The sequence below is a fragment of the Ostrinia nubilalis genome, chromosome 18 (assembly GCF_963855985.1).
Source record: "Ostrinia nubilalis chromosome 18, ilOstNubi1.1, whole genome shotgun sequence".
Classification (NCBI taxonomy): domain Eukaryota; kingdom Metazoa; phylum Arthropoda; class Insecta; order Lepidoptera; family Crambidae; genus Ostrinia; species Ostrinia nubilalis.
In genome coordinates this window covers 12,999,119-13,143,297 of record NC_087105.1, presented here as the reverse complement: position 1 = coordinate 13,143,297, position 144,179 = coordinate 12,999,119, and the positions used below count along the sequence as shown (strand labels likewise).

The 144,179-nt window shown below is 37.7% G+C and overlaps 6 protein-coding genes and 2 long non-coding RNA genes across 18 annotated transcripts; 3 read left to right on the top strand and 5 right to left on the bottom strand.

Annotated features, from left to right (window-relative positions):
* Positions 1–1,265: 1,265 nt before the first annotated feature.
* LOC135080769 (b(0,+)-type amino acid transporter 1-like) lies at positions 1,266–13,381 on the bottom strand. The gene is made up of 6 exons (XM_063975493.1): positions 13,149–13,381; positions 8,532–8,781; positions 8,158–8,427; positions 5,569–5,694; positions 3,317–3,461; positions 1,266–1,497 (listed from the first exon to the last, which is right to left on the bottom strand). Exons 2-6 carry the CDS (start codon positions 8,755–8,757, stop codon positions 1,266–1,268), a joined length of 999 nt encoding a protein of 332 aa, XP_063831563.1. The 5' UTR covers positions 8,758–8,781; positions 13,149–13,381.
* LOC135080770 (uncharacterized) lies at positions 6,463–8,034 on the bottom strand. The gene is made up of 4 exons (XM_063975494.1): positions 7,715–8,034; positions 7,306–7,644; positions 7,038–7,221; positions 6,463–6,668 (listed from the first exon to the last, which is right to left on the bottom strand). The coding sequence occupies exons 2-4, from the start codon at positions 7,632–7,634 to the stop codon at positions 6,522–6,524; spliced, it is 660 nt and encodes a 219-aa protein (XP_063831564.1). The 5' UTR covers positions 7,635–7,644; positions 7,715–8,034; the 3' UTR covers positions 6,463–6,521.
* Positions 13,382–14,342: 961 nt separating the features above from the next.
* LOC135080766 (protein arginine N-methyltransferase 1) lies at positions 14,343–29,488 on the top strand. Of its 3 annotated transcripts, none has more exons than XM_063975485.1 (9): positions 14,343–14,483; positions 14,626–14,681; positions 14,789–14,949; positions 15,152–15,316; positions 15,759–15,907; positions 16,364–16,511; positions 16,688–16,777; positions 17,309–17,458; positions 27,243–29,488. In XM_063975485.1, exons 2-9 carry the CDS (start codon positions 14,627–14,629, stop codon positions 27,384–27,386), a joined length of 1,062 nt encoding a protein of 353 aa, XP_063831555.1. In that variant the 5' UTR covers positions 14,343–14,483; position 14,626; the 3' UTR covers positions 27,387–29,488. The 3 variants fall into 3 exon arrangements, with proteins under 3 accessions (XP_063831555.1, XP_063831554.1, XP_063831553.1); XM_063975484.1 differs by having other exon boundaries at positions 14,558–14,681; XM_063975483.1 differs by having other exon boundaries at positions 14,343–14,681.
* On the top strand, positions 21,263–26,160 carry LOC135080816 (uncharacterized). Its single transcript, XM_063975539.1, has 3 exons — positions 21,263–23,476; positions 24,167–24,296; positions 26,074–26,160. The coding sequence occupies exons 1-3, from the start codon at positions 21,273–21,275 to the stop codon at positions 26,158–26,160; spliced, it is 2,421 nt and encodes an 806-aa protein (XP_063831609.1). The 5' UTR covers positions 21,263–21,272.
* Positions 29,489–30,444: 956 nt separating the features above from the next.
* LOC135080767 (uncharacterized) lies at positions 30,445–39,461 on the bottom strand. 7 transcript variants are annotated; one of them, XM_063975486.1, is made up of 6 exons: positions 39,277–39,461; positions 38,916–38,972; positions 38,095–38,157; positions 37,831–37,887; positions 34,605–34,811; positions 30,445–31,631 (listed from the first exon to the last, which is right to left on the bottom strand). In XM_063975486.1, the coding sequence occupies exons 1-6, from the start codon at positions 39,329–39,331 to the stop codon at positions 31,480–31,482; spliced, it is 591 nt and encodes a 196-aa protein (XP_063831556.1). In that variant the 5' UTR covers positions 39,332–39,461; the 3' UTR covers positions 30,445–31,479. The 7 variants fall into 7 exon arrangements, with proteins under 7 accessions (XP_063831556.1, XP_063831559.1, XP_063831557.1 ...); XM_063975489.1 differs by lacking the exon at positions 37,831–37,887 and having other exon boundaries at positions 39,277–39,460; XM_063975487.1 differs by lacking the exon at positions 37,831–37,887 and having other exon boundaries at positions 34,605–34,847; positions 39,277–39,458.
* Positions 39,462–43,856: 4,395 nt separating this feature from the next.
* Positions 43,857–51,791, bottom strand: LOC135080764 (uncharacterized). Its single transcript, XM_063975481.1, has 3 exons — positions 51,727–51,791; positions 50,328–50,484; positions 43,857–44,685 (listed from the first exon to the last, which is right to left on the bottom strand). Exons 1-3 carry the CDS (start codon positions 51,727–51,729, stop codon positions 44,483–44,485), a joined length of 363 nt encoding a protein of 120 aa, XP_063831551.1. The 5' UTR covers positions 51,730–51,791; the 3' UTR covers positions 43,857–44,482.
* A 45,858-nt stretch (positions 51,792–97,649) lies between these two features.
* On the bottom strand, positions 97,650–100,315 carry LOC135080765 (uncharacterized). 2 transcript variants are annotated; one of them, XR_010259075.1, is made up of 3 exons: positions 99,809–100,315; positions 98,374–99,547; positions 97,650–97,997 (listed from the first exon to the last, which is right to left on the bottom strand). It is a non-coding gene; the product is annotated as an uncharacterized LOC135080765 (long non-coding RNA). The 2 variants fall into 2 exon arrangements; XR_010259074.1 differs by having other exon boundaries at positions 97,650–98,476; positions 99,430–99,547.
* Positions 100,316–124,807: 24,492 nt separating this feature from the next.
* LOC135080763 (uncharacterized) lies at positions 124,808–134,320 on the top strand. Of its 2 annotated transcripts, XR_010259073.1 has the most exons (3): positions 124,808–125,262; positions 125,338–125,441; positions 132,896–134,320. It is a non-coding gene; the product is annotated as an uncharacterized LOC135080763 (long non-coding RNA). The 2 variants fall into 2 exon arrangements; XR_010259072.1 differs by having other exon boundaries at positions 124,808–125,441.
* The last annotated feature ends 9,859 nt before the right edge of the window (positions 134,321–144,179 follow it).

Below are 144,179 nucleotides of genomic sequence, written 5' to 3'. Positions count from 1 at the left end.
AATCAATACTACTAGCGCCACACCGGCGCCGTGGTGTTCGCCTGTACCGCTCACCGCTAGATGGCGCTAGCACTTTGAGCGTCGATTTTCTGCACCGCGGTGTCCAGATTTTTTTTCCTCTCTAGTTATTATTAAATCAATTCTGATTCGTTGTCCATTTTAAAGATGTGTTTAATATCGTAAAAAAATGACGATAATATTAAAGGACGACGACGTTTAATAATTATGCCACATTCTACAAAAAGAAGTGAAATCCCACCAAAAACATTCTGTAAAAAACTAGCCAAGTCTCGATGGAGCTGCTTGTTTATCTCTAAAAAGTAATGAAATCTAGACAAAGTCGTGCCAAGTCTATGGTTCTTTACTGCGATTTTTTTTTATTATAGTTAATGTTGTGTGACTTGGCCGTTGAACAATCTTTATTAAGATAATCAATAATTATGCATAAGTATTATTGAAATACGCAGCTTTATTAAGCCTACAATTCACTGGTTATTAAATCAACGTTTTCCAATTGGCAATTTTCCATCGTCAATGGGTAGTGGTTCTGGCAACAGATTGGTGCAATGGTGTCATGGAGCACCTGGTTTTGTACCCTTCAACGGCCAAGTCACACAACATTAACTATAATAAAAAAAAAATCGCAGTAAAGAACCATAGACTTGGCACGACTTTGTCTAGATTTCATTACTTTTTAGAGATAAACAAGCAGCTCCATCGAGACTTGGCTAGTTTTTTACAGAATGTTTTTGGTGGGATTATTTATACCTATACTAGTCAAAATTGCTTTTATAAATTACACACGGACCTTACACGTGATAGTGACCTATCTATTAGCTTTAGATTTTTAGATAGCGTTTAAAATAGTGATTGCAGATAGCACACGTTTTATTGATAAGTATTTTTACGTTTTACCTAGTAACACCAAATGGCATGCTCTTACTTTGTTGTATGCAAATTGCATGGTATTTAGTATGCATGCCACACTCAAAAAGTTGTAATGACTCCATTGAGAGGTAAAACCGGTCAAGGACTTACTAACTTATAGTACAGCTGACTTTGCAAATGACCTTTTTTTTATTTGAGTGAAATATTTGCACAGTTTGCTATTTCGAACTGTACCTACTTAGTGCCAGTTCATTCATAACAACTCCAAGGCTATATTGGTGACTAAAGAATCTTAAGATGTCTGGTCTGGTTAAAAAAAACTAAAATTGAATTCTAAAACCACAGAGCACAATGTTTGGTAAGTGTCAGTAATTTTCTCACCTGGTAACACCGAACTGCACGCTCATGGCACACCCGAAAGTAGCGATGGCAACACCAAGGGGTATCAGGAAGCTGGCAGGTCCGAGCACCCTGGTTCCGAAGGCCACGGCCACCGCTGGGACTGACGTCATCTCCGCGTAGCTCAGCACAGTCATATAGGCTACGTTCATGAACACGTACAGAGCTGTGATGAGTGGTACTGCGATGGAAATGCTGAGAGGGACGTTGCTGTAATGGAGATAATGAGATTGTTAATAATGTAGGTTCCACCGCGGTAGAGCGATTGGAATGCAATCAGCCTGAACAGAGCAGTGGAGAAAGCAGGTCTTAGGGGGTGGAAAATTTGAGACCAAATGTCTGTGTTACGGATATTTAAAACATTACAGAGCCTATGGTTCAAGGCTAGGCTACCAGGGGCTGTTTCGGCAAGTGGTAAAACGGGCTCTATAAAATACTAGATTACAAAATGTGAATAGGTATTTTTTTGTTTTTTAGCAAATGAAATCCAGTGAGTACAATTTCCACCTAAATTAGTAGACTTTTTAATTAAAATCATGATTCATGAATATTCCGCTAATCACCCAAAGTAATTATGTAAGTAATACACTCAAACAATAAAAACATCGTTTGTTGCGTGCGACCTTTCTCCCAACGACTATAGTAGTAATACGTATCTACATAATCGTGTGTGTTTTCCATTAGCGCGAATCACTTATCCAGCTGTTATCAGTATCAGTAGGTCTGAAGAAGGCCGAAGGTCGGCAAATAGTATTGGTATTGATCTAGTATTTGTGCGATAGTTCACTCAAATAGAAGCGGTAAATTGATTCTAAATTAAATTGAACAATGATAGTGGTTGCCGACAAAGATTGTTTAAGTCGATAAGCCAATTTGAAGACGCGAGACGGTAGCTTATTGATAACGCACTGCAATTGAGTAAACCAAAATGAATTCATCAATATAATGTAGGCACATATTTGTACATACAATTCAAACTTCATTTATGACTTTGTTTTACTGTATTTGACCCTTTTATTCCCATGCATAGTCATTCAGAAATGACTCATGCCTCAAATATTTGCTTCTCCCTCAAAATTACTGGGCTCCCACACTTCTACTTAAGGTTGATTTTGTCTTTGATCAAGATTAACGAACAACTCAGTTCTATTAATCGCAAGCCTAAAGCCTGGAGTAAAGCTAGTAACTGTTAAATAAATCTATACAAACTTCTTCCTCTTCTTATTAGTTACGCTCTTGGCAGAGCGGTCGTGGTCACGTTGAGGCGTTGTTCACATCGGTTGTAGAGGCGGATACAACTCTCCGCACGATCACCCTCCATGTCTCTCTATTGGCAGACTTAATTGGCAATACTTCGGACATGTCTCGAGGCGGGATGATAACTGAATATGACGGATGACATAGAACGGCTGGTCGTCCAAGGAAAAGTCGAAGGAACCCGATCGCGTGGCAGGTCACCAATGCGCTGAACCGACCAAGTGAAAGCAGCAGTGGGAGACGGCGTATCGGACTGCACCAGACAGTCTGTACAAACTAGGTATTTAGTAATTTGTGGTAGAGCTACTTATACTACTCGTATTGTCTATTCTATGTGTGTTTCGTTGCGGGTCCAAAATGATAGTTTAATTTCCCCCGGGACAAATTTAGCCTTCATTGGTTGGGTATTAGCTGTAGATCCTGGCTATACAGGTGTTGCAGCAGTGTAAAGGAATGGTGGGTATAGTCCCGTTATTCTCTCGTAGAGCGCGATCCTTCGAAACTCGTGCTTCCATCGCTATCATTGTCCAAATACGCTGTGTTACCTTAAAGTGGGCGGGGCATATAGGTATGGCCGCTAGGGCAGAAAAGTTCTCGACCAGGCCGGAGGACGTACGTGGGCAAGCCCCCATTAGGTGGACCGGTGAAGGTCGCGGGCAGCGCAGGACCGGTGGTCGTTATGGGAATACTTGGATAGGCCTTTCACCAGCAGTGGACGTCATTTGGCTGAAGCGAACCTTGAAGAGGAGATATAACTATTATTGGCACTTACACTCCAGGGTTGATGATCTCCTCAGTGACGACGGTGACGCTGTTCCATCCATCGTACGCCCACAGTCCTGAGTAGAGCGCGAGCGCGATGCCTCCCGGGCTACTTGTGCTGCCTTCGAACCCTTTGTCTAAATGCGCCGTGTTGCCTAAAAGAGGGGGAGTTATCGGTTAGTGGAACTACCCATGAAATAAAAGCATAATAATATATGCGCGTAGAGACAGTCATTTGTTATTTTTCTAGGATTTTAAATGCGTCGCTTTGAGCCCCGATCTAAAATTGCAGTCGTGCGCGTTAGACAAACATAATGTTTAAGTATTTTGTTGATCAAATAACGATCAAAATTCCAAAAAAGGTCCAGTTGGGATCGATTTTGACAGCCGATAAGATAGAGTAACAGTAACAGGCTACTCATATAAAACCTCGGCACACAAACGTTATTGGCGAGATAAATGCACGTTGAACAGCCAATATCTTATTTACGTAGGTAGGTAGGAGCAACAATAAACACTTGAGCTATATTCGAAAATGTCGATAAGAACTCTGATAAGGGCTTAAACTCATCAATGAAACTCACAAGAGACATCCTTTCATCATTAAAAGGAGTAGCCGTATGAAATTGCTGATATTATTCATTCATCATACACATAATAAGAAACAAAGTTCTGGTAATATGACTGTTGTGGACTTGGGCCCGTGCTATACACCCATAGAGTCATATTCCTAGGGATATAACTGTATTACGGCTTTATCTATCTTACTGCGACATATACATACACTCGTTCTGGTCTGGGTTAGAACAGATGAATAACATGTTCGTACTTTGGTCCATTAGCAAACATTTATCTGAGCTACCCATTTGTGACTCAACATAGCAACACTATTCGTTTTATTGGGGCGACAATAAAAATAAAGTAACTGACACTGCCCAACGGTGGGTAGTGAAGCGCCGATTCAAGGGTCGCTATTTCAAGCCCGGACAACCACTGGACTATTGTGGTGAACTCACTCTCACAAATTACTAATGGTCTACTCTTTAAAAAAATGGTTAATAAACTTTATTTGTATTTTCATTTATACCTGTTTTGTAGCAAATAATGTAAGTACCGAGGACCAAGGTCGAAAACTATCTAGCACAGAAAATCATCATTGTATGGCCCATATTGTCCACAAAGTACGAATGAATGATACAATAAAAAGCTGTTATCTCTATTAGACATCTGGAAATGGATAGCAACATTCACTGCAATAAAATATACGCACAATGGCGGTATCTACGTGTGGTCCAATAGCCGAAGCCATTTAATCATGATTACTTAAGTAGCCCTGTCATAATCAGGAAATGATGTGTCCCGCGGGACTGAATAAATTGGGGCATATAAGATGTATGAATTTTAAAAGTCTTGTAGAGATATTAGATGGCAAAGTTTAATCGCGAAATGTGCGCTCAGTATTAATAGGTGTCTGTATGCATGAAGGTACTCGTATCGGCACATGTGCAAAAATATAATTTGAACTAATTTCTATCACACAATGCCTCCTCCAGTCCCTCCCTAGTGTGGGTGTAGTACCTGGTTGCGGGCAGCGCAGAACAGGGCGATGTGGAAATCCTTGCGGGAATTTGTCCAGCAGTGGACGTCATTTGGCTGAAACGAACGGACGCCTCGCTCTCGGTTCCAGAAATAATGAAGGGTATCGATTTCTCGCCGGTTGACATCACTAGCGAGTGACAGGACCTTACTCCATAGTGGCGGTAACTGGTGAGGGCAAATACGATATACGATAGCCCATTCAGTCAGATCGGCTGATGATGCTGCTTCCGAACTTTATCAACATTTGAATCTATTGCTCTCACTCTTGCCTGGAAGGAGCGACAGCGATAGATAGAGTCGATAACACTGCAATGGCGTATCATCATTTAATCCATAGGACGTCAACTCCTGAACATAGGCCTCTCCCAATGATTTCCATTAACGGCGTAAGGTCCACTGAATTGAAAAAAAGTCTATACTAATATTATAAATGCGAAAGTACTGTGTCTGTGTCGCTTTCACGCCTAAACCACTGAACCGATTTTGATGAAAGGCATAGAGATAGTTTGGGTCCCGGGAAAGGACATAGCCACATAGGATAGTTTTTATCACGGTATTTGAGACAGGGACGCGCGCGATAAAGTTTTTCTGTGTCAGACAAAATTCCACGCGGGCGAGGCGAATCTGCGGGTGGCTGGAAAGCTAGTATCATATAAAACATACCCTTGCATATTTCGTAAATGCCGCCCCCGATCACAATGAGGCAGGCGAAGACCTTGCACACGCCGAAAATGTTCTGCACCTTTACAAACAACTTCACGCTGGTTATGTTGATGTACGTCATCACAACTGAAACAAGCGGATAGCGTTAATTTAATGCACTCTAGTTAATTTATCAATTAACTGTAATTCAAGGTAGGTTAGTCTACTGGATTTGAAGTTTCAAACATTTTTTTCTTCGATTTTTAGAAGTGTTTAGAGTTAGCACATTTGATGCAAAGTTGCATCTCTATTGTTGCTACATTACATCAGATACCAGTGGTTACCTTGATGTGCTGTCGTCGATTACCTGTCTTAGGTATCACATAAACACAAACACATTAGTATGGTGTTGTGCCATTATCCTACTAATATTATAAATGCGAAAGTTTGGATGTCTGGATGTTTGTTACTCTTTCACGCAAAAACTACTAAACGGATTTTAATAAAACTTTACATTATTATCTTTTATAACCCAGAATAACATGACGATCTGTGACAAACTAAATAAGCTAGTAGTACTCATATTTTATGAAAATGAAATATATTTTTTTATTAAGATTTTTTAAGTACCTATTTGCATATTCCATATTATAACTTCACTGCTTCAAGACAATGTAGTGAACAAGAAAATCCTGTGTTGACAATTCTATGATAATAACTAGACTATCAAGTAAATACTAGTACACAATAAATTCCTCCAGATGAAAATATTCATCAGTCCTATGCACATTATGTATTTAACTACAATGAGAACTAAACAATCAACAAATGGTTTTATGTAAATTGATAAGCAATGTCACACATAAGTCACATAACACAGTATAAGGTTAATAGTACAGTGAAAAACAATTAGTCTTTGCTTACAGTATATTTTATACATAACAAAATAGAATTGTAACATATTTATAGCAAGTCTAATAAGCTAGTTTCACTTCGGTATTGTTATAAGGGTTGGCGGTGACAAGGTTTATGTCTTTCAGCAGCTCTACGACTTGGTAGCTCTCCGATGTGATTGGTATGTAATCACTCGATGCTTCGTTTAACTTTTGTTGCATTAGTTGCTGTAACAAAATGTAGTTATGTTGAATATAATGTAAAAAATTGCAAAAAATAATGTTATTTATTCATTGTTTAGATTTACTTTAAGACAGACACTATTGAATGTTTAATTTATCATTTTAGCTAGTTAGTATAAATATGGATTAGTTGTCTGCCAGCTAATAATGTCAACAAATCAAATCAAATCAAATCAAAAATATTTATTCAGTTTAGACCACAAGTGGCACTTATAAACGTCAATAGAAAATAATAAAAAAAGAAAAGGTAGCCCTTATGGGGCACTTTACATGTCTCCTTATCTTTTGGGCCCTACCAGCGCTTCGAGCGCAACTTGAAAATATTTAGTAAAATTACTGAAATAAATGTATTACCCCCAAAACATCAGTGATCAGTTCAGCATGATTGGGAAACAACGAGTTTATGAGGCCATGCAGTTCATTTTTCATCGTCAGAAATCTCTCTTTGGCCTTTTCAACGTGCGGAGGTTGCACTGCTTGCATCTGAACACGCGGTCTGGACTTTGCTTCTTGTGAGGTTTTGATGAGCGAATTAAGTCTACAAACATAAAAATGTAAGTTAGTCAAAGTATACATTACACAGATATTAAGGCACATACAGTAACATTTTCAAGGATCTTACCTGTTGATTTCATTCTCAACATCATGAATAGAACCTCTCGTATATGCTATTAGTTCCTCAACTTCTAAAGTTCTGTGCTTGATTTCATTCAGAAATTGACTAGTTAGTAGATTATCATCAGTCACTATAGGAGTGTTGGAATTATCTATATCTGTCCGTACTCCCTCGATGTAGCAAAGAGTTTTTTCTCCCACGTTATCTGGGGTAATAAGCTCAGTATGTGTTGGAGTATTTTCAATAATATTGCATGCCTCAACGCAACGTTTCTGCAATAAATTTACTTCACGCCTAAGAGACTCTTGCATCTCTGTGTTGCGTTCATTAGGCATTTTAATAGTTCTGTAACGAAAACATAATTTAATTTGTGTTTGTTTTAGAAAGAGGAGAATACTTGGAAATTTTTACTTACCCGTGATCTGAGAAGTATGACTGAACACACAAAGGAATATAGCACAGAAAGTTTTTTATTTAGCAAATACACTGATAACACTCTTGCAAACACAATTTTGGTTTCACTTTAGTTTATTTAAAAAGAAGAATAAAAGAAAAATAAACAAACATTCACGTTCACAATTCAGTCAGTTTATTTTCAAAATTTGACATTGACACTTGAAGTTGACAGCTGCGGACATCCGACCGTAGGGATGTTAACTTTACTGATTAATCGATAATCGATTTATAATTGATTTCAAACTTATTATTTTTATTTTTATTGGGTATCCTTTTCTATTTAATTATGAAGTTTAACCATTTCGTTCTATAAACATTTGCTATCGAATGTTATCATTATTAAGAATAATGTAAGGCCAATAATTGAACTCTGTTTAATGTTTATTACAAGTTGATACTTACAAAGAGCGGTGAGGGATGCTAATTTTATAGCTGTGTCCTTATAATCTGCTTGTAAATCTGCAGAAAATGGTTGAATCGCATACTCTGCGAAAGTCATTACTATAATAGCGACTTCAGCGGGTCTCAATATGACGACGTATATCCAAGCACAGATGAATGACGGTAATGGTCCCCAGTACTTGTGAGTATTTCCAAATGCCTCTTGAAAATATGCATATTCAGCTCCTGATTTCCCAACTACTGTGCCCAATTCAGCAAATGATAAAGCTCCTAAAAATAAAGTCAAAACATTTAACTGATTGTAAAAAAATAATATAAATATTGAAGCAATTACAATGATTAAGTAGGTATTTAGGCATCTTACCTACACCCACCTAGTAATGATATTATTCCTGATACAGTCCATATTATGAGACATAATGCCACCGAGCCTGAGTGTTCCAGGGCAGATGCTGGGGATACGAATATTCCCGAACCAATCATTACTCCCAGAATCAAATTGACGGCGGAAAAGAGTCCTAATTCTCTTTTTAACTTCACTGCGCTTCCCTGTATTTGTCCTATTTCATTGTCAATTCCACATTTTTCCTTTTCAGTCATCTTCACAAAGTCTTCTTTACTCAACTGTAACAAACACAATATAATATAAGTAGGTATGTATAGGCACAGAATAATACCTACCTAAAGTAAATAAAGATACTTATGCCCGTTTTCACCATCAATCCCTAATTTTAAAGCGACCTTTATGAAATATTAGGTAATACCTAACAGGAATTTCGTTTTCACCAACACATAAGGGACACCTTAGGCCTTATGGGATCACTTTAAAACAGGGGCCCGATTTTCGGCCGCCTAAGTGTTAGGTGACAGTTATATTGTCAATCACGCCTATTCGGCAAAATGGAAACTGAATAAAATGATTTTTTTGAAGCTTTTTATGCAATTGAGACAGTGGAAACACTTTTTCACTCAAGTTTATTCAGGCGGCCACATAATAATATTATAGAGTGAGACAGGATTACATGCGGTATAGATAGATAGATAGTAGGTATTGGTCACTCATAACTTATCTCTTAACCAAGCTATATTTCTGGCTTCGTTTGTAGTCCCTAGAGCCCTAACAATACCTTATAATTAGATATAATAAAGATTTGATAGGAAGGAGGGCTGCACTAAGGCTTTCTTGGCCTCAGTGGGGGTAAATGAAACACAACGCGGACGGTTGATATCTGGTTTATTACTGTTATGCTATTGCTATATACAAGATTTACACAATTAAATGTGTCCAGTCCAATGTGCCGTCGGTGTAGAGTGCCTACGGTGCACGTTGAGGGTTCATGGGCCAGTCGGCTAGCACGTAGGTCGCGGTCGATGCTGACGTGCTCGTACAGTATCCTTGTGGGCAAGTAAAATTATAACCAATTTATCTTTTTCCTAGAGGGAAAAATTTTGCTTCATTTCTTTTTTCCATTGTCGTTTTTATCGTTAAATCACACAGAACTCAACAAAATATCTATCAAAATCAATATGTACACTTTTATTTTCATTTATTGTGGTGCAGCAGTCATCTTGACATTTACTTTTTTTAAGGCAAAGGAATTACATTATGCACCCAAACCACAGATTAACATAATAGCCCAAATATCTTTTTTGTCTTTAATAATAACTCAAAAATACAAAAAGACATCAATTTTGGTCAACTATTTCTTAGTTTTACTTTTATTTCATTTGTTTCTGTGAAATACGAAAGATATTCCCAATAAAATATTTTATCGGAAAGTACCGGTTTTTCAAACGTCACTAGGCGCACGAAGAAACGCCACCTGACTAAAGAGTCCCTACTTAGGTTTACTATAGCATGGTGAAAACGAACTTAGGTTAGTGGGCAGTTTAGGCGATCGTTTAACCAAAGTGATATTTAGTTAGCAAACGCTTAAGGGATTGATGGTGAAAACGGGCATTATTCTAGCTTATTTGTATCTTAATGATAATTCTTGATACTATTATGATATCAATTTTATTCTTAGTTACCCTATAAGTGTTGACAGACTGACAGTTATGATGATTTATTTCATAGAATTTATTTAATTATTAACAATTTAAAAATACTTTAAACTACTTATCCGAAATAAATAGGTACCTACTAGTAAAATACGTACGTAAGTACCTACCTAGTGTTATTGTTAGGTACGTAATTTGATAATTAACTACCTATAAATTTATTACTTATTATTAATTAGCAGTTGTAACTGGTTCACATAGGTATTTGTAGGTGATTTGCAGCCGTATTTTTTCTAAATATGTAAGTGGCATTTTAAGTAGGTACTGTAACTGTTACTACCTATAAATAAATAAATAATATTCAAAGGCGACAATCAGTAATGTATTTAAATAGTTTAGCCGTGGATGGTGATTGGGGACTCATTTTTTTGTACGAACCATACATTTACGGTCATTGGTTCAACAATGGGCTGAACTCGAGAAGGTAATATAAATTCCTCCTTAAGAATGGAAGACCGGTGCAGCATAATCGAGTTAGCGGTGAATGAACTTGGGCCTTACTTACGTCCCGTCCGTGTGAATGTAGTACAGTAAAGGACGCGACCGAAAGGTCACGGGAGACTTCTTCATACTCATTGCCGAATAAAAGGATGAACTAGCCACTTACGCCAATCAAGAAAGAAGCGACCCTAATAGTCGACCTCTTAACCACGCTACATTATTATCCAATTTCCGTAAACTGTACGATTAAGATAATAAAGTAGGTACAAAGAATGGAAGCAAATAAAAACAAATGAAACCGATTTATGTAGGTAATATGAATAATATTTAGGTCAACGAAACCTACGACTTTGTTTTAATATTATAGGTTTGTAAATGCTATAAACAGGATAAGTAGGTACCTACCTAATTATTACTCATTTAAGTTTAGGTACCTATACATTATTTATTTTGTGTTATTTCTAGTAATTTTTGCGTTTATTAATAATTATTACTGATTTTATTAAATTAGTATATTTTATTTACAATATCGTTATCTAATTGGCCTCATGAAAAATAATTATGAGTAAAGCGTATACTTATAACTCCTACGCTACTTGATTGTTATGGCACACACAGTTATCTTGCACGCAATAAATGGTGTTAAAAATATTAAATGTGCGTAAGAAAAATTTACACAACGTTAACCAGCACATCACGAATTCACGATCAATACGACGGCTGGGCAATTATTTTCTCGGAAAATTATAACTGTTACCACAGAATAAGTTCTGCTACATAGGTATCTACTTTACCTTCTCAATAGGTACTTTTGTAAGTAGGTATTATTTAAAATGTTTACGTAAACAACTCCAGACTCATAAATCCAATGCAATTTATTCCAAGAATGTTAAGACTGAGTTATTGCTTACCGTGCCCAACCTCTAAGAAACACTAATAGAATTGGAAAGGTGTGGTAATTAAATAAGTAGGTATTACTAGTAGTAGTACACAATCGATAGTCCGTAAACCTCAGCCAATATAAAAAAGGAGAGGAAGTTAAATGACCTATTTGTTATGTCCATCTGCATAATTACTTAAATTATTTTGCTTTTGACAATCTAAAAAAGTTGTCTACAAACTGTGTTTTATTGTGCTTGTGCAAAAAATCTCCAAGCTAAAGCTGTCGTAAATAAACACACATGACGTAAAACGCGCCGAATAAAAAAAAAATAACACATTTGTGCAACACAAGGGATCTGCATCCTGCACTCACGCACGAGATACAAGTAAAATAACGAGTCATGCATTACACTGATGTTTATTTTTACTCCTTTTCTTTGTTTCACAAAATATTAACTGCTGAGTCTTGACAAGCAATAAAATTGCATGTTCAAATATTCGACGGACAAATTCCAAAAATATATCACGCTAAGCAAGTTCGTTTATTTGACTTCTGAATTTATTTGATATGGGTACGCAGCATGTGATCACTGATTTCTTGGAAATGGAATCTTTCATCGAACCCAACACACATTTACCTATTTTGATAAATGTAAAAAAAATTAAAGCTTTTGTGTTTCATCCGTAACATTGAAGTTAGTTGGTGTAGGAGGATGGCTATTGCATATTTGCACGCCTTTATTATTATAGGACCTGTTATAGTTTAGCGTTTTTAAAAATAATTCTTAATAGGTATTAAAAATATGATATAACATTATTCATGTCAATTCCACAGTATTGTCATTAATGTAATCCCTTATCAATATTTCAGATTTTCAAAATATTATGTAGCTCCCAATAGGTATTTTCAGAATCCGCTCAGGAACTGAACTTCGATAGCTTGTTACCGGGTAGGTAATGATAAGAAATTGGAATTAGTATTACTAATATCACTAAAAATAAGGCCGCCTTTTAAATGTTTTATCAAATAAATATGCAGAGTTAACAAACCTAAGCTTTCACTGCGACGATTTCGATAGTGGCTGTAGCTCAAGGCCAATAAAAAGATTGCATTAAGACCGGCATTATGAATTATGTATTTGAAGTTTGTTTCCCTTTAAATCTGTTTAATATTAAAATAATGTACTTCAGTAGGTTAAAGGAAAATTGAGAAAGGCTTGGTTGATTTTATTTGGTTTTGTATTTAAGCCTATTCAATAAACGGAAAAACGGGTCTATAACTAACTACATAATATAACTTACCTACTGAATGTAAATAAAAATCATGTTAGTAATCTCACGGAGCCAAAAAGTTAAAAATTAGGTGAAAATTCTGTTGCATCAGTGCATGCATTATAATAAAACTGCACTCTACATACTCTACCAGTCAACAACTGAGCGAGATAAACTTACTAAACACAGTTAATAATGTTAATTTTAATTGATTACTTTTAGTACCGAAGCTTGACGTATTTAACTAATTTAAGCACCAAAAATATTAATAAGGACAAGTACCTATTACTCCTAATTAACACGGCAATAATTTGAATAAGTAAACACAACTGTACCTTGTTTCAACAAAAGAGACTTCGAAATTATGAGTACAATGCTCTTCCACTATTCACATAAAAATTAAATTTATGTGACGGCGATTATTTGTTCTTGATGTTTGTTTTATTTTGTTCGATGTTCGCGCACTCGGAACATTGGAGCAAATAAAGTGGATACGCGTTCGTGAAGCCCCAATGCTCACACAATACTGTGAGTTCCAGTAAGTTGTTGACTAACGCGTCTGTCTGTCACGTTCATATCAACAAATGCGGCTGACCATGATAAGATTACACGCCTCTACTATTACGAGAAAGGCACGTGGTGCAAACTCAGCTAATTCATAGTTAGCCCCATTCAAATAGATTGATAATGTTCTTTAATATAATGTTAATAGCCGGCATTCATCGCAAGCATTATTGTGTGTACTAGACAAAATAATCTTCTAGTAATTAGTTAATTAATTAATCCACGCTCTGTTTGTCGTTTAATGTATTTAACACACATTAACAATATTCGCGTTTACGTCAAATTGCTCTCTACTTACTTACTTTCTTTCTGTGAGACTTTAATATTATTATAATAGCTTTACCCGCGTCTTTAGATTTTTCTAAACTTAATTGTGATTTAATTAACAATCAGTTTAAATTATGAAAACAAACTTCTTTCATTGTTTAATTAAAGAAAAAACGATACAGGGCAATATTAAACTTTGTAAAAGTCCAAAAGTTTATTAAATGTAACTGTAAAACATGTTTGAAATAATGGTAAAATCTGTCCTCGTGTTGTCTCTCAATAAGATTAATTATATTGATAGAATATGCTGGGATTGCTGGGTGCTAATGTTTATATAATTTTAAGTCCTTTAAATGAACCAAAACAGTACATAATAATTTACTATCATGATTAAATTGAAATTATTGTTTTTGATATCGATTGAAATCTTATTTTTCTCGATTGTTGTATTACTTGATTTATCTTCTTTAATACAACACTAATAGATGAGTTGCCTGCTTAAAAATTTAAATTGTTTAGTTTATTTTAATTTATTTATTTCATCCAATAATAGATAATTGATTTATTTAACTGTTATTACAAAGAACGGAAATAAATTCGTATAGTTTAAAAACTTACGTACTGAATTTAGTGCATTTATACTTTTAGGCAATTCAACGACAGTTTTTTTTACATTATTTTATTTTTTTCCCGTCTGGCAACCTCGTTTTTGTCTTTCAATTTTTGCGGAAAAGCTTGTTTCAAGCATTTTTCGGCGTTTTGTGGAAAACGCGTAAAACCAATTAAATTGTGATATATTTATCCTTTTAAATTCATATTAAGTGTAATAATAGTGCAAAGTAAGTCCAATTGTTTGATTAGAATTAAAATCGTTAGTTTTAATTCGTTTGACAGATCGATTCGCGTTACAAAGTTTCAGGTTATAAAGCATTAATTATATTTTTATACTATTTTTGGTTCATATTGATTTGAAATGGAAAGCATGGATGTCGCACAAGAAGGGACATCAGCTGCAACGACGCCAGTGGTTGAAAATGGTGAGTTTTTGAACAAAGCGCTTACAATGCCGGGCGTTACTTTGTGCTGAAAACGTGTTTCTTTTAGCGTCGTTTTTTGGTGTTAATTTCGTGGCCATTGGTTTTAGGGCCTGACAAAAACGTCACAGCCGAGGAGATGACGTCCAGGGACTATTATTTCGACTCGTACGCCCACTTCGGCATCCACGAGGAAATGCTAAAAGACGAAGTCCGCACCCTCACGTATAGGAATGCTATGTACCACAATAAGCATCTTTTCAAGGGCAAAGTAAGTTTTACCTATAGTTTCTCCCTATTCATGGGAAAAACTGATCAATGATCTAGTGTTGTGTCAATATTATAAGCTTGGGTCTCCATTGTTGTTGTGATGCTATAAAAAATAAGTTGACTAAAGTACAGCTTCATTTTCACAAAGATGCTTTAGTATAAAGTTCATTATTGTTTATACGATGATTATTATTTGCTTCTAGACGGTTCTAGACATAGGCTGTGGCACGGGTATTCTTTCCATGTTTGCGGCCAAGGCTGGGGCTGCCAAAGTGATTGCCATTGAGTGCTCCAACATAGTTGATTACGCAAGAAAGATTGTTGAGGCTAACCGGCTTGACGATGTTATTGAAATTATCAAAGGAAAGGTAAGAATTTACTTACATGTTTGTTTGTACTCATACTTTTATTATTTATACTACAGTAATTGTTTTTGTGCCTGATTTTCTACTTTACTCTAAATGTAATAGTCTGTTAATTTTGTATCAACAAACAGATGATTTTTCAGAGTAAATTAAGTACATTTTGCATAATAGCAAAAAATTTGCCCTTGGCCACATGATATTTTCACATTTTTAAACCCAAAAAAGAAGAAATAGTTGTAGTTTTGTATTGTGCAGATGGTCTCTCAAAAATATTTCATCTCTCTAATATTTCTATGGTCTTTTTCCTTGTAGGTTGAATCACCCTAGATCCCAGATATTCCACATTTTGAACCCAAAGATGAAGAAAAAGAATAAAGTATTGTGCAGTTAGTCCGTCAAAAAGAATTTTATCTCTTTATTTATTTGTGGTAATATTTCCTCATAGGTGGAAGAAGTGGAGTTGCCTGTTGAGGGTGTGGATATCATCATCTCGGAGTGGATGGGCTACTGCCTGTTCTACGAAAGCATGCTGGACACCGTTCTCTACGCGCGGGATAAGTGGCTGAAGCCTGATGGCATGCTTTTCCCTGACAGGTGAGTAATGTTTGTTTGTTTCAGCCAAATGACGTACTGTGCTGGACAAAGGCCTGCCCCAAGAATTTCCATAACAACCGGTCCAGTGCTGCCTGCATTCAGGTACTCCCCGCGACCTTCACCAGATCGTCGGTCCACTTAGTGGAGGCCATTCGAGAACCACAGCTGCATGTTAATAACAAACAAACTATTACATTTGTGTGATTTCATAGTAGGAAACAACAAAGTTTAACAATTCTACAAACATTAGCATGTGAACACGAGAGTAGTGAGTGTAAACGTAAATATCAGAGCTATTTATATTTTATACTGCCCTTGAAGGTATTAATTCATTTGAGTACTTACAGCTTCAACCAAATTATCACCGCAAGAAATCACAAGTTCTTCAATTGACATCATGAAATACTATTTAGCGTAGTTTCCCTGAATTCACAAATTTAATGTTTTTGTTTTCAGATGTACGTTGTTCATATGCGGCATTGAAGACCGCCAGTACAAGGATGAGAAGATCAATTGGTGGGATGATGTGTATGGTTTCGACATGTCGTCTATTAGGAAAGTTGCCATCTCCGAGCCTCTTGTGGACGTTGTGGATGCTAAACAAGTCAGTGCATTATTCTGATTAAACTACTCATTTTAATAGGATATTAATGGAGATATAATTTAGTATACAATCTGTTTCAGAAGATAAGATAGTTGTTGTTGGTTAAAATAATAATAAGTTTACTACTTTTATTAGATGCTTGAGTTATTTACTCATCAGTTTTACTTTATTTTCAGGTAGTAACAAATTCGTGTTTATTAAAAGAGATAGACCTGTATACTGTTAAGAAGGAAGATCTTAACTTCGAATCGAAGTTCCATTTGCAGGTGAGAAATCCGTTTTCAGGCACTTGTTATACGCGTTTCTGCAAAAAAAGCGCGTAAAATCCAAACCATTGTGATAAGAGTTTCGCGCGTTTTCATTGCAAAATACAGATTACCATGAGTTGTTGTGTAAAAAGTATTTAATCTTTTTTTGTGCTGAAGATTGCTAACAACGATCCTTATTTCGCAATGATACCCTATAAATGCCACAAGGTTGCTGAGATGTTTTCGTAAAATCGCGCGTTTTTATAGCGTTTCGACGGCACGATTATTAAAAGCGAGTACTACCTAGCTTAGTAACAGGGTTGATATTCGGCAACCTTTTGAGATTAAAGTTTTCCAGTTCTAATGAGCCACTAACTACCTGTAAAAAGAGAAATCGTCGTGTTTTCTCTCGCGTTATAAGGCGAGAGCCCTTCGTTGATTGAACAGCCTTCGCTAAGTACATATGCGAGCTCCTCAAGAGTGTCTCCCGAACGACAGTGCATGCCACAATCGACTCTGTAACCAGCCTAATAAGGTTGTTTTTGTCAGGTGCGGCGCAACGACTTCATCCAAGCGCTGGTGACGTTCTTCAACGTGGAGTTCACGAAGTCGCACAAGCGGCTCGGCTTCAGCACCGCGCCCGAGGCTCCCTACACGCATTGGAAGCAGACCGTGTTCTACTTCGACGAGTACATGACGGTAAGTTAGTCTTCGTACTGTTACACCTTGAAAATGTTGGCTAAACTGCTGTATTGCCATCATAACCTGCAGAGTCAGCATTTTCACGATGCAGCGAGCCTGAACCTCCAGTTCGGAGGCGCAGTTCAGACCGGGCATCCATCCAGTAAGGACCTCTAACTTTCGGGCATTCAAAATAGAGTCAGTTCGGACAACAAAAGTTAATTCTGTGTTTAAAGTAAACGTATTTCAGTTAATAAAAAATAATTGTTTTTTAAAAAGACATTTTAATATCCCGTCATAACATTGGTGTCAGCGAGAAGGGATGTAAAAGTACATCTCAAGGACGTCTCCAAGTGTGCAAAAATAATCAGCAGTGCCACGCATCCAACATCGTCATCACCCGAATTATCATAGCCCAGTGTCCGTCATCATCATCATCGTCGTCATCATCGTCGTCATCCCGGTTTGGACTCATCATCATCCAGAGGCCGGAAGTATCCCGGTTCATCCAAAGCCGAAATTATCCCGGCTCTCCAGTGGTCGCGCATCGCTCTTCTATATCCCGCTGTATCCTGCTCTACAAGTCGTGTCTACGTGTCCAGTGTCAACGAGTTCAACTACAGTGTTCCAGTTCCAAGGTCAACACTTCGAATCCCGTTTAGTGCATCGTAAAATGAAGTGCATCATCCTGTGAGTTAAAACAACTTTTTATTTACTTCGGTTCAAGATCTAATTCAGTGATAAATTCAACAACATCCAGCGAATAATTTTTAGAAAAATAACTATATCATAGCATTAACATTATTCATTAGAGTAACAACATATTAAATTAAACTTTGTACTTAATTAATATCTGTTCCTGTAAGTAAGTGTTAGTCAAAACAAGCGTCGCCTCGTCCGGCGCCCACGCATTCACATACCTTCGTTATCGCTGTACTCGCCGCTCGCAGTGTCTTCAAACCAGGTGGCTAAATTAAACAATATTTTTATACAGGGTCTCTTCGTAAATTTATTTTGTTTGTGTGTCGGTTTTTATTACAGATTTTCCTCGTGAATTTTACGTAATCATTCAATTATTGTGCTCTTATATTATTTTTTGTCGTGTTCATTGTTTTCAGCAAGTTAAAATATTTCATAAATAATATTCATCAATTCAGTAATACATTAAATTAAAAATGCCGCCAAAACCAGAAACCGAAACGTCAGAGGAGAAATTAGACATATCAGTTTTGTTCAAATTTATTAAACCATTCGATGGAAAACGCGAAAATCTAAATTCATTTCTAAGTAACTGCAATAATGCCAACTCTCTCGCACATTCAACACAAAAGCCGATTTTATTTAAATATATATTGAGCCAGCTCGAAGGCAAGGCTGAGGTAGCTTGCTCTATAAAAGACTTCGACAGTTGGGACCAGCTCAGTGAATTCCTGAAAACCCAATTCGGAGAAAAGAAGCACTACACTCACCTCCTTGCTGAATTACAGGAATGTAGGCAGTCAAATTCTGAGCCCGTTAATCAATTCGGGTTACGGATTGAAACTTGCCTTTCAAAATTATTAACAGAAATCACACTATCCAATAAAAAATCAAAAGAATTAGTCGGAAAAATCGCTGCAATGGAAGATTTAGCTCTCCATACCTTCCTTCTGGGATTAACACCCAAAATCTCAAATATTATCAGAATGAAAGAACCCGCAACATTAAATGAAGCCGTAAACCTAGCCATTTCAGAAGAAAAGATCCAAAAATTGATGACCCGCCATAATCCTGCTCCTGTGGCCGGGCCATCACCACGTCCCCGATTTAACAATACGGGAAATAATTTATTTAGACCCACAATAAATAATATTCAAAATCCCAATCAAAATCCTAACCAAAACCCAAATTTCTGCAGATATTGCAAAAACCAAGGTCACACAATTGAAAACTGTCGAAGGAGAGAATACAATAATAACCGCTTCAAGTTTTCTCAAAATCCGACGCAAAATTCCAGTCGTCCAAGCTTTAATCAGAACCAGAGATCTAGAACGTCTCAACCAGCACGCGTTCATTGCGTTGAAAATTCCGAATATCCTGATCCTGAATTTCAACCCTATATTTATGAGGACACAACAATTCAACAGCCCGAAGACGATGACCAAATCCCAACAAATCATTTAAACGAGTAGTGGGCTCACGCAGGTGTCTCGTGCAGCCCAAATTTACGACCTTAGCGCGACCCTATTCTATCAATGGCACCATCAATCATACAAAAATCCAGGACCACACGGGTAACCAGCCCCAAGCAAGTGTCCAATCCTCCAAAATCCAGGACCACACGGGTAACCAGCCCCAAGCAAGTGTCCAATCCTACAAAATCCAGGACCACACGGGTAACCAGCCCCAAGCAAGTGTCCAATCCTCCAAAATCCAGGACCACACGGGTAACCAGCCCCAAGCAAGTGTCCAATTCTCCAAAATCCAGGACCACACGGGTAACCAGCCCCAAACAAGTGTCCATTCAAATATCAAAACAGAAAAGTATATACCCACAATTCCTAAATCCTGTAAGGATACAAACAAAGAAGTCTACGAAATCCTAACTGATCCTACAAAAAAATCGTTACCACATGTACTAATCCAAACATCAGTATCTGATATACCTCTATGTCTACTAGTTGACTCAGGTTCTTCCATCAGTCTTTTGAAAAGAACTTCAATTCTAAATCGACCCAAAATAATCAGAGAACCTATTCAGATCAAAGGAATTGATCCTGTAGAAAAACCAACTCCAACTCTTGGACATCTAAATTTAACTCTTTATTTGTCTGATAAAATCCCTTGTAATTATATTAATTACAAATTCCACATAGTTAAAGATATTCACCTCCCCTACGATGGAATCATTGGAAACGATTTCCTCAGCAATTTAAAATGTAATATTAATTACAACAAAAATATCCTTATGATCAATCAATTCAATTTGAATCTTTACTTCAATGACCCCGTGTACGTGATTCCACCACGATCAGAAACCGTCATTGAATGTTCCGTATTAAATCCAGATGTAAAAGAAGGACTTGTTCTTGACCAACATATTTCTGACCGATTGTTTGTTGCAAATTGTGTAACAAAAGTAAAACAAAATCACAGAATCAATATTTCAATTTTGAATACATCCGAAAACCCAACAACCGTTAACTCGAACCTGAAACTAAAACTTACTCCCTTGGAAGAACCTATCAAAGACAATGTCAAACCAATTAATTCTCAATTCTCTAATTCCTATGACTGTTTCGAACGGACTCAAAAAGTTCTACAACTCCTCCGTACATCTCATATGAATAAAGAAGAAATTGAAGCTCTTCATGAAATCTGCTCTACGTATTCAGACATTTTTCATCTTCCTAACGAAAAACTTACCTATACTGACGCTATAAAACATGATATCACGACAACTTCTCAAAATCCTATTCACGTCAAATCGTACAGATTCCCAGAATGTCACAAATCAGAAGTTGATACTCAAATCAATAAGATGCTCAATGATGGAATCATCAAACCTTCCAATTCTCCATGGTCATCCCCTATATGGGTGGTCCCCAAAAAGCTCGATGCATCCGGACAACGCAAATGGCGCGTCGTTGTCGATTATAGAAAATTGAACGATATTACCATTGGTGATACATATCCCCTACCTCAAATTAATGAAATATTAGATCAACTTGGAAATAGCAAATATTTCTCAACCTTAGACCTAGCCTCAGGTTTCCATCAAATTAAATTAAATGAAAACGATGCGCCCAAAACAGCATTCAATATTCCTCAAGGGCATTACGAGCTCACCAGAATGCCCTTCGGCCTCAAAAACGCACCTTCAACCTTTCAGCGATTAATGAATACCGCCCTATCCGGACTCAATGGTATACAATGCTTCGTTTACCTTGATGATATTGTCATTTATTCACCAGATTTAAACTCACACGTAAATAATTTAGCGTCAGTATTCCACAAACTTCGGAAATTCAATTTAAAACTACAACCAGATAAGTGTGAGTTCCTCAGAAAGGAAGTCACTTATCTTGGTCATGTAATAACAAATGAAGGTGTCAAACCGAATCCAGACAAGATTAAAGCAGTTACTGAATTCCCCATTCCTGAATCCCCAAAAGATGTCAAATCCTTCCTCGGGCTCGTTTCTTATTATAGAAGATTTATTCCAGAATTTTCAAAGATTGCCAAACCACTTACTTCTTTATTAAAGAAAGACGAACCTTTTATATGGGAAAATCCTCAACAACTTGCTTTCGATGAACTGAAGCAAAAACTTACCACTGCTCCTATCTTATCCTATCCAGATTTTAGTCAGCCATTTAACCTTACCTGTGATGCATCCAACCACGCGATCTCCGCAATCCTGTCCCAAGGTCCCATTGGAAAGGATCAACCAGTAGCATATGCGTCTCGAACCTTGAACAAAGCGGAATGTAATTACAGTGTAACGGAGAAAGAATGTTTAGCAATCGTGTGGGGAACTAAAGTCTTCCGTCCATACTTATATGGGCACCGTTTCAAAATTTTAACGGATCACAAGCCTCTCAAATGGCTCTTCAATTGTAAAGATCCTGGATCAAAATTAGTCCGATGGCGACTTAAACTCGAAGAGTTTGATTATGAGATCGAATATAAAAAGGGTAGAGTTAACAGTAACGCTGATGCGTTATCCCGCTATCCAGTAAATCCTGTACAACATTCAACTGAGCCACAGAATTTTCACAACGATGATCCTCCTGCTTCTTCCAGTAATCGAGATCCTCCACTTAATGATCCAGCACCATCCCAAGATCCTTTGCTCGACATTAATCTTGATGATTTCGGACTCCTTGAAATCAGCCCTCATAGTGATGATCTCAACGTTGATTTCGACGTCTTAGAAATTCCCTCTCCACAACCTGATACCTTACCTGTCGAAACACCAGGTCCTGCCGCTCGTCCACCACCATCAGCCAATACCGGTTCTCCCGTCTCGTCACCTTCTCACGCTACCGCACCTGAAACAGAAAATATAAATATTAATGAACATAATGTACAAAACAGTAACTACAGTCAATTTCTTAAAGCAATTGGAGATAAAAATAAATCTTTTGACACAAACATTTTGGAACATAATGAAAGTTTAACTAAAAGTAACTGTTCAATAATACTTATCCCCACTTCATTGGATTTAGATGACTCAAATCCGTATGTGCAAGAAATCTTATCCAAAGTAGATGATCCAAACTCCTATGTTGCAGCTGAAAAAGAAATTTTTAGATATCAAAAAATCCCTTGTAATAATAAAATATATTATTTCATTTTCACAAAAGTACATTACTTTGACGAAGCAACTTACCCCGATATATTCCGAACATTAGAAAATGTAAAAACTGAACTACTATCCGAGGCTCATGTTTCACAATTCGCTATATCAGATTTCAAAAATGCGTTTGAAAAACATTCTTTTGTCAAAATTTATAATATGCTAACATACCTTTTTAACAACACTTCTGTCTCTGTAAATATATACCATAACAACATTATTTATCCTACACCCAGTGAGATCTCAAAGATCATGAAAGAGAACCATGATATTCCTATTGCCGGACACCTTGGTACTGAAAGAATGCTCAATAGAATTAGAGAAAGATATTATTGGAAAAACATGAAATCAGACATAGAACACTACGTAAAAAACTGCTCAGCCTGTCAATCCAACAAAGCCTTAAGACAGATTAATCGTGCACCCATGCAAATAACAACAACATCCACACGTCCTTTTGAACGGGTTAGTCTCGATATAGTAGGTCCCTTGCCTGAAGCTGGACTTAACAAGTTACGATACATACTCACTCTACAGGACGATTTAACAAAATTCTCTATAGCATACCCCATTTCCAACGCAACAGCTGAAGAAACCTGCGAATGTCTAGTTCATTTCATATCACTTTTTGGAATTCCAAAGTCTATATTAACTGATCAGGGCACAAACTTTACTGAAGAACTTTTCAAGAAAACGTGTGAATTTCTGAAAATAAAACAAATTTGGTCAGCTCCATACCATCCACAAACACAAGGTGCTCTAGAGCGGAGCCACAGTACCCTCAAAGAGTACCTTAAATCATATGTTAATGATAATGAAACCAATTGGCATAGATTTGTTTATACAGCCATGCTCTCTTACAATAGTGCAGTTCACTCTACAACTAAGTTTACACCATATGAATTAGTTTTTGGGCACAAACCCTTCATTCCAGATTCAGTATATGATCTACGAGAAGACCTCACATACCCTGAATATATTAAAACACTTCATCACCGACTTAAGGTTTCCCGCCAAAAAGCAATAGAAAATATAACATCCTCCAAAGAAAGATCTAAAACATATTATGATCAACATGTCCGTGCAGTGAAGTACAAAATTGGTGATTTTGTTTACCTTAAAAATCACCCCCGGCTAGGCAAAGCCTTAGCCCCGATATGGAAAGGGCCGTATAAGGTCGTAAAAATACACGGAGGAAACACCTTATCGATACTTATCAATCGTCGACATGTGAAGCATCACTACGACGAACTGAAGCTTGCAAACCCAAGCTTAGTTAGTTAGGACTGCCCTTAAGGCATTTTATTTTAATATAAGAATTAGTCTTAACTAATTCTCTCCTTCTATTATATAATTATAACATGTAGTTTTATATTATATTACAGAACGGTTTCAATCAGCCTCACCATTGTCGCTTCAGATATAGTGCAACAGATAGACGAGAATCCAGGAATTTACTTCGACCCAATTGGAACAGTTAGAATCACCAGTGATGACCTTCACGTTTTGGTTCCGGTAGACATAACATATATAAAACCTCACATAGACAATATAAATTCCATCCTGGGAACTGCTAGGTATCTTTGCCAACAAAATGATTATATTTCAGATATTGAATGTAATAGTTTATTACAACCCCTGGTTTCAAGACTCAGTGACATAAAACGAGATTATAGTTCTATCTCACATTTGATTTCAAATCGCGATAAAAGATCAGCCTGGTTCGCCGGAATTGGAACCGCTTTTAAACAAATAATCGGTATAATGGACGAAGACGACGCTATTAAATATGGTAACGCCATTCAAACCCTTCAACGTAATGATAAAAATCTTGCATCATTACTTAAGGACAACATCTTAATGACTAGTACGGCACTTTTGCATTACAATGAAACCATAACAGCCATTACCGTAAATGAAGCACGTTTGAATGACGCTATTGAAAATTTGTCAGCTAGTGTTAAGAACCTATCTGTAGTTTCTAATAAGTTAATAATAGAATCCAAAATGGATATAGTCTGTAATGAACTATACTCAAGTTTACTTACTTTATCATTCAAAATTGACGATTTGGTTAATGCAATAATGTTTACTAAAAGTCACTCTCTTCATCCATCTATTCTTACACCAAAACAATTTTATGATGAATTAATAAATAGTGTCAGAAATTTACCGAAATACCAAGAGTTGCCCATAAGTCTAAGTTTGGAAACTGTTCATAATTTAATAGATGTTTCAAAATTAAATTGTTATTACACTATAAATAAAATTGTTTTTGTAATTAAAATACCATTAGTTCATGGAATTGAATATAATCTGTATAAACCTTTACCGATACCAGTACCACATAATAAAGAAAATCCAGATACATTTGCCATGATTGTGCCTTTCTGTAATTATGTAGCTGTAAGTAGAGATAAGTTAACATATGTATGTAGCAGAGATATTGGGGAATGCGCTAAACCAAATAACCAAGTTTATATATGCGGCGATCTAAACGTTTTGTCTGTACAACATACACCTATTTGTGAAACTGAAATGTTATTAAAAGTAGTAAATAAATTGCCGCAACAATGTAAATCAAAGTTAATTTATGGTCAAATAGACATCTGGCAAGAATTGAAGGGCAACCGATGGATATTTGTTGAAAGTGAACCTACTAAACTTACCGTAGAGTGTGGTTCCCAAGTTACAGAGACTAAATTATCAGGTACAGGCATCCTTAATTTACAATCTGGATGTATTGCCTTTTGCAAGAATAGAGAATTAATTGCTAAATCTAATTTAAATTTTACAATAAATATAAAATATTCAGATTTTAATTTAATTAAAGATAACTGTTGCAATGTAGAAAAGCTTAAATTGTTACAAGAAAAAACGAAACCTCTTAAATTAACTGATGTTAAATTGAAAAAACTTTTAACTGTCGATAATAACCAGATAGTAACAGATGTTGATAAAATTTTAAATGAACCTAGCCCATTAATTGAATATGATTCGCATTACCCCATTCTCACTTATTGTGTAACTATTGTAATCTTTATAATTTTAATTTTTATATTTTATAAAAAGCTTATTAGTAAATGCCCGAAATTTAGTTACAAGGTTGGAAATAACTCTAATAGTAATGATAATGATTCGGAAAATGCTCAAGAATTAGCAGAAATACCTGCTCCAAGAATTAGAATATTATCCTGAAACTTCGCAAATAGCGTAAGTTTCATCTTAAACGGGGGGCTGTTACACCTTGAAAATGTTGGCTAAACTGCTGTATTGCCATCATAACCTGCAGAGTCAGCATTTTCACGATGCAGCGAGCCTGAACCTCCAGTTCGGAGGCGCAGTTCAGACCGGGCATCCATCCAGTAAGGACCTCTAACTTTCGGGCATTCAAAATAGAGTCAGTTCGGACAACAAAAGTTAATTCTGTGTTTAAAGTAAACGTATTTCAGTTAATAAAAAATAATTGTTTTTTAAAAAGACATTTTAATATCCCGTCATAACAGTACGTTTCAGCCAAATGACGTCCACCGCTGGACAAAGACCTCCAAGGTTTTCCACAATGAACGGCCCTGCGCTGCCCGCATCCAGGCTCTTCACCAGATCGTCGGTCCACCTAGTAGGAGGCCTGCCCATGCTACGTCTTCCAGCCCTTGGTCGCCACTCGAGAACTTTTCTGCCCCAAATTCTTATGATCTTTTAGTCTTTCTGTCTTATGATCTTTTGATTCTTTTCAATGCGGTCGTGCGGGTCCAAGGAAAATTTACCTTTCCCTCAGGAAAAACTTGACAGTCAAGCTCTAAATCCTGGCTACACAGGAGTTGCAGCGGTGGGGACCAGACCTGGGTATTTCATCATCTAATCAAATGCCACTGGTTGAGTTTGTTTGGCCGCTAACTGTAGAAGTGACGTAATTCAGTCGGGATTATACTTATATCGTTTATTGCAACAATTCTATTTCATCCATGCTGTCTTTCCCGAAGACTATAATCCGGGCCTTTTCAAGGCGAGAGTGAATAGGCACTTGCAGGGCAGATATGTACCATCCTAGACTGCATCCCACTTGACATCAGGTGCGATTGTGGTCAAATACCTGCCTTGTGATGCATAAAAAAAAACAAACCAATTATTTTTTAACTAAAATAGCAAAAAATAATCTGCACCTTTACCATTCTCCGAAATTCCAATCAACTCCAGACTTACCAAAGTTCATCAAACTGCAAACAGCCTATAGTCAGCTAGATATCCTACACAGAGTTACTTGCGCATTTACAATATTACTTTGAAAAAGTCGATGAAGCACCTGATGTCGTGCCCTGAGTGCCCAAGCAACTGCTCAGGAGGATTTAATGAGTGCTGCTGACAACGCCACTCTTGTGGCGGAGTTTTGGGCTGACACTGTGTAGGTTTGTTGTCGATACGAAAAGAAGAAGAATATTACTATCAATTTCCATTTTACAGGTCAAGAAGGGCGAAGAGATCATGGGAACGTTCTCGATGCGCCAGAACGCTCGCAACAACCGCGACCTGGACTTCGAAGTCGAGATCGACTTCAAGGGCGAACTGTGTCAAGTCCAGGAGAAGAACCACTACAGGATGCGCTGAGGCACGCCCTGGCCACCGCAGGATTAATCGTGAACGCTGTATTCTGATTTTACCTGTAAGTTACTGCAATGTGAATTGAGTAAAATTTTTGTTTCCCGTAGCTTTACACTCGGACCAAGGTTATGTAAAGCCCGGTCCGTGAGCACGTAGAATTTTGTCCAATGACCCCTAGCTACCCATCCTTATCGCTCGCGCGAAATTATGTTGCTATCGCGCTCGCACACTCACTGCGGGTGCCAGTCGCACAGTCGCGACAGCAATATAATTACGCGCGATCGATAAGGATGGGTAGCTAGGGGTCATTGGACAAAATTCTACGTGCTCGGAGACCAGACTATAGTAGGTTTTTTTGGGCAACTAAATAATCATATTGATTACCTAAGTAATTTTTACATTTCTTTAAGACTATTTGAACAAGTTGAAATTTTTTGAGGGTAAAAATTATGTCATTTTAAAACGCCTATAAACTTAATATTACAAACTATTTTTGTAGTAGGTAAATGAATTAAACTGCTTATGCACAGCTTCAGAAATTGTGTAAACACATTCAACTCTAAAAACAGAATACAGCATTCGCGACCCATACGATCTGCAAATTAATGTTAACTTGAATGTAATCCAATGCTGTGTCAACTCGAAATTTTTTGTTTCTTCATTATTCATTATTGTGATACTCCCTGGCGGAGATTGTAACGTTTTGGTGGTCTTCGGTGTTGTAATTTTGTCTATGTCGAAGCTTTATGGTGATAAAACATTGTGTGGTGTATAAATTTCAAAAACTTTTGGCCTATCTTTAAGCGGTAATAATAAGGTTTGTTTTTGATTAAACCAAACACAGTGAAACGCCGCCATAAAATTAATAACAAAAACTTCGTTCTTGGGTTGACACGGTGTTGTCTAATTGAATACAATTTTAATTTTACATTAAATACCCAAAGGATGGGCGAGATCGTCTTCGTGATATTGCAACCAATTTATTCGATGTCAATATAAGTAATTTTGAATGTCAAATCATTTCGTAGGTGCCTTCAGGATTCAAAACAAAAATATACCACATCTGATAAGAGTGGTTGATCAGTTTCGTAAAACCTCATATCATTTTGTTTGCATGTGTAGTTGCTGTTACAAATGAGAATGAATGTTACAGTTTTTGCAAATTAATGCAATATGTTACTTATTTCATTTTTTGTTTTAAGTAGTATCAGAATGTAATTCTCATTTTTGAGTCGTTTAAAAACTAACTTCGAATTGAAGGCTGGCTTCTCGTTAACGAATTTGTAACGTCACTGTATCATTACGGTCGCTGTGTTAATTTTAATTAATTATTAAGTGTTCGAACTCACTTTTCAAACGTGCGATTTCTAAAAATAGCTAGATTTACTGTAGCAAAGAACTCCGTTTGTGAGATTAGTTAAGCAGTTAAGACAAGTGGCAGATAGCATAGAAATAATGTTAGTAAATGAATTATACCTTATACTTATACAGTGTTCAAAGGATATTGTAACGAAAAGTGACTTCGAACTGCATCTTATGTATGAGTAAGATTCTCATGTTTGTATTAAACCGCCTAAGGATTCTCCCCGGCGATTACAAGTATGTACGACCCGGGAAACGCTAGTTTTCAGACTAAAACTTATTCTACGGTCACTTGTAATTAAAACTAGTCGAGTCGTCAACTATTGACTTGACTCTAAATATTTTTCTAGTTTCACTGAATGTAGGTACACAGATGTTGGTTTTGTTATTAGTGGCAAAATAATGATTGTGTTGATTTTTTGTAAAGAAAATTGAATTCCAATAGTAGATTTTATATAAAATTTGTAATCGTCACATTATATTTTTCAAATAAAATTTAATTAAACGGGAAACTAAATAACAAAACTAGCATATTAGTGTACCTATGAACCCTTCCCAGTATTGTTTGTGTCAAAGTGCAAAGTAAAATATACTCTGTCTGAGGATTAGGTCAATCTTTGTAGACACCAATGCCAATGACAAGCTAGTTGAGCCATTGTGGCGGATCCAGTTTTCTATAATGTAGCGAATGATGATTGTATGTAAGTATGGTTAAGTATTCGAGGTGCATAAACGAGTTAAGCAGACCCTGTTGTTTTATTTCTATTGTTACCGATAAAACAAATCTAGAATTATCCAGTAGGCATAGTATGCGCGCCGCGATAAGCGTTTATCACGCCATTTTATCGATTTTACGCGATAAGCCCATACATTTGTCTAAAATCATCGATAATATTTTATCACGGCGCGCATCCTAGCCCGGCTGGTGTAGGAAGAGTCAAAAATAAACACAACTCCTTGTAATTCTTATTATATTGATAACTATTACAACGTAAATACACTAAGTAATTCAGACAGGACAGGATACGAGAGCCGACTTAAAGTTAAAATGCAAATTACTCTGCGTCGGCAAGCTTGTGACAACGCACAGTAAATATGTTCGACAAGGTAAAGTTTAATGAGTATCAGGCAGTATAGATTGTAAATATCCAACAGTATTACATTGGTTTATTTTTATTTTAACTTGTGTAAATGTACAGTCGACATCAAAAATATCTTTACAGCGATAGAGCAAATAATTCTAATCTCTTATAGCACACTTAATACTCTTCTAAGGACTTTTACAGCCTGTACAGGAGAGCACATACATTTTTGTTGCTAAAAAGCAATTAATAAGATACCGCAGTATTTAGCTTGATGTACTGTCTTCTGTACAAGGATGAGGGGGATCACATACTCTCTAATATGCGTGAAGAGGATGATAGTAAATCAATCTAAACACTGATTTTTTTTTATTGTAATTGGTGGTATTTTACAACAAAAACGTAGAGTCGATTGTACCTACAATTTAATGATAGAGTTCTTAGGAATACATAAGTAGTAAGTTGTATGTCATATTAAATTGTTTAATATGATGATGTTGCATTTTGTTCAGTAATTGCAGAAATAATAGACTACGGTTATTTATACACACTTGAAATGGATCAAATGGATGTGTGAAATATCGAAAAAAAAAGATATTAATATTTTTTTGTCTGCCAACTTGAAAAAATAAATCATTCGTTTCGTGTCTGTCTGGCCAGTCACAGCCAGTGTTGTCTCATTGATGTAGCAACAAATAGCACAAAATATTTAAGTCTACTAGATTTCTGGGTCTAGTCTAGACTCTACTACAATTAAAACTTAATCAATTTCTCATTACAATCTCAACCCTTATAACTACTTAATATTTATCGTTACTTATTACAAAAATACAGTCTGAAGATTTATTTTAGACAGTCATGCATAGAATAATGAAAGTAATGAGTTGATGATGATGGCAAAAAATTAAATGGATTATGAAAATAATGATAATGATGTTCAAAACGAATTTTGAACATGATGATGACGATGACGATGATAATTAATGAGAGAAAATGAATGAAGAAAATACGAATGAAAATAATCGAAAAACTAATATCAGTCGATGCAGAGATAGATGTTTCTATGCATGATCGTCCTTCCTTAAACGCATGTCTACTACATTTACTTTGAGCTTTATTGAGCATTTTTCTGATTCTACTTAGGACTGAACTTTTAACAGATGCACTGAATCGAAGCAAAATGTTTTGAAACTCGATTCTGCGCTAATAGACAGTCAGAACATCAACCCACCACAAAATGGAGGGTAAGGATTTCTCCGATGAATTTAGAACTTTGTCTTGAGTCTTCATAATCAATGTAACGATATTACACTTATCAGTTGGCACCACTGGCCAGTGGCAAGACCTTACTCTACAGTGCGTGGTGCTATTCTGGTGAGTGCAAAAGCGATAATCTTATCGCTTCAGTGCCCATCAGATGGCGCCACTAGCGATTGACATGATCTTACTCTCACTGAAGCACATAAGCACAATGTTTCAAGCTTTTTTATTTTTTTGCATTACTTAATGAACAGTCCAACCTATCACAAAGATGACAATTTCCCACTGGATTCAGAACAGCATTTATTTTCAGCATGAAGGTTTTCTCAAAGCAATCAATTGACTTGATTTTGTAGTAGTTAGGTAGGTTGATGCCGACTGGATGTTGGAGACGCTTAGGCAACAACAGGAATCGGTGGCTGCACAGGAGGCACCCCGCCGTTCTTGTACAGGTCGACGCAGCAGCAGCTGGAGATCAGGTTGTACTCCTGGCAGGAGTTGGCGTACAGGAACCCGCAGCTCGACTTGCGGCACGTGAACGGCATGTCTGGAAAATAACACGGTATGGATTATTGATTTATTTATTTATTTATTTATTTGAACACCAACAATGTTACATTGAGGCTTCACAAAAGTTACTATAAAATATTGCGTGATTTCTCATATCTTTAAGTGGGTTACAGTTTCAATTTCTAGCTGTAAGACGTTGTGCTTCCCATAGATGACGTAGGTAGCTGTTCACTTATCCTTTCTTATTAATCCTAATTGGACAGGGCCTAATGATTGAACGAATCGTCTAGGAGGTAGGTAGGTACGAGTGTACGGTAAGGTGTGAAGTTATTAATTGTCCTCTAGGTTCAGCCTTTGCTCGGATCAATTTAGGTAAGAGAAGAAATTAATTCGATTTGGAAATATAGTTTTTAATAATAGACATTGATAAAAACCAAATTCTTGCCGAACAGCAAAAAGGTTGTAGGAAGTTTAGCCAGGGCTGCAAAGAACAGTTAATAATTGATTCAGTTATATTACAACAGGTGCAAAAACAAAAAAGGGAACTCCACTCGATGTACATAGACTATAGAAAAGCATATGATTCTGTACCCCATACGTGGCTTATAGAAGTCTTACGTATCTATAAAATCCACCCTACCCTGACGAACTTCTTACAAACCGTAATGCAAAAATGGACCACGCGCCTTAAAATAGCCCACACTGAAACCGATCCTATCCACATCAGACGCGGAATCTTTCAGGGAGATACATTAAGCCCCCTCTGGTTCTGTCTAGCCTTGAACCCATTATCTAACCTATTAATTTCTTCAAACACAGGCTTCGATTTAAAATACACAGACATTAGCACAAGCAGACCAGCAACCATGAAAATCAACCATCTCATGTATATGGATGACATAAAATTATATGCCCAATCACAAGATAGTTTATACCAATTAGCTAATTTCACAGAACAATACTCTAAGGACATTTGTATGGACTTTGGGATCGACAAATGCAAAATTAACTCCATCAAGGCTGGACAAAACCAACGACATACTTACCAGATGGAATCGAGACAGCGAATTAACTCACTGGAAGAGAATGAAGTGTACAAATACCTCGGATATAATCAGGCTAAGCTAATACAATATAAAGAAACAAAGGCTAAACTTCTACAGCAATTTCAACACAGACTCAATTCCATAATGAAAACACAACTTTATTCCCGAAACATCACCAAGGCAATCAACTCATTCGCTGTACCAATTCTAACATACTCATTCGGCATCATTAAGTGGTCAAAAACAGAACTCATCAAAATGCAAAGAACAATAAACAGGACACTCACAAAGCACAGGAAACACCACCCGCGAGCTTGTGTTCAAAGACAAACCTTACCGCGTCAAGAAGGAGGTAGAGGAATTTTATCGATATCCAAAACCTCCATAATAAACAAATCGCAACACTCCGTTCTTACTTTCATCAAAAGGCCGCAACATCTGTTATTCACCAAGCAACTGTTCAAGCTGATAGTAAGTTGACCCCTTTGAATCTGCAAGATGCAACAACCCAAACAAATGAACTCGAAACCACTGCGCAGATAAAAATTAATGAATGGACCCGAAAATCTCTCCACGGAAGACATCGCCATGACTTGTGCCAACCCAATGTCGACAAGGTAGCGTCGAACGCCTGGCTTAGTCGTGGGGAACTCTTCCCTGAGACTGAAGGGTTCATGATTGCAATACAGGATCAAATCATCGAGACCCGCAACTACCAGAAGCATATAATGAAGATCCCAAATCTGCCCACAGACTTATGCAGGAAATGCAACATCAGCTCAGAAACTATCCAACATGTAACAGGCGCATGCAAAGCAATAGTACAGACCGACTACAAACACCGACATGATCAAGTCGCCAATATCATACATCAAAAACTTGCTCACAAATACAAACTGATCCCAGATAAACCTACACCATATTACAAGTATGTGCCCGAACCCGTCCTTGAAAACAGCCAATATAGACTCTACTTCGACCGCGCTATACTCACAGACCGAACAACACATTTTAATAGACCAGACATCACTCTTCAAGATAAAAATAACCACACAGCAACTATAAATAGATATAGCTATACCCAACACCCACAACTTACAAAATACTATATCAGAAAAACTGTCTAAATACACAGACTTAAAAGATGAAATCAGGCGGATGTGGCGTCTTAATCAGGTTAACATTGTCCCCATCGTACTTTCAACAACAGGCGTTATACCAAAACAGCTACACCAGTCATTAAATACCCTCAACCTGCCACCACTTACTTACATATCACTCCAGAAAGCAGCTATTCTTAACACGTGTAGGATAGTAAGAAAATTTTTACAAGTCCAGGAAGATCACAGCCAGCCGACATCAGCACAACCGCAAGAACAAAACGCAACCTTTTTATCGGGATCGCACTTGGCTTAGGCCCGTGCTTTCCTTTCATACCAGCCTAGAGCTGAGACACTAAAGTGTAAACCGAGAATAATAATAATAAATCTTTAGACAATTTCACACAGCGCCAGCTAGCCCCAAAGTAAGCAACTTAATGCTTGTGTTATGGGTGCTAGCTTAACGGATATACTACTTATATACTTTTTTTTTAAAATACATAAATATTATACATAGTCACACCCAGACCCGTCACAGAAATTAAAATTCATCATTTCAATTTCTGCCCGGCCGGGAATCGAACCCGGGACCTCTCGGCATAGTAGTCCGTTCTGAACCACTACACCAAACGACCGAGTTGTATAAGTTGTCCTCCGGAAGGACTAACTAGGTACCTACTTACTAATTCTTAAAAGTAGGTATTATCTGTTTCTGTACCTAGTATGCCTTGTCTAGGCTGCGTTTTCACCAGAGATGTGCGTGGATGCGTATCGAGGAGAGGTAAATAAAGCGATTCTATTGGTTCTTAACAAACACATTCATCGCTACGAAACTACTACGCTACTACAGAAAAATACACTCACATGAAGGGTTGTCACAACAGCACGCATCATGGGCTTGCTTGTATGAACAGTAGCTGTAGACCGACGAATCGCACAGCGGGCATCCAGGGTGCGCGCCCGGCGGGCCCGCCAGACCCGGGTTATACCCCTGGTAGTTCCCGCCTGGGTAGTTCCCGCCCGGGTAATACCCCCCCGGTCCATTTGGGTAGTACTGCCCGTAGCTGCCCGCTAGTAAAAAGTCCAGGAAGTCTCTTATTCCGAAACCTGTTGAAAGCGTTAGTGATGACATGAGATGAGGTTAGGCGGTGAGGTGACGGCGTGAACCCAAACCATGACATGGCCTGATTCAATGAATGAGAATAATTTATTCGAGCTTTTTGCACATAAACACTGTACAGTGGCGGAATTAATGCCGGGTTGCATACCCTACCAGTCAACCACAGGTAAAAAAAATCAAAATCAAAATTATTTTATTCATTTTTAACCAAGATTTTAGCATTTATGAACGTCAAAAATAATAAAGAAGGTAGCCCTATAAATGTCGCCTTATCTTTTGGGCCCTATCAGCGCTTCGAGACCATGCCATATTATGGCAAGTGCTGAGAAGAAACGCAACTAACTCTGAGAGACTGAGAAAGTAAGGCGGTGCAAATATTGCAATAATTTATTATTAATTTTGATAATCAAGGCAGATTCATTTGGACCATTCCGTGCCTCTACCATAGAGCAATAAAGCCTGAGAATCTTCTTAACTCATTTCGAATTTAGAATGTTACATTTCAGAAGACGCAGGCGCAGGGATCAATGGAGATAATTTGAAAATAGAACATGCATAGCTCAGTGTGAACTGTCAAGTTGGTTGATAAGCTTGTTGATGCTATCTTTGTGTTTTTTTTTCGGAAAATATTAATTTTTAGTGGTCATATTATAAAAACTGATTAAACATTGAAAATAATTAAGTACCTATAGGTACTCGTACAGTGAAAGTGTGGAAAGTGCTAAAAGTTTAGTGATACATTTTAGTGTGAATGGTGATTAGGACTCTCGGTGCGTGGGTGCATGGCTGTTCAGGGTAAGTGAAAATTTAATTAATAGGCTAATTTACCTAATCTTTAATGTGTCTTTAATCTGAATACAGACTATTAAGTTCATATTTAGGTAGGCTTATCGATTAAAATCTTCGTTGTTATTATTATCATATAACATTAAAATTCATACAATTTTTGTATGTTAATGAGCAGTAATTAGTATTGTACAGCCAGATGATTTCCTCATCAAATAATTTAGTCACACCTCGTTACGCATTTTTTGTAGTGCAGCCGATGCAACCTTGTTTAATATGCTCAATGAACTTGTATGACGTCTTTACTCGTAAGTTCAAATTATTGTTTAAGACCTATTTATACGAGAATATTCATTTTTATCTCTGAACTTACTGAACATCTTTCCGGGTCTATAATTTCCAACAAATTACGAATAAAAATAACTTGAATGAATAGGCGACCGCATACTAACTTCTAGACTAAGATCTAGTGAACGCCAGACCTAAGTACGTCATTTTATAAAAACAGAAAGTTTGTCAGCGTATGCTCCCAATATAGGATATAATGTTGGTGAATTATGAAGTTTGGGTCATGGTGGCTTTGGGAGCTACCCTAAAAAAACTGTCTGGCAAGGAGTTTTACTAACGTTATACCATAAAATCTGATTTTTATGCATAATATTTGGGCAATAATTAGCAGTATTTTCCCCAACAGCCAGACAGTTTTAATAGTTCCAACACCTTGCCAGACAGTTTTTTTAGGGTAGCTCCCAAAGCCACCATGACCCAAACTACATAATTCACCAATATTATATCCTATATTGGGAGCATACGCTGACGAACTTTCAGCTTTTATAAAATAACGTAGGTCTGGTCTGGCGTTCACTAGCTCTTTGTGTATTCCCTTACTTAGTCCAGTATTTTGGCCATAAACCACGTAGGTAGATACTTAATTATTTTGTTAATTGGGCACTTTGAACGCGTTAATTTTGGGCACTGTTAGACAATCGCATGACCTTGTTAGTTTTCCTTGTTTCTTTTAAATAAGACGAGTAATTAGTGAGAAGACTTTTGTAAGTTCATATTGTATGAAGATAACATTAGGTATGAGGTTACCTGTTTTTGTTTATCTTTGTGTCGCTAATTATTACGGAAATATTAATTTTCATACATAGATAAAACTTTTAATGTTTTTTTTCTAATAAAGAAAAAAAACTACTGTTCTATCCAAAGTAGGTATTTATACCTATGCATTCAGTATTTTAGTTTTTTCATGATATTTCTACCTAATGTGTTGGAATCTTACGGTCCTAGCTATTCTAAAATAGTATCAGAACCAATACAAGAACACTTGCTTAGATTTTCTGTAAGTTGTCGTAAGATTGATCGAAATAGTGCTTAGATGCGCCACTGGTGTTTAATAAATACTTGTTTAATTTTCTATTAAAATTATAGTAACTAGCATTAATTAAATTGATTCTATTAAAATTACAAGCGTATCCGTTTCTCTTAATTGCTTTCAGTACAAGTACAATTTCATACCAACAGGATTAGAAAACTGATTTCAATAATGACCATACCGCAGGCTGTGTCCAACTAACCTATTCTAGAAAAAAATAATTTAATGTGAAAATAACTAACGACTCTAACGAGAATATTGAGTGGAGTAATTTTATTAGTTTCTAAGTTTCTCCTATTAACCGATTGATTTACAAAAGGAAAAATAGGGTTTTCTATTAATCTCGAAGTTACATCGTTTCTTGATCTCTAAATTGACAATCGCATAATATGCAATGCAGGTATTTTGCTTCTCACTTTAAAATGTGAAAATATTGAAAATGATGACATTATTTTTAAATTTTAACCATCGCTAAATAAAATGTAGCAGCACGTTTTACTGATGCGGGTCTTAACATTCAGCCACAGCGTTATCAATAGTGAAAATTATTGTAATGAGTCGGTTGCTTGTTCATACCTACTCGTATCTATTATAAAGTCCCTTAACTACCTTCTGTGCATTTAATTTAGGTAGGTTTAACCGTTAGTATAGTGCTAATTAAAGATGCAGTTAAAGTTTTAGTAAGTTGATGATGTCAAATGGTAATGGTATCGCGTGCGATGTATGGTGTGATTATTATTTAATGACAATATGAATTATTACTATTACTATTATATTAGTAATATCATAGAAACTTGATGGTATACCATACGAGTTGCCGTTGCCGAGTCGTCTGCTCAACTCGTAATTTTTCGACACAACACCTATTAAAATAAAGAGCCATTCGGTATAATTTAATACTGGAAGTTAACAAAATACAACATTAGTATTTTTTGTTAAATAAAATTAAGAATTTATGTAAATATAGAAAGAAAGAAGGCATTCTGTGTTCTAGATGATGATTATGATCCTTCACCTTAACGTGAAATGGTTCTGTTTTATAATTTTAACAATGATATTAAGATTTTTACCATTTGAAGGGCTGTTTCCGAGCAGCCGGTTTCTGCTCACATCGTAATTTGTAGGTTCTATACCTATTAAAATAATACATTAAATTAAATCAATCTCTCTCTCATTAAATTAATCTTTTGACCTACTCATAACAAGGAAGATAGGTACACAATTAATGCTTTGAATAAAGGGGTCTAAGTTCTCTACAACAGTTCTTGATCAATACGTTCTTACCCACAAAAAACCCTTATAATGAAATAAATAAATATTCTAAGTAAACTGAACATCCCTTGAGACAATATCATCAATAATTGAGTATTTTTACGTGGTATCAATCCCCAAGCATTATTTTTACAAGGGACATAGAATCTAAAACAAAGTTAAGTAGGTACCTATTTGACCTTATTTGTTTGCCTTAGATATTGTCTCACACTTTGTAGCTATTTTATTTCTGAGAAAGCTTTTTTTAGCCAAACAAAAGAAAACATTGTCATAATATTGATGAAAGACATTAATTTATAAGCTTTCATAGATTTTTGTCAAAATAGGTAACAAAGAAATATCTAATTCAGTTTTAATATTGTGCCTAAAGCATTTTCATGACAATAATTTACGTTACTAAATTGTTTAGTAAATAATTAATTAATGTGCGTGCATCTTTGAATGAATTGAGTAAAAACCTATAAAATAATATTAACTATTTAATTTTAATCGTGCGTTGGGGAAGGTGTAGTACCTAGGCAGTTTATGACATATTGATTAACCATTGACTGCATGAATATCAGCAGAAATGCATCGTCATTAGTCACCATTTCTACCTAAATAAGCTTTAAGTACTTACTTATTCGAGTTGCTCGAGTAATGTTCAAAATATTGATAACTTGACTTTTATCAATATCTGAAAATATTTTGATTAATTTATAGATTTCATTAGAATACTGTTCAATGTGTACTGAAAATTACCTGTATTTTAGTAATTGTTAACAATTAAGGGAAGTTTTATTTAATATTGGAGTTTATTATTTTCAAAATGAGTAATTTCCTCAACGTTTCTTTAGATGACTGAACCAGTTTTTATGAAATAGGATTAACTTTCTGTGAAAAGAGAAACAAAATCCCAATTTTTATCAACGTTTCAAAAAATATTGTAAGCTGCCAGTATTTTTTTCTGTAAAAAATTAAAAATCTTTTTAAAAACTCACCAAAGCTGCTAGCAAATGTAGCCGCGAAAATTAAAAAGAAAACTTTGATTTCCATGTTGAACCAATGAGTCACTTCACTTTAAATTATTTATTTTTTCGATCCCAGTGGTCTGAGTGGCGTGCACTGGCGTCGGATCCAGTATACAGATGAAAACAACTTATGCCTTAGTTTATAGCCAGTAGATCTACCAGTAACATCGAGTGGAAAAGCCAGTTCGATGTTATGGTTAATAAATGTGGCGTGTAATTGATTCTTTTCTAATGTAAGAAACATATCTCAAGTAAATATAAAATCAATTTATTTTAATGTTATGTATGCCAAGGTAAAGAAAATACATTGCCCTTTATAAATAGAAAGTAATAAGCAATAAATGAGAAATGAGATGAAACGAGCTCATTTAATATTGGATAAGTTTGATTGTTTTGAGCTTTTACCCCATAAATAGATACTTGCTGATCTATTTTTATCTTTTAGTATGGTCATATCGGTTTAATGAATTGAATTATAATTTAACTAATATTCCTAATGAGTAAGTTTTGGTTGACATGTTTCTTAGTGCAGTTATTGGTAAACCTTATTGGCTTTTGTTGCACTCTATCAAACTATTTAAATTATTGAAACAAGTACTTACTACTTACTTTAGAACGTTACACATTGTAACATCATCTTTAAGGATCTGAAATTTTAACTTTTTTAGATCTGGCCGAAAAAAAAAAACAAAACAGTTGAAAACTGATATTTTAAATGCTAAAGCGATTGAAAAGTGTTTGCCATTTTCTGTACTTGTCCACAGCCAATCATGGATGCATTTAAATAGTGGTCCAAGGGCCGGCAGTCGTCCTTAAACTCTTTGCTAGCCCGTTCTCTGGCAATTACCGACTGGTTATGATATAACCGACGGTTTACTGGCAGGAAAATACATTTAACGAACATTAGGTGACTTGGGACATTTGTAAGGATATTTTATGCCTTTGCTCTTTATGAAAAAAAAAATAATATAAGTAGGTATACATATGATGATATGTATTTTAACAGCCTTTACAGTACCTATGTTTAATGTATGGCATGGCTATAGTAGGCATAGTATGGCTTGTCCTTATTAAAATGTTTAACTTTTTTTATAGAAATGTTAAATTGATCCAACTCAACTCTATTAGTAAGAAGTTTAAGCATATTTTTGTACAACGAAAATTATTCTATTTTCGAGACACTCAGTACCGGGTTTTAATCGTTGATCAAAAACTGGATTGATAACAATATTAACAATTGAGTTTTCTCTTAAAACCACTGTGCATAAGTAGGGTAAGTATCCTATTTATCTTTTAAAACATCATTATTCTTCTCTCCACTCACTTTGCAAAGTATAAAATGCTCATAACAATGGGACACATTACGAAGGCACAGAACTTTTCGCCGCGACTGTACTGCGTTGAAGCTACACACAATAAGTTCATTAACAAAATTTGAATATTCTCATATCTATTCATTTTTATGTATATTAGCATTATTTGAATACCAAATATGGAAGTGCGGGATAAACGGTTTAGTCTCCATTTCCACAGCCTATAGGTTTTGGCATCCAGTTTTATAGGGAGCTGGAAATGTACAAACATTAGGCCGTCTGTGTTTGTCCTTGTTAAAGGTTAACACTTCTGTTAGGGTTGCCAGATCTTAAAATGGACTGGAAAGCTGAAATCTGGATTGATCTTTGATACTGCTCTTTGGATATTTTATTAATTTTCAGCTGCACGTTAGTAATATAGCTAGAAAGCATCGAATTTGGTCGGACAGAGCGTTTGCATTCTCAAATGAGAATTGTCGAGGATACATAATTATATTCAGGCTATTTCAGTGAATAATGTATCTTCCAGATAATTTTCAGTACCTACTAAGTAATAATTTCGTAAGGTTTTCAATCTTTTTGTTTAATAAATTCACGTGTAAAAAAACTTTTATCAAAAACAAAATAAGTGAAGAAATATATTACTTTGAAATGGGCAGACCTTACCTCCCGTGTCGTGTACCTACTGGACAGTCTCTCCCAGAAACTATTCAGATATTTGTTAGTTTTGTCTTATGGGGGACATTTTTTTTATGATCTAGCTAATAAGAGGGTATTATGATTATTTTTTTGAACAGAAATACTGTGATAGTGTTGTTAAAGTGTAATTAAAATTATATTGAAACACTTACTATTGTTTGTACCCCAGATAAGTAACCACTTCAATGAAAAATCTGCTTGTACAAAATAAGGCATACGGGTGCATGGTCATCAATATTGTTTGGTATGTTTCCTTGAGACTATATTCAAGGTAGTTTAATCTGTGGGTGCATTTACCTTGCCAGGCAATCGTATTCCATTTATTAAAAAATATTTTACTTTGGTAGAGGTATTCTGCTAGAAGCACGATAAATATACCTCTTTCTTGAATAGCCCACAAGGTGGACAGACGACATCATAAAGGTAGCAGGAAGGCGCTGGATGCAGGCCGCTACCAACCGGGCAACATGGAAAGCATTGGGGAAGGCCTATGTTCAACAGTGGACGTCCTATGGCTAAGATGATGATGATGATGATGATGAATAGCCAGCTTTCTTCATTAAAAGTAAGTTACCTTATTAATTTTCTAAAAATACTTTTAGAAATGTTATTAACACTTTCGTCGCCGCTTGTACCCGGGACACTCAGGTATCCTCGCAACTGGTATGGGCGCTATGCGCATCTAAACAACCCCGTCGGCCATCTTGGCTGTCCTTGCGCTATTTCTGTTAATGTCAGGGTCCAAGGTAGTTGACCTGAGACCGACGACCCCGGGTACCGTTCGCAAACCAGTCTAGTGGACATGTCTTAATGAAGATTTGCATTAGTTATTAGATTTAGTTTTTGTGAATCATCAATGTCGTAGAGACAGGTAACAGTTATGATTGGGATTGGCGGTTTAAGTTTTTTGTCTCATTTTTTAATCCTTACGAGCTTTTGGCCTGCATCTCATCTGATGGGCATTTGACAGATTTGGATGGCAATCTCGCCTAATCCACCTATCATAGGTGATTTTTAAGAGTTCGGCTAAGTAACTAGGTCGGAGACCGCGAAATCAATGTTCACGTAAAACCAACTTATTATGTGTTCTTATGTTTCAACCAAAAGACGTCAACTGCAGTAAAAAGACCGTAGCTTTCCACAACGACCGGTCCAGAGCTGCCCGCATAGTCTTGTATTGGACTTAGACAAAAAAAAACAGGTGTTTAATTTTTTTTATAGACGTTGTCTGGTATTCCTACGGTTATGTTACTACTGCTTGTTAAGCTGGTTCTATAGATCGTGCGCATCGTGTTAAATGTCCAAGGAACGCTTAGGCTGGGTTGCACCATCTTACTTTAACTTTGACTTTAACAAACCTCAAAAAGAAACTCCGTAAAAAGCAACGGTTATCGTTATAGTTACGGTTAAATTTAGGTGGTGCAACTCAGCCGTAATCACATCAGCGCCAAGCTCGATACAAAGGAAATGCACAATTTATTTTCTGCGTCGATAAGATAATTTAGTTTTCATGTAAATGAGTACATGTTCTTGGCACATAAATATTATTTACGATTTTACCTTTGTGTAATGTTAGTCATAATAAAAATGAGGATTTGCATTAATATTTAATCTAGGTGGATTAAATAATCAATGCTTGAACTGTACACTACTACTGTACCTGCAGCTGCCTTCAGTTTTTGTTGCAATGAAGGCACAGTAGTGTGGACTTTGGTTTCACAATGTCACAAATTTTCTTTGGAACTTAGTACGTTTAATATGTACTAAGTACAATCGATCTGCCACAAAACGCAGTAAAGTTTGAACTTTAGTAGACCACAAAACGCAGTAGGTAAAGTTTGAACTTTAGGTTTAGTAGGTTAAAGTTCAAATAGTGCGCGCGCAGTAGGCTGTACGTTGTTTGGGAGGCAATAGATGACTGAATATCGAATATTGAGCTCGTAATCTGAAACGACGTTCAAAACTACATTCAAATCCTGGAATAAACCTGTGTGGGAGTCATTGGACTAAATATTGAAATTGCATGATATCAGGCTCGATTCCATGAAAATAGAGTATTGAGAGTTGGATTCGTTAGATAGAGCGTTCCAAATATTAATAGATGTTACAGAAATAGCATAATATTGTGATTACCTACGTTATTACTATGTTATAGGTAATTTAATAAAACGTAAACTTCTTTCTAAGTAAAATACATTTATTTAAAGCAAAACAATAAAACTAAATAAGTAGCTACTCATCTAAGCCGTTTTAAGAAAAAACATTTGACAAAGCAAAATGTTCTGGACATTACTAATTTAACTTACAGTAACTTCAATCACATCAAGTTGTATGTTCTTTGCAAATTGATTCAATGAAATTTTTTAGTAAGTACCAAGTCATTTTCAATCATGCAATTAATTACTGAAAAAAGATGTTTTCTCAACTTTTGGGATAAAGTTTAAAGTATTGGTCAAAATTTATCAAAATTAATCAAAACAATGAAATTGTGACACATAGTTAATTAATTTTTTTAATTAAGTAGTTTATTAATTAGTTTCTAGGTAGACCGTTGTAAGTGCTTTCTAATTAAATAAGAGTTACGCTAATACGCTATGCTCACACACCTTTCACTGTTCAGAATTTTACACTTATGTTATAGTAATTAGGTAGTTATGTTCGTACAATACAATACAATCTTTAATTATTTATTTAAAAAGAAAGTTTTATTCGTAGTTTCTTGATTTAATTCTGAACTAGACGTTGTGGGAGTAAAATCTTTACAGATTCAATTTGTTAATGGTTTTCATCTAAAAATAGCTTAACGTTTATCTTAAAGGGTAACAATAAATTAACAAAAGTAAAAAACACTTAAAGCAATTATTTGATTCGTCGCTTGCGACCTAACACAATGGTAACTTTAAATCGAGGTATATAATTTAGATTTACACCTTATTTTTATTAATTTTAAGGCCTCTTTAATTATTGCTCCTCATTACCTCTGTACTTGGTGTTTCATACCTCTCATGTCATAACTAAAAAATAAGAGGTCTATTCTGGGAAACGATTTCGGTTCTTTACTTTTGAAGTAGGTTTCTATAAGAAAAACGAATGTAACGATGTAGCTCCTAAATCGAGAGCGTTTCACAGAGTAGACCCCTATCCTAAGTATGCCATAATAACTCTTATTCCAACTTGATATACGGCTCAAGCTTCATCGCCCTCATGATGTCCCCTGTCACGGAGCAGCGTCCTGCCTGCATGATGACCCTGGCGTCTTCTTTCCCCTGTACTAGTTGCTTGAAGTTGTGTTCCGTGAGCGTGAAGGTGGTATCAGGATCGTCCTCTGGCTCGCCTTCGAATACCGTGACTTTGTTCAGGTCCAGAGCTGGAAATGGATGATGTTCAATTAGATTCAGTTACAAAGTTTTAGTATCAATAGACAGGTTGTCGTACTAGCATTGGTTAAAAGGTTGTGATTCGTATTAAGGTCTGAGGTCTAGCTGAGAGAAGCAGATATGCCACGAGCCACGTGAAGGTTGACAAACCAACACTTAAATTGATATTTTATGGTGACCCATAAAAAGTTGTGTAGCGCACTTAGAAGGACATTTGAAGCCGTTTTAGCCAGTGCACGCCTGCGCTGTGTTTTATTATATTTTAATCTGAACACCTTATCTAGTAATACCACACACAGAATAATAATAAGTACTGTAATACCTACTTGTATAAGTACTACTTAGAAGTCTTTAATCAGATTGGCTCGCAAGATAAAACAAATTAGATATTTTTTTCCAAATTGGATACGGTCTGTAAGCATGCAGAGACTTGAGTGTATAAATATGAAACTTGCATTGTATAGTTACTTAGTAATTTAATAGAAAGACAATTCATTATTAGGTATAATAATATCGTCAGTGGAAAGGAAAAAGAACTAAAGCGCCATTTTGGCCAAAATGAGTTATATACATTGTTGGATAGGTTTTTTTTTTCTGCGTCGATCTATCTAGGTTTCAACTCAATCCGATGACTTTTTTGGCGCTTTAGCACTCTGAAAATTTTAAGTATTTCTAAAATCACCGCCCTCGTCGCTGCTAAAACGACGTGTTTTCAGTGTTTTTGCAACAAGTGTCGCGTAAGGGTTTTTTTGCTGGCAAAATATTTTTGCTTTCACAACATTAAGTATTTTTTTGTTATTTAAGAACTCGAATGACTTGTTACTTTAGCAATTCGAGCTTTTTGAGTTTTATAGTTCATTGGTATATTAGTAGTTATTCATGGTTGTAGTTCAAAATGATTTGGCGTGTAAGCAAAAGTAAGTGAACAAGATTCGATTAATTTTGGCGCTTTAGCAAAAAGTAGCCTTTTTTTAATAAGCTTTAAAGTATTTTAGCGAAAATGAGAGCATTAATCAAAGCAAAAACTATAGTAGTTAAGTATTATTAACAAAGACATCTCAAACACACTTGTGACTATAAGCACACACTACGCACTCGGGTCACTCACAAGTGCCTGCAAAGATGCAAGAATGTTGCAACTATCCAAATAAATAATTTGCTCCCTGGGCACACATTTATGCCGGTGGATTCAATGCACTCACACATTGAAAAAAAGTGTTCGTTCGTTTCAGCCCGAACGATATCCACTGCTGGATCCCCCAAGGCCAGGCCTCCCCCAAGGATTTTCACAAAGACCGGGCCCGCGCTCGCATCCAGGCACCTCCTGCAACCACCACCTCCAGATCGTCGGTGCACCTAGTGGGAGGCCTGCCCACACCACGTCTTCCGGCTCGTGGTTGCTACTCTTTTTCCAGAAATTTTCTACCCCTGCAGCCATCAGCTCTGCAAGCTATGTGCCCCGCCCACTGCCACTAGATTTTAGCGATTCTGCGGGCTATGTCAGTCACTTTGGTTCCCCTGCGGATCTCCTCATTTCTGATTCGATCACGCAGGGAAACTCCGAGCATAGCACGCTCCATCGCTCTTTGGGCGACCTTGAGCCTTCTTATGAGGCCTATATAAGCGACCACGTCTCAGATCCACAAGGCAAGAAAAAAGGGTAACAAACACTATTGTATGGGCGCCGCGCCGTCAAATTGACCTGCCTGCAGTATATGCTGCTCTATCAAGAAAATTTCCCAAACTAATGGCAAGATAAGTCTTTCCCTGGCTTCTTGAGGATGAAGTAAGCCGTCTTCCATTTTTTGGTGAAATACGCTATAGATAGGCATTTGTTTGCAATTTCCATTAATATCTCCCTTTCGCTACGAATAGCTCTGGTACATAAATATCGGCGGGAAATCATCCGGTCCCGGGGCTTTCTTTAGATTTTGCACGTTAAGCACGGCCTCCACTCCTGCCTCGGTAAAAAGGGGATCGTTTGCTGTTTGCTCTTCTAAAGTTTCGCTCTCTATCAGTTGTCGGAGACGCGTGTGGTGTGGTTTATCTATTGTCACGGAATAATCTGGATCAGCCGATTATTCTGGGCACTCTGCCCAGTCTTGCCGTTAAAACCATTCAGGAGCATGTCCTCTTTTCTCTGGAGCTTTCCCGATGACTCCATAGATTCCATCCCACATGTTTTCTCTCTCGTGTGTCGAGCAGAACTCATTCCAACTCTTTGTTTGCGCCTCGCTGGTCTTCGGTGCGTATTCTTGTTGCCGCACTTTCACCTAGACAGAGAGAATAGGTTATGGCGTTGTGGTCTGAAGTGACTAGCGTTCTGTCCACTTTCTCTTTAATCCTACCCAGTAGTGGCTTACTGCACGCTGACACATCCACTTTGCTTGTGCGCAATCTGCCCTGTCGATATTTTTTGAAAGAAGAAACTGTAAGCTTCACCTAAGCTTTCGGAAACGCTGCCCCACCATTGGTTCTAGGCGTTCACGTCTCCCCCTATAATGATGTTTTGGGTGTTTAGCTTTTTCATACCGCTTTGTGCGTTATATCTAAAGCTCAATTGGATTGTCTCCCTCATAATACACGGACACAATTCCTAGTTTTAGCCTGCCTGCCCCCAGTGTTACCGCGGCCTCCGTCTCCGTGACCAGTTAGGGGTCGTGAATGACTCAATCGGTCACCGAAGACTGAGTGACTGGTTTCTACCGATTGAGTGCTAAGGTTATATCCTTGTCCTCGGCTGCTTGCAGCAGTTCGGCAGTGGCTTGCTTGGAGCGTCTCAGGTTAGCTCAGATGATGTTGAGCTTTCACAAATCAAATCAAATCTCCCAAAAGACCACGGACACGGTCTTTTAGGAGATTTGAACTCTGCATGTTTAGGGTGTTCTTAGCAGTATGCTGTTCTGGAAAGCGCTATGTAAGTAGTCCTACTTTTGTTTTTCTGGGCATTCATCACTTTATCACTGAATGCCATGTAGTGGTGGATGTTGGATGTGTCAGTTCTCGCCCTCGCATTTTTTCCACGATTGTCGTGTGCCTTATTTTCAGGCTGGACAGTTTAGCCATGAGTAAGTTCCTCTGCAGTTCCTCTTCCTCTTTGCATAGGGCTTTTGTATGTCCAAAACAGAGGCATTTGGCGCATTTCAGTAGTGGGGTCTTCTACCGGTCTTATCTCCAGACCTATGTGGACTGCCCCCGCCTCGAACAAGCGTTTGTAGAGAATGGGCGACACTTCCATCCATAGCATTGTAGAGTTTCTTATTTTGGGCCTTTAGATTGTCATCCTTTTCCACCTTTAGACCTTTGATTTTGAAGTCAAAAGTGGTTCTGACGGTCTTATGACATTGTCGCCGGTTATGCTCAAGTCCGTCGATGAGACTATCAGTGTGTGGTTTGGCTTTTTTGGTGGGATGGACATGGTGGTGGCCGCGTAAGTCACCACCCACCATGTCCATCCCACCAAAGGTTTCCACCAGTGGTTAGTGGTGGTCATTAAAATTGTTAAGTGTCCCTACGTTTGTTCACTATAATTCAAAATATAGTAATTACCTACTACTCCCGTACCCGGTTAGAAGTAATGACAATCAAATTATGCATGATGTTAGGATAAATTAAGCATTTTTTGTCATAAAACATAATACCTATTCAATCTATAAGCATTACTTTTGCTTAAAACGTTTAATGTAGTAAGAGTTTAGTAACATTTGCTTATATTCGTTCTATAGGGTCTGCGTAAGTAAGCAAATATTCATGTAAGCTCCATGGATAATATCGCTTTTACGCATTTTTTCGCTGGCGCATGCGACTATCTTATTTTGTAGTTTAGTAATTTATCTTCGACTTACTTATTAAGCTGTATCTCACTAAGTATTTTTTCTCTTTCATCAAAAAGGTTGTTCAAACTATTTAGCACTTATTGGTTGCTGGATATTTGATTATAAATGGAGGTTAGCAGTTTTACCCTGACTAACATTTAATGAATTTTCATGACTCTTTTTCTAAAGCGACACCTATTTTACGATCTAAAAGAGCTACAAACCTGGTGTTTTCATTAAAATTTAGGCAAAAAATCAAGAACACGATTGCATTTTAAAAGAACAGTTTAACATTAATATCAAAAGAGATACGAATTTTTTTCGTAAAAAAAAAACTTTGATCCTCATTTCCCACAAGTACGGTTTTGGCGCTTTAGTCTTTTTTCCTTTCCACTGACGATATGAGTTAGGTACATTTTTTTAAGGAGAGCGCGTATGGCTGACAGCTGATACTTGTTATTACTTTAACTGAACTTCTAGTTAAATATCTCCTTAGTTTTCTAACGTCTCATGATATACAGTTCAAAATTCCACATTCGCTTAGTAACGCAGGGGTCAGACTGGGTTGCAAGTAAACTTTCGAGCCAATAGACAAAAACTTGGAGCAAACGTAAACAATTCGAAAGCAAACATCACACCACAATCAAAACCGTTTTAGTGAAAGGGCAAAAGTTTGTTTACCTCAACGCTACAACAACAAATATGCTCTATTCGGCGCGCTTGGATGGGTAGAAAGTTTTTATAGTACTCATGACTGACTCAAATTATTTATTATAGCATTCAGAGGTCAACTTATCTATGTAGAGATCAATCTTTCAACGATCAATCACTTTTCTATTAGATACCTGAGGAAAAAGGTACTTGATTCGTTGTAAAACTTCAAGAGAATGGAAATCCACTGCATTTCTTCTTAGAATCAGTCTGCTTAAATCATTGTTTTAATTTTGTCACTTACCTACTCGCATATTTCACTTTTATTGTAAAGACAGTTATTATTTTTCGTCTATTGCCCATGAATTAAATTTTGTCCCTCTCTTTTCCAGCTTACACGAGACACAATAATCTAACTTGTTTAATTGTTAAGTACGTCGTATTTATTTTAAACTTCAAAGCAATCTACTGCCTCAGGTGGTACTTGAACCCACGACCTTTTGCTTGCGGTGACTGCTCATAATCGTGTAATACCTAAATGCTAAAATCCTAATAGTTACGTAATTTGGTATTGTTATAAGTAGTTACATAAGTAAACTTTTTACATCATTTGGGTTGTGGCAACCAAATTCAGCTTGTCAGGACAGCTGGTGTCAGACTTTATAAGCTGTCATATAAGCGTCTCATGTATAGATGACCCAAGCTGAACTGTCCCACCAAACTCAATGACAGGGGGGCGCTACCATCGTTCAACTATAATTATGGTTTCCAACATAGCAAAAATCGGAACCAGCGATCCGGTATTGACGGTGGCGCCCCACTGTCAATGTCATGCATAGGACAGTTCAGTATTTTGGAACTATAGCTCTATCACAATATTGAAATTTATTTAGGGACAAACATTATTTTATATTTGTTAAGCTAGCAACCATAACACAAGCATATAAGTTGCTTACTTTGGGGCTAGCTGGCGCTGTGTGTAACTGGCCAAAAATTTATTTATTGAAACAGGGTTATTTAAGCTCAACTGGAAACAAATATCTCAAACAGATTTTGTTTTTTTTTTTACTGTGTGTGTGTGTTTTGTTACTGTGTGTGTGTTTTAGTGTTAGATGGGAATCTAAAAATACTATTAAAGGTCTTTAAATAGAGTAGAGAGTACTTACTCCAGCTGTACACCGAAGTTCCTTTAATGATGTTGAACAGGAACACTCCTCCCAGCTCCCTTGCCTTCTTTGGGTCGGCCGAAGTCACCCGCGCTTTGATCCTGGACACCAGGTCCACCTTGCCTGCTGGCACCGCGGGCTCGCTTTGGTTTGCACCCTGGAAATAGGACAGAATATTTGTTAGGTGGTTTTTTAATATAATCCGAAGACTATAATAATAATCCGGGCCTTTTCAAGGCGTGAGTGAAGACATGGCAGGTATGTACCTACCATCCTAGACAGCACTCATTTAACATCAGGTGCTATTGCGGTCAAATACCTGCCTTGTTCTGCATAAAAAATCTACTAGATTAAAAATCAGGAGAGAAGTTAGTATATACGTTGTATGTAACCAAGATTTATTCAAGCTTTACTGTAACTGTAAAATAATTAATATAGCCTTACGTTTCCGCAATATACCGAATACGGCTATATGGTACGGAGCTTACGATGTAAAACTTTGATTCTAAAATGTCGATAAGTTTTATAAGCATGATTTTTTATAAAGCTGTTGAGTAAGTAACTAGATGTAGTTTAACTTTTTAACTTTGATAAAATTTTGCAAACGAATTTTCAAAAGTTTAGATGCGAGCTTTTTCACTTTTCGCTGAATGCTAACGTTTGAATATCATTACGTTCACGAAACATAGTAAAAATTTACATTTTAGACTGTCCACAAATAAAAAGTGTAGTGAAATGAATTTGTTTTATGCATATAAAAATAATTTCTGATAAATTCATTTGGAATAAAATAAAACAAAGTGATTTTTACAGTAACTAACATTGTGTTATTTATTACACTTATTATTGTGTACTTAGATAACTAAATACCTACTTATTTGAATGCATGCATGCATGTAGAGTCATATCAAGTTATAATGTGTATATTTATACATTGCACACTCTACATGCAAATCAAATAACTAAACTATCAAACAAAAGTTCTATATTTAGGTACTAATTCTCTGTTATAGGTATTACTCAGTATTAGGTAGTTACATTGCATTCATAGTTTTTTTATATGATCATGACCCTAAGTAACAAGGAGAAGAGAGTACAGTCAGCGTCAAATAAGTAGTTCATAACACCCAAAGTAGCCAAAAAGAACGCAGCACGTCTCTGTTACTATTGGGATAAGGTTGTGTCAACTTTTTGGTCACTTTGGGTGTCACGAACTATTTCACGCTGACTGTACACTGGCAGTTTTTATGAAAACTACTTCCCAGTTCTATTTTTGAATATTCAAAAACAAAAGAGTTTTTAATTAAAAAACAAAAGAGTTCATTAGCAGTAAAAGGACATTTTCCTAGTTCTATTTTTGAAAATTCAAAATTCAAAAAACAAAAGAAAGCCAACTCACCATGTTGCCGTGTGTCGGAGCGCGCACGCACTGACTCGCGGCGGAGGCGGAGGCTGCATCGCACTTTCACTCGCCGATTGCAAAACATTTACGTTTTGTGTTGTGGGGTCACCACACGACGGTGGGAAAATAGACTTGCTTACATTTTGGATTCGAAGTTGAGTGAGCTTTTGAAAAAGTGTTTAAAACTTAGGGCCTCGTTCATCATCTCCGAGTAAAGTGTCAAGTCAAGTCAAGTCAAAATTTCTTTATTTGTTTGGACTAATAAATAGTTCTTACAAATCGTCATTTTGCTCTTAAGGAGCCTCTACATGTCTCATAATTTTTTTACCCTACCAGCGCATCGAGACCAACATTTGGCAAGTGCTGAGAAGAAGCGCCGCAACAAACTCAGTCACCACTGTCTGCCGGATAATATAAATAAATAGAAATAGTAGTAGTAGGTACATTCGATTCAGGAGCAGTTCACTAAATTTACCATGCATTCTTGTGTGGTGTATCTTATAAGAATGGGTATACAAGATTGCGTGGTATATTAAACAAGGTAGTGACGTGCTAATATCTAGACTTACATATTAAGATACTAGTAGAAATGACTCGCATACATAAATTTGAATAACTTGGATTGACCAGTCCCCGAAAGCAGCGCCTGTTCACAGACATGACGAGTGAACCAGCCATCGCTTCACTCGACCATATTAGAGGGAATGTAACGACCCGCCTCACTACGCCACCACCCCAGAGACATTTTAGTGAGAATGACAATTCCAAGTTATCTCTTTAAAAAAAACTAATAATAAAGCTAAGTAACAGTCCAGATTGAGAAGCATGACACTATAACATTTGAGAAATTATTATTAGTTTATACATTACTTTTCATTTTAATTCTGCTCAAGTAGGCTATTCGTTGTCAAGTAGGCTATTCGTTGACTAAAGTCACGGTAGCAATACTAGCAATTTATCGAATTTCACTATCTCTGAATGTCGCTAAATACTTCTTATTTTATTTGCTAAGTAGTGGTAACCAGGAAGTAACTAATTGGAATTGGAATTTATGATGTATTGCCTTCTGAACTAATAAAAATTAAAATAGATAGTGAAAGGAGCTATGAAACAGCTGAAAGCTTTATTTTCTGGATACTCCTAAACTATTACGCTTCTCTAGAAGAGCCACTACTGCCATATGGCATTATTGGCATTAAGTTGGCCTTTGTATCCTCTTTGCGAAAATAGGTTTTAAAAATTAAATACACTTCTAGTCAGTTTCCCATCATCTTAACAAAACATTTAATACAATGATTAATAAAAAATACAATGGCATTAAGTCACATTTTGCTCCATTTTCAATGAAGAATGTTCACTAATTTTGTTTTTTAGCTTTCTGTATTCTCTGTTAAAAATAAAAAATACTCGTGAAAGAATTATTTCGATACGTCAATTAGTTTCCAAGATATTGAATTTTAAAAGTGCGGGCGGCGGCCGGCCCGCCATTTTATGCGCGTGACGTCATATTACAACGACTGGCTCATATTTGTATGGGTGGAATCTTGCAAACTGAATTAAGACCCACTTCCAGGCAACCGATTAAGCTGAAATTTCGCAAACACATGTGATTTGGATGACCATGCAATATTATGATGACATGGGAGCTGATCTGATGATGGAGCTGGAAGGTGGCCATAGGAACTCTATAATAAAACGACTTAAATGCATCGAGTTTGGGCTCGTTCGTTTTGTATTGATGAGTATTTTAATTCTATATAGTAATCGGTGTCTAATGATGGAGCTGGAAGGTAATTCGCAATAAAACGACACAATCGCATCAAGTTTGGGTTTGGTTCAATTTTAATTTCTGTGATGGATCTGGGTGTTAATATGTATAATAAGTTTGTATTTACAAAAAAAAAATATTTAAGTATGTTTATATCCGTTTTCTAGTGAGCGGACGCTGTGAATGTACGTCACACGGGGTCACGTGACCGTGGGCGGGACTCAATATTTAAGCGAACTTTGAATGCCTATAAAATCATAACTACTGGGTATTTTTGAATGAAATAAAAACTAATGTATTTGTAAATGTAAAAGCTTAACTGTAACATAGGTTTCAAGTGATTTTGCATACCTAGTAACATTCTCAATTACATTTTTCCTAAAATAAACTCAACGCGTGGTCACTTCAAATGTGTCGTCTCATGGAGCCTTAGCCATAATTTCACTTTTAGCCACAAATGACGATGACCGCTCGGTATTAAGATAAGTGTGGTATAACTACAGTTATCTACGTTCACGCGTAAAAAAAACGTGGTAATAACTACGTAATAACTAAAATTTGTTTTAAACTAGAATACAAATGCTAGCCAGCTACAGGTTGCGTTTGATTGAACGCATAACAAGTTTGTATCTATTTGGAACAAAAAAGAGCTTTTCTCGTCTGTTTTTGAGACATACTTTTCAAGATTTTGTTTATAGAGTATTCGTTTGTTTAAAAAACTTCTAATTCTAACGAATCACTTTACGGACAGACGGACAGACGGACAGACGGACAGACGGACAGACGGACAGACGGACAGACGGACAGACGGACAGACGGACAGACGGACAGACGGACAGACGGACAGACGGACAGACGGACAGACGGACAGACGGACAGACGGACAGACAGACATGACGAATCTATAAGGGTTCCGTTTTTTGCCATTTGGCTACGGAACCCTAAAAAAGAGGGAAACTCAAATTTATTCAAATCAAGTTAGTCATAATTCGTTGTCTAGATGTTGTTTAGGTAGTCTACCACAGTCATGATTTCATCCAGTGTCCAAAAATCGACGCTCATCTCCTTTCACATTTATTTTGGGACTAATGATTTCACCGTGTGCTTTATGTCATTGTCCTTAGCTCAGCGGATTGGCAGATATTGTCTTCTACACTAATATAATATTATAAAGAGGAAAACTTTGTTTGTTTGTTTGGTTGTAATGAATAGGCTCAAAAACTACTGGACCGTTTTTAAAAATTCATTCACCATTCGAAAGCTACATTATCCGCGAGTAACATAGGCAAAATTTTATTTTGGAAAAAATAAGGTTCCGTAAAATATGTAGATAAATGTAGTCCACGCGCGCGAAGACGCGGGTGGAAAGCTAGTTGTTAATATTTTCAATAGACTAACGTCTTCGTATGTATTTCTTTTTGCGTCTTGTTTTTTCTCACATAAGTACTTCGTAATCTATTAAATCAAGCTTGTACATAACATCAAGTTAGAATTAACGAATTAATTTAACTATCATAATATTTTATATTTTGCAATAAAAACGACTGTATTGTCTGATGTGCTCTTGACTGTAGGTACGTACAGGTCAGCGCCAAATAGTCGTGACACTCAAAGCAGCCAAAAGGATCGCAACACGTCTTTGTTACTATTAGAATAAGTTTGTGTTGTCAACTTTTGGCGACTTTGGATGTCACGAACTACGTTAATTGTAGTACACACTATAGGGCCAGTTATCCCATCCCATATGGTGTTCACAACCTACCATAGCCACAGTTTTAAGTGACCTCATATTCAATTTGAGTTGACACTTCCCGCGTAAATCACACCGGTCCCAAAGTGTCGCGGTCGCGCTATAAATTGTTAACGCCGACGGCGGACCGGCCATATTTCCCGGATCATACCCACTGTGCACTGCTCAGGGAGTGTCTCAAGGCAGGAAAGGCTCAGTTTCCCTTATTTTAGTGAGTTTTTCTGGGCTTTTTCCTAAGCCTGTCTAGGCTGCTGCAGGCTCCAGGCCCGTTGGTATACCCTTCTGCATTCCATCAGCACTTACAGGCCATATTTCCCGGATCACCCACTGTGCACTGCTCAGGAAGTGTCTCAAGGCAGAAAAGGCTCAGTTTCTCTTCTGTTAGTTACTTTCTGAGTTCTGAGCCATTTTCCACACTAGGCTGTCTGTCTAGGCAGGCAGCAATGTTGCTGGAGTTTGGTGAATTTGGGCCCGTTGATCTAATCCTTCTGCCGGGCTAGGATGTGGGCCATGATAAAATATCATCGACGATTTTGGACGAAAAATGTATGGGCTTATCATGCAAAATTGATAAATGGACTCGATAAAAGCTTATCCTGGCCTGCTCCTAGGCTTATGAAATTCCATAAGCACGTGCGAGCGTTTCGTTTTTACGTTTCTTCCGCCTTCATGCAGCCTCTGCAGATAAAAAACTCGTAAAACTTATTTAATTTTTGCAAGTAGGCTTTTAAAAAGCACTTTTACACGTCAGTCGTCTTTTACAGTGGGCTGTCGTTGCACCTAACTAAATAGGTGCTTCCTTAAAAGCACAATGTCCGGTTATCGTACTTATATGTACTATGCTGATGTTGTCCCTGTTTTATCTAATGGTGTTATTAACCACTACAATTTTGTTTGCCAATTTGAGAAAAATCTTTTCAGGAATCGCTACCCTTTCATTCCTTGCGCGTCGCATAATTCACGCGTGCACTGTGAATTTTAATTGTTTACCGATATCTCGTGGCTAATGTGGAATTTTAGTGGCGTATAAAAATGGGCTGGTTATCTGCTCGCCAAAATGCGGGAGTTATCGCAATAATAACTTATGACCGTTATTGGAATCATCCATATGGATTGGGTGGAATGGGATTGGAAGATGCATTTGTGGCACGCCTGGAATATATAGGAGTAAATGCTCTACATACGAGTACTATATGTACGAGTATCAATCTGTGTGTGCTCTACATATTTTAATTTTATGCATGCTCTCACTTATTTGTTTTGGGTGATTGATGCATTTGTAAACAAGTAGAGTCTGTAATGACAAACTTTAAGGTATCGTGGGAAGAGCCACGATTCCTCGAATAAGTAATCGTATTTCAAGTTACAAAGTCGATTATATCATTAAACTAGTTACCTCTAATATAATTTTCGGAATACCCGTAAAATTCATTATTAGCTTACAAAAGTTGTCGTTTTGTAGACGCAGACAACATAGATCTATTCCTCTTTCCAAAAATACAGTATTTTCTCCTTCGCCATCTTTTTTTCGTTGACTCTACAAACAAAGCGAAAAACAAACACTGTAAAAAGCTTCAGAAACTTTTAAAGCTCGACTACAGCGCCTTGCAGTAAGGCTCTACAAGAATTTAGTCGTGTCAGCTTTCAAGAAGTTTGCCTCCGTCTGGGTAGATGGCGCTTCAACCCTACACGTGTAGATACAGTGAGTTTAGCAATGTGCATGTGGATTGAGTGATCCTTGCTTCAATCTTAACAAAAATCGAGTAAGTTTTAGTTAAAATATGTTAAAACATTGTGGTGAAGTTTAAAAATTTGTTAAACTTGAGATAAAAATGTTATGGTCAATAAATAGGATAACTCATACTGCACGCCATAAGAAAACGTCAACATGTTTATTTCAGAATATAAAGCCTTTCCACTCCTTTTTATGGTATTGAAATATTGTTAAGAATATGTTAAAGCATAGTTTACTTTATTTTCGGTTTTTATTTGTTTATTGACAGAAAATTATTATTGTTTAATGAAGAAGATCGTTATTTACTGATTGTGAGATGAAGTGAAGTTCTATTTGTTTTTAACTAAAGAGCATTATTATGTAATGATGCCTGTAGGTATTTACTAAAAAAAAGTTTTGTGAAATTAGGCTCATCTATCACCTATCACCTATCAGCTATCTCAATAAAGCGCTTTAAAAGTCTCTGGGACTTCTTTTACTTTACTTTAACCCTACCACTGCTTCGGGACAATAAATGGGCCAGTGTTGAAAAGAAGTAGCGTAAGGAACTCATGCCCGTTTTCACCATCAATCCCTAATTTTTAAGTGACACCTATGGTAACACATCAACACATGACAAGAATTTTGTTTTCAGGGCTCACTTAAAAATTAGAGAATGATGGTGAAAACGGGCACCGTCACCTATGTGAGCTTCTTTTTCAGAACATTATTATATCTCAGTACGTAGGTACGTGTAACAAAAAAGTTTGGCAAACTCTATCAACTAACAAAACTCCCAGTTATCTCTAACCTTCTTATAAGATTATGATCGTGTTACAAGTAGATAGATAGTCGATTATCAGACGTCACTCTAGACGGATAATAGAGTTCGCAATCGAAGTACGTGCGCGCGGTATCGATGAGCCGCCATTACTGGTCTTGATGAACTAGCATAAATCTGCACACTTCGCCAACTGAAATATCGATAACTTGAGATAAGACGAGTCCTGTGATTATCTATCAAGCTTTTATCGATAAGAAGCCGGCAGACAGGTGGTGACTGAGTTTGTTGCCGCGCTTCTTCTCAGCACTTGCCAAATGTTTGTCTCGAAGCGCTGGTAGGGCAAAAAAAGAATGAGACATGTATGTATAGGCTCCACAAGAGAATTTGACGATTTGCAAGTACTAATTTAATTAGTCTAAACAAATAAAGATAATTTTGATTTTTGATTTTGAAGTGATTCTGCTGCAATACGGATACAGAGGGGGAAAAAAGACAGTAGAGTTTCGTGACACGAGCATGCGAGTATGCTTACTACGAGGGGGTAACGCGATTATTAGTAATTTGTACAAAAACAAATGATTAATAATCTTTTATATATAAAAATAGAGTGCGCGTGGTAGCGATGAGCCGCCATTATTGGTCTTTATGAATTAGCATAAATCTACACACTTCGCCAACTGAAATATCGATATGCCTGATGGAAGTATTTGAGCTGATAGATGAACCTGTTTGTCTATCAAGTTCTATCGATAAGAAGTGATTCTGCTGCAGAACAAAAGAGAGGGGGAAAGTGCACACACCACTAATATTATCACCCTTCATAATTTCGTAAATAATGTTACTGTGTTTGTTCTATGTTATGTGGCAGTAAAATAAATGTTTTATCATACATTTTCTATTCTATAATAAATGCAGATGTAGCTACAGGTAAGGTGTTACGAACCTAATCTGCTGAATGAATTTGGTGTAATTGTGACTAGGAGAAGGAGTAAAATAGGGGTCCAAAATTTGAAAAATTCTAGTTTGAATTAAGCACTTTCTTTGTATACGTGTAAAAAAAAATGTTAGTTGTTTTAATTTAAACAAAAAGGGTTGACTGTAAAAATCGTCAATCAACTTTTTAAAATGTATATTAAACGTCAAGACTTCACTTTATTTGACCAAATTAGGGGACCCTTATCCTTATTGGGATTGCTTAGGATAAGCAGACACTTCGTCATTATTTTGAAAGTACACAAAGGGAGGATTAAACGTCCTCAGGGTTGCTCTACAATGTAAGCAGAAATGTTCACAGACGACAAAAGACGAGTTCTAGATAAAACAACAATCTCCACTGGTTTTGTTAGTTATTTTTCTTTTGTATGTTTTCTTTCAATACTACTCATATTTTCATTGACTGCTTTTCGGTCATTATGTTTATGAGTGATCGTTGATCTAGTCTAGTAAGATGACTATGCCTCTCATGACCAAATAGGTCTACCCTGGACGTTTCTTCAGTTTTTAAAAAACTAGACAGTTCGTAAAAACACGGATTTTTTACATCAACTGCCACACACGCCAGTCAATGGAGTAACAACGTGAGCTAGCGTTCTCGGGACAAACACTATCGTAATGCGAAAGCCAACAGCGAGCGCCCTCTATATTTTAATTCCATCAAGTGTGCTCACAATTTCCTATCGAATACCACGACAAAAATAACTTAGCTAACTTTTAAACAGAGAAATGTCAACCTTATTTCGTTAGAAATAGAGTCTTAGCTAATTATGAACAGCAGCACAAGAATTTGACGGAGTGAGTAGGTTATTTGGCCGGTCCTAAACAAACGCAAGTCACTTCCTAGAGACATATTTAACATGTTGCCAATAAAAAAGTTGTTTGGAATTCTTAATGGAATCCTGTTATCGCTGACAACAACGTGCCGTAGGCAGTTGTTTTGTTAAGAGCGTTAAAAAAAGGTTGGTTATGTCGGTACTGGCTGAATATGAAAAATAAATCTGGTGGGAAAAACAAGTGATGCATTTAATCCGCAACATTGAAGCAACTTTATGAGTCGAGCAGTCGAGCCTTTTGACTGTTTTTGTGCGTTTTAAAATATCTCTCACTAATACATAAAAAATAATTATTCTTAATCATAGTATTGAAAATTGAACAAAAAATGACAAATATTTTAGTTTTCTTGTGTAAATAGAATTTGCCGTTTCTGTTAAACTGCGATAAATGATTAAAGAAGTGCCTAAAGTATGTTCGCCGTTACAAATATGAAATCGATTATCCAATGAATAATTTAAAAAATACTTTCAACAACGCTAAAATAATGGCTTCGCACACACCGATCTATATTGGAAGGAGATGCGATTGACGTTTCATATGAAAAGAAAACATATTTAATATTCCGAGTTGGCTCGACGCGCGGTGAATTTTTCATAGTCTATCTGCTGAATTTATGAATTCCATTAATGACTGTGACAGGAAGCTGCACGCGCGTTATTAAATTTCCTCCCACATTACCTTTGTGCCGCTACATAATGCCTATTAAAGGGTGGTTGCCGCATTGTGAAGTTGCCTGCTCATTGCGTTACAGATATGGATATGTTAATGTAAATTAACTTCATCGTCTTTAGTAATTTACAAACAATTTAGCTGTCTTAGGAACTTGTGAAACCATTACACCATTTTAGTAAATATGTAGCACATAGGTGATAACTTATTTGTATTACTTTTTGATTTTCCATGGAAATATTTTGGAACATTTGCGAAAGATCTCTCATTCATCTTAAGCAGATGTCTGATTCTTATAAGGGAGCAGATACCTACCTATTTTTTTTTAACTGGCAGTAAACTGGCGACCTAATGTATTTGTGCTCACTAGTTGGTTCCACTAGCGAGTGACTGCCGATGGTAGTGGCGTCACCTGATAAGTTAAAATACAATAAAACCAACGATGCCCAATATTTTTGACAACGTCATGTACAGTCAGCCAAATAAGTTCGCAACGCAACACGTCTTTGTTATCAACTTTTTGGCCACTTTGGATGTCACGAACTATTTGACGCTGACTGTACCTACTGAAAACTAGGTAATACAACTGGCTTTACCTCTTACAATCCGTGATCATTGTAGCGTAAAATCACAACTGAACATTATCAAGATTGTCTACAATGTACACACATTGTTCCACGGAAATAGTTACGACAACTTTCTAACAAATGTTAATGTTAAACATAGACTCCGACTAGTTTGGTTCTGTAACAGCATTGCTTGACAGACCCAGTGTATCGTGTAATAAAAGCTAGGTATGTTTGACTGCATGACAGTCGCCCGTTTAGCACCGAGGCGCGGTGGCGACAATACGCGGTCTCGATGCTACGTTTATAAAGGCAAGTTAGATGGACTGATGTTGGTAGTGGATTGACCATCTTACTGCTACACAAATAAAATCAAAGGTAGTGATCATAGAACTGCCATGATCAGCTGTGTAAAAGCATCAGCCTGTTCCAGGAACTCTGGGAAAAGGTGCTCATGTAAAACTTCATATTTATAAGTTTCTTTCGCTGCATCTTCTTTACACTGGATAACTTTGCTACAAAGCAGTTGTCAAAATTAGTCTGGGACGTCTAAAATAGATTTTAAAAAGAATAATAATATGAAGAAGAAGAAAAAACTCTTCAAGATTTTGATAAATCAAGCCAGCATGCTCTTTGGTGAAATAACAGTGTATTCTAATCTGCGATAGGTAAGGTTTCAAGTACAACACTTTCTGCATATGGCCACGATATGGGGGCACCGTGAATCAAAAGGTAGTACGTTGTTTATGTATGTGACAAGTACGAACCTTTTCCAGCAGTCCCAACGCGCGTGGTCCCGGTCACAAGGGAAATTACCCGGCCCGGACGGGCGGACGACTCGGACGATATGTCTTTGTCCGGGCGCGGGAGATACCTCGCTTTTTAATCCGACGCTCCTAGCTCGAAGGGTTACGACCTGTCTACTGGATCGTCTTTGAAATGAAAATAGCCGTTACAATCACATGTTATTCTTAGGTATGTGGTATAAATAAAACTGCGATTTCTGATTGCGTTGATTTTGTTCAATTATTTATTTTATCTCGATTCATTAAAGGAAGGTACGTGAGAAGGAAAACTATTAACAAAACACGCACTGAAAATTGCTTTGGTTTCCGCGTCATGACGAAAGTGAAACAGGTTAAAATTGGTGGAAATTAGAGCAAAAGAAAACGGGAATATTCAGTATTTGAAGCTAGCTTTTGTTGGGCATCTGTGCCTTCAAAGTTCCGATATGATTCGAAAATGTCTTTTTCTTTTTTTCTCTTGTCTTGTATATTTATGTCCGATGTGTAAGGAAAATCCGATAATTAGCAATATCGTCATAATATGCTTAGTGTGCTCAGAGACAGATTCACAGCGTTAAATCAAATGTCTTCAACCATGTCCAATCTTTAGCTTTTATATGGATATCCTTCTGGTGGCTAACATTAACACAGGCGGTTAACATGCCGTATCCACGACCAGTTTTTTATTCTGTATCGGCACTTCCAGCCTGTGGTCATTGACAAGCAGTGTGTCAGTTTTGCTGGCCCTAAGGGTTCTCTGGGAGGGCGTCATCATGGGCGGAGGAGTTGATTCTTGGGGCAGGTCTGTGGTAGAACACGATACGTCTTCGTATTCAATTGGCGGGGGCAGCGGGGGGAGCAATGCTCTCCTGCGTTCGACTGAAAAAATAAGAGTAACATTAATTGTAACATCTTTTAGTAAGGAAATGCTGACCTAGAGAGAAAGAAACAATGTTGTAGGTACCTAGTGTATGTAGCGATTACTTCACTAACATAGCCATTTAAGGTTTTTTAGGGACGCATTGTTAATAGAAGGTTAGTACTCCCAAAGAGAACCCTCAGATTTATATGAGACACTAGCTTTCCGCCCGCGGCTTCGCCCGCGTGGAATTTTGTCTGTCACAGAAAAACTTTATCGCGCGCGTCCCTGTTTCAAAAACCGGGATAAAAACTATCCTATGTTCTTTCCCGGGACTCAAACTATCTCTATGCCAAATTTCATCAAAATCGGTTGCGAGGTTTAAGCGGGAAAGCGTAACAGACAGACAGACAGACAGACAGACAGACAGACAGACAGACAGACAGAGTTACTTTCGCATTTATAATATTAGTTGGGATTGGGATTAGTTGGGATTAGCTGTTGCCCGCTGCTTCACCCGCGAGAAATTTATTTTGTCACAGATCGTCATAAATTATACTATACTATATGTTATTCTGGGTAAATATAATACTGTAAAGTTTTATCAAAATACGTTCAGTAGTTTTTGCGTGAAAGAGTAACAAACATCCAGACATCCAGATATCCAAACATCCAAACTTTCGCATTTATAATATTAGTAGGAGTAGAATTTTGTTAAATCCATTCTCCTATTCTACTCCTAAAAAGTCGTGGTAATTTCTTTCATTCACGACTTTATGTTGCTCATATGAGAATCTAATAAAACTAAATCAGTGGCCACTAAAAATGCCAAAATCTACATTTTTGTTGATCGCGGCGGAATATGAACACGAATTTAAATCGATATAGTACACCCAATATCGATTTTCAGAAGCGCTTGCATGTTAGAGCACCGGCAGCCGGCAGGTGCTTTTAATAAAATTGGATATTAGGATTTTGATCAAAATATATGGTTTTTGCTTGCATTTTACGTGCTGGTATGAAACTTTAAAATTTTCCAGGAAGAATGAGCGACTAGGTTAATGGATAAGTGAAACTTTTATATTTTAGTAACATTTTCACTAGTTGAAGTAGGAACTTCCTTCCCATAGGAGTATTTGTTATACATAGAATAGAAATGGATACAAAATTACTAAGGACAACATCCTCAATTTTGCCTTTGGTGAATTAGAGAGGGTCGTGCTCCTGCATTGGAGACTAAATGACCTGATGGGGGGAAACATAACATCATCCACAATATTCGTGAAAAAATTAACTTTCTGTGACAAAGAAATTCACGCGGGCGATGCCACTTGCAAAAGCTAGTAACTTATAAAAATAACGTAACGCGAAAGCTTAAGCCTAGGCACAGACCACCGACTTTTAGTTGGACGATAGTTGGGCCCGATTCTATTTTGTATGAAGAATCGGCCGATACAAAATTGGTGTCCTACTGTGTGCACTTTCATACATGTCCATTGTCCATACTGAACTATCGGCCAACTTAAAAGTCGGTGGTCTGCGCCTACGCTAAAAGTAATTTAATAGATAGATAGTATTTTGAGACGTACGTACTAATGCGTCGGATGGCCGCCTCGATGCGGCGCTCACAGATGGTGCCAACGAGCAGGAACATAATTATGGCCAGCACCAGGGGCCCGCAGTACCACCATTCCATAGGTTTCTGCCGCAGCTTAGAATTGGGCCGTTAAGTAGATAGAACTAACCGCCTCTGTGGTCTAGTGGTAAGACCACCTGCTTCAGACGCAGAGGTCCCAGGTTCGATTCCCAGTGGGAGCAGATTTTTCTGTTCGGTTTGGTTGGTGATAGTTGTTCTAAGTCCGCCTGGCTAGCTATCACGATCTTACCTAAGTCTGTCGCCATAACAACAATGTTAACAGCATTGTTGTGTTCCGGCAGCTAGAGGTAAGATAGCCAGTTCCTCCGTGGTTGAGGATTCCGAATGAAGCTCGCTTCCACCTTCGGCCTGATCATAACTTACCATCAGGTGAGATACAGGCCAAGAGCTTCCTCGTTGTGAATATTTTTTTTTAAATAGAGAAATGTATTTTGAGACGTACGTACTAAAGCGTCGGATGGCCGCCTCGATGCGTCGCTCACAGATGGTGCCCACGAGCAGGAACATAATGATGGCCAGCACCAGGGGCCCGCAGTACCACCATTCCATAGGTTTCTGCCGCAGCTGGGAATTGGGCCGTTTCAATAACATTCCATGGACGAGGATCAGTTTCTCCTGGAAATCTTCATGTTTTTGTCTACAATTATTGCCGTTTCATTGTTCTGCTGGCTGTTCTGATTGTTGCGTTTCAATTACATTCCATGACTGTGGAAATGTTTTCTTCTGGAAAATTTAATGGTTTCTGTCTTTCAAACATTGTTCATCCGTGTTTTCAAACTGTAGCTGTGCCTATGAATAAAATATTGATGAATATAGTAAACTTTTATTTATTTAGTGTATTATTGAAGTTGTTCACAAAAAGCGATAATGGCATGGGCATTCCCGTACAAAAACAAAATAAACGGAATTGTAAATATATCGGGTTGGAACATATAGAGCATTGAGTTATAATGTACTACGTACTAGAGAAGACATGTCAACGAGATTGTTTCTGGCACGCAAATAGGTCCGTGGACCGAATTTCAATTAGTATGTGCTCAGCGGTTGCTGTGACAACACGCTTGGGTGCAGTTTTGTTTTTTGAAAATATACCATCCTATACACGAAAATACTGTTCAAATAACTCCAGAAACATATTAAATAAAAATCAAGGAATGACTTTTTACCATTATGTTGTACATTTATGCACTTTAAAACACTAATTTAATTTTAATTTGTCAATTACAAGGCGGCACCGCGGCGGCAGCCATTTTACGAAAATTTCAAAGATTAAAAATCGCAGACTTGACACTGACTCATAAATTACTATACGAAAGGAAGGTTAAATAAAGCAATAAAAAGATTTTTTTAACGATTATTAGCAATTTGTATTGCACAAATTACTAATAGTCCCGTCCAGCCCCTCGTGTTAAGCTAAATAAGCTTGGGTTACGAGTGGGCTCACACAATAGTCGTGCGGCATCATGGATCAAACTTGTTCGAATCTCACTGCTGTTGTTCGTATGCGACTGGTTAGTTAGTAAATCACCCTAATTTATTGACACCTAGCTCACGAGATAGGCTAAAATTATAATAATTATACAGTGTCTCTGGTCACCAGTGTCCGACCCGTTAGGGCGCAGTAATATGATCAATTTTATCGACAAATCTACTGATAAAACATTTTATCCCTACTATTTAAAAATTACAGCTATTTTAATTTTTTTATTTTTGAGTCCGGATGGATTCTTTTATTTAGCAAAATCTACCGATGTACACGACCTATAAATATAAAAGTGAATTCGTTCGACAGCTGAAAAAGTAAGCATACGTTGTCATCAAAAAGTTTACCAAAAGCTCCCATTTAAATTTCTTAGGAACACTTGAACGTTAAAAAAAATGATGCTTCTTTTTAGATTTCAATACTCAATACGTTTATTGCTTCCATAATAGTAATATAGGATTTTTCAATGTTACAAAAAAAATTAGAAAGTGAACTTACCTTTTTTCTATTTTTAGATGCACTAAGTCATTACCTAAAAACTGATATAATACCTTGGCTTTAAATCAACTAATCTAGGTGCTAGCTACATAGGAGATGCAGCGGTGGAAAGGAGAGGTGGGAATAGTCCCGTAACTTCTACCTCACTTTGTATAGAATTGAGGTACAGCTATTATACGAGTACTCAACCGCTGAGGAGCTCAATAGTTAACAATAGTGACAATAAAATAACTGAACGTCAGAAAGGTTCCGGAGTGGAGGCGTGGGTCATCCCTAGCTTTGTCCCTACCGTGACGAGTGGGATTTTTTCTAAAATCTCAAGATGGACTGACTAAAGATAGCAGGAAGACGCTGTGTGCAGGCCACTATCACGCGACAAGAATTTAATATGTAAGGATCCTTATAAGACAACTTTTTTTGCTAACAATATTGTAGGCATGGCACCCAAGATTATAAATAAATTACCAGAAGACATTAGATTAATTGAACATCTAAATTCATTTAAAAAAACTTTACTGACTTATTTAATTAATAAATGTTATTATAATATATCTGAATTCTTTGACGATAAATCTAATTAGTTTATGTAACTGCCAAATTTTATTGTTGTCTGACAAATTGTATGCTCTTTGAGCGGAACATAGTGATACTACCTAATGTAACATGTCACCATTTTACCTATGATTCACAATAAATGATTTTGTATTTGTATTTGTATTTGTATCAACTGGGCGACGTGAAAATCATTGGAGGAGGCCTTTGTTCAGAAGTGGACGTCCAGTAGCTAAAATGATGATGACGATGTTTCCTTACAGTATCCAATTCAATAGGCAGAAACTAAACGTAAACGAAGTGTCGCCTCTGTAATGGTATCATTATCTATAACTCATGATATTTCGTGCGCTGTTGAATGACAGTTTAAAACTAGAGATGGGTCATTTTTTTATCGAATTAGAAAATACCAGTTAACGATTCTCAAGGCGATTGTCGATTACATTAGATTTTAATCGGGAAGAAAAATTATTAAAGGCTTAAGCATCAGTATGAAGCCCATACGTACTTGTAGCACAAGTAACACGATTAGCCACAATCCCCTCAGTTGTGAATTCGGAATCGCCAGTTGTAATTTTAAATTCGCATCACAGAGTGAAGTAACTAACACCAAAAAACGGCAGAGCGAAGTGATTTCGTTTCAACTGCCACGTTTTGTCACTTGTCTAGGAGGGCTAATATTAGTCTAAGGGAGGGGCGATTAGATTACATTACAGGAAACGCACAATATAATAAAAGAAAATAATGTAAGTAGCTGAACATTTTTGCTATTGAGCACCATGAAAATTATAAATCACAATTTAGTCGATTTGTTTATTTTCACAATCGATTCAAAATGTCTATGATGAGGCGACCGCAGGAACGTCACTATTCGCGCAATCCTAGCAATGAAGTACGACATTTTCTGGTGCAGATTTTATCGCCATAAATTATGAAACTTGATAGTCATGGATTTGACTGACAGCTGTCCGTCAAATTCCCGCCCCGCACCCCGCACTGCACATATTTTGTTCGCGATGTCTGTTCTATACGTAGTAATATTACTTCAATGATATAGAGTACTATTTTGTAAACATATACCTACCTAGAGCATGGCATTTCTCAGAAATAGCTTCAATGAAAAACATTTGACATTCAGCAGTAGCGCATAGCTTTAAAAATAAATTGATAGTAAAAAAATGTATTGGAACAACAGTATTTTTTCAAGAGATAATCCGGATATTTTTTTTCGAAAATATCATACGAAATTCGATGAATTCACAAATCTGACGCGAGACCTACTAGATTACTCCATCATAGTCAGAACTCTAGGTATGCTCAATACTTACAACCTGGTAACAAGGTAAAGTAAGTTTTCCTGTGATCATTGAAGTAATATTACCAGCTATCACGCTAGTAATAAATAAACGCAACCAGCAGCGTGATTATTAGTGAGAAGAGATCCGCACGCCTGCCAAAATCCGCATCCCAGAAAAAAGGCACTAAAGGTACAATACAAATAAACACTTGTCTCACCTGATGACTAGAATTTACGGTCGTTTGGTACAGAAGTTGCTATCATTACGGAGTGTGTTTTAACTTGACTTTCTCCATTTCTCCCGTGTTCTACACGTAAGGTGATTTCCCCCCCATTTCGTGATTAATCACAGCGAAGCCAGGGAGCCATGCTTTCCGCCCTTTGACATCTCCGCAAGATTTGACAAATGCTTTTTTTATTTTTCGCGCCAATTACAAAAGAGGTTCGGGGAGGTAAGGTTGACCTTTTTCGAGGAAAAAAGTTTGAATATATTAAAATATATTTATAGCCTGACCAGGAACATAAAAACCCTGGCATAGAGGCGCGTCAATTGCATTTGATAGTGCAACACTGAGTACAGTCGTACCTGTGTTAAATTAATAGGCTAACTTTATGTATCAGGATTCAGGATTACGGGCTAATTTGATATTTTCATAAATTAACGAAAAAAGATTATATTATAGGTAACCTGGTTTAAATAAATTAAATGAAACCATCAATCGAGCTAGTAGGATTTATATTATTATTCATCAATAATCAAATTCAGAACTTGAATATTCAACTGCAATGTCTGCTCATGAACGCTTCAAACTCGGTACTTCTTTCCCAATTCCATAAAATTCAACACTTACAAAGTGACAAAAAACTTTAAAATAGGTAGTTGAAACAAACCACAGCTAATTTTCATAGTGGACTGTACTATACGATAAACATGTCAGTCAATTTGACAACCTTTGTCGGAAACATTATTCAATGAAAATATTGCCCGAACTCTTAGTATTTCTCTTCGACAAATACTTTAACACATTGTGAACCACTTTTCTTTCACGACTATAAAAATATTTTAGCAATTTAATTCACAAAATCAATTGCACACATTTAAAATAAAGTTTGTTTACACTTTGACAGCAATAGACTGACATGCAAGGTGACATGTTAATGAAGTTTTCAGTAATTGTTGCCATTAAAAGAAATTAGTACCATTAGTTTTCCGCAACATGGCGAGGGTTTTTATGTTCCTGGTCAGGCTATAAAAGGCAATTTTTTCAGGAGTTTTCAGTCTACGATAAAATTACATTATTAATAATTTACTAAAATATATTTTAAGTATTATTATGTGTATTGAAAAAATTCGAAATTCTACGTAGATGATAAAGAAATAATAGAAGTGGATCATTAAAAACAACTACAAAAGAAAATAATCTACAGTCCGGAGTCTTAAAAACTACCAGGACGAAAATAATCCTAGCAGCAAAGTAATCTCTTAAAAGATCATCTGCCATTTCACGCCTTTCTAGGATCTGTCCGTCCGAGGGACACACAGCATGCAAGAATGCCAAGCCGTCATGAGATATAGTGGTAGGAAAATATTAATATTTTATGAGTAGGTAAGTATCTGTCTAGGCTTGAGACTTGACACTGAAAGTTACTTTTATAATAACAACCATTAGTTTTTTTTATGCAGAACATTATTTTGTATTTGACAGCAATCGCACCTGAAGTTAAGTGTGATGCTGTCTAGGATGGTATATCTTACCTGTAAATGCTTATTCACTCTCGCCTTGAAAAGGCCTGGATTATAGTGTTCGGGAAAGACAGGTGCAGGCAACGAATTCCAGTCCTTAGATGTTTACATTATAAAAGAGTTATGGAATCGCTATTTTTAAATAGTATTTACTGATCGACTTAATATGACTTAATAATTGGTTATTTAATTAGCTCTATACATGTTGCCCGCCCGCACCGACCGTGTGTATCAAATTGTCAGCCCGTCAGCCCGGATAAAAAAGCCGGGCCGGTGGTAACCGTAAAGATTTAACGGACATCTGCTGCTTTCAGGGCGCTTTATGGCGAGGAAGAGCCCGCTATGGGAACCCGATGCGGTAATGACGTGGTGCAGCGCCTTTGTGCGGGCTCAATAGACGCTGGCTAACGGCGGCGCGTGTGTGTAGCGGGCGGGCGTTTTGAGAAAAATAGGGTTATAAGTTTTGGCAAAACGGAGGCGAATCTGTGGCCGTGGGTGTCGATAAGGTCTAAACTGCCTTGAGAATATCTTATTCTGACTATTCTAGTAGAGAAGGGTTTGTAAAATGCCTATGTACAATTATAAACTTTGCCTCTTTGTTTTATTGGCGTTACAGCAGTAGGGACGAGATATTGAAGTAATCTCGTAGGTTTCTATGTCGTCTCGTAGGTTTCTATTTTGGCTTCTAATGCCCGTTTTCACCATCAATCCCTACATAATAAGTGACCCCTTTGGAAACAAAATTCCTGTTATGTGTTGCCATAGGGGGTCACTTAAAGATTAGGGATTGATGGTGAAAACGGGCATAAGTTGTACTGATATATGTGTAGCCATTTATTATTTTTATAATTTGCGTCATTATTAACGCAATTTACTATTTTCTGTGTAGTTTTCAGTTCTCAGCTATTTATTGCCATATCTTTCCCGTATCTTCTTAAGTCATGAAGAAATAAAGAATGATTTTAAAAACATAATAAGTGCAAAATCCCATTCGCTGGCTCATTTTCCTTTTTCAGTCGCTCGGAGGAGCAAATAGAGGATGGGAATTATCTCGGTTCGGCCGGAGTGGTATCCTACTGCACCATTAGGTATTCTGTGGCCGCGGCGAAATTTACTTTATAGTTATATGAAAAACAATTGCGGAAACTGCGAATTTCTTGAGCAGATACTGCACACTTAATACTTTTACTACATTTTTACTGCTGTGGTTGTGGGTTTGGAATTAGCTGGGGCAGATGCAGCATCTGTTAGTGCAATTGTCTGCAAGCTATCATATGCCCCGTTTTAGGCACCTCTTTGTATGTACCTTTGTTGTGTAGCTAAACAGGACCATTCCTACCGCTGCAACTCCTGTGTAGCCAGGATCTATAGCTTGACCGCCATAAAAACCCAACCAATGAAGGTCAAGTTTGTCCCGGGAAAAGTTAAACTGTCACTGGACTTGTTGTGTAGCTAGGCCAAACTAGAAGCTATTGGGTAATCTGTGCTAGAAGGGAAACACACACAGGAGCTGTTGTAGCAGTGGGAAAGAGACATAGAATAGTCCCGGTTGTTTAAGTATTTTATTTCAACAACATAAAAATTAAGGATTTAGTATCATCACTTAATTTAACCACATCTGTATGTTCTAGTAATAGGTATTTCTGCTCTGTAATCGGTTTACAGTCGCTGCATCCCCAATTGATGATTAGACTAATCGTATTAACATTGCTGATTACAGCGTCCAGTCGGCGCATATAAGTAGCTTTTAGCTGGACAAGGCAGTAGTGGACAGGTTAAAGCATTAAGTGCGTCTTCGTTTCAACTGAATGATATCCACTTCTGGATAAAGGCCTCCCCCGAGGATTATCACAACGACCGGTCTTGCACTGCCTCCATCCAGATGCTTTTCGCGACCTTCATTAGAATGTCAGTGCACCGAGTTGGAGGACTACCTTCACTACTTCTTCGCGTGTTCGTGGTCGCCACTATAGAGCTTTTCTGCCCCAACGACCATCAGTTTTACAAGCTATGTGCAACTAACTTTGTCGAAACCGCGGCCTATGTATGTGTAAAGGCCTGCGTAGACTATCCAAGAGAACTTTTTTGTCCATCAATCAATATGATCTCGTCGTTTCAGCCAAATGACGTCCACTGCTGGACTAAGGCCTCAACCAAGGTTTTCCACAATGAACGGTCCTGCGCTGCCCGCATCTAGGTTCTTCCCGCGACCTTTACCAGATAGTCGGTCCACCTAGTAGGAGGCCTGCCCGCGCTACGTCTTCCAGCCCGTGGTCGCCGCTCGAGAACAACTTCTGCCCCAACGATCTCATATAAACTGTATCGAATAAGTACACAGAGTACTAAAAGTACTGAAGTGTGTACAAAGCTCTTCGTCTGCAGGCCTTGAGTGTGCGGCTCACTGTTGACTATTTTAAAAACTACCGAACAAATCGACGAGTGTGTAGCTCCGTTTAAGATTCCGCGCGCGCGCGTCTACAAAAACAATCGACACGCAACAAATCCGGCCCCGGCCGGCTGTAACCGCCTGTAACAGGTATAGGGCTGCCAATTTGCTATTGATTGGGAAGGTAAACACACTCGAAGATTGGTGACGTGCACGTTTCTCGGAAAAAAGTTAAACAGACTGAATAATAGATGTGTTCTGCGCCTGCCTGTAGGATATCTAACTACGTTGGCTTGAAAATATCGATGGTATTTTGTGATTCTCGGTATTGAGATCTTTTGTTTTATTTGCTGTGCTGAATTTTCTTACTTTTAGCTAGACGTACAAAAAATAACCCAAAAAATATAAATGTATGAAGTAGGCACAGTGACATTGTTTTGCGAAGAATCTATACATTTCTTATTGTTTTGTCTATGAATGATGATAAAGTTAAATTAGCATAACCTAACTACAGTTTGGGGAAATACTTTTTATATTTGAATAGTAATATTGTATACTAAGACATACTTCCATAATTATAAGGTCTTCTTTGATTAGAAGACTGCCTCTACCAGTACAAAAGTTTTGAACCATCTCGTTTCTAGGCCATAAAATCTCGACCTTGCCAACCCTAGTCCGGTTGTAACCGGTCCGTACCGGTCCGGATTATACTAACGGCTACTAATTGCTACGTGGCCGGCATCGTGAGAGGAACACTCGCTAATGGCGCCGGTTAATTAACAGTGAAATACGAACAGTACGCGTAATATTCGTCAACTCGCATTTTTCGATCAGGGAGATTTATTGGCGGAGAAATTACTTCGCCCTGTTAATTGTACGGGATGAATAATGGTAGCTGGAGCAAAGGTCATGTTGATGGCAATTTTTATTCATTTATTTTATACTCGTAGTCAGTCACTTTACCCAATAGGTACCTATTGTGACAATGTTTATGTTAAGTAGTGGTGATTCTTCGTCAAATATTTTTAATAGAAAACAGCATTTCAAAGTTCAGAGAGAGAGAGATCCCTAATTTTATTAGTTTGAATAAAAAATACAGTTTTTAAAAACATAAACCTCCTTCTGGCGCAATCGGGTAAAAATATCCACTGTGATCGCGATTCTATAAATAGTTTTATGAAAGAGCTCTACATACAACATCATCCATCCACCAGACGTGGGCAGATAATTTCCCAGAAAAACGGGACTATTCCCACCTCTCGTTCCCACCACTGCAACTCCTGTGTAGCCAGGGTCTACAGCTTGACCGCCATAAAAACCCAACCAATGAAGGTCAAGTTTTTCCCGGGGGAAAGTTAAACTGTCAATAAGTCTAGTTAAACAATAGGGCTCCAGGTATTGGTTACTGACGTATTTATTATTTTAAGAATTACTTCTACGAAAGAACCGACCTTAATTAAGAAGTCGCAGCTAAGGGCCAACCCTGAACTATTAATTATTGCAAAGTCAGCAGAATTACTGGCTGATTAATAGAAATTCCAGACTTAGCTAGTTCATTTATTCTGTCGTTTCGGGCATAATTCAAAGTTAAGTTTCTTACTCATTTAGAATTAATTTCTCGATGAAAACTGTTACAGACCCCGGTAATTTATAAGTTATGGAGAAATTGAGAATAGCGCAATTAGAACCGACAGATAGAGCCATTAGGTTAATAAATAAATAAATAAATAAATAAATATCTTTGGACAATCTCACACAGCGCCATCTAGCCCCAAAGTAAGCAATTAATATGCTCTTAACACACGTAAATCACATTATCTTAACAGGTTAAAAAGTTTGGCTTAGCCTTAGAACAACCATGTCTGTCTCTATGGCGTATAAAATCATTAATAATTAGATAATAACTTACAGTATGAATAAAGCCTCCACTCCAGAGCCTTGCTGCTCCATCGGCCGTCAGTTCTGCGTACTATGTGCCCTGCCCATTGCCACTTTAGTTTGCTAATCCGTCGGGCTATGTCTAATTTAGTTCGCTTACGGATCTCCTCATATCTGGCTTGACCTCGTAAAGATACACTGAGCATAGCCATCTCATAACACTTTGACTGGAATAATAAAAAATCTAAGTACCCTGAGAATCGAAAAATTTTCAAAAATTGCAACCAAATTGAGAACCTCCTCTTTTGTTGAAGTCGGTCAAAAAGGTTGGGCGGTTACTAAACGTTACCATTCTTCGGCCTGCTAATACGGGGTCTGCAATTAATGTGTTTCCGCGAACAAGGGGCAAATTAGCGAATAAATAAATAAATAAATTATGCAGGCTGCAGCCTGTATGCAAATACACCGGACGCCCGCAGCGGGCGGAAGCGCTTTTATTTCAGACGTACACTTCCTTAGACCTTTGTTACATGTACAAATATATTAGAGCTACCTAGAATCCCTCCATGATATTATGTGTTAGGGAGAGTCCTAAGTAGCCTCGTACGATGTACGATGAGAAATGAAAACTATATAGTTGAATACATGCATCAATGAAAAGTGAAAACTAGACGTGTTGAATGCTTTTGATCCAGATACCCCAATTTTACCCTACTGTCCTAGGTTTGATTTCCAGGTGAGATAACCTGACCTATAGAAATAAAAATAAAAAACTTTTTGTGCAGTTTTTTGTGTAAATAAATGTAGACTTAACAGAGCTGTAAAAAAGGAGTTACGCATAATCTTTGACTATCCCCGTGAAAATATACTTTCAGGCTTCAGGTATCTGATATCGATTAGAGTAAGGAAATTATTTTTTTCATTCATAGTTTTGAAAAAAGAAAAAGACAACACGATTTGCTGAGCCTATCGTGTCGTGCCTGACACTTTTGAGAACAGCATCGCGTATTGATATCAACCGTCCGTCGTTGTGTCTCATTTCCCCCCTCTGCGGCCAAGACACCCTTAGCCGTCGCTATGATCAGTCCGGTGAGTCTGCCGGGCTGGCAGCGGGTCCCCGCCGCCTGCCTCCCGTCCTAACGCTGCTGCCCTGGGAGCAGCTTCCTTCCTATCACAACCTTATTATGTTTAAGTATATATTGTTAGGCAGGGCTAGGGCTCTAGGGACTTAGTGTCTTAGGGAATAGAGACTCTAGGCTCACTAGGGATTTAGTTCCCTTCTTGACCGCATATCCCGGACACGGGAGCGGTGCCTTACACAAGTAAAAATTACATCCACACTGCCGCGTCGGCAGCATTCATAACCCAACTTTTAATAAAATTAAATCCGCCGACAATACACCGCGGCGAGCGCATTACGTCACAAAGACAGCGAGCATTCGCGAAATCGAACAAAATTTTAATTACAACTTGTGTCGAGCAAAAGAACCGCAAAAGCGGCGCAACGCGGTCTGAACTGAAAAAAGATAAGATAGAGAAGATAGAGAAGCGAGGGTTCTGTAGTTGAGCAAACTATTGGTGGGCTGCAGTTTTGCATGGAATTGCTTTGAAATAAAATGTTATAATGTTGTACGAAATATCTTTTTGGTTAGGTTAGACTTACAAAATCTTTACATTAAATTACATCAAAGGCTTTTTTGTCACTTTTTTATATTTTTTTACTAGGCACAACCGCCGAGTTCAATATTAAACTGGCATTGAGCCGCAACTAGTTAAATCAAAACAAAACTATACGTTGGGAGAGTTCGGAGTAATGATCTACTTCATTCCAATGCAGGTGACAAAAATATTTAAACTTCAAAAGATTTACAATTTACTACGAGTACGATCACGTAAGCGCACAGAGGAAGTACTGGTTTAATTCTCGCGTAAGCGGTTATCTGCATGTCAGTAATATTTCATACCTGCCAGTACTTACTATACCCCTCCACCACTCTTTGTCTTCTAACTTTCCTTGAAGCTACGCCTTAAAGACCGTCGTTTTTCTCCATCAAGACGCAACCCCGAACGCCGGCAATATTGTGTAACACCGCCTCCAATGACTGACACAATCGGCCGGGGCCACCGTAATTTTCCTGCCATGTTTTATCTAGACGGAGAACAATGGAACTCATTTTGGGGCACAATGAATTTCATTTCGGACGCGATCCGCCGAAATACAACGCCATTAAAACCCGCGGTATTATGCTAGCTTGGTCTAGCCCGACTCTTGTGATCCTGTCTAATGAATCATTTTGGGTATAATCTAAAAGGCTTCAACCGCTAAAATGTCTTAACCTGGTATTTGTTGAAGGTGATGTAGTGCGAAGATTGGAATTGATCCTTTAATGATCCTTTCTTATCTAGGATTACTTTGCTTTAACTAGAAAAAATCCATGTGGAAAGTTCTAAGTATCATCATCACTGAAGTCAATTGATTGTCCACTGCTGTCCTCAAGAAATGTCAAAAATTATGGACTCCATCTGTTTTCATCTAGCAATTGCCAGCTGACTTTTTGAGATCGTCGTTTACTCCTTTTAGAATTTTAGACCATGAGTTTCTTCTTCTTCTTCTCGATAATGGTCAACGTCATTGTTCCAAAGTTGTAGTAGTACCTAGTTGTTTAGTGTTAAAAATATGACGATGTAGCGGAGCTTTTAAAAAGTTACACAAAATAAATTAATTTTAGCTTGTTATTAGCGCGCAAAAAGATTAGTCGGTAAACAGATTCAGTGGCGGTCATTAAGGGAGGTCTGAAAAGCTACGTTAAGGAAATATTAAGCTTTTAAAATATTTGGTAAAGCCTAACTTCATTAAGACTTTTAGGTAGACTACTAGGCCAAGCAGATGGTAGTGATTAACTTTGATGAAAGTTTCAGAAACAGAATTAAAATATTACTTGCAAAAGTTATATCATAATTGAGAGTAGGTACCTAACTGGAAAAGAGAATGATTCAATGTACAGTAATTTATGCACATGTTGTGTGAAAAAGAATGACTAAACTTTTCTCCACTTCACAGTTACTTTCACTGCTGTTAGCTTTTAGATGGCTTTTTATCTTCAAAGTATTAAGTCTTGCAATCAGTAATTCCACAAAGTAAGCCTCTAACAACGACATAGTAAAACCTTTATTATTACAGTTGAGCTAGTTGCTCTCTTGTTGAACTTAGTGAAGTGTCAAATGAGCTCTATACATTGTACGTGCACACTAAGATATATAATACCGGGGCTGCCTACATATTAACGAACAGAATCCGAGTGAAGCCATGCATAATGCTAGTATAATAACCCACAGCCTGCTATTTGTTGAAAGTTTCGGCGAAACACTATAACTAAGCTTGCTGAAATGGCAAAATTGTTCTTATGTCGTACAGTTACAGTCAAAATTCGCTCGAAACGTTGTCTCTACAAAGTGAATCGTTTTTTGAATACCTAGCGAAAAGCATAAAAGCCACCATTCACGTACAAATGCCGCTGGGAACAAAATTTTAAAGGTAAACTTTGACTCGATTCCAATATTCGAATGGTCAAATCGTCCGAAATGGGTCCTCGAGTCGAGATACCGACGATATTATTAAATGTATCTGGAGAAAATCGTGATGGAAAATTGTGATCGTACTTTCTAAATAATATTTCCGACTCGCTATTTGTTTTTTGGATTATTTAGATTTCGGATCGGTAAAAGAAAATGAAACACAAGTCATGTCGAATTGTAGAGAATCTTAAAATGAGGTCGAAGGTAACTGGAGCTATAAAAAAGCTAGGATTAATATTTATTAGTCCCTAGTATTTACTAGGGACGGATTTTGGTACCGTCTATAATTTATTTTATACAGTATGTTCGGGGAAGTAGTGACAAACAACAATTTTATCTATGAAAATACCTACTTCAAATCTAGGGCTTGACCCGTCTCTCGTCAAATTACTTAAGGCTGATTTACACTGTTTAGTAGTTAACTAAATTTTAACTTAATTTTAAGTCTATGACAAAACTTATTAAAGTAGTCAAGCTCTTGTTTGCTAAGAAACTGCTTGTCAATACGTATCAAGTGACAAGCCCCACCTCTTCCTTTAAAAATAAGTACCTATGTTTTTGTATGTTACTTAAATGCTTACATAATATATTTGCTTTTGCTAACTTCACTAAGAGTAATTTCACAGGCCAATTACATTAAACTATCATATCTAATAGAATTAATTAGAGGCTAATTAATTAATAATAGAAATTGTAATACACATAGGAATCGTTTGATTTCACACATAGATCAGAGTAGGTACTCAAATTTACTAGTTATGTAGTTTATTTTATATACCGTGTTTTCTCGTACGTAGATAACCGTCATTAAAGTCATCACCTACCATTTCCAAGTAAATATCTAATTAGTAAATATCCTAGTCATACATATTGACAGGGCTGTACAAATCACAACAAAAAGTGTCAAATATGCAATAAATTAATGGGTGAGAAAGCCCTAGTTAGGGCATTGATGTTGCTTTGTATTTTTTATTCTCTGTACTGTTTTAATAAAAAATATATCTGTAAATATTCACGTTTGAAGCAGCATTTCCTATCCCCCAGCGTCAATAATTACGTAGTGAAAAGAAAATAATTCATGAAATATTGGGTCCCAACGGCCTTAATACATAACAAAGGGCTACAGTTGTAAACGCAATAAACCGAACAGATACTATAATATCTGATCTCTAATCATATCTAAATATCAATTTTCAGAAATCTTTACAAAAACTACGAATTCCCTAACAAACTTTTTATACATTTTCACCGGGGGAAGCTGTGAAACGCCATCTATCAACATGATATCTAACAATAGATTTTACGAATCAGGGGGGTAAAACGAGGTCCACGCGTACGAAGTCGCGGGTGGCCGCTAGTTTACAATAAAACACAGAAGAAACAGACAAAAGTCTCGATTTAATCATACATCGAACTTACGATTCCACTGCCATCATCGTCAGGTCATTTAGAGTAGGCGCACACCGTTGATTTTTAGTTGGCCGATAGTTGTGCCCGATTTCAAATTGTATGAAGAATCGGCCAAATCGAATCGGCGTAGTGTGCGCACTCCCATACATGCCCATACTGATCAACTGCCCGACTAAACTATCGGCCGATGAAAAATCAACGGTGTGTGCCTACTCTTAGTCTCCACCGCAGGAGCACGACCCTCTAAACCAGACGCAATAGAGAGTTATGCCAATATAAATCAAATTAGCCGGATGAAGTACGCAGCCGTACCAACTCTCAAGACTCGCTCAGTTCGCAGACTAATTCTAGACAACTATGGCGACCTGATTCCTACTCAAATTGATATCTAACTAATGAATTCGAAGTTTATTATTGCTGAAGCTTGCTTTAATGATCGTTGTTAGTTAGAGTTTGAGAAGCTGTAATCTATGTATTTTCGGTATATTGCAAATGCACATAGTCTTAGATAGTGACGTCTATATGAGGTTGACTTTTATCTACTTTGCTCAACTAACGATAAAATAACATAAAATCGCATTATGGACAGAATTGTACAATTTTGGCGGTCTTTTAGCGATGGTTTAACTCCGATTTCATAAATGGGCGGAGAGCTAAAAACAAAAAAAAAATCCTAAAGTTCTTTTCGCACACTCCCAAAAGGCATTCACAGATTGTCAAAAAAGTTTCATAATGAGTATCGAAACCGGCTCAGTATGCGATCATTCGTACAATTTAGTTTACTCCAGAGACGTATCGTGTAAAGTTTTGAGCAAATCCCTTGTAAATGCGAGTTCTTTATCCATCGATTACAAGGATATTGATACCCTAGATGGAACAGCACGTACAAAATGTTCTCCATAGGTGTCCTAAAAGTAGAAAGCAGGTGCACAACCATAAAAACGCACCTACTGTAATTAATATAAACTCATGTTTTGTATTTAAAAGCAGTTAGAGCTTAAAATACAGTAGTAGGTACTGGTAGTACGTTATTCTTTGAATATCGTAAATAACGCAGCGCGTGTAAAAAAGCTGTTCAATTCAATGAAAATGTCTTTTATTTATTCTGTCGTGTATTTTAAGGAAAATTTTGCAACTAGTACATTTGATATGGGAATCGGAAATATGAAACCCCGTCTTTTTTGGGGTGGTCAAATATTTTTTTGTATTTTTTCACGGAGCTTTTCGCCATCGGCATTGAATCATCGAAGGTTCGCGCGCGAGTAGCAAAAAGCACTCTTCCTCCGGGCCATGTTTAGAGCACTGCTGTGTATCCAGGGCATTTAACATCGATTATGTAAAGGCGGACTATGTGCGGGAATGACGATTGATGAACAGCGCTTAATGAGTAATAATGACGCCGTCTAATCGCCGCCATCAATTGTAGTTTCTTCGCTAAGCGCCGGATTTGGATGGAGTTTGAAAAGCGTTAAATATAGGCGTTGAGGAAATGCGGATTATCTAATAGAGCCAGGTTTATTGCTTAACCTGTAATTAGTGCCTTTATGGAGCTTGTGTTTTGTAGAGTAGAAGTATAGGGAACTGTGTGGTAACCTTATGTGACTGGTGGTTTACTTCGTAACTTCTTAAACAGATTTCGTTTTGTAATAACATATCTGGACAAGCATTCCTGACCAACAGCCTGAAGAAAGGCGCTAGCAAACGGTCAATGTGGAAATTATTGAGGAATATGTTGAGCAGTGGTTTCATTTCAGTCACAGAACATGGCTGAAATAATGACGATGATGATGATGATTCCTAACAGAGAAGAAGCTGAATTCTTCTTACATTGGATTATCTGCCACTATTTCCGTCGTTTATCGAAGCTGAACTAATGTTGTTTTAGTTCTAATACTCGTATCTATATGTATACAGAAATAAATAACTTAATTTAAGGACGGTCATCAGATGTAAGCTCTCAATCCCCTAAATCTGTATCGGGCATTCGAAAAAGTTTAACAAACAAAAAGTAGCGTCAGCAGCGGCTAGGTGATTCCAGTCACGGCGTGACATGGGTCGCGTATGGTCAGCACAATTTGTCACTCCACCGCAAAACATCCATCAGTTACACAGCAGATATCGGCCGTACGGACAGAAAAATAAGTGCTGGCCTACCGAATGCATGGGAAAAACGGCCAGGTCTTTTCATAATATTTTTGTACCCTTTTAAGGACATATTTTGGTTAATGCAACTCTCAGAACGTTCCTATCTGTCGTTCTGCTATCCAAAGCGAGAAGAGCAAGGATGACATTGAAGTTTGAAAGAGTGGTTGATTGGTCAACGGAAAATAAACCAGGTTCTGGCATATCTTTAGTTGATACGGTCAGAGTTATTTCTGTATCTAGCTACTCAACGACTTCAAAATTAATAAAAAGTTTTATATTCTGCCTGAAACCAGTGGCTAAACTAAAAAGTTCTAAGCAGTAGGAACAATTTACTTAAAAGTATTTTTTGCTTGGGGATGAGCCAGTATTTTTGTAGTACGTAAAATAAAATCAAAATCAAAAATATTTATTCAGTTTCGATCACAAGTGGCACTTATGATCTAATAATTACGCTAGAATACCCCGAGAATAATAGCTAATTTCGAAATGTTGCTGTATTTGCGATTTCAATTACCCAGGGTCTGTCTGATATAATAATTAATATTTGCGTAAGCTAGTCAATCGGTCATTTAATTACCCACACCAATTACGTAATACTGTAACAACGTTACGAATGTGCAATAATTACGTTAATCAAATTGAATATTATTTTATAGAGCTCAAACGCGTAGTTTCCACGAAATGTATTGTAGTAATAACAGATTGGAAAATTGCGTGACGGTGTTAGTGACAAGTGGCTACTCTGTTGTGCTATCTAAAGCACTCTTAATTCAACTTTATTTTAAGCTTTTTCAGCTAAGTTTGTGAAAGTAATAAATTAATCCAACAATCACATAAATTACCTAGCTCCAAAAGAGCAGAGATTGTACAAGGTATAATAAGACTAGCTTTTGGCCTGCGGCTACGCCCGCGTTGAATTTTGTTTGTGACAGAAAAACATTATCGTGCGTCCCTGTTTTAAAAATGGGGATAAAACTATACTTGTCCCGGGGCTCAAACTATTTCTATGCCTTTCATCAAAATCGGTTCAGTGGTTTAGGCGTGAAAGCAAGACAGACAGACATACAGAGTTACTTTCGCATTTATAATATTAGTATAGATAGTATAAATTAGATACTTAACATAAATTAAGATAAATATGAAATTATTTCTTCTCTCTTTTCCTTTTGGTCAATTTACGAGACCACCATCTTGTCAAAGCTTATTTTTTATATTCCAGCCGAAGACAATATCCTATGATGATAAATCGCGGTTTATTAAGAAAGTTGTTCGCTTACTTAACGATAGTTTAAAATCTACGATATTCGCTCAACTTGGCTTCAGGGCTGCCAAAAGTCACAAAGAAGAATAAAACAGCTCTCTATTACCTTCCCTGTGCATGTAAACTTAAACATTTTTTATTTTAGTTTTTGTTAATAACATTTGAACATATTATTTTACTTCGTACATTCGAAAGACTGGCTAACTGACTAAAGCTAGGGACTAGAATTCGCTGCCTGCTGCTGTCTTTCCCGAAGACTATAATCCGGGCCTTTTCAAGGCGAGAGTGAATAGGCACTTACAGGGCAGATATGTACCATCCTAGACTGCATCCCACTTAACATCAGGTGCGATTGTGGTCAAATACCTGCCTTATTATGCATTAAAAAAAGGGTTTGTTATTGAATACGTTTATCTTGCTAACTTGCAAAAAGCCTTGTATATTCAATAACTTAATATGATATTCAAGTCAATGTAGGCTGCATCATATAAGTTACTCGTACACACACACAAGATGTTATCTTGAGCAGATAGCCAGTACAATACGAGTACAGTGACAGCCCTGCTGAACGTGAAGTTAGGTGCTTGCTCTACTTTATTGATAAAACTTTCAATCAGCATGTATTATGGCTCCTTATAAAATTGTCCCTGCAAGATTTACCTTTATTGTTCTGAAGCTTCATTTACGATCCTTCAGATAAGGCTCAATCCTATAATTACCTACCAGTTTAAACATTCTAAAAATAATACCCTAACAGGTCAATAAAGAGAACCCTCATTCATCATCACTATCATCATAAGAAGTGCCAAAGAGCGCAAGATTTTTCGTTTTTTTTTATCCCAGGCACAGCCATCTTCTGAACGTCTCATGCTCATAAATGTTATTGAAATGACGTCATAAAAAGTCAGTCATAAAAGTAATTTATTTTCTCAAAATAGGCTTCTTTCTTCTGCTTTTTAAAGCGTTTCTACATGTCCCAATATTACTTTAACACTACCACTTTGGGACAACAAATGGGCCAACACTGAAAAGAAGCATCATTACATAAAATATGTTTATTAATATTACGTTACGTTAGCAGGTTAAACAACTTGGAAATCAGTTCCAGTTTACGTCCCAACTGATTTCGCTGCAAACTCCGGGCAAGTTGAAGCTGAGCGTACTTGTGCCCGATTGTTATTAGCTGTGTTATTGCTGCCAAGTTGGGTAGAGTTCTGGGTCAACAGGATGCGGAACGTGTAAGCTTTGAGTAACATTTGTGCTGGCGGTGAAATAGTTAAGGCTTTGGGTAGTTATATGCGAAATGTACCAGTAGAACCAGAAATGAGCAACGGGTAATGCAATCGGTGAGTACTGAGTCATTTAATTTTTAAAAAAGAAAATAACTAATAAGGAAAACAAAAGTAATAAATTCTCTACATTATGGAAAACCTTGGGGGAGGCCTTTGTCCAGCAGTGGACGTCATTTGACTGAAACGAACAAATGAATGAACTCTACAGAGCTGAAAAGCGCTGGACTATTAAAAGATGATGTACAAGTATAATGAAAAAATTCTAATTACGATTATTTATTTACACAGAGTGTCCTGTAAAGAGCGTGCTAAACTTAAGAAGTCGATAGACTAATGGATGACCAAGCAACAAGAGAAATGCTCAAAAATGCAATAAGTACGAGCTATAGATAGCTAAATTATGCTTAAATAATTTCTAGGAGTTGTGGATTGAATGAACGAAAGAAAATAAAAAGAATATAGGTACCTAGACATGATTTGCTTCCACATATTGACTTTTTTATTTTTGTAGGTACGTTACGTAGCTACTCACTGAGCATACATCCTTTTTTTCTGCGATACATATTAAATATTGCGCAATATATTTAACTAGCTATGCCTACGACTCCGTGCATGTGAAAATAGTTTGAATAATCCGCCTCTATTGGCTGTAGGGTGATGTTATATAGCCTAAAGTCTTCCTCGATAAATGGGCTATCTAACACAAAAATATTTTTCCAAATCGGACTAGTAGTTCTTAAGAAACAAATAAACACTTCAGCTTTCTAATATTAGTATGGATTTTGTACTAATAATAGCCCAGACAAACCCAGGCCTCGAAGCTACTCACAGAGCCATACATCCGCGCGATTTATGCGCCCCCGCGACAGTCGCGATAGCGATACAGCGTCGACAATAAATTGCGAATTTTCCCTTTGATGGAAACGTTTTGTTTTATCCCATTGTCCTTTTTAGGAGCAGCTTTAGTTGGGCACTTATTCAGTTATATTTTAGTGAGACGAATCTTATTTTAGCCGGACTGAAGGAGCGTGTATTTTCGTGAAATAATAAATACATATAGAGAGCACAAACATTAGCGTACGTTGGGAAGTAATTTTCAGAATAGATATTTATGGAAATTCTAATTTTCATAAAACATTTATTTGTTATTATGATTTAACATTTTATGAAAACTAAAGTCGGCTTACAATTATCATACATTTTAATTATAAATAACCTGAAAAAATCGAACTGCCTAAGGTGGAAATCGAACCCATGCCCTTTCGCTTGCTCTAATTTACTAATGGCTTGGAAGCGACTCTAAACGCTAAGAAATTTTAACAACTATTATACATTAATTTTCTAATAGTTAATTTATTGATCGAGAATCTATAAAAAAAGATCCTCAAGTTGTAGCAACCGCATTCTTGAACAACTAGACCCCGCAATCCACTTCTAGTAAACACGAAAACTAAGAAAAACAATGAACAAGTTATTGAAACGAATACACTGATTAGTCGGGATAATAACCGAACGAGTGGGATCACAAGTTGTTCCGAAGTCGGAGTTCGGGATAGGTTGGGAACCAATAAAAACAAGGACCGAGTTGATCTAACGGGAGTAGATTTTTTCCTTGTATGCTGTTGATAGAAATACAAACGAAATTAAGGAAATACAAACGACAATGGCCTTCAGTAAATCGCCTCGATCGTCAGTTTATCAATCGATCTTTTTTTAGTGGTGAACGTTTGGGTGGGGTTCCTACGAGTTATTCGTCGGCAAAGAGATGTTTTTTCTTTACACAAAGGTGATTCGTTTCAATAACTCTTTTATAATGCGAACAGCATGGGACTGGAATTTGAGGCCTGCTGCTTACTTTCCCGAACACTATAATCCGGGCCTATAAGGCGAGAGAATAGGCATTTACAGGGCAGATAATTATGTACCACCCTAGACTGCATCTCACTTAACACCAGGTGCGATTGCGGTCAAATACCTGCCTTGTTCTGCATAAAAAAACTGATAATAATTAAAAAAAAAAATATCTTGGGCCATTTCCTAATATCGACATGGTATTAATTTGATTAAGACAAAAGCAAATAAAACAAGTTGTTATGGAAACAGTGATTAGTCCGCACAGTGATCAGATGAACGTGTTGTTTTATTGCCAACACAAGGAAAAGTAAATTGATTCAACTACACACAACTAAGGTAAAATTGTTACTGTTAAGTTGAAGGAAAATTTCATGACATGAGAGAGAAAGAGTGATTCAAGTAGAGTCGAATTACTTAGTAATTCATTTGTGTTTTAAGATAGAAAGAGCTGATTGTATTTTTCTTCTTCTTAGTTGTTTCGCTCTTGGTATTACTTGGTCTTGGCTCACGCCGATTATTGAGTCGGATACATCCTTCCACGATACAGATATTCTACGTTTTTTTTTATTTGTTTCCCTAGTCATCACGACAGGGTTAAGTCGAACTCAAGCGATGGCTAATCCGCGCTCACCCGCGCCGGACTGTTGTCGGCTTAAACTTCGTCCGTTCGCGCCTGGAACGTTTACATTTCACTTCGGGCCGTTAATAAATTAACAACTGGATTTGTTTTAGAAGATGCAGATTGCAAAGAACAATTTAAATCTGAAAAAGACATTATTTTGTTTATGTAGCAAGGCTTTCTGAAGTGTTTGTTCATCTCTCTGGTTTAAAGTTTTCAATATAAAGTTGTATATAGAGCCATTTACCCCATTTCTTAGGAGATTTTATTATTCGACATATTATTATTAACTACCGTGCTTGATGAAGGTAGCAGGAAGGCGCTGGATGCAGGCCGCTACCAACCGTGCGATGTGGAAGTTATTGTGGGAGGCCTATTTTCAGCAGTGGACGTCCTGTGGCTGAAATGATGATGATGATGACCGAGTTTCATACAGACATAGCTTTGTACCGCGTGTTTATCGATCACAGTCTCAATAACCCATTTCTATCAGTCAAAAAAGAGCCCAATCCCTTTAGCCCAAGTACCGTTAGCATTTGACCCACATCGTCTTTGTTTAGCCGCGTCCACGTTTCTATTGCCCGTGCCCGGGACATTACGGAGGATAAAAGGCACTCTTGCCTTAGAAAGTTCTCGAGCGGCAATAGGTGTGAGTGTTGAGCCCTCCGAGAGGAGTGCCGTTTTACGCTCGCCTTAAGGAGTGGGTACTGGGCGGTAAGATCGCGCTTTAAGTTGAAGATTATCGTACTTTGTGTGACCTTGAAAGAAAAAGGTTTTGATAAGACGAAGTGATGATAAGTATAGTAAACAAAAACCTGAAAGTGAGTGCCGATGGATAAATCTATTGAATTAATTATGTACCTACCTAATTATTTGCTGATAATAATGGTGACGAAAGAAGACACTTTTTTATTTATTATTATTTATTTATAATATTTTTTTGGAAAACGTTTTAATTTTATCGACATAAATAAAATATTGCTTTTAATTTATGACAACACAAGGAGGTGAGCAAGGTGAGACTGTATGCATTTCAACCAAGTATTTGAGTTGACTCTCAAGCAAAGGAAAAACAAATGAGTTTTTTTTATTTTGTCATCTAAGAAAGATCAAAAATGAAGGAAGTGGCATTTTATCCGTCCATCGAGTCCATAACTCGGGCACTCGAAATGGTCCTGGATTAATGGCACTTGTTTAGTTTGGAAATGTTTGTCATCGGGCAGGTGGGCTCTTTGATTTACAACGAACTGAAATATGAAGCTTTCAGTGGGACTTCTTGCTTTCAAAAGAAAGAATTTGTAAGGTGTCTCCTCTGTAAGCTTTTAAATAGCTGTCTAATGGACTGCTTGAGCTTTGGTCGGGCAACTACATTAGGGTTACCACCACGTAGAAATAAAAAACTGGACGTCCGACACCGACAACCTTTGGCTATTGGCGGTTGGGCTCTAGATCCTGGCTGCACAGGAGTTGCGCCAATGAGAACAACATCGCGGAAGGCGCCTTGGTCGTTTCTAATACCCAAGTAGACGACTACAATGCAGCGGAGGAAACACCCCGGATTTTAGTGGCTTCGAGCCCCACATAACTTGCCGTCCCCCGGCGGTAGGTATGGATAGGTCATTTTCTTGGGTAAAAAAAAGAGAACAAGATGTAGGGACACTACAGTAATAGTTACGCAAACGGCATTTGAGTAAGCCTGCAGAGCAGAACAAAAAAATACAACAATATTGTTCATTTTTTTGGATAACGACCAAAAATAGGACCAAGTTCGGATATCTTAGAAAAATTTCAAAAGGCTGCTAACCCTAGTCGAAGGCGACTGGTTGAATCAGGCTTGTAATTGAAAGACTAGCCATTGACTGCCGATATTGATTCACCTAATGATACGAGATTCACCTAATGATACGAGTATCAATATAGGGTGAAAAATGGTGTTGACAATTTGAGCTTCTCGTCTTATAAAGTCTATCTAATATAGAAGTATTGCTTTTTTAACGGGCAATTTAAATTATCGAAAAAACCTTTGTTAAAAGCTTCATAGCTTCAGTTATTATCATCAAAACAAAGAATAAGATTTCTTCTCTTCTTTCTTCACGTTTCCATCACAAAATAAATTAAAAGTATTCATGAAGCAACATAGGGATTGTATTTTATAAGCATTTTCTTCATTAGCGTAAGTTAGAAATTTTCTCACAGACATTCAAAGCTTGTAAGTTAACCTATCGCAGCAGAAAATTAAATTTTCCGGGAAATACACCAGGAGACTCAGGTAAACTATGCAAGCATTACTCGACACAAGCGGTCGCGGGCGCGAGCGAGAGTGGGAGCGGTGATATTTAATTTCTTTGAAACTACATAATTTTGGAGAGGTGCTCGGTGTTTCTTTACGAGATCGAATCAGAAATGAGGAGATCCGTAAACGAACTAAAGTCGCTGACATAGCCCGACGGATTAGCAAGCTGAAGTGGCAATGGGCAGGGCACATAGTACGCAGAACTGACGGCCGATGGGGCAACAAGGTTCTGGAGTGGAGGCCGCGTATCGGAAAACGCAGTGTGGGACGTCCACCCTACAAGGTGGACCGACGACATGGTAAAGGTAGCGGGAAAGCGCTGGACGCAGGCCGCTACCAACCGGGTAACACGGAAAGCATTGGGGGAGGCCTATGTTCAGCAGTGGACGTCCTACGGCTAAGATGATGATGATGATGATGACATAATTTTTCAGATACATTATGATGTGTCGCTTCTACGTTTTATTCTATAAGAGCTATACAATTCTTCAGTATTCTTCTATGATACTGTGGATTGCCAACACTTGTAAGAACGGGCTGGTTGTGTCAGACTGAATGAGCCCCAAGGCAGGGCTCCACTTATTGGATCAATTAATTAACGTGCTTTCCGATCCGTAGCAAATAATAATATTTTAACTGGATAATCTAACTTCAATGTCTTTAGTCAACTAGCACAAAAAGTAACTTTATACTGTGAACAAATGCCAAGCGTACCTACTTCCTAAATGTTGTCATAACCGCGAATGCTTATGTTTGACAGAACTGTATGCTTTCGAAAATGTTCATCTTCAAATAAGGACGTATATGTTTCCGTACGTAGTCACTACAGTCTCTAAAGATATCATAATGTTTTATTTTGAATAGGTCTTTTCGTAGCAATTAAGGACACATCTCTGCTGTCACATTTTAGGAGCTATAGGCGTTTGATAAGACTAAACGAAGCACGAAATTATGTTTCTTTTCCAATCATAATTAGGTACCGTGAATAGGCAATAATAACGGTATTTCTCACCTGGCAACACTGCGCTCCATTAAAACACGTCGTATATTGTTTGAGTGTGGCAATTTTTCGCAAAATGAACTGCACAGATCCGGCTTTGTCAGGAGTTAACGGTCGGAACATGTTTGGCGCTGATATATTTTAATTGCGCCGTTCAGGTTTGCTTCGTAATTGGGCGACATTTAGCGACATTTGTGACGTCATCGATTGTTTAAAATTGGTTGCCTGAAAATGTTTGAGTATATTTAAATCAGAAGTGGACTACACAACTGTAATTTGATTGGAATATGTACTCGTAGATATAAAGTGGGTGCAGTGAGGGAGAGGGGTAAAATCTATATCGAGGTTTAGGTACTATAAAAATAAATAGTAAGCTCGCTAGGAGAAGATGGAAATCTTTATTCATAAATATGGCAGTATTTTTAAATCTCTCATAACCATTGACAAGTAAAGATATCAACAGATTTTTTCCAAAAATAATGAAAAAGGTTTAGATACCTTGTTTTCATGCGGTATTAATTTATGTAACGTACCTCATACATTACCTCATAGTCAAAGTGAGTTTGACTGCCGTGATCGCGGTGTAACATTTCCACACAAATTGACAGCTGTAAGAGTGATCCATGTAGTAACTGTCAAATTATGAGACTAGGCTGTGTGCCAGATGGTTTAGGATTCATTTATCAAATTCTCCTAGTTGCACCACCTTATTTTAACCTTGATTATAACTTTTTGTATGGAGTTTGACAGATTTTTGACGTTTCTTAAAGTTATAGTAAGATTGGTACAACCCAGCCTAAGAAACGAGATTAAAAAGGTCCTTACCCCAAAACAATAAAAAACCGGATATTGTTTTCTGAAAAACGAGCCGCATCTCCCCAGCCTCCTCAGCAGGCCGAATCCTTCCCGCGAAGGTGTGCTAAACTATTAATCTTCGGATCCTTTATTTTTTCGCGACACCCGTAATAGTTTCGTTGTTTATATTCCGAACGCACGCGGCGTACGTGGGAGAGTTCCGTTTAGCCCCACTCTACCCTCGGATACAAATTGGCCAAATAAAATTTAGTACCTACTCTATGCGCTACAAAGATGGATTGCTTTGGGTCTGTTTTGACAAGTGGGATATGTTTCAGTGTGCCTACCATGAGTTTACGTTAGGTGAGCTCGCTAGCGAATACGTCAAAAAATTCTATGAAGATCTTATTTCTTGAAAGTAGCCACTAGGGGCGCTGCACAATATGTCATATATATAAATGTCATTTTTTTACGCAGTCGCTAGCGAGCACACCTAATGTAAACTCATGGTAGGTACACTGATAGCGTTTTGTTCTTTGTTTTTTTAGTGCCAGGCGTAAGAAAGCTCATTCAATGGTTTGACCTAAGTGTTTTTCGGTTGAGGGTTTTAAATAATTTGATAATACTCTTTTTCACGAGTTGTGGTAACATAATATAGCCTTCTCGGTGTATGAATATTGCTAGATAATCGAGGATGGGGTGATTAGCGCTATTTGAATATTTTGACTTTATGACAGGCATAGAAACATAGAACTAGATTCCATTGCCAATACTTATCGTTATTACGAACCTAAATATTGAAATATCCATAGATGTCTAAAACTATTCACATAACTTAATGAAGACAAATGTATCGAGCAAACCTTTTAGATTGTGAAAATCGAATTTCATTTCGGAGTTAGTCTCCACCCAAAACTGACATAGGTAGAGCCGGTCGCTTCCCGCAAAACGTATCCAATATTATTATTAATGGCCTGAAATACTGCGACTTAACGAATATTTAATATCGGTCCCAAGTCAATTTATGACTTCGTTGAAATGTATTGTAAGTATCTTTGGTTTATGTTACTTTGGGATCGGGAATTGTCCCCGGAAAATTTTTCCCCCGTATTTTTCCGACGTAATGCTGGTGTTACGCAATAATTTTCCTGTTTTCGTGCGTAACTGTACGGTGTTTTTGTGTATGTTAAAACGGGAATATGATATATTTGAGCATTCAGATGAGAAAGAAAATTATGTATGTGCCAATCGCATAGACTAATTCTTTTTTTTTGTATCCTCACTTACGAGTATGTTTTTCAGCTTTTCAATATTTTGAAGTCAAATCTTGTATATTCTTTTTTCACAAAATTTTCTCACTCGCTTCAGAGAAGGATTGAGAGACAGAGAGGCGTATAAAGTCCAACATCGATATCTGTTTTTTTCGACATTCGCACATCATTCTGTAATGTGCAACAAATAATTTGTGAGTTAAGCCCCAGACTATCTATCTTATTTACGTCTATCTTAAGATTCTAGATCCGAAAAGACACGTCTAATACTCCCCATGCAAAGTGCTAAACGCCTGTTAAACGCTCCGAGGCACAAAGTGGCGAATGTCTTCGCAAATTGTTAATACAGGGTGCGAGGAAGAAGAGAGAAGAAGGCAGAAGCGGTGAATGGAATCCGAAGAATAATCGTAGATTTCTTACCCGATTACCGAAAAAGGAGGAGGTTCTCAATTCGTCTGTATGTTTTTAATTTTTAAATAATGCACTGAAATTAGATTTCGACTAGCTTTCCGCCCGCGGCTTCGCCCGCGTGGAATTTTGTCTGTCACAGAAAAACATTATCGCGCGCGTCCCTGTTTCAAAAACCGGAATAAAAACTATCCTATGTCCTTTCCCGGGACTCAAACTATATATCTCTATGCCAAATTTTATCAAAATCGGTTCAGTGGTTTAGGCGTGAAAGCAAGACAGACAGACAGACAGACAGAGTTACTTTCGCATTTATAATATTAGTATAGATAAGGGTATCCCTCAATCGCTTTAGATAAAGAGGTATTAAGTAGAGTCGAATATTGATACCTGTATTTCTCGATATTTAATCATTTGTGGGTAAAACCCCACTCTATCTCATATTAAGGTTCTAGATTCTAAAAGACATGTCTAATTCTCCTCATGCAAAGTGCTAAACGCCTGTTAAACGATCAGAGGCACAAAGTGGCGAATGTCTTCGTAAATTGTTAATACAGGGTGCGAGGAAGAAGAGAGAAGAAGGCAGAAGCGGTGAATCGAATCCCAAGAATAATCGTCGATTTCTTACCCGATTTTAAAAAGGAGGAGGTTCTCAATTCGTCTGTATGTTTTTAATGTTTAAATAATGCATTAAAATTCATCATCATCATCATCATCTCAGCCATAGGACGTCCACTGCTGAACATAGGCCTCCCCCAATGCTTTCCATGTTACCCGGTTGGTAACGGCTGGCGTCCAGCGCTTTCCTGCTACCTTTATGATTAGATCCCTATAAAACCTCAATGGCTTTAGATAAAGATGGCGTATTAAGTAAAGTCGAATATTGATAGTATTTTTCGATAATCATTTGTTGGTAAAACCTCACTCTATCTCATATTAAGGTTCTAGATTCTAAAAGACATGTCTAATTCTCCTCATGCAATGTACTAAACGCCTGTTAACCGCTCCGAGGCACAAAGTGGCGAATGTCTTCGCAAATTGTTAATACAGGGTGCGAGGAAGAAGAGAGAAGAAGGCAGAAGCGGTGAATGGAATCCCAAGAATAATCGTGGATTTCTTACCCGATTTTAAAAAGGAGGAGGTTCTCAATTCGTCTGTATGTTTTTAATTTTTAAATAATGCACTGAAATTAGATTTCGACTAGCTTTCTGCCCGCGGCTTCGCCCGCGTGGAATTTTGTCTGTCACAGAAAAACATTATCGCGCGCGTCCCTGTTTCAAAAACCGGAATAAAAACTATCCTATGTCCTTTCCCGGGACTCAAACTATATATCTCTATGCCAAATTTTATCAAAATCGGTTCAGTGGTTTAGTCGTGAAAGCAAGACAGACAGACAGACAGAGTTACTTTCGCATTTATAATATTAGTATAGATAAGGGTATCCCTCAATCGCTTTAGATAAAGAGGTATTAAGTAGAGTCGAATATTTATACCTGTATTTCTCTATATTTAATCATTTGTGAGTAAAACCCTACTCTATCTCATATTAGGGTTCTAGATTCTAAAAGACACGTCTAATACTCCCCATGCAAAGTGCTAAACGCCTGTTAAACGCTCCGAGGCACAAAGTGGCGAATGTCTTTGTAAATTGTTATTACAGAACGCGAGAGAGGGAGAGAGAAGAAAAGAAAAGCGGTGAATCGAATCCCAAGAATAATCGTGGATTTCTTACCCAATTTTAAAAAGGAGGAGGTTCTCAATTCGTCTGTATGTTTTCAATTTTTAAATAATGCACTGAAATTAGATCCCTATAAAACCTCAATGGCTTTAGATAAAGATGGCGTATTAAGTAAAGTCGAATATTCATAGTATTTTTCGATAATCATTTGTGGGTAAAACCTCACTCTATCTCATATTAAGATAAATAAGATTAGACTAGATTCTAAAAGACACGTCTAATTCTCCTCATGTACTAAACGCCTGTTAAACGCTCCGAGGCACAAAGTGGCGAATGTCTTCGTAAATTGTTAAGGCGCCGGGCGGAATCCGCTCGCTCGTGGGCAGCGGTTTGGCGATAACTTTGTATCGCGAATGTTAGGAATGATTGTGGCTGCCTTTTGACTAGTGCTGTCCTGTTTAACGGATATTTCGGTTATTTTATCCGAACGTTAACTTCGAACTCCTATGCTCTTCTGATTAATTTCGTTGTGGGTCCAATGACAGTTTAACTTTTCCCAGGCAATGAAACTTCACCTTCGCTGGTTTTTATTGGCGGTCAAGCCGTAGATCCTGGCTAGAAGGAGTTGCAGAACGAGATCGAGAGGGAACGAGAGGTGGGAATAGTCCCGTATATTTTATTCGTAGCTTGTAGATTAACTTGGAAACTGTTTGCTTTATCTTAAAAATGAATAAAAATTCATACCTGCAATCTGTGTGAAATAGAGAAAGAAAGAGAGAGACAGGACGAAATATATCACAGAATATGGACCACTTTCCCATAGGTAAGCATTTAGGTTATTATTTGTAGCTTGTAGAGAAACTTGGATTCTGTTTGCTCAGTCTATCTCTCTTACCAGGAAACTGCGTGAGAAAGAGAGAGAAAAGATTAAAAGACCACACGGGATAGAACATATTTGTCAGTTTATTTCAGAGATTGAGCCACTGTACAGAGTGATGCGGCAGGTACAAAAGACACTTAACTTCAGTGATATTCTATTTATTGAGAAGATAATTTACAACCATGTGCACACACTTGAATGGTAGGAAAAAGAGGCCATAGAGAGGGGCCATAGAGCATACAACGCTTCTGGGTTGCCAGATATCGTTATTACATTTTTACCATACACCCGCCCCATTGAAATTACATTTCAATCTTCAAACAAAGAAGTTTAAGTTATTAACATTACAGCTTACATTTTGCAATATAATACTTAAGCAATGAAATACACCTACAAACAAGAAGAAAGTAAGTTAAGTTAGTTAAGAAATGCACTTAACAAGAAAGAAATTAATTAAGGTAAGTAAGTTCAACAAACCTAAGCGCTCTTGGCGTCATACATAAGTACACAACCATAAGGTGTCCTACGAGCTATAATAGCCTACCAGTTACATACTAGTAGTAAAACAAGTTTTACCTATTGTAAATCCTTTAAATATAACAATGTAATTATGTATACAATATTTAGTTTAATACACAAGATAGTATACACTCATAATGTAGAAACAAATCAAACTATGTTTTTAATAATGAAAGTTAAACAAATACATAATTAACCTTTTAACTTTTACAGTTTAGGCAGTAATTATAAAATTACATTTATCAGTTCTTAAGTTAATTATTTTGCTCAATAGGCAATGGGACAATTTTTGTAATAGGTCGAGAATACAAACCAGTTTTAGTTTTTACAACAACAGCTCGAATATGATTATCTTTACCTTTATACAATTCAACTACACGACCCAATGGCCAAGACATTGGTGGCTGATTATCATCCTTTAATAAAACAATAGTATTTAACATTAAATCTGGGTTTTCTTTGTACCATTTATACCTCATTTGTAATGTATTTAAATAGTCAGTCTTCCAACGCTTCCAGAAGGTTTGCCGTAGCTTACATATTTGTTGATATACATCCAATCTATTATCAGGAAATTCTGCAAAATCACCCTCTGGAAACGAAGTCAGACTGCTCCCAATTAAAAAATGAGCTGGCGTGAGACACTGCTCATCACCATCCAAGTCTCTCAATGGAGTTATTGGTCGACTGTTTACAATAGCTTCAATTTGAGTTAAGAGAGTATACAAATGTTCATAACAAAGTACAGTGTGTCCTAACACTCTCTTTAAATGATGCTTTACAAGTTTTACAGAGCTTTCCCATAACCCGCCCCAATGAGCTGAATGAGGAATTATAAACCGCCATTCAATACCTTTTGAAATTACATAATTTTAAACTTGTTCAAAATCGTTCTTAAACGTGTTGAATAACTCATGAAGCTCATTTTTTGCCCCATGAAAAGTAGTACCATTATCACTGAATATTTTAGCACATTTACCTCGTCTAGAAATGAATCTACGCAATGCATTTAGAAATTCCTTAGTAGTGAGATTCGACACTAGTTCGATATGAATAGCTTTAGTACTCAAGCACACAAAAAGGCAAATATAACCTTTAGTTATAATAGGTTTCTTTATACGAGCAACTTTGACAAACAGCGGTCCAGCAAAATCTATGCCTGTGAACAGAAAGGGTCGAGAAGGAGTAATACGACATTTGGGTAGGTCAGCCATTATTTGTGAAGCAGTTTCTGCCTTAAACCTGTAACAACGTACACACTTGTGTATGAAATGACGCACAGAATTTCGAGCGTTTAGCGGCCACACAAATCTTCGTAAACTGGACAAAGTCGTCTGCGTTCCAGCATGCAACAACCTCTCATGCTCATACCTAATCAACAAGTCAGTGACATGACAACGTGCTGGCAGTAGCAATGGAAATTTTTGATCAACAGGGATATCAGCATAACGTAAGCGACCACCCACGCGCAACATTCCTTCGCCATCTGAAAATATGTTTAAAAACTTCAAAGACTTAGAACCAGAACCAAGTTCCGAGGAAACATATTATCATTAGCATTTTTTTGAAAATGAGCATGCTGCACGCATTTGATGATACAACTTGATGCTTGATTAAGCTCCTTACTTGTGAGAAATTCAGTGATTTTAGATTTAGCATTTTTCATATTGTTAATAAATCGACGTACATAAGCCATGACTCTAACCAATCGACTCCAAGACGAATATCTCTCAAATAATTCAAGAAAATCGTTTTTAGTCTCCTCAAAGGTAGGTAGTGCTACACTTGGCATGTCATTACAAGTGTCAACACCCACTGAGTCATCCTGAGAAAACACTTGAGGTGAATGAAGCCAAGGTGAGTCACTTTGAAAAAGCCAGTTAGGTCCATTAAACCATAATTTGCAATTGGAAAGATCCTGTGGTTCCAAACCACGTGAAGCCATGTCAGCAGGGTTCTCTGAAGACTTTACATGAAACCAATTGTCTTTAGGAGACAAATTTTGTATTTGGCCAACTCTATTCGATACAAAAACATCTCGTCTAGCGGGATCACTCTGTATCCAACCCAGGGTAATCATGGAGTCAGTCCAATAGAATGAGTTCTCAGAACTAATATTTAAAGTCTTGGAAACAGTGCTCATAAGCTTAGCAAGCAACAGTGCAGCGCAAAGTTCTAACTTAGGCAGAGTGACAGGTTTGAGAGGAGCAACTCTTGTCTTCGCACATACTAAGTGGACTGTAGTTTTTTCAGGACAACTGCAGCGGATGTACACGACGCAGCCATACGCCTTCGTGGAGCTATCTGCGAAACCATGAAGCTCAACCCTCTCTGCGTCAGTATTAACCATGAGACGAGGCACTGAAATGACATTCAAGCATTCAAGATTGGCACAAAAAAAAATCCATTTAGATAAAATAGCGTCAGGCACCTCAGAATCCCAGTCAACGTTTGCCTTCCAGATATCTTGCATTATTAACTTAGCATAGACTGTAACTGGAGCAATAAAACCCAAGGGATCATAGACCTTGGCAATATCAGACAAAATATTTCTTTTGGTATGACTAGTGGAAGTATATTTAGGTACCTCGACCTGAAATTTATCTGAGTTTGGCTCCCACTTCAAACCTAGCGTTTTAATACAAGAACCTTCTTTATTGTCAAAGGAAAAATGACATTTTTCAAGTTTATCAGGAGGAAATTGCGACATTAACATTGAGCTATTAGAGTACCATTTGTGCAATTCAAACCTTCCTTTAGCTAACAACTCTTGCAACTCATTTATGGTATTTAATGCAGAAGAAAGATCATTCTCGCCATGCAAAATGTCATCAACGAAGGTACTTTGAAGTAATGCCTTAGAAGCAGATGGAAAATTATCACCTTCATCCTCAACCAATTTCACCAATGTCCGTGTAGCAAGGTAACTGGCTGATGCTGTTCCATATGTAACAGTATCCAGCTGAAGACACTGTATATCATGCGATGGATCATCTCTCCACAGGATGCGCTGAAGTGCTTGATACTGAGGTTTCACTCGAATTTGCCTGTACATTTTAGTTATATCAGACACAAAAACATAAACATAGGTACGAAATCTCAGAAGTATGGTAAACATGTCAGGTTGAACAACAGGACCCACAAGAAGTACATCATTTAAGCTCAAGCCCGTAGAAGTGGGTTGAGAACCATTGAATACAATCCTAAGCTTGGTAGTAGAGGAACTTTCCTTCAAGACAGCATGATGAGGCATGTAATATTCAATTTCATCACTTTTGTGTGGATTTATATGAACAAAGTGAGCATGGCCAAGTTTAAGAAATTCCTCAATAAATGCTTTATAGGCCTTAAAAAAGTCAGAATTATTTTGGAATTTTTTCTCCAATGACATAAGACAACGAAAAGCAACATTGTAAGAATTACCTAGTTTTGGTAGAAGTTCTTTGTTTATTGGCAAATCGACATGATACCTTCCTTCTTCATCCCTGGACACAGAATCAAGGTAGCTCTGTTCGCACCTTTTCTCCTGAAATGACAACATATTATCATTAGGCATTTCTTCTAATTGCCAAAATTTTTTAATGTCGTTATGTAGGACAGACAAATGACATTGGCTTTTTAAACCCGAAACATGTTGACCTACCACAGACAATTCACCACAAAATACCCAACCAAATTCAGTATTTATTAATGTGGGCATATTTGGACCTAGATCGATCTTGCCTTCTCGAAGACATTTTGCAAAACATGAAACACCAAGAATCATATCAATGTCCTTAGACACATTGAAATTAGGGTCAGCTAAATGCAAATGCATGAGAGACGGCAGTGCCTCTTTAGACACATTGACCATTGGTAAAGGATCAGTAATAAAATCTAACACACCGAATTCTGAACAATATTTAAAATCAGAACAGTTAGAATAAACTGATAGTGCAACTTTATGCTTTATTTTACAAGTATGACCTCCCACCCCGGCCACAGTTTGACTAGCATCTTCAAAATTAACACAGTCCAATTTATTAGCAAACGCAGAACTAATATAATTCTTTTGGCTACCTATGTCCAAAAGCACAGTGCAGTCATATCGCTTACCATCACTGTCACACACATTCACTAATGCAGTGGGCAGAAGGGACACTTGACATACAGAGGTACTATTTTGTGTAACTATTGAAGATGTCATTACAACATTACTCGGGGAATTGATGTGAGAATCATTTGAAGTAGAGCTACGGGCAGAAGTCTCATTACATGTCTGCGAATCAAGATGTAATAAGTGATGATGCTTTTGTAAACACTTTTTACAGACAATATTGGATGTGCAATTGCTAGTACAATGTTTATCTGATAAACAAACAACACACAAATTAGTTTTGTTAACAAATGTCTGTCTGTCATTGGGACTCAATTTAATGAATTTAAAACACTTGTAAGTTGAGTGATTTTTGTTGCAATACAAACAAGAAAATAACTTACCATTTGCACTTCTGCCGCTGCCAACAGTCACATGACTAGTGCTCTTTGCCGGAGGCACGACCTTTGTAGTGCTCACTGCTTCATCACGGCATAGCATATCTAATGCTTGGCAGCGCTGCTGTATAAAGTTAAGAAATTGTTGCAAACTAGGGAAATCACTGGAATCTCTATGCAATTCAAAATCACGCAAAGAACTGTAATAAATTTTTGTTGACAAAATATGTATGAGAATAATATCTTGCAAGTTTGAAATATTCAGTGATAATAGTGAGTTATAATACTGCATAAAATCATTTGTTAATTGCCTTAGTGTATAAGATTTACCATTGACTTTATGTAAAGACAAAATGTGTTGCAAATGATAATTAGCTATAAGAACCTTATTGTCATATCTTGATGTAATCGCAGACCATGCCTTCACGTAGTTTTCGTTCGTACATTCCAAAGTCGTAACCAAAGAGGCAGCTTCGCCGACCAAACACGACTTCAAGTAATAGAACTTCTGCACGGGACTTAAATCTTCATTTCCGTGTACCATAGTGACGTATAAATCCTTGAACGACAGCCAGTCTCCATAACTTCCACTGAACTTGGGCAACGATATCTTGGGAAGATTCGGTTTATGCTGGTGCTCTTGCGTCGATCCGGAGTCACTCGCCGATGAGTTACAATGATGCTTCAGCGCCTCACGACGTTCACGAATGTCAGTTAGTATTCTTTGACACCTTGACTCGATTTTCGATCCCTCAGCGGTCTCTGAAGTATCCATCGATTCCAAATTGAGATTGACGTCCTCCAATCTCGTAAAAAGACTGCTAATTCGTTCGGCGGCAACATCCAACATGGCGGTGGATTTTACGGTAGAAATGTCCCCCAGCTCATTTTCCACAAGTGATCTGTGGTGATCTGTGTCCTACCATTCAAGTGTGTGCACATGGTTGTAAATTATCTTCTCAATAAATAGTATTAACCATAGATATTATAAGTAATTAGGTACAACAAAATACTATCTAATACGTTACGTAAGTTTTCCAAAGTGCAGATTAAGTCAGTGAATCTAAAGTATTCCTTCAATACAATAGGCCACTTATCGGATATTTTCGTATACGTATACCTCCGTAGACATCCTTAGTGCCATCCAAACCACTTAGCACTTTAAGAAGCAAACTCCTTTGTTATGCTAAATTGCAATGATAAGCATTAAAATAAAATTTATTCTAACAATTTAAGAAGCGTTCCAAGAGTGCTGAATTAATATTGAATGCCTGGAGCACAAATGTTTGCATGGTGGGAGAGACATACTAATCTAAATACATATAACTCAAAGGTGGCTGACTGACTGACATAGTGAATAGTGATCTATCAACGCACAGCCCAAACCACTAGACGGATAGGGCTGAAATTTGCACATGAAACATGCAGGTAGATGTTATGACGTAGGCATCCGCTACGAAAGGATTTTACGGAACTCCACCCCTAAGGGGGTAAAACGGGATCCACGCGTACGAAGTTGCGGGCGGCGGCTGCTAGTTGCATATAATAAACCAACGCATTACCGAATCAACGTAAATTGTCAAGAATTTTGATTGTTTAGCTAAAACAAACACATACGAGTAATAGAACCACTGCTTACAATAGTATAAGTATTTTTTCAAACTGAATAAGTGATAAGTGAATAAGTGACTGATGAAGTAAGCTAAGTTCGAGTTGGATTTTTATAAAATAGGGTTCTTTACATAAATAAAAAACCAAATCACATCTTGTGACTTTCTACGAGTGTATCTATTACGATTAATGAGATAAAGCCCGCTGACAGACAGCGGAGATCCCATTAGCTTATTTTGGTTAAGGAACCCTAAAATGAACACGTCAATCTAACGTGGACAAACCTTAATGTATCCGTTTTATTATGTACAATTTATACATCGACGGGTCAGGAGTACGGCCTTTCCCGAACATAAGTTTTCGGGCCCATAAACGTCCCGACATACATTAAAAATTACTGCCGTTGTAATACAAAGGGCTGATTTAGGTGTTGATTTATAGGTAACGAGGCTAGGGTTGCCATATCTAAAGCCAAACCAGGACAAGACGCGTGAAAACCCGTGATTTTGGAGCCCAGAATCCGGACATGTCAAAAGTTTTTTTTAAACTTAGTCGCGTCGGCCTAATGCAGACTACACACCATACTTATCCATCAACCCGCCGACATGCAACATGAGTCGTACACATACTTTTGAAATAAAGCCGCCGACACCAAGCCGCCCGGGCTGCCAGTGGACTTGGTGTGTAGAGTCTACGTGTACTTGAAAATTTTAAACCCGGTCAACACGGGAATCCCTTCCCAGAACGCTCTCCGGACGTCCACTAAACTAGGGCAAATCCGGGGAAACCCGGACGGATGGCAACCCTAAACGAGGCCAAGTTTTAATTTGGGCCTTGTTTCGTACCGAAATGTATTTATTAGTTTCTTAATTTTAGTTTAAGATAAAACAACACAAACTGGAAGGAATTTGCTCTTTTCTTAATTGCATTTTTTAATCACAAACTGGCAACATTCTTTCCAATCCTATGGAGCGAGGCTCGCGATTGCGATTGCGACGCCCCCCAGTGACGCAAGAGTTTTGAGTTCGGAAGGACGCCCGTGCGCAATAGCGGTGTGTTCTTTAATTCGGCAACCATATAAGCGTTTGTCAATTTCCAAAATCAAGTGAATCTAATGAGTGCGGGATCCAGCCCCTATGGAACTATGGTCTTTCTCATCAATATGTGCTAATACTTCACAAACAAACTGCATTTCGGAGATACGCCGGGCCCGGCTGAGCACGCGGCTGGCACTGTGGAAAAGAGGTTTGTTCGCCGTTTGTTTTGAAAATTTAGTATAGCTAACATATTATTTGTTGGTCCTACGACCCGAATTTTCATTTTCCTTCCAATTGTGTAGTTTTATCGTATTTTTTAGCGTACATACGTACCACATTTTTCATTCCACGTGCGACCATCTTTGTAACGCAAAATGGCGCAATCGAAAGTGGAAAATGATTCCAAGACCTCATTAGATTCCAATAGCGAGAGTAGTAGTTCATGTGTTCAGGATATTTTCGAGCGAGATTTAATTTTAGACGATTTAAAGAGAACATTACAGTTTGCAACTACAGATATTCAAAAATTCATTTCACGTACCAAAGATTTGTCAGCTCTTCAAAGAAAGTTTAGCAAATTGCAAACTAAAGTCGAAAAGTCTCTCATTAAATCTAAATCATTCAATAAAGAGGAACAAATCAAAATTAGAAACGACTTCGACGATTCGTATTATGCAATTGTCACTCAAGTAGATAAATTAAAACAATGTCAGGAGCAAAGCAGACGAATGAGTCGTCCCTTTGCTAATTCAGAATTTTCTAGTAATGCTAAATTACCTACTTTGCCTTTGCCCAGTTTCTCTGGCGAAAGCACAGAATGGAATTCATATTTCGATTTGTTTTGTTCTCTCGTTCACCACAATACTGCCTACACGGATGCGGAAAAGTTTAGGTATTTGCTTCTTACGTTAAAAAATGAACCATTCAACCTTATAAAGTCCATTCCAATCACTGATGCTAATTATTTCGTAGCAATACAAATATTAACTTCACGTTATGAAAACAAAAGAATCATAGCTTCGAATCATCTTGATAAAATACTCAACATTCCATCTTGTAACGTAAAATCAACGAGTGATTTACATAACTTATTAAATACATTCCAAGAAAACATTAAACCTCTTGAAGTAATGAAGTTTCCCACCAGTGAATGGAGTTTCGTTTTGTTACACATTTTACTACGTAAAATTCCCGCATCTGTTCGTAAGCAATTCGAGTTATCATTGTGTTCACCTTCAGACATTCCAGAGGTCAACACATTCATTTCATTTTTAGAGCGTGAACTTGTCGCTGAGGAGTTTTCTAACGATAATTTCGGGCAGTCGAGTAAAATTATTAACAATAAAGGCGGTAGATTTAGCTCACAGTCTAGCTCGCGAGCGGCGCCCCCTAGCGGCAATATGGCCGCCGGTCAGCGACAAGCCTTCGCGGCGAACTTCGCGCCGCAATCCTCTGACGTGTCAGGCAACACTCAGCCTAATCGGCATAGCGATAAGACACATTGTTTGTTATGTGATGCTCAACATACGTTGACGAAATGTTCTAAGTTTTTGAATCTTTCAATAAAAGATCGATTTTCTTTTATTAAAAACAAAAGTATTTGTTACAATTGTTTACATCTCGGCCATAACGTGAGCCAATGTAAATCCAATTTTTCGTGTAGGAATTGTCAGAAGCGCCATCACACATTAATTCATTTTGACAATAATGTAAACAAAGCGTTCGATCCGAGTAGCGGTACTAATCAGTCCGTCCCGCTCCCGCTCACGGCGGAATGTAATAATGTTGTCTCTGTTTCTACGACTGATGCCCAGCTGACTTTAACTTCAACTCGAGACAGGCCTGGCTCACTCCGCGCGGTACATCCGATAATTACCTACAGCGAAGCGCCCCGCCGGCGGGTATTATATCAGTCGAGTGTCCGCGCGCGCCCGTCAGGACGCTGGCGTGCGTTGTAGTATGATTATAATTCTATGATCGAAGTATTATTTAAAAATGGACATAAAGAGAAAGAAATATTGTGCGGCGTTCGGGTGTTTAAATTCGAAAAGAAATCTACCGGATTTATCTTTTTTTTTCGCTTCCCAAAGATGCTGAAAGTTATGTTGGCCATGTAGGTAATCAATAATTCTTAGGATAGTATAGGAACCTAACCTACTATGACTACTGCTCAGAATGCGTTCGTTCGTTTCAGCCAAATGACGTCCACTGCTGGACAAAGGCTTCTCCCAAGGTTTTCCATAATGAATGCATACTTACCTACATACGTACCTCATTACAAATAAGTAAGTAGATTAATTATTTTTTCACTAGACAGCAACCCTAACAGCGTAAGAAGAGTTCAGAGGCACGCGATAGAAAGAGACAAAACTTGTAGGTGAATAAAATTGTAGGTACGTAGTGCTGTGCGAGCTGAATTCCACTGTATCGCGTCGTAGCAAGACTCGCATTTATTTAAATCGTCTTGCGGAGTAATCCTTCTGTACCTGTACTATTACTTATTCTGTGCTCGAGATAAGGAAAACGATTCTAGTGTGCGTACGAGTACGGTGCTATTGTCTACGGCACTTGTCGATGTTTATATTGATGATCACAAGTTATCAACCGTGCGCTGTTTAATTGATACGGGCAGCCAGGCTACTTTCATTTCGGAAGCGTGTGCACAACGTTTAGGTATTTCACGTAGACGTGTGAACGTTCCGCAAGTTTATGGAATAAATAATAACAAACCGGTTTACCCTAAGGGAGTGGCTTCTTTCTTCATTGCGCCTAGAAATCAATCGCAACCTTCGATTCATGTTGATGCATTGATTTTGCCCAAATTAATTACAACACAAATGCCTACTTGTCAATTACCTTATACAGGGTGGTCTCATATTCAAAACTTAACTTTAGCTGATCCGAGTTTTCATACACCACAACCAGTGGAAATGCTTTTAGGTGCTGACATTATTCCGCAAATTTTATTGCATAACACAATCACGGGTCTACCAGGTTCACCAATTGCTATGAATAGTATTTTTGGTTATTTATTGTTGGGTAAACTCGATTTGAATTCATCGACTGAGGTTTCTCTTCCGGTCTAGGTGTGTCACAGCTCTGTTAACGACGACTTTGACCTCCAGCGATTTTGGGAATTAGAAACAATTTCTGAACAAAAGTCTCTCACTCCTGATGAACTTTTGTGTCAATCTTTTTTTGAAAACACGCATACGCGTAATGAGTGTGGGCGATACGTGATCGCTCTTCCCTTCAAACCTGACGCACCGCCCCTCGGCAAGTCGCGGGAAATTGCTGTTTCTAGATTTCGTAAATTAGAGTACAAACTCGAGCGCAATTCGCAGCTCAAACATGATTATCACGCGTGCCTCCAGGAGTACTTAGAGCTCGGCCACATGGAGCCCGTCGATAGTCCAGCAGCTGCAGGTGGTAACTATTATATACCGCACCACGCCGTGGTCAAAGAATCTAGTGAAACCACCAAAACCAGAGTAGTTTACGACGCAAGCTCTAAGACTACAAACGGTTTTTCTCTAAACGACAATTTGTTAATTGGTCCAAAGCTTCATTTAGATATTGTTGATGTGTTATTAAAATTTCGCATTCATTTAATTGCTTTCACAGCTGATATCAAACAAATGTATCGTAACATTATGATTCGTGAATCGGATAGGGATTTTCAGCGTATAGTGTGGCGCACCTCGCCCGAGGAGCCCCTACGCGATTATAGACTTTGCACTGTGACCTTTGGAGTTAGCTCATCGCCCTATTTTGCTCTTCGCACCATTCAGCAGCTCGCTCATGACGAGGCCGCACGCTTCCCGCGCGCATCGCAGGTCCTCATGCGCGACGTATTTGTAGACGATGTCGTATCGGGTGAAAGTGATGAGTCACGGGCTCTCGCCCTACAACAAGAGTTGATAGGTATTTGTCAATCCGCAGGTTTTGAGTTGCACAAGTGGCATAGTAATTCTCCCGCCTTACTTCTCGGTTCTCAGCCGACAGTTTCTCATGGTGAGCGGTGCGAAAGTGTGCCCTTCGCACACATGGAGAATGACTCATCCACTAAGGTCCTAGGTATGCAGTGGGACCCGAACTTAGATACTTTTGGTTTCAGTGTGAAAAGTTACTCTGAAAAATGTACAAAGAGGTCCATTCTTTCGGAAATTGCACGTATTTACGACCCTCTCGGTCTTTTATCTCCAGTGACTTTATTTGCAAAACATTTAATTCAATTATTGTGGATTTCTTCTGTGGACTGGGACGAAACCCCACCACAAGACATAGTCGATTCGTGGGCTAGCTTTACAAGTCAGCTTCCACTATTATCTAAAATTAGCTTTCCGCGTCATGTTTTCCCTCAAAATTGTAAATTACAGCTTCACGGCTTTTCAGACGCCTCCGAAAAGGCATACGCAGCATGTGTTTATCTCCGCGCGCAGCGCGAGGATGGTAGTGTGTGCGTGTCCTTATTGTTAGCGAAAACACGCGTCGCGCCTACGCGTCGCGTATCCATTCCCCGTCTCGAACTGATGGGAGGTGTTTTGTTATCACAACTTATTAAAAAGGTGTTACAAAATTATAGTGATAAAATACAAAGTGATCAAATTTATACTTGGTCGGATTCAAGTATTGTTTTAGCATGGTTGCATTCACCGCCCCATGAATGGAAAACATTCGTTTCAAACCGTACTACGGAGATATTGAATATTGTCCCCGCGGATTGTTGGCGGCACGTCCCGTCGGCCGACAACCCCGCGGACGCTGCTTCGCGCGGCATGTTACCCGCTGCTTTCTTGCACCATGAGATGTGGTTTCATGGGCCTCGCTGGTTGAGCGAGGATGAAAGTATGTGGCCTGTTCCAAAGCCTGTTCTTCCTACTGATGAAGAAAAGCGTAATGTTGTGTTGTGTTCGAGTACTTCTACTCCAAACGAGGACGTAGAAATTATTTCACGTTTTTCTTCACTCGGTAGACTTGTTCGTGTTACGGCTTTGATATTTCGTTTCTATCACAAGTGTAGAAAGGTCAATATTTCGAGTTCAAAACACATTACTGTGTCAGAGTATAATTTCGCTTTGAATCGACTTATACGAGTTGTTCAACATTCAGTTTTCAATGATGATATTTTGAAGATTTGTAATGGGCAATCACCTTCAAATCAATTAAAACGTCTTAATCCTTTTATAGATTCAAACAAGTTGCTTCGCGTTGGCGGTAGAATTCATAAATCGCTTTTATCTTTTGAGTCAAAACATCAATTGATTTTACCTAAAAAACATCCTTTAACTTATTTACTAATTGATTTTATTCACGTTTCAAACTTGCACAGTGGGGCTCAAAGCACCCAATATACACTTTTACAAAAGTATTGGATAGTATCAAGTCGTGACGTCATCCGCCAACGCATTCATCGATGCGTCCGTTGTGTTCGTGCGCGCCCCGCGCACACGCAGCCGTCAATGGGTTTGTTGCCCGCAGCTCGCTTGCGACCGGCCAGACCATTCATAAAAACTTCGGTAGATTTCGCAGGTCCATTTTACGTTCGGGCAAATAAGGTTCGTAACGCTAAAATAGTTAAATGTTATGTAGCAGTTTTCGTATGTATGAGCGTTAAGGCTATACATTTAGAGATCGTTTCGGAGCTTTCCACAGAAGCGTTTTTAGCTACACTTAGGCGTTTTGTTTCGCGACGCGGTTTGTGTACCGATATTTATTCAGACTGTGGAAAGAATTTCGTGGGATGCGATAGGTATCTTACGGAATTGTATAGTTTCTTGCGTAATGACGTAGTACAAACTACGCTCAATTCAAAAGTTCTTGGTCAAGGCATCACTTGGCATTTTCAACCCCCATACGCTAGTCATTTTGGTGGACTATTCGAAGCGGGTGTTAAAAGCTTTAAGCATCATTTTCATCGTGTGGTCGGCACACGAACTTTGACATATGACGAGATGCATACGCTCTTATGTCAAATAGAGGCGATTCTCAATTCGCGCCCACTTTGTGTTTTAAGTGCAGACTCAAGGGATCCTCTCCCTTTGACTCCATCACATTTTTTAATAGGTGAGCCCTTAACGTCAATTCCTGACATTTCTTTAGTGGATGAGAATCCTAGCCGCTTAGTAAGATGGCGTCTCATCCAACAGTCCACTCAACATTTTTGGAAGAGATGGAGTCTTGAGTATTTACATCATATTCAACAAGCAACCAAGTGGTTTAGTAATCGCGGTGCCCCGATACGTGAGGGCATGATTGTGGTGTTACGCGAAGACAACGTTCCTCCCTTGCAGTGGAGACTTGCGCGTGTTCACGCCTTACACCCAGGTCCTGACGGGATCTGTCGGGTCGTTACTTTACAAATTGGACAGGCGTTCTTCAAACGAGCTGTTGTTAAGATTTGTCCTCTTCCTGTTGAGTAGGGAGTAGGTACGTTTTGCATCTAAGTAAAGCTAGAGTAGTTTTAGGTTTATAGTTAGGTTTCACTCTACAAATAGCTTAGATACTTGTAAGTTTCTTATCATAGGTTTTGTCTTGTTAAAAGATACTCGGTACGTTTAAGGTGAGCGGTATGTTTCGTACCGAAATGTATTTATTAGTTTCTTAATTTTAGTTTAAGATAAAACAACACAAACTGGAAGGAATTTGCTCTTTTCTTAATTGCATTTTTTAATCACAAACTGGCAACATTCTTTCCAATCCTATGGAGCGAGGCTCGCGATTGCGATTGCGACGCCCCCCAGTGACGCAAGAGTTTTGAGTTCGGAAGGACGCCCGTGCGCAATAGCGGTGTGTTCTTTAATTCGGCAACCATATAAGCGTTTGTCAATTTCCAAAATCAAGTGAATCTAATGAGTGCGGGATCCAGCCCCTATGGAACTATGGTCTTTCTCATCAATATGTGCTAATACTTCACAAACAAACTGCATTTCGGAGATACGCCGGGCCCGGCTGAGCACGCGGCTGGCACTGTGGAAAAGAGGTTTGTTCGCCGTTTGTTTTGAAAATTTAGTATAGCTAACAGGCCTGTTTAGGCCATCGTGGGCCGCGTAAAACTGTCTGCTTATTATATTTATCGCTTCTGAACGCACCCGACGTGACTAAACGGGAGGGTGTGCCGTTCTGAGAGCAGTTAAGATGATTGTATAGTAGATAGCACCTAAGAGTATGTATATTTTAGCATTTTATTACGAAAATTCCAATGAGTTTCAAATTACATCTTAGCCAAAACTTAGGTACTTAAGGCCCGGTTTCCACCAAAGCAGTAATGAATTTGACAGAATGAAATCTGATTGGTTAGTCTTGATGGAAACCGGGCTTAAGACTTAATTTAATTTATAGGTCAAAAACATTTTATAAATTGAACATTCTTAGTTTTTTAGTCACTAGGTAAAATTGACGACTGACGGCCGATGGGGCAGCAAGGTTCTGGAATGGTGGCCGCGTACCGGAAAACGCAGCGTGGGACGTCCACCTACAAGGTGGACCGACGACATCGTAAAGGTAGCAGGGAAGCGCTGGATGCAGGCCGCTACCAATCGATCAACGTGGAAAGCATTAGGGGAGGCCTATGTTCAGCAGTGGACGTCCTATGGCTGAAATGATGATGATGATGAGGTAAAATTGTACAAACACACCAGAGACGGACTTGGGAGGCCTGTCTTTCCAGACTGCCCAAAACTGTCAGCTAATTTGTCCCTTTACAGAATTGTCAGCAATGCAACGCACTCACGACACGTTATCTCAGTAGCATCAGTGGCTGAGATAGTGCGGGATGACAGCCTCTGACGGCGACCATTACCGCGTGTAGCGCCGGGGGTAATGAACACGCATTAATAACAGCTCGTTTGATACGTCATCACACAGCAGGGGCGGACTTGGGAAGCCTGTTTTGAGAGCCAGCTCTTAAATTATACGAAGTGTCTTTAAGAAATTGGCAAACTGCAAAAAAAAAAATAGCTCGTGGAACTGATGTCCTTAGGGACAGCAAAGTTCAAGAATAGTGACTATCAACCTGAAGAAATAGTTATAGGCAGATCTTAAAATCCGTGGATCAATTTCAATCGGAAACATCTAATGTGGATGACCTTTGATCCAAAACGAATTTCAAAAACTATATTTCCCTTTGTAAGCACCGGCTTATTTTTCTTTTGATTTCTCGATAAAACATTATAAAGTAACAGAAGTTAATTATTACAAGAAGCGTGACCCCCAACCATTCTGCCCTAAATTCGTCCCTGCCTCTAGTGCTAGTCTATGATTATTTGCCACGGGCTATGTGTAATTGTGATAATCGTAAGCCCCTTGATAGAACGTAGTGTATATACTCGTATATAACGAACCGTATCTATGTGCTTTGTACATAGTTATTAAATGTTATCTCAGTACACGCCTTCCTGGAACTGTAATTAGTAGTAAATATTAACAGAATTATTATACAGTTTGGTCTAATTAAAAACACGTGTTGTAAGTTGTAATTGGCTTATTTTTTTTGTTATTTTGACTTGGACATTACATTAACATGTGGGCAACAAAAGGACAGTAAAAAGATATTTATTGCCTACAAAAGGTTCACAGACAGTTATCGTTCTAGCGGCTACTGCACTAAGCTAAGCAAGTTTAACAAAATTGGTATAAATATAGTGAGGTATGGTATTACATACTAGTACATAGGTTACATTTGTGTAATTACAACTATAGAAATAAACAAGTTCTAAGGAACAAACTGACAATGGAAACCGTGGAATGTAATCACTACTTATACTGAATTTGACATCATTAGTCTTTTTTCACTCTTTAATGTACAAAACAGTTGTGGTGCAGTTCAGTTTTGGTGTAACAGTTTGGTGACAGTGCTTGGTACGTATTCAGCAATTAAATTAATGTATTTTAACCAAATTAGGTATTAACAATAATTAGGTGATGAATTAACATGAGTAGATTAATAGAAATAGGCAAACTAGCTTTTACCTTTCGTCACTTATGCCCGTATTCACAAACATGCGTGTGGACGCACAGAGAATCAATCACAGAGCTGTATTCAACGCTGTGCGTTCGATTTGCTGCTTCACTTAAGCAAGCATCGCTTGTGAATACGGGCGATAATTAACCATCATGTGAGATTATGTTCCCTTGATGCAGCCCAGGGCCGATTGTTGCGGGAATCCTTGGTGGTCTTTGACCAGCAGTGGGATATCCTTCAGTGAAATTAAAGAACGAGATATTATTAAGGGAACACTCCTCTAAAAATACTACTTATTTACATTCAAGAATACTTCAACTGCTCTTGTCTTAGGCTGGGTTGCACCATCTTACTTTAACTTTGACAAACGTCGAAAATCTGTCAAAATCCATACAAAAAACACCGGTTATCGTTTTAGTTACTGTCAAAGTTAGGTGGTGCAACTCAGCCTTAATTTGTTCATTAAGACTCCAGTTTAAATGCCATACAATTATACAATTAATCCGTAAGCAAGGTGCCCCAAAGCCGAGTGTTTACGCGCACCTTGGCACCCCATCGGCACTTATCTCAGGTTGTTGTAGCACAGCGTCAACTATCCTTTGTTGTAGTGATGTTACACATGTGGGACACATGGGACAGTGCACATTTTTTTATATGACAGGAGGCAAACGAGCAGACGGATCACCTGACGGTAAGTTACCGTCGCCCATAGACACCCGCAGTCCCAGGGGTGTTACAGGTGCGTTGCCGGCCTTTAAGGTGAAGATACGCTCTCTTCTTGAAAGCTTGCAGGTCGTATCCGTCCGGAAACACCGCAGACGACAGTCCATTCCACAGTTTGGTTGTACGGGGCAGGAAGTTTCTAGAGAAACGTACTGAGAAATTTACTTCTAATTGCACAGAGAAGAAAAATATTTATTTGGTTTTAAGATTACGGGACTATTCCCACCTCTCGTTCCCACCGCTGCAACTCCTGTGTAGCCAGGATCTACAGCTTCACCGCCAACAAAACCCAACCAGTGAAGGTCAAGTTTGTCCCGGGGGAAAGTGAAACTATCATTGGACCCGCAACGAAATAAATAATGATTGTCAAATACCATTAACAAATTAGGTACGGTACTGAAACTGAAACAGTATTGCTCTGTTGTAAGACCGACTGTGACAACATAGAGCTCGTATTCTGAGGATGCCAGGTGAGTAATCGATAGTAGTGATACCAAGAATCCAGAATAATATGAAAATGTTAAGACGTTGCATAGATCGCTTTACTTTTAATTAAGCCACTTTGATACAGTGAATCCAATCTAAAATGTGGGACATGGGACAACATATGGAATTATTTTATGCAGGTTCCGTTTTGGGGATTAGTTTTTAAACAATCATTTCGCCATATATTGAATATCACAAATATTTTTATTTCATTTCGTTGAAATCCGACCACATTAATTGCGAGCCTTATAGTTAAAAAAACAGGCTGTCGATCAAAATATTTTTGTGTCTCTTTTTGGATTGCGTTTTAAAGAATTTAAACTTTGGACAATTTCACACAGCGCCAGCTGCCCCAAATATAGCAACTTATACGAGTATGCTTGTGTTATGGGTGCTTACTTAACGGATATACTACTTATATACTTTTTAAACACATAAATATTATACATAGTAGAAATTAAAATTAATCATTTCAATTTCTGCCCGGCCGGGAATCGAACCCGGAACCTCTCGGCATAGTAGTCCGTTCTGAACCACTACACCAAATGGCCGACATGACTCAGGTATGGTATTAATACCAATAAAAAATCCCATTTAAACGAGATTATTTGTGTAACATGCAGCTGGATGTTCCGGGACACTAAACTTAGTGTCCCGGAATTCCGTAGATATCAGGCGTCCCTCAGTCTCGCCCGGCCCAGCTCTAATCCCATTGTTCGCGGTACAAGGGTGTGTGGGCCCGATAAGGCGGCATTGTATCTTCACGGATACCTAATTTACATTCTGGTTAATTGAATGGCGTGTGCTGGCATCGATAAAAACGCCTTTACACTGCTACACTGAAGGCTCTACTGAAATTATTCTGTTTATTTCATTTCTAGCGCTTCAGAAAGAGCTTTTTGCGCGAATTAAAGAACGACAGAGTACAAAAAAATAAATTTATTTGCGACTTGAGCAGCCCTAACTTTGAGGGTCTCTAAACGGGATAAAAGCCATTCCTTTTTTTCCTGGGTTTGAAACCGATTTAAACGTGAAACAAACAAACAGACCGAGTTACTTTTCACACCATCATCACCATCATTTCAGTCATTCAGACATTTCAGACCCCACTGCTGAACATAGGCCAATGATTTCCATTTAGTTGGTAGCGGCCTGCATCCAACGCCTTCCCGTTACCTTTATGAGGTCGTCGGTCCACCTTGTAACTGCTGTACGTGGCCTCCACTCCAGAATCATGTTGCCCCTGAAATAATTTATTGCGTTTTTGGGTTCTAAACGGATAAACTTCAATAGGTAACAAATAAAAAGAGTTACTTTTGAATATAATAGTAGTATGGATACGGATTTTGTAATATTTTTAACGTTATTTCTCTAATAATTTCCATCATTGTTCGATATTCTATTTAAAAATATTTAAACTCGGTGTTTTTCAGTGAAGTAGAAATAATTCAATGAGGATTATTTTACTTTATATGATGTGTTTTTAATAACTTAGTGTTAGGTAGGTGGTATTATAACAAACAGAAAAATAATTTAGTTCTCGTATCACTAACCTTTGTTTTATTAATCGCTTTGATTAATTTGATAGTATCGGATTTAATTACAGTGGTGCAATATATTTCACGAGTAGCAATCCGGGATCGGTTGCTGCGGTTGTTTGTACGTTTGTTTGATTGAAGCAAATTAACAAATTATAAATATTCCAGTATTTTTCTGTCGGCTTGAAATCGGAAGATAACACAATAAAAAGATAGAGCATTAGTATACGAATGTAAATATTTGTAATTAGGACAAAATCAAGTATTAATAATATCGTAAATACCTACAGTGAAAGTTATAAGATGTCAAAGTTTAGTTTGATGGCTGTCGTCTACAGGCAAAAGTTATAACTTTTATTGAGGCCATATACATAGAATAAACTGCCGTGTGTAAAAGAGAAAGTTCTTTTATAATCAGTATTTCACAATTGGAAAAGAAAGCAATCCCAATCCATTTTGCTTTTGAATACAATTCAATAAACTGTGGCGCTTCCGAAATTATAACAAAGCAAAAAATACGTAATCCAGAATAAAATACAAAATAAAGGAAACAACGCAGCAATTAAACTGTCGGAAACATTATAGAATGCCCTGAAATCGTGCGCATCGACGAAAAACCGAAGTCTGCAATTAAAAACTTCATAACACCAACTGGCATGCTCGTCTCGCCCGAGGACGTAGTGTTCTCATGACGGTTGCCACTTTGGATACAAAGATAATTTTTAACTCTTTACAAAGCAGTGGGAATATAGGTCCCACCATATTTTGAATCATATTCGCTTGCCTTAAGGCCCAAAAATAATGAAAAATTTGATACTTTTTTCAGATTAATCAAAACATTCAAACAAAGTTTTCAGGCGACTACGCTTCAAATGTGATTATCCGGTTTTTATACAGAATATTAAGTATTTATGTTTATTTTTGCGTTCGTAGATATAATTAATATATTTGATGATATCGCTTCTGTAAAGTTTATTAGCTTCAGTAGCATTAATCTAATAAAATAAAAAAAATACAGATAATGTTAGGTCTTAAGCAGGTTGGAGACTAAAATATTCTTATTATTATGGGGTTCAGCCCTGAAAGTATGTACTTAATGTTTATTATGGTGTAATAAGTTCATTCATCACAACCGTTCATTGTGAAAAACCTTGGGGGAGGCCTTTGTCCAGCAGTGGACGTCATTTGGCTGAAACGAACGAATTAGTTATTTATTTATTAGAAATATCTATGTATTTTATTTACCTACATATTACCTATTGTATTAAAATCAACTAGTCTATTATCTCAAAATAATCTATGATAATCATAGCCAAAACAAACCACAAACCACCAAAAAAGCTAGTGCCTACACACCGTGCACTTACAAAATGAGGCTCTACTCCCGGCGGGCTGATAATTGTCAATAAAATCGGCGAAACATTAGCGGCGAATGTGCCGGCGTTGCCCGGAGTCCCCCGACAGTTCGGCGGTGTCCAACGCGGCGCATTACCGCGGCGCATTACATGGGCCCGGCCGCACTATGAAAAATTCATAACCGCTGCCAAAGATGAGCTTGTTGGTTGGTTTTTCGTTTGTGCCTACAATGTTGCTACATTTACTAGCTCAGACTTTGAGTATACTAGCTGTGCCGGCGACTTTGTATGCGTGAAAATAGTAGTTTCCCGTTATTGCAACATTTTTTTTTACTGTTCCGCCCCCATTGGCTGTTATTATGACTTAAAGCTTTCCTCGATAAATGGGCTATCCAACACAAAAATATTTTTTCAAATCGGACCAGTAGTACCTGAGATTAACGCGTTCAAGCAAACAAAGAAAAAAGCGCTTTCAATTTTATAATATTAGTTTAAAAGATGAAAACATGAATCTATACTAGTAGGTATTCTTGGAGAAATTTCACAGAATATTGAGAATGAAGGAAGTGACTTCTAATTATTACGAACTTTCAAATAATAGCGTGATTATGACTGTTTCATTACTATTTGTAGAGACGTCTTAATCTTGTGACGGCTCAATTAGAACTACGTCCATTTGTATTGTTAATTGCTAAAGAAAACCGTTATTTATAATCAGAGAAAGCTAAATTACAGCGCGCAATTAGTGTTTGTATACATTTTCAGTTGCTGCTAGGGCTGTCAGTTGTACGAGTTTTGTTTCAAATAAATACATTGACAGAACAATTATAATAACCACTACATGCTACATACAAAATACACCAAATTGATGCTAAATGAGAGAAAGTAAAGTATTGGTTATAAGGTTACAAGTAGGTTTGTTTATGAAAGACTAGCTGTGCCCCACGGTATTACCCGTGGTAAAATTTACCCTATGTGTTAATCCAGGGTGTCATCTAACTGACTGAAGAAGTAACAAACATACACACTCACGAACTTTCGCCTTTATAATGAATAGATCTACAAAAGTTCGGAGGGCACAATTCAGGTGGTCTTACTAATGTCTTTTATACTTCAACCTTTGTTTGAACTGAGATATTCCCGATAATTCAATTCATTGATTTTTTGTGAATTTGGAATTTACACTATTTCAGCTAAACGTGGCAGATTTTTTCCGGGAAAACTGGGGGATTTTAAAGATTTTCTAGTGATAGGCAGCCCTAGTTGCGAGGCTAGTCAACTTTGGGCTCGGTTTGAAATCGTGATTACAATGAAACGTAATTTGTTACTAATTCGAGTTTCCAACTCGTCCAAAGAGCAAAATCGGTTTCCGAGAAAGACGCGCCGGTTTTGGGTCGGACTATCCCAAGTTGGTAGTTTACAATACAAACTTGTAAGGTTTACGTTATGTATTTACTGAAGTTGTGGAAAAGTTACTGTCGTAATTACTACGGTTACTTACATCCGTGTGCTTTGCTCAAGGATTGATTAATATTGATTGCGAACAAGTGTAATAAGTAGGTGGATCAATCAGCAAAATAAAGTTTTAACGCTACGCTAAAGTTCTAAAGCTTTAACACGTAAGTAAAGTACTTGATACAAATAAGGCCTACCTAACTTTAAACGCTTATATTTCAATAAATATTAACGCCAGTCAACAAAAACAAGGTTAATTAACTTCTTCCATCCTTTAATTTTAGCAATATTACAAAAAATAACACAATTTTTAACTAAATCTATTCAAAATAAGCAAATTACGAAACCACTGATTTTGGCTTTAATAAATCACCTACACGGAATAAGGCCTATATGATTCAAATGCCTGTAGACCTTAAAATTGAGGTTGTATTTAACAAAATGCGGTCTTATAACATTAAACAAGTCGATTTGTTTGCGTTATCAAAATTTTACATACCAAGTAAACAGAAATATACTGTATATCTCTAGATAAACTTAAATTCCACTTATTAAGAATAATACATAAATTATAGATAAAATTAAATATTCATAGTAACAAAGTAATGATTCTTTACTTAAATTATCAAAAAAAAATATCAAAAACAAACAATATTTTTTTTTGTATAGGGCTTATTAAAACACCGTGTTCGAATAAGGCCTACACATAAAACCTTTTAAATAAATCAGTTTAGGAACATCATTTAGTCTTGAATTTTTGTAAACAAAATGAGATCTCAATTTTTGTTAGAACCAGGGCATAAAAAGGCTTCTGAATCATCTTTACGAACTCCTACACAATCTTTGTGATACCCCAAAAGCAGTCCTTTATGGTTGCATATCTGCTACATTGTCTTCGAGACAGGCATGATAATACCAGCTTTTATTCTCCTTTCCTTAAGAATTATACATACGGCTTCTTTTGTTCTTATTTTTTATTGGTTTTGTATTTTTTTTTTTCTTTTTTTTACAGGTTTTGTAATTTTTTTCGACTCTGTTTTCTTTTTTTTCTGTGCTGTTAGTAACATTCTTATTAAATAAATATTTCGTTACTCTTTGACTCATTTAGTTTAATGAATTTGTCCGTAATCAGGTGTTGACATAAGCATCCAATATGGCCTACCATGCTAAAATAAGGCCTAGGCCTTATTAGATATTTCGCTCTTGTTGTCTTTAAAAATTTACAAATAATGCATCTATAGCCAGTATTGCAAATTAAGGTAATTATTAGCTAGTAAGAAATATTTAGAAACGATTAGTAAGAAAAGCTTAATCTAAAACAGCGTCATTTTACCGAAAATTTAAGATGAAATCGCCAGATTTTTATAAGAGAGCACGAAATCACCCACCACCTTAGAAGAACGCTTGCCAATTGGTGCTGGAATCGTGGATCGGGACGCTCTTGCACTCTATCGGGTTGTAGGGCATATGAGTACGTGTCCTTGAAGTATTATCCCGGTTGGGGATTACTAATGTTTGGCCAAAAAACGTTTCCCAAATTATCACATCGCAAACAACGTTTCGCAAATTTTCATTTGGCAAATTCTCATTTGGCAAAGCAACTTATTGCAAACTTTTAATTCGCAAATGTTTTTTTTGGCATATTATTGTTTAGCAAATTATTGTTTGGCAAAGTATGGTTTGCCAAATGTTTCATTAGGCAAAAATATTTCACGATAAACTATTTACAAAATAATTTGATTGGTGCATAGAATGGTATACAAATTAGCTTGTGGTTATTATTTAGTTTAGTGGGGAGTTAATATAAAATTTGTTCTACATTAATTTCCTTATTTCATTCTTTGTATCGAAATTTCGAAATGATTCATTAACAATAGAGGTGATTCTAGCGCTCGGCGGCCGCTGCCGCGGCACGCTTCGCTCGCCTTCGCGCATTAAGGGTCACTGTTCTAACCTAACCTAACCTACTATTTTCTGCAATACCTAAGTATGTGAAGTGTCAATTTGACCAAACAAATTATTTGGGATATAATATTTGGCAACATAAAACATTTGCTATATAAACATTTGCCAAGTAAAATTTGGCCAAATGATAATTTGACCAAATGAATTAGTTGCGAAAAGTACAGTTGCTAAAAGTTCATTTGGGAAATGAAACTTTGGCGATAAGTTGTTTGCGAAGTGAAATTTGGCGTAAAGTAATTTGGCCAAACGGAAGGATACCCCCGGTTGGATTTATTTATCTGTGTTTTCTGATGTATAGGCCTTATTAGAACGTAGGCCTTATTTGTATCAAGTACCTTACTTAAAAGCGATCTTGATAGTAGAAAGTAAATTGTATTGTATACCTACTTAATATTCGATTGTATTTAGAAGAACAAAAAAGAGATATCAGTAGAGCTTTGTTTCCTACAGATTTTTTTTACCTCTATCTAGGGAGTTGCACAAATTTTGAAAAAACGGCGTTTGTGGCGTTTTTATCAGCACTTGCCTTAAGTTTGTCTCGAAGCGCTGATAGGGCCCAAAATATAAGAAGGCATGTAAAGTGTCCCTTACGGGCTACAATTTTTATTATATTTGACGTTCAAGTGCCAAAATATTGGTATAAACTTAATAAAATATTTTTGATTTTGAATTTAAAAACACTTTTGTTCGGTTCTTCGGAAAATATCTTAAGTGCATCTCACCTGATCACGACTATCAGACCGTGGTGGAAGCAAGCCTCACTCGGAATCCTTACCCAAAGAAGAACTGGCATCTCACCTCAACTGCCGAAATAAATGATTGCTCTTAACATTGATGTTACATCAGTGTTAAAGGCACTTTCGTATATGCCTAGAGTCGTAGGTGTTCAAGTCACGTCTGCCGTGTGTCGGCATGCAGGCGGCAGCTGCCACACTGCGCGTAGATAATCTTTGCTCACTGAGCAGTAATATAGTGTCGTACCGCATTGTGTACAAGCATTCGGTGGCGTATCCAGGAGCACGGTAGGGTATAGGCCAAGTTGGAGTTGAAAACGTGTTGTCGTGTTGAATGGGCAATGGACGGCTAAATCCCGATGATTAATGCTTATACTAAAACGTTTATTTTTACTTGTATAGAGAACAATAGTGTCTAGACAAACCTCAAGAGGATTTAAGACACTATTTAAATCAAAGATGTAATGGCTAAATAATGTATTATAAATAAAAAAATATATTTTCAAAGTAAAATAAGGTTCAGTGTTATTTCACGTTGTGTTAAGTACGCTCTACCGTACGAATATTTGCGAGTACATAGCCTTACTTCAAATAGTTTATTTCGTGTTAGTAGATGTCCGTTTTTAGTACGATACATTGTAAAAGTGAACTCACGCGTGATGACAAGTGACAGGTGAAAAGGCGTTCTTTTTGCCGCGTCAAACTGTGGGATTATTCCACGAAATCTATTCAGAACTCGGCCCTTTTTCCCGTTCACTCTTCGTGAATTTACATCGGCAGTCTCACAGAATCTGTTGTGACAACACCCGCCGATGTATTTGTTATCGGCGTCTGCAGTTTTGAATAATATTCGTTGAACGAGAAAACAGCTTCCGACTGGTGGTCTAGACAGGATTCTTTCGGTGGTCGACAATGTTTAGAGATACGATTCGCTGGACTGCAGACACAATGGATCGTGAATGAGTGGAGTCGCCGGTGCTTACGAGAGTAGATTAGGGAGAGGTGAATGCACATGGATCAACTTTATCATGATCAGGCGTGATTGCGGTCAAATACTTGCCTTGTTCTGCAATAAAAACGTTTATGAATGCAATCATATTTGACTTTAACTTAAACTAAAGGAGGATATGATACCACTATTAATGTAGAACTTAAAAATAAACCTAGACATTCAATAAAGATATTTTTTTTTATCGGCACACACTTCTAATCGTAGATACTCAATGTAGACGACTGTATTTTGTAGAAAATAGCGCACTTTTTTATTCCAAATTAAATTACCTTACCTAATAATGTAAACCCCAAGCAGAGATAATATAAGTTAATTAAATTATATCTTTTAAGTCGCTTTAATATTTTGGAAGTGATTACTTCCCGACTTTACTTAATAAATAATTCAATGCGAAAGTTGAAAGCAAAGAATTATTACATACCTACCTCTTACTGGTTTGACTCAGAGGAAAATTGGAAGAATAAGCATACAGACGGGAATTGAAGAAAAATATTGTTTTAATACGGGAGTTAGAATCACATTGGGAATTATTGAAAGTTAACAATAACGTTTATCTTTGTCGCGCCACCTACTCGTACATTAGTACAGCTCCTTAGTCCGTTGGTTGACTGGAAAATGTATTAATGATAGCAGTTATCACTGGTTCGAATACCTCAGGAGTCAAATTAATGTTTGTGTGATTTTTGGAGTTTATCTTGAGTCATCATCATCATCTCAGCCATAGGACGTCCACTGCTGAACATAGGCCTTCCCCAATGCTTTCCATGTTGTCCGGTTGGTAACGGCCTGCGTCCAGCGCCTTCCTGCTACCTTTATCTTGAGTACTATACTAAAATCACAGATGTCCACATATAATGATGATAATCTGAATGTATTACAGTCAGAACTTTTAATCAGCTAATATAAATGGTTTTGGGTAAATTCAGTTTTTTCTGTAGTTAAAATTGGAAACTATATTTTATGTTAAGTTGTTTTAACCACACTAGAACTGCTTTCAATGATTTCACTCTATCGAATTTTCCAACCAATAATTCTTCAGAAGCTTATCTGTCACGTCATAATTACTCTCCGTACGTAGATATAACACATTACTTAGGGTCAGCTTGCAAATACAGCGTTAGCTGACTGCTGACGTATGCACGCGGCGCACCGACGCGTCAGCTGAATTAGCAAGTGGTGAAAACGTCATTAATATAAGTACATGTATTTACCTTGTACATATGGGTATACTTTAATTAAAAAAAAGAAATCTTTCATTATTATCATCATCATTTCAGCCATAGGACGTCCTCTGCTGAACATAGGCCTCCCCCAATGATTTCCACAAAGCCCGGTTGGTAGCGGCCTGCATCCAGCCTTCTTGTTACCTGAGGTCGTCGGTCCACGTTGTGGGTGGATCCACACAAGATTATTTAATACAAATGAGAATTGAGAGAAGAATGGGATATGGTTGATGATTAGTGGAAGAGCCAAGTGTTTCATGAGCCAATTGTGATAAACGTAAAAAAAACATCAGATGTGTATTTAAACGTATACAAATTTTGCTTCATAGAATTACCTAAAATAAATACTGAAGTACCTACGTAACAAAATTGTGCGTGGGCACCTATTTATAGGCTTCAAGAGCATTAAAATTAAAGATAAATAGCAAGACGGGATTTTATGAGTCCTTTTTTAATTTACGGGTAATTTACGTCCTTAAGGAAAGTTTCATTTGTGGCTAAATTGCTTTAACGATTACGCTAACTCGGGCCGCCCGAGGAGGAAATTAAGTGTGGTCGTTTTTTATGAATTTATTTAGTACGGGCTCGAGTTTGTTTTTGTTAATTAGCAACGTGAACCTGCGAATGCGAGGACGAAGGTATATCAAGCTTCATACTGTGGTGTCTTTTGTAGTGGCAATAAGGGCGATTTTGCAAGAAAGGCGTAGAGTCTAATGTGCCGTGGAGTGTAGGGGAGACCGAGGAGAGTTCTAACAGTGGAGAGTTGTGATATTGTCGATTTTTGAAACTTATTAACCAATAGCGAGCTCGTAAGAGTGCGCGTTTTTTAGTTCAAGTCTTGAGCTAACAAATACGCGCTGCTGCGAGCTCACTGATAGTTTAGTTTTCAAAAAATTGACAACGTCACAACTCTCATCTGTTACAACTATCCTCGGCCTCCCCTCAGAATAAGACTGCCTAGCTCGCATTTTTGAGAGTTTCTTGCGCTGTTCGTATTATTCCCATAAAGCAGTGATAACGTTAAAATTATAACAAGAGGTTAAAAAAAATTGTAATTGTATGACTTTTATAAAAAAGCGTAATCTCACATGCTCGATTAATTGACGATTTCAAGAATATATCTGTCAGAGTCTGGATGAAAACAACGGGAGATTGAAAGAAAGAAAGAAATAAAAAATGTTTATTCAGCATCATCGACAATACACTTATATACAACAATAGGTACTAAAAATTGTTTAATGAATAGGTAACTAATTACAATGATGATTGTGCTTTCTGACGTTCCTTCGTCTGAAATAAGTGAAAGAATGAATGAATGAATGAATGAATGAATACAAACTTATTTTATACTAAAATAAGCACCAGGATTATTCCCACCCCTCCATACGTCAGAAGAAGTATTAAAAATTATATCCTAGCATATTTAAAATGTAGCAGGTCGTGTTTCAAGTTACATTTACCTTACTCCCAGTTGTAACGAGAACTGTAACTATAGTTCATAAACTCAAACACCTACGTGTAATTACAAAAGTTAAATGAATTTTGGTTAGTGCAAGTCAATCGTGCGCTTTTTATTAGCTCAAAAACTGATTCCAGTTGTTGAAATATGATTTAAATCGTTTGGTAATTTATTGTAATGTACGTGGAAGTAAAGTGAGGTTGTGGAAGATTTTCAGTTGAAAAATGGTACTTTTCTATTCCCAAAGGCTTAAAAAAACAGTTCATCATCATCATCATCATCAAGTCAGCCATAGGACGTCCACTGCTGAACATAGGCCTCCCCCAATGCTCCTGGTTGGTAGCGGCCTGCGTCCAGCGCTTTCCTGCTACCTTTATGATGTCGTCGGTCCACCTTGTGGGTGGACGTCCCACGCTGCGTTTTCCTGTACGCGGCCCCATTCCAGAACCTTGCTGCCCCAAAAAAAACAGTTGGCTTAAGCTAACCTTGAGTTAATGACTAAGCAGAGCTATGCGTTAGATATTATTGTATAGATGACGGTATGTCAAGATAAATACTGTAGCATCTTACATTTTAGTAGATACTTATCTTTGCAATAAAAGTTGAAAAGTTAGTAGATTAGTTTCAAATGAGAAATATTAGACAAAGTTAATTCTTCTTTCTTTGAAGTTTTACTTGTAATCATATACATGCTGTTATTCTCAGAACAGAATAAAAAAGAAGAAAACGAATGCTAAGACAAATGGCAGGAATAATAAAAGACAACCTTTTTATCTATGGCATTATCCGACGTCTAGGCTAAAAGGAAAGATTCCAGTGCCGTGAAGTTAAAAAAATAAACTGCACTCAGCCGACTGCACCTTGGAACCAATACATTTCTGTCGAAGGAGGATTACTGCGAAGTTTCAGCTTTAAATAAATCTTTGTGGCTCATTGGTAGAGAACTTTTAGGAATTAACCCTTACTTTTCTTAGCATCGGATAACTGAACGATGCATCTTTCAATAGAGTTTGTTGTTATTTATATAGCTGTGCCGGCGTACTTTTCGTGCCGCCTATGGTCATCAGAAATAATGGAGGATTCTAATGGTGAAAGGATTTTGAAATTCAGTCCAGCAGTTTCGGAGCCTATTCAATACAAACAAAAAATCAAGTCTTTCGTCTTTATAATTTATTAGTGTAGATTAAACCGATTAGCCTGTGTATCTTGTTGGTTGTCCAAATAAATAAAATAAATAAATTAGAAAAAGTTCCCCATATTTCTTTAACATAAATAAACTAGTCTTTTATCTAAGTTATTTGGCGAGTTGCAAAAAAGTTGATTTATTTCATTTTGCTGAATGTAAAACCTTTTATTCAGGACTGGAATTGGATGCTATCGGTTGGGCCTGATCATAATAAATATATGACTATCTGCTCTGCACTGAAGGTCAAGCGAAAGCCGAAAGTTAAGGTCAATTTTGAACAAGACGAAGTGTAGTAATAAGACCAAAGAAATATTTCTCTTTTGTTTAGTAATAAGAGAAGGAGCATGATTAATGAACGCTGTGCAATCTGATGTTGCCATTCATCTCGAGTCGGTTTGTTATCTTGTGATTATGAATTTCGCGTGCACTTGCTTGCTTTGCGATGGTCGCTTTGACGGGCGGTGTGGGGTGTCACTGTCAGCGAGTTGAGTGTAAACGTTTGGAATATTCAAATAAATTCAAACAGTAAATACTCGTTACAGGTTCATAGAGACACTCGAAATACAAACAAAGAAAACTTTCCTTCTCATTCCCCAGTCTTCTGTCAAACGTCTTTCGCCACTCTTAAACGTTGTTTGGACACCCACAGCGCCATCTACGCAACTCATCATGAGAACTGGCGGCCATATACCTTCTCCCTGCTACAATTTCTTCGCTCAACGTCTTAACGCTCGAGACCAACAACCAATCAGGAACGTTCCTCGTCCGCGATCAATTTTGCGCACCAATCCGCGGGTGCTAGCATTGTATAATTTAAAACAAACGAAAATTTACTATTACTATTGTCACTCTTCATTTCTATCCACGGGATTACACACCAATTCTGAAAATCAAGGAGTTTCTTTTCAAAAATCCTGCAGTGCCAAGGCTATTCTGGTACATTTGGTCCTTCTCAGCCGAATACAACAAGCGAGCGACCTATCCGAGCTGCATATTCACCGGAAAACGCAAGATATCACAATATCAACCGGCGAAGCTATCTTCAAGTCACGTCTACGTATTGGACACCAGGACTTCAGGAGATGCAAAATCGGTACGGCCAGCCATCCGCAATATCCAAAAACCCTTGGTTTTCACTTGTGTAATACTGTGCATTTGCTAATTTCAGTACTTACCTACCTACGTACGCGCATCAAGTGTGTCGAGTGTTCAACAGCAGAGTGTCGTTGCTAATACCTGCTGCTTTCGCAGATCACTACGAACACTAAAACTGTAAGTACTCCTGCTTTTCACTAACTTACCGAAATGAGCAAAGAAAGTGAGGTGAGGGCACGTTCGAAGTCCCCTTGTAGTCTAACGGTCGATGGTATCTCATTCGAACAATCTAGTTTGCTAAGCAGCTTAAATAAAAAACGTGGAATAGTTAAAAGTAGGCTGACTAGATTCTCTAATTACCTAGATAGCATTAAAAGTAATGTGTTGTCTGAGAAATTACGTGCCGACTTGGCACTTCGCGTACAAGGTGCCAAGGGCCTGTACACTGAGTTTAGTGATCTCCAAACTAAAATAGAGGAAATTGTGTCAGAAAGCGAAATAGATAGCCAATTATCTCAACGCGACTCATTTGAAGATTGCTACTATGACGTCCTAGCTCGGGCTGAATGTATGTTGGGCAGTGATCTGGTTTCTACAAGTTCTAAGTGTAGGAATAAAGTACAGGAATCGGTCAAATTACCTACCATTTCCATGCCAACCTTTGACGGTTCATACGAGCATTGGCTAGAATTCAGAGACACATTTTTATCTCTTGTGCATAATTCTAATGAGATTAGTAATATTCAAAAGTTTCACTATCTAAAATCATCACTAAAAAGCAGCGCAGCACAAGTGATTGAATCATTAGAGTTTTCCGCTGACAATTATTTAGTTGCATGGGAGTTATTGCTTAACCGTTACAATAATTCAAATTTATTGGTTAACAATCACATCAAGGCTTTATTTTCAATTCAAACGCTCACCAAGGAGTCACCTACATCCATTAGACACCTCATAGACACTATTTTAAAGAACCTACGTGCTTTAAAAATATTAGGCGAGCCCACTGATTCATGGGACACTTTAATTATTTATATTGTTGTCTCTAAATTGGATCAAACCACAGAACGCGAATGGGAACAATATAAATATAGTAATTTAATTGAAAATCGTGGCGACTCCAAGGTAGCTTTGAAAATAAATGATTTACTTCAATTTCTAAAGCACAGAGCAGATATGTTGGAAACTTTATCTAGTTCACACTGCAAAGGTAGCCAAAATAATTTAAATAAAAAACAAACGGCTACGCATGAACGTACTAAAGTGCATTGCAATGTTTCCAACAACAAGTCACAAAAGCCATCAAGTTGTGTGATGTGCAACGGTAAGCACCCACTTTATTCTTGTCAAAGGTTTTTAGATTCTGATTTACACACAAAGCTTAAACTTATTGATAATCACAAACTTTGCAAAAACTGCTTGCGTTCTGGTCATACGGTGAGCGATTGTAAGTTTGGGTCGTGTAGAAAATGCAACAAAAAACATAACTCCCTCATACATAGTGACGAACAAGGCACAAGTCCCGGCATGACCTTACTCTCAGCTAGTGCACTGACGACTGAATCGGATTGCCCGAGCGCATCCTGCGCATTGCCCAGCGCACAAACATCTGCATTCATTGCGCCGCGGCCGCCGCCGCCGGTCGCAGGCTCGCCCGATACGGCCGCTACGCACAATACAAACGAGTGTGTTTGGGTGAATATCAACAAACTCGTTTTTTGCCTAATTCCGGTGGCGAATTTTAATTTCCACTTTCCAAAACTTTTTTGTGGCAGAAATAATAGTAAATAACTTGTATTATTCAATGATATGGTAGAGATCAAAATATTATTAAAACTTCTCGAGATATGTTAATTTGAAATTATCAAGAGCCACCGAAATTGTATTTGAGCCACCGGAATTAAGAATCAATCCATCGAAATTTTTGTATACAACGGAATTCGGAATGTTATGGATAATTGTCTAAAATTACTTATTTATTTGTAATCAATTAAGTATTATTATCCAGTAAAGATGTTTCATAATTAAAAACAATATTCAGGCCTGTATTGTGACCCTAAAAAAGCATCAGATCTTCCCATGTGAGTCGTAAGAGCCAACTAAGCAATCAAAATACTGGAGGGTGGGCTGCAGCATCTTTCCAGGTATTATACTACCATACTGGAACTACCAACCAGCCTGCTAAGCATGGTGATAACGGCAAAATCTCTACATAGAGAACAAATCCAAAACCTTCTGGCTCTAGCCGCCAACAGCCCCGTTATTATAGACTCATCACAAAGACATCATACATGACTCTCAAACCCAGAAATCAACTCTAGTCCCGGGAGGGCGACCAACTGCCCCAGGTTGGCGTTAGGTTTATCTTCCATAAGTAAAAATGTTGGTCCAGGTTAGCCAAGTTTTCATGATGGTATCATACCTATCCGACACTCAGAATTACGCTACTAATTATTCGCTAAAGACCATGCGAACTGCAGATTAAGTATGAAAATATTTTTAGATCTATACCAGCTACTGAACTAACACATTACATGTTTGTGACAGGCTAATTTAACGGAAAACTATGCAAACCTAGCGAGAATGAGCTAAATGAAAGTAGTACAATTAAGAAACGGAGGACTAAATCCAGCCAGCCTCATGGAGAGAGAAGGCCTAGCAAAAGATGCCAGAACTGTAAAAGCGTACTGAGCTGCACCCTAATAGTACTGCAAAAATCAAAATGTAATAATCATTTTTAGACGAACAGGCAATTTAATCACATGTGCATTCTCCGATCACCACACAGCTTATGACCGCAGTCTATGGAGGAACACTATCTGCGGTCGCGATCCTCATCAGTGAGGGACCGAGGAAGAAGAAGAAGTGATCACCGAAATAGAAGAATTCCGAATAAAAGATGCTCAAAAGATGTCGACTGATGAAGCCTAAGCCACGACCAGTGCCAATCCAGCTCCAAAACCCCACGAATTTTCAGCTCGAGTGGCAGAATAGATTGCAACCTACAAGACTAGGGAAATTTTAGCTGTTTCAGAACTATTCTTATCTGTTTTTAAGATTTTGCTTAGTATCGATGTATAAATAGCCATCCAAGTCCTCACGCTGATACAAAGTGTATTATAGAGACAATTTTTTTTGTAATAAATCGAAAGTATGTATTTGCGAGGACCAAATTGAATATACCTACCAACATGAATAAGGAAGATAGCAGAACCATTTTGGTAAATGCCTAAGCTGCTAGGAGAGATTAAGAAGCACTACTAGTAATTAGGCTGAAGATCGAATTATTCCGACACTGTAGCGAAGATATCCTAGACTTTAGCTTGAGCGAGATTAGAATGCCCTATTAAAAACAACAAGGTATGTACCAGGAGATAATGAAATCACAACTGAGCTTATGAAATCAGATGGAATGCTAGTACTAAAGTTCCCTTAAATACCACCATGTTTATTGGCAGATAAACCAAAAAATAAGACATGGTGGTGGTGGTAGAGACTGGAATGGAATGGACGTTGGCGATGGTCCAGAGTCAGGTGAGGCCTCCTGCTTCGGGCTTCACTGCTTTTTCCTGAAATATGACACTCTCGCTATCCAACATCCAGTCTCCCAGACAACCTCATTTTCGAAAAGACGTTCGTAATACTACGTACATATTTAATGCCGCGTCAAATTATGCAGAAGACTGAGGACTATAATCAGTCATTATTATTGGCCTTTTTGTACATATTTCGATTCGGTCAAGACCTGGGCTGTGCTACAGTCTCTTTAATGGCGTCAAATTGATTGTCGATACATGCAACTTCTGAAGTATTTGTATGAAAACTTCATCATATCAGCCCTCCCCCAAGATCAGAACTCGAAACTTATCTGATTGCTGCGAGGGTTCAGAGTTGGAGACACCATAATCTCTTAAAGTCTTCACTACCTCCCACTTAGAGGTTTTCAAGCTTCGGAGCTAGACCGAGCTCAGTATCAAGATACGGCGAGTACATCACACAACTTCGACTCACTGACGTAGTTGACTCATTGTAGTTATGGCTGAGACCTTAGTAGACCTAGGTACAATGTTCCAGAGCCAATAAGACCAATTCTGGCAATAGATTCGCCACCGGAGCCACCGAAATTGCGCCACCGAAATTAAAAATTTGTTACAAAATTCAAATTATAATGAAAACTATAATTCTGATCAATAATTTCTGTATGCAGATACAACAAAACACCAAACTTTAATCATGTTAAAGAATCGTTTAGCATCTAAGTAAGTAGCTTTCACTCATACACTTGACAGCGAAATTGAAAAATTTTGTATTCCTGTGCCGCTGATACAAATATTTACGGGTCTGCTGGAAAAACAATACCACAAGTCGCAAGTCTTTATAGCCCGATCAGGAGGACACAGCTGAGTGATGCAGGGAAGAAGAACTCTACGTCTCTCAAAGCTTCTTTGGAGAAGTAAGAGAGTGTCGAAATTGAGCCACTGTAATTGCTTTTTTTCGTGGGACAGTTTTGAAAGGCTATTTAAAACACTTAAAATATGGAATATCACATTTCTTTTATATCATTTGGAAGTCTTATTTAATGTATTTTATGGCTATACTATTTTTAAATTACTAGAGTCCCCGAGAAAGAAGGAATAACACAATTTATGAGTAGAAATAGAGTTAGGACGCGCCACCGCTATTAGATTTTGTGTCTTTGAAAATTTTTTTAGCACATAAAATAACTAGCTATTGTCCTGAAGACTTTGCTATCGTGTAAAACGCTGTTTAAACTATATACAGAAAAAAAAACATCGCTCTAGTTACATTTCTCCCATCGATTCTCAGCTCCGCCGCGTAAAAAACGTGTTTGGGATATTCACCCGTTTACAACGCGCATTCCAACACACATGATTTAGACGTGCTACCGGTTTTGTTATCGACTGCACTGGTCGAGATAGCGGATAAACATCGTAACTATCATTTAGTACGCGCACTTCTTGACAACGGAAGTCAACGATGTTTTATCACAAAATCATTATGCGAACGATTAGACATTCCAGTTATACAGTCCACTACAGAAATACGAGGTGTGGGTAATTCTGTGTCACAATCCACGCAAATTTGTGACATCGAAGTAAAATCACGCATCAATACCTACTCCATGCGCATTAAGTGTTTCGTTCTACCGCAAATAACATCAACTTTGCCAGCTGTTAACATACAAAGCGCGCATTTTAGGATTCCTAAACATGTTCAGCTTGCAAATCCTCAATTTTTAAAATCGCAAGATATCGATTTATTAATAGGCGCAGATCGATTCTGGGACCTACTTATTGAAGGTAAAATGCGTTTACCTAACGGCCCGTTCCTCCAAAACACACAGTTAGGTTGGATAGTGTCGGGTTCTTTGAATTTATACGCACACAAAAATAAATCTATTCATTGCAACTTCAGTCAATCTTTAGATACACAACTTCGCCAATTTTGGGAGCTTGAAGAACTACCCAGGCTTCAGAATACGCTTAATGATGACGAGTTAGAGTGTGAAAAATCTTTTGTAAGCAATACTACACGTGATGTTGATGGAAGGTTTTGTGTTCACATCCCACTTAAAGAGTCAGCTGATGCCTTGGGCGAGACGTATTCTCAAGCGAAGCGTCAATTTTTATCACTAGAAAAAAGATTAGATCGTGATCCTAAATACAACCAATTATACGCAGACTTTATACACGAATACATCAATTTAGGCCACATGACACTCGCACAGTCGTATGGGATTCCTCATTTTATCATGCCACATCATGGCGTTTTTCGTGCTCACAGTACCACCACAAAATTACGTGTGGTTTTTAATGCTAGTGCCAAGTCTTCGACTGGAAAGTCATTAAATGACATCCAACTAGTAGGTCCTCCAATACAAGGCGACTTGTTTTCCATTTTATTACGATTTCGGCAATACAAATACACAGCATGCGCCGACATAGAAAAAATGTATAGACAAGTAAGTGTTGCGCCGGAACAAAGGGACCTACAGCTGATACTGTGGCGTGATGACTCATCGCAGCCTATAGACGTTTATCGCTTAAATACAGTTACGTATGGGACAGCCTCCGCGCCCTTTCTCAGTTGTCGTTGTTTAAAGCAGTTAGCTGCTGACTGTACTGACTGTGACGTCAAACGAGTGTTAACCGATGATTTCTATGTCGACGATATGATCACGGGCCACGATGATAAAACTCAGTTGTTAGAAATATGTAAAAATACAGCTAACACACTCGAGTCTGGATGTTTTCCATTACGCAAATGGATATTTAATTTTGATCACGAATTTGACAAATCAGTTCCTCACTATTCTAAAGAGTTAGCACTAGGGGAAAATAGTCAATGCAAAACACTAGGTCTTGGTTGGCATCCCTCGTCAGATAACTTTAATTTCACTAGTAAGTTTGAAAACAAACCGATGCCGTTAACAAAACGCATAATTTTGTCCACCGTGTCGCAAATATTCGACCCACTAGGCATTCTAAGTCCTGCTGTAATCATAGGGAAGGTGTTATTGCAAAAATTATGGTTGTTGAAATTGGGATGGGACGATCCCGTTCCTAGTGACATTACAAAAATCTGGGACCGGTTTGTCAACGATTTGTCTATTTTAAACAACATAGTTGTACCGCGACATGTCATGGGACCATACCCAACTAGGATTGAGCTTCACATTTTCACCGATGCGTCACAAACTGCTTACGGTACATGCATCTACATACGCACAGTAAGTGACACTCAGATAGTGACAGTGAGGTTGTTGTGCTCTAAAGGCAAAGTCGCGCCCTTAAAACCGGTCAGCATCCCTAGATTAGAACTATGCGGAGCGTTATTGGGTGCTCGACTTTATGACAAGGTTCGCGATGCACTTCGGTGTCACTTTGACCGCGTTGTTTTTTGGACTGACTCAACCATAGTGTTGGGATGGTTACGTATGGCCCCCAACCTACTAAAAACTTTTGTTCAGAACAGAACTTCTGAAATTCACGAACTCAGTAAAGAGCTCCCGTGGTACCATGTCAGTGGAAATAATAACCCTGCTGACCTCGTATCGCGTGGTGTTAGTTTAGCTGACCTTTCGAATTCGTCACTATGGTGGAATGGACCGACATTTCTACACGAACCCGAAATTATACTGAGCTCGGCTTCAGGATGTGACCAGTCTGACATCCCTGAACAAGCACTCACAGAAGTCAAACGTGAAGCAGTACATTCTTTTATAGCGGAACAACAATCCGGTACTTCACTATTTCCATTTCACAGATTCTCTCAATTCAACCGCATGAGTCGCGCAGCCGCATACGTACTCCGCTTTATTCATAATACGCGAAATAAAAATGACAGAATAATAGGACCGCTCAGTGTGGAAGAGTTGAGAGATGCTGTGAAAACATTAGCTAGACTTTCACAATTAGAATCATTTCCAGCAGAACATAAGCAATTGTTAGAAACAGGAAAACTAAAAAGAAATCATAATTTAGCCAAATTAAATTTATTTATCGATGACGACCAATTAATTCGAGTAGGAGGTCGTCTAGACAATTCTACCAGTTTCGACTTTGATAAAAAACACCCCATGCTAATATCAAGTAAACATGGCTTTTCAGTGCTGCTGTTCCGCCGCGAGCACGCGCAACTGCTGCACGCGGCTCCGCAGGCGCTGCTGTTCGCGCTGCGCGAGCGCTGGTGGCCGGTAAGGGGGCGTGATCTCGCAAAAAAGGCAATACGTCAATGTATTATTTGTACACGCTTAAGAGGTAAAACCGTAAACCCGATTATGGGACACTTACCTATGGAGCGAATCACGCCAACTTACCCGTTCATGCGATGCGGGGTAGACTATGCAGGCCCGGTGCTCGTACTGAATCGCAAAGGCAGAGGTGCTAAAACTGTAAAGTCGTACATTTGTTTGTTTATTTGTTTCGTTACACGCGCGATACATTTGGAACTTGTCAGCGATCTGACATCTGACGCATATTTTCTAGCCCTGAAACGATTTATCTCGCGTCGTGGCAAACCGGAAGTAATCTTTTCAGACAACGGTAGGAATTTTGTAGGTTTGATGAATGAATTTAAGAAATTTTTAACGAATTGCTCATCCAATATTATCGAGTATGCTAGCAGCCAACAGATTAAATTTAAATTCATACCTCCATACTCTCCTCATTTTGGTGGTCTGTGGGAAGCAGGAGTAAAATCTTGCAAATATCACCTTAACCGTGTATTAGGCAACGCGCACCTAAATTTCGAAGAGCTATGCACATTATTAACGCAGGTGGAAGCTGTCCTTAACTCCCGTCCACTGAGTCCCCTATCCACAGATCCGCACGATCTTCAGCCTCTCTCTCCGGCTCACTTCCTGGTTGGTCGTCCGCTCGTTGCACCTGTAAGCGCCGACATGCAAGATACGCCGATGCATCGACTTACTAGATATCAACGTGTTGAACAACTGCGCCAGCATTTTTGGTCACGTTGGACCAAAGAGTACATCTCGGAGATGCAGACGAGGATCAAGTGGAAGGAGAACACGATCGACTTGCGACCAGACACGCTGGTGATTGTCAAGGATGACAACTTACCTCCACTGAAATGGCAACTGGGACGCGTTAAGAACACGATCCATGGAAAAGATGGCATCGTGAGAGTTGCTGACATCCAAACAACATCCGGAGTCATCAGGCGCGCTGTAACCAAGATCTGTCCTTTACTATGGGATCAGCCAGAGATGGATCCTGCTAGTCTTTCGTAAGCTGGTGCTTCCAAGGCCGGGGGCATGTTTGGACACCCACAGCGCCATCTACGCAACTCATCATGAGAACTGGCGGCCATATACCTTCTCCCTGCTACAATTTCTTCGCTCAACGTCTTAACGCTCGAGACCAACAACCAATCAGGAACGTTCCTCGTCCGCGATCAATTTTGCGCACCAATCCGCGGGTGCTAGCATTGTATAATTTAAAACAAACGAAAATTTACTATTACTATTGTCACTCTTCATTTCTATCCACGGGATTACACACCAATTCTGAAAATCAAGGAGTTTCTTTTCAAAAATCCTGCAGTGCCAAGGCTATTCTGGTACAAACGTCAAACGGTTGTCATACGTCAGTCAAACGCTCGGCTAGATATAGTTCCAAAATACTGGACTGTCCTGTCGATGACATTGACAGTGGGGCGCCACCGTCAATACCGGATCGCTGGTTCAGATTTTTGCCATGTTGGAAACCATATAGTTGAACGATGGTAGCGCCCCCCTGTCATTGAGTTTGGTGGGACAGTTCAGCGTGGGTCATCTATACTCATGTGTAGATCAACAGACCTAAAATGAATACCTACAATCTCCTCTAGCACGTTAAAAACTACTTACTAAATAAATTGTCCAAGTGCTCAGTGATTTGTGAAGAGAAGACGTCTAACTGCTGAACCCTATAAGAGTGTCCGCCGAAATCTAAGGTATTACCTATAAATATCGTATTTACAGATTAGTAACTATTACGTATAACTCCCACTAGGTGGACCGACGATCTGGTGATGGTCGCGGGAGGTGCCTGGATGCGAGCGGCGCACGACTGGTTTTTGTGGAAATCCTTGGGGAGGCCTTTGTCCAGCAGTGGACGTCTTTCGGCTGAAACGAACGAATGAACTATTATGAGTATTGTATTTGTTGAAAAAGTACTCAATAAGTAGCTGGATACTATGCTTCAATTTATTAAGTAAGATTCGTCATTTTATGCATATGAATCGCTGTCACTAGCACCCCGCCTCCTAAATTGTTCCGCTCGCACAACCGCTCGAGCGGGTCAAGCCTGTAATTAAATAGTTGAAATGCTGTTTCCCTTTGCAATTAACGCGTCTGATGTTTTTAGCAAGCAGTTCTGCCAAATTGTGCTAGGCTTTGAACGTGGCTGGGGCTGGCTTTTCATTCGTCTGTAGCGATAATCGTGTATGGAAAGCTAAATTGTTCAATTGTAAAGACGTGTTTACCGCGACCTTTACCAGATCGTCGGTCCACCTAGTAGGAGGCCTGCCCACGCTACGTCTTCTAGCCCATGGTCGCCACTCGAGAACTTTTCTGCCCCAACGGCCATCGTCTCTACGAGCTATGTGCCGCGCCCACTGACCGTTCATTGTGGAAAACTTTGGGGGAGGCCTTTTCCAGCAGTGGACGTCATTTGGCTGAAACGGACGAAAGACGTGTTTCACCTTGTTTTATCTGACCATTGACGTTAGATGCACTTTCTGATTTATCTACTATAATTTTAAGTTTATATCACAATTCGATTTCATGAGAGCTATGACTCTAATTGTTTATTAAGTAGGAAGTGTCGCTAATCTCTACTTACCTATCAGATAAGATGAATAATTCCGTTGGTCAAACGTTAATGGATTCATCGATTTTAGGTACATTTCAGACTTGAGAATGTTTGTATGTGTAACTGACTGCAATCACGCCTGTTGTTAAATGAGATGCAGTTCAGGATGGTACATACATACATAGATGCCCTGTAAGGCTGAGTTGCACCATCTTACTTTAACTTTAACAACAAAAATCTGTCAAACTCCATACAAAAAACGTCGGTTACTGTCATAGTTGCGGTTAAGGTAAGTTGGTGCAACCCAGACTAAGTGCCTATTCACTCTCGCCTTGAAGATATTATTTAAACAAAAAATATACAATAATCAAACGTATATTCTACAAGTCAAGTTTCTTTGGCATGCTAAAAATGGCCACTATTGATATTGGCTAGATTGGTCCACAGCGTATTTGCCTGATAGGCTGTTGGTGTAGTATATTCCGCGAATAATATTGAAAAAGCATATCGTATTTCAACGCATTTTCCCTCTGGCCGTTCTGTGGCGCAGAAATACTGAAGGACTATGCAAAGGTTTGTAGGTATAATATTATCTTTCCTTGAATATCCCAGCTCCGGGGGAACGCCGACGACAAATGCCTGCAGAGACAATTCTATACAAAAAGACGTAGACTGACATGTATGCTACTAGACACGCTGTTCAGAATAAGAATAAGAATCAAGGCGAGAGTGAATAGGCACTTACAGGGCAGATAATATCTATCTCACTTAATACCAGGTGCGATTGCGGTCAAACAGGTACCTGCCTTGTCTAGCATAAAAAAAAATTGGACCAAAGCGTGACCACGCAACCTTCTGACTGAACTATTTTCAAAATGCACACGAAAATAATTAGCAAAGATCTATTATACAATAATATGAGTTATTGTTTGTCGACTACAAAATGTAAGCGCACGAATTTTGTAGTATTTATAACTTTTCGCTATCATAATTTACTATGTTCTTCTGATTAATTTCGTTGCGGGTCCAATGACAGTGTAACTTTTCCCCGGGACAAACTTGACTTTCACTAGTTGGGTTTTTATTGGCGATCAAGCTGTAGATCCTGGCTACACAGGAGTTGCAGCGGTGGGAACGAGAGGTGGGAATAGTCCCGTACCATAATTACTGTTTTGAGAAGAATAAATACTTTCTATTTTATTCTGTCACAGTACGCTAAAGGTAGCAAAAAACGCTTGAAACTTTCTCAAATAGGTTTGACAAAGTTTCAAGCGTATTTTACATGACAAGGGTTTTCTATGTAGTTTCTTCACTCTATGAAGCGAATTCGAATGTCGCTCTGTCTAAGGCCCGTGCTCCTCTCCCTCGATCAAATCGAATGTACAAGTAAGTTGATACTTTTAATAAATATCTCAGTTTAGTATATCCTGTCTAGTAATACATAGAGTCTTTGCAAAAAGGACATATTTTCTCGATAACATAGGAATGTAGAAAAAGAGGTATGCTTTTATTCGAGGAAAACCGTGGCACGGTTAGATACGATTTCTGGAGATGTGTGTCCAAGATGTGATGTCCGAAATAAGAAATTGGCTATTGCGTTCGCGTTACAAGAATTTATTCTTTACTAGCTTTTGCCCGCGGCTTCACCCGCGTGAAATTTAGTTTGTCACATATCGTAATAAATTTTAGCAAATATGTTATTCTGGGTTATAAACAATAATACTGTAAAGTTTTATCAAAATCCGTTCAGTAGTTTTTGCGTGAAAGAGTAACAAACATCCACAAAAACTTTCGCATTTATAATATTAGTAGGATGATTTGTTTGGAGCTTATATTCGTTGTTCGTTATTTGTTTCAGAGTTGAAACATACGGAAAATATTGTAAGGTTCTTGACATCCAATATTTACTACTTAATTTATAATCGCTTTGTTTATAAAAGGTACTTTAATTGGTTGGCGATTTTCGTGAACACAATCTGAAATTTAGTTACGTGGGGAAATTACAAAGAATAATTACCTAGGTATTCGGTATCCTTAATTAATTAGGTTATAAGTAATTAAAACTAAACACGGTGCGAAACGAATTAGATATTTCAATTTCTTTTTAATTACTGAATAAGGAAAATTGAATATGAACGATCGCTGTAGAGTTCAATAAACTCAGAAGCCGTAATACGTAATTAAGCGTAATGCGTAATTATGTCCAAAAATAACCATTTTAGATCCTGATGAAGATGATGATCAATAAATGGATACTAAAGGTTAGACCAGACCAACGCGTGCAGCCGGCGTGCACGATGACGATGGCGATGGCGACCAGACAGCGTGTATGAATTTGTAGCGATGTGTTCACATCAACGCGTCCTGTCATTGGTCGCGGCATGGTCGCGGCGATCTATGCAGCGTCTGCACGCAGCGATCAGCGATCATCGCGACATTTGTCACTGTGACGTTTCTGTTTTTTAAAATCGATGTAATAAATAGTAAAGTAGGATCTGTTGAAAAGTTTTTACACAATTAAAAATGAATTATTCATAACATACCACTAGTCTGACCTACTTGAATAATAAAAAAGGTTTTAGAATAAAGTATCAATATCAGAATTTATTTTTATGTAATAAACAAATTATTCTAGTTTTCTAGAGAACCTGCTTCTTCAACTTCATAAATAAAATTGGGATATTATCTGCAGAACAAAATAATTGAGATTGAATTGTACATGTCTGCAGCTTTCTCAAGGGCCCTAGAGCAATTCTAAAAGTATGCCTCAAATAAAAACCTAATTAAAGTCATCAAACGTCTCAGTCATTAATTTAGTGCCACTAGAAACACCTAGTTGATCAAAACTGATGTCTTTTTGTATTTTTGGGTTATTGTTAAAGACAAAAAAGATATTTGGACTATTATGTAGGTACTCTGTGGTTTGGGTGCATAATGTAATTTCCTTTGCCTTAAAAAAAGTAAATGTCAAGATGACTGTTGCACCAAAAATGAAATTGAAATTGATTGAAAATTGATTTTGATAGATGTTGTGTTGAGTTCTGTGTAGTTTTGTGCGATTTAACGATAAGAACGACAATGGTAAAAGGTAATGGGGGCAATTTTTTTCCCTCAAGGAAAAAGATGAATTGGTTTTAATCTTACTTGCCCACAAGGATACTGTATGAGCACGTCAGCATCGACCGCGACCTACAACATGCTAGCCGACTGGCCCATGAACCCTGAACGAACGTGCACCGTAGGCACTCTACACCGACGGCACATTGGACTGGACACATTGAATTGTGTACATTATGTAAATCTTGTATATAGCAATAGCATAACAGTAATAAACCAGATATCAACCGTCCGCGTTGTGTTTCATTTCCCCCACTGAGGCTAAGAAAGCCTTAATGCAGTCTTCCTTCCTATCAAACCTTTCTTTAAATCTAATTAAAAGGTATTGTTAGGGCTCTAGGGACTACAAACGAAGCCAGAAATATAGCTTGGTTATGAGTAACCAATACCTACTACCTATACCGCATGTAATCCTGTCTCATTCTTTAATATATGGCCGCCTGAATAAACTTGAGTGAAAAAGTGTTTTCATTGTCTCAATTGCATCAAAAGCTCCAAATAAATCATTTAATTCAGTTTCCATTTTGCCGATTAAGCGTGATTGACAATATGCGTGACAGTTGTGGTGACAGTGACAACCTGCACGCGCAGTGATCGCCATCGCGGTCGCGGCCGAAAAAAAAAAGGCCGCGTTGTAACATAGTTGGGATGAGGGGCAGTACCTACCTTTGGTAAAAGTAGATGGGACTAAATGAGTTGTTCATAAGTGTTACAAACTTATTTAGCTATATCTCGTAGAACAGAAAATAAGTCTGAATAAAAAAACGGGATAGCCATAAAAAGCCGAAGCCACGATAGCTGAACGGTGAAGGGGTCGGACTAGCCGACTCGTGATTCGGGGAACGCGGCTTCGGTCCCCGCCGCCGCTCGACTATTGTAGTGAGCTCACTCGTGATACAAGCATATTTAGCTTAGTACGAAGGGCTAACGGGACTATTAGTAATTTGTGTAATAAACATATTTTTTTTAATACTTGATTTGGTACTAATAATTGCGGGCCTACTACTATTTTCTGTGGGCTATTCCTGATCCGATTACCGACGATCAATTCGGGGCAAATCTGTATTAACGTCAAGAGGTTCCGTTTGGAGACGCTGTGGTCCCCGGGGAATCGCTGTGCTGTTTGATTTTGAACTGTATAGCTGGCTATCTTATTTGACAGCAGTCAGTCAGATGGATAAACACAGCCTTGAAATTCAGTGCTTACATCATTATTAGTGACGTTATCCATTAATTAATGGATACGGTATCATTTATTAACTTTTTTATATCTAAAAATAGTTTAATACACGTATTCAAGTCAAATTATGATATAACCATTTAAGTTCCCGTTCTGAACGTTATTGAAAATAGCGTCATAATAGGGATGATGACTGGGTAATGAAACCGTCAGACAGATAATTAGAAAATATTAGACTCATATTTTTTTTTTTTTCCATAATCGAATAATTACAGTATTATATTGAGTTGAAATGTCGCGTGACATCACTTTTGAGTAAAAATTCTACTCAAGCGTGACGTATCGCACCATTTCAACTCGATGTAGCACTGTTATTATTTAATTATGAAAGAAAATAAAAAATATGAGTCTAATATTTTCTAATTATCTGTCTGACGGACAAATAATTGAAATTTTGTCATCTAGCCTATTGAAAGCAAAAAGGAAGCAGGTATTCTTAAGGCCGGGTAGCAGAGAAAATGGCTAAAATGAGGTTTTCATTTTTCATTTTTGAGGTACTAAACAGTAAAATTAAAGGCTAAGATTTTTATTGGGCATAGTTGAGGATATTTTCTAGGGCTATTAACGGATGGAAACACGATTTGATGAAGTTGACTCGATAGAATAAATTCCCAAAGTTACCTCTATTCGTATTCTATTTATGGTTTTATTTTTAAAATAAGCGATTTGAGATTCTAAATCTTTTACTAAACTAAAGTTCAGAAATAACTTGAGGGCTTTTAACGGATGAAATTTTTATATTGCGTCTTATTTAGTTACTATGTTAAAAAATGTGGAAAAAATCGTCCATGACGGCTTGGACAATCTCAATCAGTCGCGCGGTGGCGCTTACGGAGGACGGACGCGTGTCAGTTTTTTAGCCGTGACAGTTCGCGATTTGTCAATATTTTTGACAATGATGACTTTGATGAGTCACAGTATAATAATATCAGTGTTACTGGAGAAAGCTTAAATTTTTGATAATTAAGAATTATCAATTTTGTCTACCTATTGAAATTTAAATCGTTCGCATCCTTTTAAACGAAGACTCTACTCATGATACATAGTACATTCCTCAAATATGAGACAAAACCAATGAGTTAAAATTACATTTTAATAGTACCTACATACAATCGTCTTACACTCTTTAGAAGAGCACACTGACACAAATAAATAATAAAAAATACTGTCTAAGGTCTGTAGCTAAAGGTCTAAGCTGTAAGATAGAAGAATTTTCTAGCCAAAAAGATGGCAGATGCAGCAGATGTCAACGGATTTAAAACTGGAGTTCATATGACTCCTTGTAGACTTGAGTCTCTAGAGCGTCCCTTCCTCCACCATGCGTAAGAATGTTTTAAAAATACTGTCTAAGGTCTGTAGCTAAAGGTCTAAGCTGCAAGATAGAAGAATCTTCTAGCCAAAAAGATGGCAGATGTAGTAGATGTCAACGGATTTAAAACTTGGAGTTCATGTGACTCCTTCTAGACTTGAGTCTCTAGAGCGTCCCTTCCTCCACCATGCGTAAAAGTTTTCCAAAAATACTGTCTGAGGTCTGTAATAAAAGTCTAAACTGCAAGATAGAAGAATCTTTTAGCCAAAAACATGGCAGATGCAGCATATATCAACGGATTTAAGACTGGACTGGCACTACCTTGCAATGTCATCCTCTCATTGTTATCTGTAATGTAAATTATTTTTAAAATGTATTTAAAAATAAAATGTTCGTTTTATTATTTCAATAATCTGACCTCTCAACTCAACTACACTACACAAACACCTTTGTTCGCAACTGTACTGACGAAACCTCGAGATTATACCGTTCATTTAAGATGGCAAGCCTTATGTATGGAACGGTCGCTTTTTTGTAACCTTTATAATTTGGTCGGCTTATAGAAGAATTCCTGATATTTTTTGCAGTTCGATAACTTTCTTATAAGTCGTAATATAAAGCTGAAATTAACAGGATAGCTTATTTATGGAACATTTTAATTTGTCCATTGTATGCCATGTTCCCTTGTTATAAGGGAATCGCGTATTCGGTCACGAAAGTAAGACTGTTAAAATAAATTAGATTTCTTGAAATCTCTCTTTTGCGCAAAGCCACATCATTTATATTTACTGTGGTTATAAAAGTGTACCAAGGGTACATGCTACACCATTTATTTGATTGTAAGAGTACTGGTTTACTCACAAATCCGTTTTATCTGATTTTCTGAAATCTTTTAATTACACTGGTGTTTATCATTCAAATCAATGACTAATGTTTGAACTAATTTGGACATATTAAGGTCTATCATTGGTATTTTTTTCAAACTTCTGCGTTGAGCCATTTACGAGATCTGGGACATCACAAAACATTACCCCAGCAAAATTCTAAATAACTTGAGAACCGGAACACGAACAAATTTTGCTATTCGTGCACAAATTACTACGCAACAAGAGCTATCTATCCATGTATTTGGATCCGGGATAGAACGACTTTCAAAAAAAAATTTTGCCAGGGTAATGTTTGAAACGTTACCCCAGCAAAATCTGTGTTTTCCTAATAACTTTAAAACTATAATTTGAACGAATTTTGCTATTAGTGGACAAATTTCTGCTCACGATGGACTAATTATCTGCTATACTCTCGACTCTCTAAAGCACAACATTTATAAAAATTTTGCTCCAGGTAACCGTGTGTGATGCTCATTGCTCATAGTGATTTTCGATACAGAGCCCCGTACATACGTTATACATAAATTATGGAAAGAAAACACCCAGACCAATACAAACAAATATGTATGCAATTTTAGTATGATATTTTTATTTATTAATAAACAAAAACACTGAACAAAATTGATGCGTGTACTGATTAATGTAATTAACTACATGCAAAGCTTTGTGAATTGCAACAACTATAATTTATTATCCAAGCTCTAAGTAATCGCTACTACGAGTAACTGATCATAAAATGTTTTTCCAATCGCTCAAGCTCCCGAGGATCTACCGATAGGTCGGGTGACGTAATCTTGAAATTATTTTGGCCGGCGCGGAACTTCCGGAAGGTCGGGTGACGCCACGCCTCTTTGAACCGTGTTTACTTTGGCAGTTATATTCTATATTTATTCGATTCTAAAATATATTCCCAAAAATTTTGAAAGTTGTTTTAATTTGTATCACTTGGATATGATTTGTATTAGAAAGTGCTGTGAGTGTGACGCTTGAACGGAAGGAAGTCAACCTAACCTAACCAACTGCGTATTTCTAAACTGCGTATTTCTATACTGTGTAGCCGCGAGAGCTCTTTGGCGCGCTGTCTTCGGCGAAGTATTGCGCGCGCAGATTTTGACAGCGCGAAATACCTACTTTGGCAGAAATACCAAGCCTTAAGCAAATAATATGTTTATCATTCCCACAAAGACAGATTTCCTATGGAAATTGTATTGTGCTTTTGCTTGTGACGTCACATTTCAGGGTGGAACTTACTTTTAATCTAATTAAGTTAATGGTACACGTACACCTGTCCGCACCGGAAGCATCGACAGAAATGTAGTTCTACAATAACGCCCGTATTCACAAACATTACTATGACGTCTCACAGTGCGCGTGGACGTAACAGGGTGAAACATGCATCAATCACAGAGCTCTATTCAACGCTGTGCGTTTGATTGCTGCTACACTTAAGCAAGCATCGTTTGTGAATACGGGGGTTACACTCTTTCATATCCTCTTTCTTTGCCTCTGAAACCTTTAAGATTAAAGCAGTCTGAAGTTAAACTTATTTTCGTACTCAGTTTTGGACAGGCCACATAGGTGAAGAGATTTATGCGTTGTGCCTGTGTCTAGGTACGAGTACAAGTGACAGTCTAACATGGGAGATAGGTAAATCTAATATTCTAAGTCAGGCAGAGACTGACACTTTGTCTTTTTAATATATTTGTTTTTCGTGCTAGTCACGTAGCTATTAAGAGGGTTTCATACTGATTGTAAATGACAAAAAACTTGTTTTAAGGGCTCGAAGGCGCAACTTTTTTTCAGCAATTCTCAGTATGAATCTAGAACAAATAGTGAGTAGCTTACCACTATGGTCCATCGAGATTAATTTGACTCCAATTGCTCTACTGTAATTCTGAAGTTTTGATTATACAATCGATACTAAAATAACAAACATTGTATGGAAGATCGCATTTTTAGGTAGAATAGATTAAACGTCGATTTAAACGATTTTACCTTTGAAATTTCGATTCCCCGTATTTTGAA

Bases quoted from the DNA above. Each gene is read 5' to 3' on its own strand.
- LOC135080770 (XM_063975494.1), bottom strand. From the start codon at position 7,634: ATGCCTAATGAACGCAACACAGAGATGCAAGAGTCTCTTAGGCGTGAA. The intron at 7,222-7,305 runs GTAAGATCCTTG...TTATGTTTGTAG, and splicing joins GTTGAGAATGAAATCAACAG to ACTTAATTCGCTCATCAAAA. The intron at 6,669-7,037 runs GTAATACATTTA...ATTTTGTTACAG, and splicing joins TGATCACTGATGTTTTGGGG to CAACTAATGCAACAAAAGTT.
- LOC135080769 (XM_063975493.1), bottom strand. From the start codon at position 8,757: ATGACTGAAAAGGAAAAATGTGGAATTGACAATGAAATAGGACAAATA. The intron at 5,695-8,157 runs GTAAGTATCAAC...CGCTTGTTTCAG, and splicing joins AGCATCCCTCACCGCTCTTT to TTGTGATGACGTACATCAAC. The intron at 3,462-5,568 runs GTATGTTTTATA...CCCCTCTTTTAG, and splicing joins CATTTACGAAATATGCAAGG to GCAACACGGCGCATTTAGAC.
- LOC135080766 (XM_063975484.1), top strand. From the start codon at position 14,618: ATGGAAAGCATGGATGTCGCACAAGAAGGGACATCAGCTGCAACGACG. The intron at 15,317-15,758 runs GTAAGAATTTAC...ATTTCCTCATAG, and splicing joins TTGAAATTATCAAAGGAAAG to GTGGAAGAAGTGGAGTTGCC. The intron at 16,512-16,687 runs GTCAGTGCATTA...CTTTATTTTCAG, and splicing joins ACGTTGTGGATGCTAAACAA to GTAGTAACAAATTCGTGTTT.
- LOC135080816 (XM_063975539.1), top strand. From the start codon at position 21,273: ATGCCCTTCGGCCTCAAAAACGCACCTTCAACCTTTCAGCGATTAATG. The intron at 23,477-24,166 runs GTGTGAATTTCT...ATTATATTACAG, and splicing joins GAAGAACTTTTCAAGAAAAC to AACGGTTTCAATCAGCCTCA. The intron at 24,297-26,073 runs GTAGACATAACA...CATAACCTGCAG, and splicing joins ACCTTCACGTTTTGGTTCCG to AGTCAGCATTTTCACGATGC.
- LOC135080767 (XM_063975486.1), bottom strand. From the start codon at position 39,331: ATGGAAATCAAAGTTTTCTTTTTAATTTTCGCGGCTACATTTGCTAGC. The intron at 38,158-38,915 runs GTAAGTACTTAA...TTATTTTAATAG, and splicing joins TACTCGAGCAACTCGAATAA to GTATAGAACCTACAAATTAC. The intron at 31,632-34,604 runs GTGAGTGTATTT...GTTATTTTCCAG, and splicing joins CTGTTGTGACAACCCTTCAT to ACATGCCGTTCACGTGCCGC.
- LOC135080764 (XM_063975481.1), bottom strand. The intron at 44,686-50,327 runs GTAAGTACTCTC...ATCCATTTCCAG, and splicing joins AACTTCGGTGTACAGCTGGA to CTCTGGACCTGAACAAAGTC.